This window comes from Eubalaena glacialis, chromosome 16, assembly GCF_028564815.1.
Source record: "Eubalaena glacialis isolate mEubGla1 chromosome 16, mEubGla1.1.hap2.+ XY, whole genome shotgun sequence".
NCBI lineage: Eukaryota > Metazoa > Chordata > Mammalia > Artiodactyla > Balaenidae > Eubalaena > Eubalaena glacialis.
The window spans coordinates 8,587,861-8,730,421 of record NC_083731.1 but is presented as its reverse complement, the minus strand read 5'-3'; the positions used below and the strand labels follow the sequence as shown (position 1 = coordinate 8,730,421).

Here is a 142,561-nt window from a genome sequence, read left to right as displayed (position 1 = left end):
GATATGAAAAATATAATAAAATATAATAAAATGATTAACATTATGGAATTTTTATGAGGCAAAAAAAAAGTTTTTGTTTTCCAAATGAGACCAATATTTTATTTACATACAAGAAATAAGCCAGTACAAAATACATTCAAAAAAATTCACTTGGCGCTAAAAATCCCACCACCACCCCACCCCCAATCTCACACATCTGGGTTCTTCTCCTGGCAGCCCCTGGGTCAACTCAGCTTTCCTGGGCCTCCTGCAAGAGCCTGGGGGCAGGGGGCGGGGTCACCAGCCCTGAGGGCAAAGGTGAGGGTGCACTGCTGGTAGTGCTCCGGTTCACACTCCATCTCGCAATCACCTCTGTCTACAGGTGGACCTGCTCCATCCCCCATCAGGGCCCTGGCAGCCCAGGGCAGGTGGTAAGAGGAGGGCAGGTAGTTCAGGTGCACTGAGAGGTGTCTCCCTTCACCTGGCAGTGCTGTGGGGTGGCTCCCTGCCCCTCCCAGAGGATGCAGTGGCAGGTGCTCTGTGCCGAGGTCCCCAAGCGCCTTGATGCCCTAGCCATGGCAGGTGGTGAGCAGGTACGGGTCACAGAGCTGCTGTGGGTTCCACTTGTGGTTGGGGACAAGGACAAAGCCATCAGAGGAAACTGGGTTCTCAAAACCAGTACTTATCCCTGTATCTTGTGACATCTGACATTGTTGAACCCTCGCTGCTACTTGAAACTGTCTCCCTTCAGTATCTATGTCCTCCTACCTTTCAGGGTGCTCTCAATCTCATGTATGGGCTACAATTCCTCCGACTCACCCTTCAGTCATGGGGGGGGGGGCGTGGGGAGGGTGGGAAGGGGGCTTGGGCATCTGCAGGCTTCTCCTCTGGGGATTATAAGGAGGTAGCACAAACTGAGGGGAGATTTCACGCATGGCTGGACCAAACCGGAAATCATCTGCTTTCCCATCCATCCCTCCCAGAACTGTGCAAATCTACTGTAGAAATAAAAGGTATCAGTTTAGAAAACACTTCATGAGGAAACCATTTGACTTTATATGATTTTATTTTTCAAAGAATATCACAAGAGCGACCAGCTTTCCCCTCGAGATGAATCTTGATATGGTAACATCATTTTTGACAAGCGAGGCTGAAGGACCCTAACAGCGACCCCAGCAGCTTTTTGGATGAACTCCATATGTTGCAAGAACTTGAAATCTTGGCCACCCGGGGAATTCTGAAGTTCTTCTTCCTTAAAGTGTTGGGGGGAATAGTCCAGCGAACGGTTTGGGGTATAATCTCCAGCGAGTCTGATGGTATACAGGCATAAAAAAATGGCTGGTTTTGTTTTCTTTCAGAATGGAAGCTGATATCCTCTTGAGGAGGTTTTGATGCTGACTTATGTTTGCTTGGGAAATAATCTGATCTTTCTGACTCATAATCCTGTACTTTCTCCTTTCTTGTGCGTTTCTCTTTACTCTGTGTATAACTGTCATCACATTCCCAAGGAGTGTTGTTCTTTCTAGATAAATCCAATTTGGCCTTCTTCCGTTCTTTGCTTTCTGAATGCCTGTGAGGTTTGCCTTGGCTTTTTGAAAGATGTAATTTAATATCTGATTCCGTTAAGGGGACTAAAGAATAACGTTTTCCACTCATTGTAGTCTGCAAAAGCTTCTCTTCACTGAACGGAACAGAAGATGATACAGACAAAACCTCTACAGTATTTAAGGAACTGTGACACCACGAGTCAGGAGGTCGCATTTTGGAAGATGACCTATGTTTCCTGCTTTTGTGGGATTCATAAGAAGGTGGTGTCATTTTGGAGGATGACCTATGTTTCCTGCTTTTGTGAGATTCATAAGAAGGTGGTGTCATTTTGGAGGATGACCTATGTTTCCTGCTTTTGTGGGATTCATAAGAAGGTGGTGTCACAATTGAGGAATGTTTTCGACAGCCTCTAATATGATGGGAACCTGAATCTTCACTGTAAAGTGGTTTCAAATCAGTTTTGATTTTTTTCTTCTTGTAGAGGTTTTCCACAGGCATGCCTTTCTGTAATTCAAACAGAATATTCTGTGATTTCCAACTTAAATAAGGGTTGGCCTCTGAAAACACACATTCTTCACTCTCGTGTACATCAAGAGCTGAGCATTCCTCCAAGTTATCTGAACTCTCAATATTTGTCTGACTATCAGTAAAATCTTCAAAATTCTGAATTGAATGGGAATCAACTAAATCCTGAGTCTTTTCCTGAGTCTTTAAATCAACAGATTCACATGTATTTGTTTCTTGAAACCATACATTACATACATTACATCGTTTATCTTTTTCTGGAGTCACATGAGATTTTAACTTTGAAAGAGCCATGGTATCTTTCTGCACTGTGTTGTGTTGATCAGGGTCAGAGGCACACACCTGGGTGGGCTCCAAGAAATTTCTGACTAATGATGAGTTTTCTTGGAAACTTTGCTTTTTGAAAGAGATATGTTCTTCTAACGGTCTTGTATCAATGGAAAGACCACCACTTTCTCCACTATTGTCTATTTTTTTACGTATTGCAACTGTCTGTAATTTAAGAATATGTTTGGGAAGTGCATTTGGCTTAGGGAACATACTTTTGACTGGAGAGCCCAGGAGAAAATGAAGGTATTTGTATTGTAAATCAAGATCTATTTGATGAAGAGATTTTTCCTCAAAAAGTAACAAAACTCTGTTTTTTCGATTTGGTACTTTGACACCAGAATGAATACATTTAGATAAAGGTTTCCTTCCATCCTGAGCCCTGGCCATCGTGTAAGATTCTCTTACAATTCTGGGAAAGGCTTTCATTTGAATCTCCAGTGTTTTCATAGAAAAGTGTATGAGAAGTTTGTTTTTTTCTCCTACTGAATAGTTTTGGAGAATATGAGGCAATGTCATCTCTCTAGCAGAAGTCAAAGGAGATGTTCCACTTTCTAGCTCATTTATACTCTTTAACTTTGTAATGATCTTTTCACTGCCCCTTGAAACATTAACAATCAGTGACTTCATACAGCTGACAGGAGGTGAGTCTTTTTGGTATTTGTGCTTTAGGTTAAATTCTATAGTATCAATCCCTTCCAGAGACAAAAAGAACATTTTTTTATGTCTTGGATAGAGCTTCCAACTGTTATGTTTTGAAATAGCCAGTTTTTGATAAAAGTTGAACTTTTGGAAGGATTGTTTTACCACCTCTGGTATCAAATTCAGTTTTATTTCAGGTGCTTTTGACTCTAAATGATTAGCGGGCTTGATTTTTTCTTTGCAAGTAAAATTTTCTAAAATAAGTTTTGGCTGCAATTTGGGATGTATTGTCATGGATGTTGCATCTGGACCCCTTGCCAAAGGTGGTGACTTCCAATCATCAGTCTTATTGTCTTTTACTTTTTCCAGTATATTAGGAAAAAATTTGTCTCGAATCATACTTTTTACCTGGGATTCAATGACATTTTTACTTGCTTCATAAAGAGGAAGTAAACTTTCTGCAGTTGGGCTATCTGCCACTACTTTTATTTCATTACTTTTAACTTGGGGTTGTACAGGCACAGTTTCTGGAGAAGTTTTTTGTTGCTGGACCTTTTGTATGGCTGTGTCCTGCACAGGTTCACTCTGATCCCTATGCTTGGGTGGCGAGGCACACTCCATGGTATCAAATAGTTGAGTCTCATCTTGTGGTTCTTCTACCCATGGAGGAAAACTATTCATATTTAGGGTACTTCTCATGTGAGTTTCCACATTTTCCTTTGGATCTTCAGATATGAATGGACACTCTGTAGGTGTCTGAATGGGTTTTGGTGCCTTCTCTTGCTTGATCATAAGCAAGTCAAGTTCTTTTATGATCCTTGAGATATCATCGCGTGGAACAACACTTTCTTTTGTTTGTGGAGCTAAATTTTTATATATTTCACTGCTAAGGTTTGCTTCTGATTTGACACTAGGAAGTTTGTGCATTTGTTGTTCATCCACCATGAAGGGCTGGGAATCCTGTGGAACTGTCTTTGTAAAATTCTGGTCCCCTTCTTTTACAGTGCTTGAGCTGTCCCTCTTCATAGTTTCACTAGCGTTTGGTGATTTCTTCTGGAATTTTGAAAGACGGGTTCTCTTTGCTCTTTCTAGGTTTGTCTCAGATTTTACTGTTTCTTTAGTCTGAGATGGACTCATCATGGAAATAGAAAGACTTCTGACAAATATTCCTGAGGCATCTTCTCTCCACAAAGCTATTTTCTTTGGTTTGTTAAAGTTATACTCTAATTTCTTTCGATCGCTTGGAGTACCATGTCCCGTATTGCCTAGAATCTGTAGAACTGGATGCTTTGGGGTTTTCATATTTAAATATTTGGGGCTCAATTCTCTTTTCAAGTCTGCTATTGTTAATCTGTCTTTCTGGCCTCCAAATTTGGGAGAAAGAGGAATGTAGGCGTAAACTGAATCCAGAACATGTTTTTGAAACATTTTTTGTAGCTGAATGTTTTGTTTTGCACCAGACACTTGTCGTTCCTTTTTATGTTTTCGCTTGATTAGGCAGCTGTTTGCCATATGAGTGATTACCTGAGTCTTAATTTGAGGTTCCTCTGCCTTTAGAGATGCAGTGTTCAGGTTTACTGTATTGCTTGTGTCCATTTTTATTGTCTCCTTCTCCAGATTAACAACGGTGTGTTTGTGCATTTCTATTTTGTCCTCTTCCAGATGGACAGCTATATTTGTGTCTATTTGTAATATCTCTTCTTTTATTTGTAACCTTTTTTGCACCAGATTTCTAGTAGAGCTTGTGTCAGTTTCGTTTTTTTCCTCCAGATCTCCAGATTGAAGTGCAAAAGTCCAGCAGGAGGAAATAGACTTCTGAAGTGATTCTAGACTGTGTTCCTCTTGTTCTGGAACAAGCAATGTCTGCTCCCTGTTCCCTCTTTGGGCATCAAACTCTGTAATATCCATGTGTATTCCTGGTAGTATTTGTATTCCGGGGTACACTGTAGTTTGCTTGTGCATATCTATTTCCAGTGGTGTCTTCTGCTTTACATTTTGAAGTGGAATCTTCAGAGAAAGGCTAGAATCCACCCTGGTCTTCTGTCCACTCCCAGACTGCACCAACACTTGCTTTTTCATGACAACTTCTTTTTCTATATTTTGGGGGTCATTTGACTCTGTGATATTCATTTTCTCAAGTGATTCCTTTGTCTGTGGTGCTAACACTTTGGGAGAGGACATTTCACTTATTTTTTCATTATTTCGTCTGTCTTCCTCTGGCCTATCAAATTTACATGACTCTGCAGATCCTGGAGATGCTTTTGATAAAGTTTCTTGTTGGTAGGCACCTTGCTCTGAAGCAGAAAATCCTTCTGAACTGACAGGGGAGCCAAGTGTGGCATATATGTCCTTGGATAGTTTCCTTGGAAGTGAAACTAAAACCTGAGGACTTATTTTATGGTTTGAGTTATTCATTATTTCCGTTTCTTTCTTCAGATTTTCGATTTTAGTTAGATCCATCATGGGGAAGGAAAGAACCATAGTAAAAGTTTCTGGTTTGTATTTTTCTCGCTGAGCCTCTGGCCCTGAAAAGAAACATTCCAGCCTTTTCCCACTTGTAATGGTACCAAATCCTGTGAAATAAAAGTCCTCATGCTGTGAATTTAAAAGTAACCAACTCAACTCTCCTTCAGATTTGACTTGTGGAGGTTCTTTCCTTCGCTGTACACTGATCATGAAGTTTGAGGTCCACTGTTGCACGGCCTCTTCTGGCACCAAGTGTTCTGCATTTTTAACAATTTCACTCTCACCAGCAGCTGACTCTCTAATTGCTGTTTTCTGGGTATCTGATGATTCCTGGAGATTCTGCTGTGGACGAGAGGATCCCATGATTCCTGGTGCGTCTTTGTCTATTTTGCTCCCTGATTCTAGATAAAGAGGTGCTGATGGGATGGAAAGAAAAGTTCTTGTCAGAACCATACATGGTTCATCTTTACCTCTGTGCACTTTTTCCCCTGGCTCTTTAATAACATTCAACACAAATTCCTTTGTACTAAGGACATGTGGTATTGGTGAAATCGTTGCCTCTTTGTGATGTGTCCTGAGCCTCATATCTACTTTTTTCACATCATACTTTTTTTCTTTCTCTGACATATGTTGTTTTCTTTTTATTACATCACTGCCAATTCCCTTCATATCTGGTCTCTTCTTTGCATCTGATAATGCTGAAAGCATTTGTGGAAGTAGAGAGGGTTTTTTAATTCCAAGCCTTCCTTCATCTACTTGTGTACCTTTATCCAATTTCAGCTTAGTTGGAGGTTTGGAAACATAAATGTTTCTTACCACAGTACTGGGTGGTTTACCTTGACTTTCCTGTTTCTTTTGCTCTATCCCTCCAATATTCAGATGTAATTCTGTTCTGTGGAGCATATATGAAGAAGGTGACTTCTTGGACTTCAAAGTTATATCTTTGGTGTGCATCGCACCTCTCCTATCTACCGTTTTTTCTCTTTCCCTCTCTTCTTTCTCAGGCATAGGTTGTTCCTCGTTTTGAACATCTTTCATGGTATCACCACTAATTGAATATGTATGTACTATTTGCCCTGCATTTGATATTCTGGGCAAAACAGACGTTTTAAGTGCTAGCATTTCATTGTCGACTTGTATTTCTTTATCTATCTTGAGGGCAGGGAGAGATGGTGATGAAGTAGAACATTTCGTCAGGTTTTGACCAACTTTCATGGTATCAGCACTGATTGAATCCGTATGTACTATTTGCCCTGCCTTTGATATTCTCGGCAAAACAGATCTTTTAAGTGCTAGTATTTCATCATTGGCTTGTACTTCTTTATCTAATTTGAGGGCAGGGAGAGATGGTGATGAAGTGGAACATTTCGTCAGGTTTTGACCAACTTTCATGGTATCAGCACTGATTAAATCTGTATGTACTATTTCCCCTGCGTACGATATTCTCAGCAAAACAGACCTTTTAAGTGCTAGCATTTCATTATTGACTTGTACTTCTTTATCTAATTTGAGGGCAGGGAGAGATGGTGATGAAGTAGAAGATTTGGTCAGGTTTTGAACATCTTTCATGGTATCACCACTAATTGAATCTGTATGTACCATTTCCCCTGCACACGATATTCTCGGCAAAACAGACCTTTTAAGTGCTAGCATTTCATCATTGACTTGTACTTCTTTATCCAATTTGAGGGCAGGGAGAGATGGTGATGAAGTAGAAGATTTGGTCAGAACCATACCTGGTCCATCTTTACTTTCCTGCATCTCCTTTTCATGATGTTTGGGGGACACGAGGTTTCCTCTTTCTACTCCATCCTCTTCCTTGTTCTGGGGCAAATGTTGTTTTTCTTTTGGGGGACTGATGACAGTATCACTAGCCATTGGCTCTGCATGTACCAGTTCCTCAGAACCTGATGATTTCTGGAAGTTTACTGGGGGAAAAGAGGGTCTTGATAACATTGGCATGCCCTCTTCTCTGAGGCTGGTGTTTTTGTCAAGGTGAAGAGGAGAAGATTTAGAAGTGCAAGTCTCAGTCAGTGTTGCATCACCCGGCTCCCGTTTATCTTCCTGAACCTTCCCTTCTTGCCCTTTAGTTTTCCACGGAAGGTCACTTAGATTGTATGTAAGTAAAATAGGTGATTCCTTTGCTTCCAAATCCATATTATTGTGGTCCACTCTACTATTCTTATCCACATATTTCTCTCTCTCCTTCTCTTCTTTGTGTAGCATGTGTTCTTTTAATTTTTTTACATCTTTTGAAAGTTGTCCCTCATTGGTTTCAGCATATTCTGATGATTCGTTGGACTGTGCTTGTGGGAGAGGCAATTTTGTAATTCTTATCATGTACCCCTCTCCTTCTGTTGTATCAGATTTAAGATATGGTAGAGCCAGTAAAGAAGTATAAATGTTTTTCAGTTTTGTGACTAGTTCACTGTCCTCTCTCTGTACCCTTCTCTTTTGCTCTTTAATTTTCCACTTCAATTCTTTGGTATCACGTATATGTGAAAGTGGTAATTCCTTTGCGTTCTGATGCATAGATATCAGGAGCACGTTGTCTTGAGTATCTGTTTTGAGTCTAACTTCCTCTTTTAACATATAACCATCACATGACCTAGTATCTGCTTTTTCACTTGGGAGCACTTTGTCTTCAATACCTGTTTTGAGTCTATCTTTGTCTTTTAACGAATAACCATCAAATGACTTAGCATCTGCTTTTTTGCTTGGATTGAATGGACCATAAGCCTTCAGTGGTGAAAAACAGGATTGTGTTATTCTTTCTGTGTCTTCCTTTTCATTCCTGCTAGTGTCCCATTTCAGGTAAGATGGAGAAAGTAAGGAGGCACGAGTTTCCCTCAGAACCATTTCTGGCTCACCTTTGCTGTCCTGCACTTCCTTCCCTTGCTCTTTGACATTCAAAGGTAGTCTGTTTCTACTGAGTGGATGTGTAAGTGGGGATGTATGGGCTTCCAAAGTTATTATTTTGGGGTATATTCTATCTTTCTTGTCTTTTGTTTTTACTCTGACCTTTGTCTCTCTATATGGCATATGTCCATTAGTTTTTATTATTACATTACATGAGCTAATACCTTGACTGGAATCTGCATATCTGATTTCCCCTGCACCTGATGACTCAGGGAGCTGAAATGGTGAAGGAGAGAATCCTGCAACTGCAGGCAAGTCTTCATCTCCTTTGGTTCCTGCATCCAATCTACGGTGAGATGCAGAAGGCGAGGAAGGAGGAGTTTTTGTTGGAGCCACATCAAGGTCTTCTGTTCTTCCCTGCCCCTGTTCTACTCTCTCCTCAATGCTTGGCCATGGTTCCTTTCTCCTACTCAGAGCACCGTGCTCAGCAACACTGAACACATGAGGAGGGGACGATGTCTTTGCCTTGAAATCTGTGCCACTGGCGCGCACTGAGCCGCTCATGACTGCTGTTTGTACTCTGTCCTTTTCTTTTGGTGGTGGATGTTGTCTGCCTTTCTTTCTGTGGCTATCAGTTGACTTTGGAGGTGCTATCTGCACTGAAGGCAATGAATCTTGGAGCTCAGGGGGTGGCACATAATTCCTTATGATTCCTGGACCACCTTCTTCTTCTGTTGTTGTGTCAAATTTAAGATGAACTGAAGAAGTGACAAAAGGACAAATTTTGCTCAGAAGCACGACTGTGTCCCTTCTACCTTCCTGCCCCCTTTTCACTTGCTCTTTGATGTTCACTTGCAGTTTCTTTGCTTTGAGTATATGGAAAAGGGGTGATTTCTTTGCCTTCAAAGCTAAGCACTTGGGATGCATTAGGTCTTTCACAAAAATATTTGCTTTATCCTCTTCTTTCTGTGTCATGTATTTTGTTCTTTTCAAATCACTTGAGATATCGTTCACAGGTGACAATGTGTATTTTAATTTCTCTGCATTTGATGATTCCCTGTGCCATGAGGATGGAACACCGGATTTTATTACTCCTTGCTTCTTTTTCTTGCCTTCTATAACTTTGCTTAATGTAAATTGAGGTAGACAAGGTCCTGTCAGAACCTCATCTAGTTCACTTCTTCTTTCCTGTACATGTCCCAAGTCTTCTCTTCTGTTTGTCTGTACTTCTCTAATTTGGGGGCTACACCTGCCAGGGGTATTGGGTACATGTGGACGTGGTAATACCTTTGCCTTGGAAGTTGTCTCTTTGGAGTACATTATATATTTCATATTTACTATTTTTCCTCTATCCTCTCCTTTCTGGGGCATATATTCGTTTGCTGCTTGTACATCACTTGTGCTATCACCCTTGATGAACTCTTTATTTTCTTTTTTTACTACATCTGATGATTTCTGGTGTGATGGTTCTGGAAGAGAGTACCTTCTTACTTCAGCTCTGTAGTCTGCCTCTTTTATTCTTGTATCCAATTTAAAAGAAGTAGCAGGTATGGAAGTACATGTCAAAATCACACTTGGTTCACCCTGAATTCTGTGTATCTTTTTCTTTTGTTCTTTGATGTCCAACTGGATTTCCTGTGAACTTGGTGATTTCTTTTTCTCCAAAGGTAGGACGTTTGCCATTTTTACTCTCCCCTCTTCCTGCATTATATGTTCTTTGGCTTTTTTTACATTGTTTGAGTTATCACCATAAACAGACTTTTTATGTGCTATGTTTCCTGTATCTGATGAATCCTGGAGTTTTGGTTGTAGAAAAGAGGATCTTGTTTTTCTTAGCATGATTGCTTCTCCTTTCCTTCTTGTGTCCACTTCACAGTAAGGCGGAGAAGAGATGGAAACACAAGATTTTCTCTGAATCCCAACTCGTTCATCCTTATCTTCCTGCATCTTTTCCTCTTTTTTTTTGATGTTCAACTGTAATTCCCATGCAATTGGAGACTGGTTCGCCTCCAAAGCTATTCTTTTGGGATTCCTTTTCTCTTCCAAAGCCATTTCCACTTTATCTTCATTTTCCTGTGACATATATTTTGATCTTTCTATGCTGCTTAAAATATCATCAGTTGGCTCCTCACATATTATCACTGCATCTGACAATTCCTGGAAGGTCAATGGTGGAAGGCAGAACCCTGATACTCCTCGCATGTATGCCTCTTCTTTCACTGCAGGACCCCGTTCCAGGTGAGGTGAAGACAGAATGGAAACATAGGGCTTATTCTGAACTACAACTAGATCACTCTTATCTTCCTGCATCATTTTCTCTTGTTCTTTATTGTTCCACTGTGGTTCGTTTCCATGCAGTGTATGTGTAAAAAGTTTTTTCTTTCTTTTAAAAGGGGCACATTTGCAGCCCCTTATATCTTTCATATATACTATCTTGTCTCCATCTTCCTTTTTTTTCTGGGGCAAACGTTGTTTTGATTCTATTATGTTGCTTAAACTGTCTCTATTAATTGACTCTGCAAATGATGTTTTCCTGATATTTGATGATGCCTGGAGGTTTAGTGGTGGAAGGCAGTTCCATAGTGTTCCTGACTTATCTCTTCCTCCTTTTGTTCTTGAAATCAAATTAGGATGTGATAGAGATGGTAAAGAAGTAAACAGGTTTGTCAGTTTCACACCTGATTTACCTTTACCTATCTGCACATTGCTCTCTTGTTTTATAATGTTCAAGAGCCCTGGCAATTCCTTTTCATTGAGTATACGTGACAGTGATGATTTCTTTGCTTTCAAGATAACGTTGGGATCCATTATTCCTTTCATATTGACTTTTCTTCTTTCCTTCTCCTTTTTCTGTGATATAGGTTGTTTTATTCTTTTTACATTATTTGAGATAATCTCATCAATTGTCTTTTTATTCAATTTGAGGTAAGGTAAAAAAGGGATGGACTCATATATATTTTTCAAAACCAAATCAGGTTTGACCTTTCTATGTTTTATATTTACCATTTTCTCTTTTATGCTCCACTGCAGTTCTGGTCTATTGCCTGGGCTACCACCGTCACTGGTATTAAATATATTTGAAAATACCAATTTCTCCAAAGTTCTTTGGGGGTGTATTATGCCTTTCTTAACCCCTTGCTTTAAGTCATCCTTCTGTCTTTTATTTTCAGGCAAAAGAGGCATATGGATAGAAAGAGAATGTGAAAATAATCCAGGTAGACATACCTCTTTTTGTACCTTTTTTTGATACGCTTTACGTAATTGCACATTCTTTCTAACTCTTAGCTTGGGGGAGCTAACATTTGATATTGAATCAATTACCTGCGCCCCATCCAGTGATTTCTTTCCTTTCGGCAATGAGACATTCTGATATTTTACAGTTTTAGTGAATGATTCTAAAGGCAGCCTTGTATTTTGTTTTGTTGTTTGCCTTGGAGGAATCGAGGGTACAGTCCATTCCAGGCCATACTCACATCTGGTATTTAGTTGATCTTTAGAAATCAAGTCTAATCCTTTTGTCCTGCTTGACACACTACCTACTTCCGATAATGCTTCCTTTGTCGGAGGTGTTAAATGTGGCAGCAGCCAGGGATCATTTTGAGGGTAAGATGTATGCTCCAGAAGATTCTCAGAGGGAGTCAGCAAGTGCTGCTGGCTTTGTTCTATACTGGGTAAGTTTTGTCTTTCTTCACTTTTTTGAATATATCCAACAATAACACCCAGTCCTTTGAATGCTTCCTTAGCCTGTGGAGGTGAATATTCACAGTTCATCCTATTTGTGCCATCTAGTTTTACTTCTTGCACTGGGGTATCAGTTTGACGTAGACCTGCTTGGGAGTGAGATGCAGACTTTCGAAGAGCCTCATAAGTACATTTCTCTTGCTGGTCTCCCTTTCCTGTAATAAGCGAACCAATTCCTTCTGCACTTGGAGTGTAATCCACTGTGCTAACTACTTCTTCCGATGCCTTCTTTTCACACAGCATCTTACTTTGAAATATATCTCTCGAAGAGTCAGAAGCAAGATTTGGACAAATATGTTGTATACATTCTGGTTGCTCTTCTCTTCCTGCAATAGGTAAGCCAATTCCTTCTGTATTTGAAGTGTGGTACGTTGGACTATCGACTTCCTTTAATGCTTTCGTTACCCTTAGCAATTTAATCTGAAGTATATTCATCAAAGAATGAGAAACAGATGTTAGAAGAGCCTTGCATGTATTTTCTTGTTGATGTTCTTTTCTTCCTCCAATATGCAAATTAATTCCTTCTGAGCATGGAGGTTGATCCACTGGAATATCTGCTTTGTTTGATGCTTTCTCTACCACCGGGCTCAAAACTGTTGGACTGATTCCTTTGGCTGAGACTTCTTTCTTTCGCTTTCCAATATGGAGTTGATGCAATATGCAAGAGGAAACTGATTCCAGAAGATTTTCTTCCTTCTGGTTAGAACTATTTTGTTGCTTTGCCCACCGTTTTTTAGAAAACTTTATTTTCTGTCCATTTGATTTTGACAGAATATCCATTAACTTTGGTTTCTCTTTTCTCCATGGATTTACATTTGAAATGATAGGCATGTTAACATTTTCTTTCCCTGTTGTATTTCTTGCCCCTTTTACATGAAGAGGCTCCTCACTGGGGCAAGATAACGAATCCAGAATCCGTTCAGGAGCGTGATCTGGTTTCACTTCTCCTTTCTGCACTGCAGACATATATCGCTGGGCCTCTACATTTGTACAAAGAAATGTCTGTCCTTTTGAACCTTGTAAGATATCAGTTTCTCTTAATCCTTCTCTTCCCAATAGATGTGAAATATTTTTTCTGTCAATGTATGTACCTTCCTCAGAGACTTTTCCTGTATTTTCCAAATGAGGAGTTTCCATAATGGGATACAAAGTATGCTCCAGGTGTGTCCTTGAAATACTTCCTTGTTTCAGCAGTTTCTGCTCCTTGCAAGTCTTCTGTTGAGAAGCATCCAACTCTGGAAGAAACATATTCTGTCCTTTTGAACTTAAGGAAATGTCCGTTTTCTTGGATACTTCTCTCCACTGTAGAGTTGGAAATGGATGTTGGGCCATGTCTCCATCTCCCTCCTTTACTCCTGGTGTGATAAGGAATTTGTGTTTTGTGTGTAATCTAATTCTTGAGATGTCAAACATAGTGCAGTTGGTTTCCCTCTTTTGTGAATGTCGATCAGGATATACTTCTCTTTTCAAATCTACTGTGAATTTGACATCGTCAGGCTCCTTCTTCAGTGGCTGGCTCATCACGAATTGGTATTTACATTGTGAGAGAACGTCTGGTGAAGCAATTTGGTACTTTTCTTCTTGCTCTCTAATATATTGTTTCAGTGTTTTAATATTTCTTGATTTAGCACTCTTAGCAATGGACTGTGAAAATGCTATTTGTCTTCTGTTTAGCGCTTTCTCCAGCTTTGGCTCTGGAGGAATGTGTATCAGCCTTTGTGCCTTGCCTTTCTCCCTTTCTGCTTCCATCAACGCTTGAATTTGAGGTGGAATAGACCCAGAGTCACAAATAGTTTTCAGAACTAACTCTACCTCAGCTTTACCTTGCTGGAACCCCGGCTTCTGTTTCTTGATGTTACACCTCGTTTCCTTTTTGTTGCTTTGGGTTCCATACCCTGTTGTGTTACACATCAGGGAAACAAGTGGTTTCTTTGCCTTCGATTTTACCTGTTCAGTATGCATAGTGTCTCTCACACCTGCTGCTTTTGCATTAGCTTTATGTCTTATGATTTTAGGATATTTAGGATTGTAAGCATAAGCAGAATTCTGGATGGTTCCTGAGACACATGGTTCTTGCTGTCTCGTTTGTAGAAACTCAAATGGCTGGGTATTTTGTGGAGGTGTTCCAAACAAAACCTGTTGTTCATACTCTTCTTCCTCTGTAACTTTTGCTTTGTTCAGGGCATTTCTCTTTTCAGAAGATTCTTCATAGTTACCCCAGGTACTAGGTGACTGCTCCATTTTTATGTGCGGTGGAATAGACGTAGAAGCATCTGTAGATTTTAGGTCTGCATTTAACACAGTTTTCTCTCTCTCTATGTCCATCCCCTGTTCCTGTTCCTGTTCCTTATTAATGCTTAAAGCAGCATGACCTGTGGCATTAACTGATTGTAAAATCACTCGGCTTTCAACTGGCAACTCCATGTGTGTTGGTTGTACAGGACTAAACCTTGATACTCTGTCTATCTCTGTTTTGAATCTGCTTTGCCTTTTAACGTCAGAGGTATCCAATGCGAAGTAAATGGCATTTGTAAATATAACAGCCACATTTTTACCTTGCCAAATCTCTTTCATTTTGGTTTTTAAATTGGATCTAAGTTTTGTCCTCTGCTTTGTGGCAAACTGCCTATTGATTTTAAGTATCTGTGAAATGAGTGGCTCCTTTTTCTTCAGAGCTAAACATCTGGGATTCAGTATGATTTTCTCTTGTACTGTGTTTATCTGGCTTTCAGAGTCAGATAAAACAGGAGTGAATAAATCTAAAGGCCCCAAGAGAGTTGTGGCTGAGTTTTCCTCCGACTCTGCCTTTTTCTCTGTAATAAGACCACCCAGATTTTTGTGACATGTTCTGTCATTATACAGAGTGTCCCTCGCTGCTGTATCGAATGAGAGTTGATCAATCACTAACTTGGGCGTTGGAATCTTAGCTCCCTCAGTGGTGAGGAGTAATGTCTCTCTCACACTTTCATTCCATTGCCTCTCTCTTATCTTGTACTTAACTTTGTGGGGTTTTTTCCTATGGATTCCTGTAAGACACCTTGTGCTATTAAGCACCTGTAAAATTGATGGTTTCTCTGCCTCCAGAATTACCTCCTTGGGACTCATTGTATTTTTCTTGTCTGCAACCTCTAATGTGTAACTCTGGCTTTTGGGTTCAGACGAATCAAGGCTGGAGAAATCTAAAGGCTTTAAGACAGTTCTTACTAAGTCACTTTGATTCCATGTCTTTTTCTTAGAAATAGGACGATCCCATTTCCTCCTCGGATTTCCATCCCAGAGACCATCACATTGTATGGAACCAGTCTCTGATTTTCTAGCTTTTGGAAATGGGGTCTTTAGATCTACCATATATTGTTTTCCCTCTTGAGTATGAAGACTTTTCTTCAATGTTTGTACTCGAATAAAATTCATCACGTTTCTAGAAACAGGCTCTAAAATAGTTTCTCTAATGTGTTCTTCTTGCCTCATATTTTGCATGGCACTAGACAAATTCCAAGTCCTTCTGCCTTCTGAACTATTCAGTTTAGATTTTGGTTTGCAAGGGCCAAGACTTTTCATATGATGGGAACTGAAATGGAAGTGTTGACTATAGTGCAGAACTGATTCTGCTAACATTTCTGGGATGTTTTCCTCTTCCTTTTTATGTGGCACATTCATTCTACCTGTGTTGCTGGATCTGCTTTGTGTATCAGTCAAATTGGCCTCCCATGCTTCCCCATCACTTGGTGATTTCTCTAGTTCTGGATAGGTATGGTTGTGTATTTTCACTCTTGGTCGATCCGTCCCTGTTTTTGGTGTGCTATCAATTTCAATATCTATTTTGTTATCAGTTGAAACAGGTGTGGGAGATAAAAACGCATCACCTATACTTCTATTTTGTTGCATGTCCTTTATCATAGACTTTAAATGGCCTTCCTCTTCCTTTCTACAGTACAGATGACCATCCTTAGTGATATTAAGCACCTGTGAAAAAAGAGGCTTCTTTGCCTTCGTTGTTATACATTTGGGACCCATAAGATCTTTCCTTCCTGGAAATTTTAATGCCTTTTTCTGCCTTTTAGATTCAGGTAAAACAGACATCATGGATATTGTTAGTAAATCTCTTGGCAACTCTTTATGTTTCTTGGCAATACGACCACCCACTTTCCTTCTAGAGCTTTCATTATATGGATCTCCAAGCACTGAGATCCCTGACTTGGGAGGTGGGATATTTTGATCAACTGTGTATTTTGTTATTTTTTGAGTTTTTATGTCTTCCTCTTCTCCTTCAAGTTGTAGGGAAGCTGCACTGGGAACATCCAGCTTCCTTGTAGGGCTCTGATCAGACGTAGTCCTATACACTGTCTCATCAATTAAAAGACCATCAAACATTGCTTTCCCTCTTTTTAGACGTGAACTCTTTTCACTTATTCTATGCAGTATGTCTGTTTGTGGTAGGATATTCTTTTTCAGCTCTTCAGTTTGAAATGGAATTATCAGAGGAGAACAAATAGACTCCAACATATTTTCCAAAACTAGTGCTTGTTGCCACGCTTCTTGCTCTGTAATAAGCATATTTTGATCTTTTCTACTTCCGGTCCTATTCAGGAATTGTAGACCTGCTTCGAATAAAACTTCCTTGCCCTTTTTTTCTTTTTCATTTTGCGATCTTGATTCTGATGTGCTGCTTGAGGTGCTCCATTTATTAGAGGTATATTTACACACTCTTTTCCCTTCCTCTTGTTTTAACTGTATAACATTGACTTTTTTTCTTAATGGGTCTTTCTTTGCTTTCAGTTTTTTGTGTGTTTTGATGGCAGGTAAAACAGGTGTAGGTGAAAAAAAGGTATTCATAAATATATTTGACATACTTTGAGATATTTCTTTGGCCATGTCATCCAAGGTGTAGACCTGTTCCTTTCCATGGCTGGGGGCACCAGACCTAGTGATATTAGTTGTCTTTAAAATCGATGCCATCTGGGCTTTCCCAGTTCTAGACTTAGGGATTAGTGCTGCATCTCTCAACCTTTTAATTTTAGGTGACGCTGGCATGTAGATACCAAAAGACTTCAGGGTTCTCACTCGTAAATCCTTTGGTAACCCTATTTTTTCCTCTGGAATAGAACTAGCAAGTTCCTTTGCAGGGCCTCTTTCAGATAGGATATCAGTCGGTGCTTTGACAATTAAAGGTTCACTAAGTGATTTCCCTGTCATTGGAGATAAAATCTTTGGACTCTGTGTTTTTGTTCTTTTTGGTAGCTTCTCAAATGGAAGTGAATTCAAAATAGAGCAAGACACAGAATGCAATACACTTTGTGTGAAAAGTGTGTGTTGCTGCAGCTCCTGAGCTATGGTAAGCGATTCTGGGATTTTTTTCCTTGCTGAATACTTCCATTTTAGATCTGATTTCACAAAGCGAGGTTCCTTCATGTTAGGAGCATGGATAGTGAGGTGTTGGGAATTCCATGGCGCTGCTTCTCCACCGAGGTCTTTGACTTCCTTCCTGACATTTGAGGCCCTGCCCTTCTCGTCCCTGGAATAGGGACACGAGGCTCTTTCTCCATCTGGCCACTGCCCTTGGTGTTGCAGCTCATGACTGAACCTCATCTTCCACGGCATGTCCGTCTCTACTTTGCTTCTGTTATGCACTTTCATGTCCAGTGAAACCGCCACGGGAGAGGAAAAGGCATTCAGGATGACAGCTGCCACAGACTGACCTTGTTTCCTCATGGTTTTGAAGTTGCATTCAAATTGCCTACCACAGCTTGGTGCACCACGTTTTGTGACGCTAAATGTCTTTGAAATTGGTGTCTTCTTTGCTTTCAAAGTTACACATTTGGGACTCATTTTATTTCTCTTGTCTGTAAGTTTTGAGTTGTTTCTCTTTCTTTTCGACACAGGTAAAGCAAGTGTGGATAAATCCAAAACCTCCGGAATTGCTGCTGGTAATTCTTGGGCTACTCCTTCCTTTCTCTCTGCAGTAAGATCTTCCAGTACCCCAGAGTATTTTATCTGAATTAAAAAGTCAACAATCTGTGATTTCAGGGTTTTTGGAGGTAGGGCTTTTAGACAACCATTCCCAGGGATATTAAATATCTGTGAAATTGGTGCCTTCCTTGTCTTCATAATAACACATCTGGGACTCATTTTACTTTTTAAGAGTCTGCATGTAAGTGTCTTTCTCTGCCTCTTAGATTCAAATAGATCAGGTGTGGAGGCATCCAAAGACCCCAGGACAGTTGCTTGTAGATCTTCTTTAAACTCTGCCTTTTCCTCTTTACCATGATCGTACAGGTCCCCCGTACATCTCCCATTACTTGGGACATCGCATTTCATTGTATCAATTAAAACTCGACCAATTAGTGATTCCTTTGACTTTAGAAAGGGAAGGGTTGAACTCACTGACCACACCATGCCATTTAGTGTCTGCTGGCTTCTCTTTGGCTCCTCTGCCTGGGTTGGATCTGGAAGCTGCGTTTGTCGTGGGACGTCTTGTTCTGTAACAAACAGAATTTTCCCACGTCCTTTGTTTCCCCATTTGTGAAGGTCAAGCTCCTTCCTCTGGCCTGAACAGAAGACGAAATGCTGGCTGTGCTGTGGAATTATCTTTAACAACATCTCCTGTTCACCTTCTTCTTCCTCTTCATCTTGAAGATTGGTTTCTTTGGTGTCACCTGGAGTAATATTACCTTCATGTGGTGATATCTCTCGCTTTACTTGTTTAGAACTGAGTCTTTTTTCTCCTAACAACATGTTTTTTTCCCTTTCTCTCTTGCTATACCTATTAACAGCAGGTATAATAGACGTGAGGGAGTACCTGTCGTCTGCCATTTTTTCACCTTCATCCACCTCTTTAATTTTGGTTGTTAAGTTATATCCCAATTCTTTTCTATGATTTGGGCTAGCACCACCCTTGATATTGAACATGTTTGAAATTGATGGTTTCTTTGCTTTTAAAATTCCACATTTGGGCTTCATTAAGGTTTTCATGTCTGAATACTGTTTGAAGTTTCTCTTGCTTTTGAATATAGATAAAGAAGCCAGGCAGAAATCTAAAGTCACTGTCTCTTTCTTTTCAATACCATCAGCTTGTTCCTTTTGATGGTTTGCATCAGATGGAACACCACATTCTCTTGCAGAAAATATTGGTTCATCAATCTTTGCTTCTCCTGACATTGGAGGTGAAAACCTAGCATAGCTCTCTAGCTTTCTAAGTTGAAACTGATCCAATGTAGGGCATGAAGCAGAGCTTAAAATAATCTGCGCAAAATGTGTTTGTGGTTGTACCTGAATATTTATACTTCCTGGTTGTTTCAGTTCCTCATGTGATTTGACAAGGTCATGATCCTTCTTCTGATATATATTGAATATGAGGCCTTGGCTAGTCTCTGGAGCTGGTAAATCTTGTTCCCCTGCCTTCTCCTCCCCATCTTTCACACTGTTAGATAAACTACTCATATTGATAGAATCTGGGCAACATATTTTTCTTCCATTTGGCGATTTCCCTTGCACTAGCTGCATATGACTAAGTCTTGTTACCGTTTGCATATCTGTCTCCACATTTAATCCAATACTCATTTTGATGTTGGGCAAAGTAGGCACCTTGAAGTGAATGATATCCAAAAATGCATCTGCTATATTTTTATTTTGCTGTGGATTCTTCATCTTTGTTTTTAAATTGCATTGCAGTGCCTTGCTCTGCCTGCCATTAAGCATATGCAAAATTGATGGCTTTTGTTCTCTCATAGTTCTATACCTACGACTCACTGTTTTTTGCTTCCTTGCTAATTTTAATATGTTTTTCTTTCTTTTAGATTTAGAAACAAAGCGGTCAACAGAATCAGAAAACTGTGGGAAGGTCACTTGCAAATTTTCTGGTAGCTCTGAATTTTTCCCCACAAAATAAGAATCTAGTTCCCTTTTAAGGTTTCCACCAGATGGTAAGCCACACTCTGTTGTAGTGTTCAAAAGTTTATCAAGTGATGAGTTCCCTGCCTCGGGAGCTGGAATCTCCAGACCCGTAGGGGCTGTTATGTCATCTTCTGGTTTGTTGATCTTCTGGAGTTCCTTAGCTTCTCGAGGACCCACCTGGAGGCCAGTCTGCAAAGCAATTTGTGTAAAGCATGTTCGGTGCTGTATATCTTGTTCCTGTGTTAAACGGTCCAGTGCTGGGTCTGGTTCGGCAAGGTGGGTCTCTTTCCCTTGATACCCATTGATCCAGAGGCACTGGGTATGCTGCGGAGCAGTTACTAGCAACGTTTTTTGCTCCTCTTCCTCTCCATCTTGTACTTTTCCTTCTCTGTCATAGAATGCACTACTCTTATCAAAGAAATCAACATACTGTGGTCTCCCCTCACGTGCTAGTCCCTGGAGCTTTACCTGAGCATGGCAGAAGCTGTCTGTCTCTCCTCGTAACCTGCTGTACACAGGAGAGTAAAGGGTGTTTACAAATTCATAAGCCAGCCCATTAGCTTGGTTGATCTTTTCAAACTTGGCCTTAAAGTCAGATTCCAGTTTCTTTCTATGACCTGTGATATTACATATTTGTGAAATTGATGGCTTCAATGCTTTCATGTGTATAGACTTGGACTTCACTCTACTTTCTAGGTGTGAGAATCTTACTCTATTTTTCTTCACTTTAGAATGAGATAAAACAGGCATGTGGCAATTAAAAGTCTCTGGGAAAATTGCTGGTAAATCTTTGGGTAATTCTGCCTTTGTTTCTGCAAAAGAATAAACCATTTCCCTTGTATCACTTCCATAATCTGGAACATCACTTTCTCTTGTTGTTAAAGGGTCTCCAACCAGTGATTTTTCTGATGCTGGAGGAGGCATCTCAGAATGTGCAGTGCATCTTAAATCTGTTTGTGTGGTCAGGCTTTTCTTCATATTCTCAGCATGAAATGGATCTGTTATGGCCGAGTAAACAGACTCCATCATGATTTCTGCAAATGTGATTGGTTGTTGCATTTCTTTCTTTGTTTTAAGCTCTTTCTCTGGATATGCATCCAATCTGAGGTTCCAGCCATCCTCAAGGACTGCTTCTGGTGAAGCTTCTTTTTCCCCACTCACGTCATCTTGCAATTTAGCTGCTTCTGGTGTGTCTCCAGAGTCACTTCCTTTAGTAATGGTATCTGAACACTTTTCTTCTCTTTCAACTTCTGATATCTCTTGTTTTAGCTTGGTATGACTGTGATTCTCTGCATTTAATCTGCTGTGTGTTCTAATATAAGGCAAAGTAGACACGTGAGGGTCAATAACATTCAGAATCATATCTGCCACAGTTTCCTCTTGCAGTATTTGTTTAATCATGATTTTGAAATCATCTCTCAATCTTCTTCTACGATGTATTGGTGGCGTCTTTACTTTCGTAATTACACGGTTGAGACAGAGTACATTTTTGGTTTCTGGTAATTTTTTTCTGATTCTCTGCCTTTTCTCACTTGATAAAGGAAGCATACGCCTATGGAGAGACCCCAGGGCAACTTCAGGTAAAACTCTTTTTAAGTCTTCCTTTTCTTCTGTAATTTGATCATCCAGGGGCTTTCCGGGGCTTCCACACAATGGGACACCATGTTCTGTTGTTTCAGTTAAAACTGGCAAGCTCTGTGACACTGTAAGAGGATGCACTGGATCTGCAGTTTCCCTGCCTGTAGGTCTGTCTGTGCTTTGCTTCACCTTCTCAACTTGAAATGGATCCATTGTGGGGCATGGACCAGTGCCCACAATCGTTTCTGTAGAAAGAGTGTGTGGTTGTACCTCTAGCTCTTCATTTTGAGTTGTTCTACTTTCTGAACAGCTCTGTCCTATTTCAAATTTGACGTACTTGGGCTTCTGCTTTAGTTGTAGACTGAACCTGAAACCTGGTGTTAGCTGTGCATCTGCTTCTTGCAGAGCCTGTTGTTCTTCCTCTCTGTCACGTTCTTGTGGTTTTTTAAATATACATCTCTTCTCAATGTATTCTGCACTCCATGTTTTTTTGTCATCTGGTAATTCATCTTGCTTTACCGCTGAATGACTAAGCCCTATTCTTGATGTATCTGTCTTGGTTTTTAATCCACTCTGCGTTTCCATATGAGCTGGTTCAGAAAGGGCAGTGTGAGTGGCATCGTGAAATGCATCAGATATTCTTTCATCTTGCCTATTTTTTATGCTGCTTCTAGTGTTGCATTCGAGTTCCTCACTTTCACTTAGGTCACCATCTTCTGTAACATTAACTATTAATGGTTTCTTTTCCTTCTCAATTACACCTTCTGGACTCTCTTGAATTTCTACACCTGCTGACTGTTCACTGCTTTTATGCTTTTTGGTTCCTAGTGAAATGAGCAAGTTGACATCTGAAGACTCCAGAACGATTTCAAGAAAATCTTCTTTTTCGTGGGTATTTCCCTTTGGAAAGCATCTTTGCATTTCTGACCTACTAGTTGGTAACTTCTTTCCACTTGTAAGTAGAAGATGTGAACTCTCTGTACTTTTTAGGTCCTCCCATGTTTTCATTCTTCTGTCTGACTCCATTTTGGGAGAGGAATCAAATTTCTGCAAAGGTGCTGATATAGCTTCTTCTAAAGGTGTTTCGTGCTTTGCAATATGCAGGTCAGATGTTTTTTCACTATTTGGGGCACAAAACTCTGTAATGTCCATTTCCTTTGCTTGTAAAATTGGGTCTTTAAGAGACTCTTTATTCTTCCAGTTTGTTTCTATTAATGAAGAACAAGGTGCTTTTTGTTGATAAATATTGACCATGAAAGACTCTTCTAGCTGAGGTGGAATTTTTGGTGAAATGTTTTTTAGTTCTTTATTGTCTCTGCCATGATGCTTTTCACTTTTAGTACTCCCTGAGGTTCCTCTTTTCTCAACAGGCCCTGCATAGTTGACTTTCTCTGCATACAATGACTTATTTTGCTTCGGCAGAAAATGCCTACATCCTGTTAAACCTGGCATAAATTTCGCTAGTCTTTTCCTGGAATACTTCCTAATATAAGGAGGAACAAGCTTGAAAGCATAAATAAGACGCAACGCTAAACCTGATATACCTTTTCTTTGATGTAACTCTTTCTTCTTAGTTTTATACCTGTGTCTTAACTTGCTACATTCTGAAGTGTGACATACTGTGATTTGAAATACCCATGAAGTTGGTGTTTTCTTTGACTTTTGAGGTGGAACTTTGAGACTAAATTTACTTTTACTGTGTAATGTTTTTCTTCTGTTTTTCTGCCTGGTCATGGTAGGTGAAAGAGGCACTGAGCCATATGCAGGATACTGGTTTAATTTTGAGCTAGCAATTTGTTTCTGGCCCTTTGTCTTTACACTCTTTAGTTGTGGCATCACAACTGAATTTGGGCTTAGAGTTAAAACTAGATGTCTGGCATTATTAAAAATATTATTTTGCCCTGGGATTGAATATTGAATCTTGTTTGAATCTTCAAACCAAACAGAATATTGGGCCTCTTCTGAGTGTTTTGTATCAGACTCTAGGTCCTTGATTGAATCTTGAGTCTCAACAGAATGTGGGACTTGGACCAAATGTTGGCTCCTGTCCCTATCTTGGGTCTGGAAGGAGTCTTGTGTGCTGCTGGAAAGTGGTTTCCTCATCAAATCTTGAGGCAGAGCAACGTATCTGGCCTTGATATCAGGCTGGCTATTGATTGATACCTGGTTGTTAACAAGTTGTTGGGCTTGACTAGTAAATTGGGCTTCAGAAAAATCTTGATTCGGAAGAGCACTTTGTCCCGGAAAAGAATCTTGTGCTTCGGCAGAAATGTCCCTTCTAACAGAATGTTGATTCTGAATCAAGGGCTCTTGAGACCTTGAGTACAGATAGGTAGTTTTACTCTCTAAAGTAGCTTTGGATTTTAAAGGAATTTGATTTCTCACATTTTCTTCCAGAAGTCTGACTTGGTCTCTAGAAAGAAATAAATGGGCAGGAGGGCATGGTGCCACATCTATATCTTCACTTTCTATAATGATTCTAGAAATTCTTGAAAAGTTAAAGTCAGAAGAAAACATCAAATTTTTATTTTCGTTGTCTTTCATTATGGAAAATAATTTCTTAGATGAAAACTGTATTGTTTCACGTTCGTTTTCAGGACACCCTCTGCACCTTGGAAAAATTTCCTGTACTTCTGAATAAAACAGTGACAAAGACGAGCTAGTACCATCTGAAGATGGCTCATGACTTTCACTAAAGTGACTTACGCGATATTTACTTTCACTGGTACTTGCCCGTGTTGGTTCATCTGGCAGTGAAACTCTGTCTCCAAAGTTACCTTCATTTCCTTCAGATGTAAGTGATGAAGTAATTGTTCTTTCTGAAAAGTCATCAACTCTGAAATATAAGAAAACAGTGTGTAAATCAATTGTCACTGAGGACCTATTTCCTACAGGAACTCTCTTCTAGATTTAAGGAAGCCCAACAGAGTCTATAAAAACATAGCTCAATATAGAGATAAATTGGAAAGTCATTCTCCACATTACACACTAATTCATTACCTAGTGTCATTCATTTAATAAATCAATCCACTGACAAAGTGAAGTAAATTATTTTCATATCTAGGAGAAGGAGGGATTTTTCCTCAAAAACCTGTCCAAAAGTCTACTTTTGACTGTCTATTTTGACAGTCAAAGTTGCAGGTTAAGATTATATCCTTTTAAAAGGAATATCAGTTTGTTTTTCTGTTCTGTGTAGGAAAGTTTTGACAAGAGTAAAAATATCCTTATGGAACTTTAAGAGGTACCACAGAAGAATGTCCAATACCATAAACTATAGCTTTCTATACATAAGTCCAGATTATTTTAACAGCTGTTTGTTTTCGATCAAGAGAAAAGCCTACATTTTAGGGTAGTGCTTCTCAACATACTTTTGGGTTGAAATAATGATCATGGATGTGGACTCTCCAATATCCTTTCTACCTCAAATGATTAGGCTTGGTCTAACAATGCTCAGACCAGCAGCATCAGTGTCACTTGGGAAATGAGCAGAAATGCAAAATCTCAGGCCCCACCCTAGACCTACTGAATCAGACACCTGGGGATGGGGCCCAGAAATCTGAGTTTTAACAAGCTCTCCAGGTGATTCTGATGCACCTTAAGTTTTGTTTAATGGTAAGGCAGCCTAAAGTCATCAACTGAAACTCATATAGGCTAAGTCAGAAATTCTGGTAGCTGTTTGTTCAGGGAACATAGATTATCTTGTACTTTACTGGAAGAATGACCCTACTTTTAAATAATGCTTCATCATAAACAATGAAGATAATATATAAAATCATCAAAATATACCCCATCACAAAAATCATTTTTTCTAAATGCTTTTTTATACAGGAAAATCTCATTGATTTGGATTCTGCTAATTAGAATTTGGAGTAGTTTCAGCTAAACTACTGATTGCCGTTTTTCATAGAGAACACAAAATTATTAGGTGAATGTTTAAAATACGTTAAATACTTTTTCAACTTCTCTCAACTGTTAAGAGAATTTATTAACATCTAATATACAGGCTGTATACACATCTTTGTTACCAACTGTGATGGTTAATTTTATGTGTCAACTTGACTGGGCTGAGGGATGCCCAGAAAGCCAGTAAAACACTCTTTCTGAGTGTCTGTCAGGATGTTTCCGGAGGAGATTAGCATTTGAATCAGTAGACTGAGTAAAGAAGATATGCCCTCACCAACTGGGTGGGCATCATCCAATCCATTAAGGGCCTGAATAGAACAAAAAGATGGAGGAAGAGCAAACTCTCCCTCTCTCTTCTTGGGACGTCCATCTTCTCCTGCCCTCAGACATCAGAGCCCCTGGTTCTTGGGCCTTTGGACTCTGAGACTTACACCAGTGCTGCACACCCCCTCCCCGCAGGGCTTCTGCCTTGGACTGAATTATATCACTTGCTTTCTTGGTTCTCCAGCTTTTAGAGGGCACACCATGGGACTTCTCAGCCTCCATAACCATGTGACCCAATTCCTATAAATCTCCTTTTATATTTATCTATCTATCTATCTATCTATTAATCTATCTTCCAATGGTTCTATTTCTCTGGAGAACCCTAATACACCTACCCATTATCTTTAGTATCACGTCACCTTTGGTAATACCGTTTGTCCTTACTACTAGAGCAAAATTGGGAGTTGCAGTAATGATCATGGATGTGGACTCTTCAACATTCATTCTACCCCAAATGATTAGGCTAAATCTAACATGGTAATTAGATTAGGAATGGGCATGAACTAATCCCAGCATAAGACAAAGATTTTTAACAACTTCTGGGAAAAGTTGCCTTGTTCCCAGGAAAGACAGAGAAAAAAATGGCCTCTTACTTCCTCTGGACATTGCTGGTCTGATTTTGAAACTCTTGTGGCCATCTTTCTGTTCACCTTAAGGTAAAACCAACATGAGGAAAGGCAGAGGGAGAGTTACAGGACCTTAATGAAGTTGCTGAGCCACTGTATCAACCAATTTTGAAGCAAATTCTACCTCAGGATTTCCTATTAAATGATTATCATAAATTCTCTTCTTGGTATGCCAGTTTGAATCGTCGTTTTCTGTTACTTGAGAATTAAAATATTCTAACTGATACAGGCAGGATGCATAAGCATTCTAGGGAATCCAGGTGACCCTAACAAGTTATAGCAGTGTCCAGACATAATTAGGATAAAATTTCCTCAGGACAGGAGTATTATTCACTTAGGAAAGTGAACAGTGAAAATATGAGACATTAACAGAATTAGTTTTTTGCACATTTCAGATTTCACATTTTTCACATTTTTGCATTCAGTCCCGAGCCTCACACCGCCTCCCCTGCTCCTCCCTCCTCTCTGGCCACCCCTCCCCTTTCTCTTCTCTCTCATCTCATAAGCAAGGCAAAACCCACTCAGTCTCTGATGCAGTGCAACTTTAACCATTTTTATGCTTGAGGTTCTACCAGTATTTAAGCCCTTTTATCTCAGAATAATTTAAGATGCTCTCCCAAATATAATTCTACCCCAAAAAGGAATTCTGGTGCCACGGTAAAATATTTTTGCTTTGTTACACATATCATTTTAACTAATCTTCATGATATTCCTAAGAGGTAATTCTTCTAACTGCTATTTTGAAAGTAAGGAAAAGGAGTGAGCTTAAGTCATTTGCCCAAGGCCATGCCATCATTTAGAGGCAGAACTATGACATACACCTAGACCTTTTTAATTCAAAATGTGTTTTTTCACTACAATGTACTGCCACCATGGAAGCCATATCTCTTTCCTAAGCCTTTTCCCTCAACACCATCCCCCCCAATCTCTTCTTCTCAATTACTTTTCCCTAAAGCCTATTAAAAGTATTTAATTCCGCCTAAGCAGGAATGGAATAATGGCACAGAGGGATGGGGAAACTCTCAGATTATCTTGATCCTAGTGCTAAAAATCCTTTTCTCCCCACTTCATCTTGTGGCTTCCTCTCTTGTCTGTCAGTCCTCTGGCTTTTAGTTACATGAGAATCTTCAATCACAGTGCACACCTAAGCCCCGTACACCTCAAACACCAACTCCTGGTCTGTCCAGTTGACTTCTGGATGATCGTTTATGGTGGATGCACTTCTGAGGTGTCCTGGTTTGCTCTGGCATTCCTGTTCCCAACCACCCCTGACCGGGATTCCACCTCCCCGTACTTCCAGATACTGTTCCTGCTTCTCAGGACACCCACTTTATAACTAGAGTTGCTAGTACTCAATATAAAAATAGAGCAACCAGATTAAATGAATAAAGCCCCTTTACACCTGACAACTGAAAGAAATTAAAGTAATTTTCAGATGCATACTCCACACAGCTAGCTACTAGTGATCTAGCTGAAACACAAAACTGTGTCACTCCTACGCTTAACCACCTTCAGTGGTTACTCACTATCAGAATAAACTCCAAGCTTCTTAACAGGGTATAGAAAGTCCCCCATGATCTGACTCCTGCATATTTTTTCACCTTCATCTCCCACTACTCCCTGACTCGTCCTTAGCATTCTAGCAACTCTGAAATCATCATAATTTATTGCACATACCCTGTTCCTTATTTCCTTGCCTCTGCTCATGGTTTATAATTGCCTTTCTTATCCTCCTAACCCACTGTCTTTTTCTGACTAATTTTCACTTACCTTTAAAATTCAGCTCCAGTATAACCTTCTTCATGAAGCCAGCCCAACACCCCTATGCTGGCTTAGGTATCTCCTAAATGTTCTCATAGTACTCCTATCACTGTGTTACCATACTGCAAGCAATCATCTTTATATCTAAGTCTCCTCCACAAGAGTATAAGCTTCCGGAGAACAGATACTATCTTATTAATTGTATCCCAGTATAAAACCCAATGTCCATTGTATAGGGATATCTAATGATTGCTGAACGGACTTTGATGAAAACAATTAAGATATTGATAGCAACAAGAGTAGTGATGTCTGTATTTAATCTCTAGCACTCAGGCATCCTTAGGATGCTGATGATATAAACTCATTTCATGTCACTCTTGCAGCACTTAGCTCAGGATCTGCTCAGTTCACAGTAGGTGCTAAATGCATATTTTTCAACTGAATTTTCAGAACTGGTGATTATTACTTCTTCATGTGTACTGGAGAGAGAGGATGGGGTAGGGAAGCAAGCCACTTAACCTCTCTAAGCTTTATTTTCCTCATTTGTAAAAACGGTAATGAGTCTACCTACCTAAAATGATAATTTCAACAATACATAAAAAGCCATTTAACACAGCTTGGAACAGAGCAACCATTTAAAAAATCAGAGTTCGACTGAATTAAGATGTTGAACAGCTGTCAACCTCTATACAAATGGGAAAACCCTTTTCTGTAATTCAGATGTAATTTTGAGTAGAACAAAACCAACCTGTTTCATCTAATTTCAAAATACATCACTTACCTTTCTTCTGAAGATGAATGAATTGACCAGTTATCTAGAGATAAATGGGAATAAAAAATGTCAGAACACCAAAAGGAGAAGCTCAGGCTGAACAAGTTTTATATTAAAATATTAAATTGTAGGATACTTACCAAATTTCATGCTTTTAAGGCAACTGTCTTCTTTCTGTTTCAAGGGAGACAATAAAATATTAGAGTAATCCAAATATCAAACTTCCACAATTTTATAAGTTATTTTTATGTGTTACTTTGAAAAATCGGGGAAAAGGAAATCAAGCATTTGTTCTTACCTTGTGGGCATCTGTATTATCCTTTTCTGAAGGAAGTGCAGGCTTCTTCTGAAAGGCTGTACAAATCTTTATGAGTATGATCTCAAAGATAATTCCCAGAAAAATTATAAATAAGATTGCCATCCAGTTATTTTGAGAAGTCCAGGACTCTAGAAGGTCCCATAATGTCAAAAATGCATTATTTTCCAATCCACCCACTTTTTTTAAGAAATAAAATTGCTTTGGCATTTTTACGTAATATGTGAAATAGACTGATGTCTTCATTCCAAAGTCCTCGATTCTGGATGCCCCAAAACACAAAAAGGCGGTATGCCCATCTCATAACCACATGCAATGCTCTGCCAGAAAAATGTCCAGTGCTGCCCAGTGCCTTGTCAAGTGCAGCAGTGATTGCTCTGGGTCTAAGAAAAGTGAGGTACGTGTCACAGTGGGTATTTAACTGAGCTCATATCAACTTGACTTTTTAGTAAAATAGAACACCTCATTTTATGTTTCTTTTTGTTAGAGGGGTCTGTCAGCCGTGTTCCTCTTCGACAATCTACTGTGATGCTGAAAACTCAAGTTAGATTTTGGTAGATTTTGGAATGGTCTCCTGGTGAATTTCCTCTTCACCCTGTTTCTGGTGATTCCAAGGAGCAGCTACTTGTGACGCTTGCTGATGTCAGAATTAGGGTGGGGCAGAGCCAGATCTAAGTACTGCTCGCCTTCCCTCAAAGTCTAGAGAGTAGTTTAGTCACAAGTACACAAAAAAGTCTGTACTATTAATGAAAATATTAATACTACCTTGGATTTAGAGCACTTTCCCTTTTAAGACGTAATGAATTAATTCTTCCTTTGTCTTCACTTATTCAAGGTCGGTTGAGGAAAGAAGTATAATTCTTTACACCAGAGTTAACTGTTCAGGCGTCTTCTGTCACATAACTTTAACTGAGTGCAAGAAAGATTTATTGAGCTCTTACTTCCCTTGAGTATTAGAGATAATGAGATCAATGACGCATCCTAGGAGTTTACACTCTCCCAGTCTACTGGACCATAGCTGACAGGTATTTATGATCTTAATTTAGTTAAACTGTGATCATGGGGTTTGTCTTTGCAAAGTATAGCTCTCCGGAATGCATGGTAGGCATTCCTTAGTTCTAGAAGAAACTTCAACAGTTCCTCTGGATTTTTCTAGGGTAAGGTCCACCCTCCTCTCTGACTCCCCATCCATATACACGATCAGGGTGATTTTATTCTGCTGGGGTTTTCTATAATATTTAATGCAGCTGGCAAAATACTCAATTTCTCTTGCCTGATGACAGACATTCTCTAATTCATTTAATGTTAACTATCTTAAAGGGGGTTGAGCGTTTTAACATTAAGGAACTCTCTAGTTCCTTAGATCTTTTAGGGCTTGATGACACTGAATCCCTAATTAGTATACCACAAATAGCTCTTATAAGAACTGAAAAGGAACGTCTGTGTACCACTCCCGCTGATGCTTAAGTCTGCAGATAGGTAAAGAAGAGCATCCCCATCCCCTCCAGGGCTTTGTCATGTTTGTTATTTAAGTACTTGACTACTAATAAAAGTACAATTACCTAATTTTCAGCATAGACACTTCCGTCCTTTGCACTAGAAACCTCTTCTTATGTCAATCTCAAGTGAGCAGCAAAAAAAAGTAAATGCTATGTTTATTTTTAAAAGTCACGAAGACAATAAAAAATAACAGCAGAGAAATCCCATTACTAACAGTAATATAGATAGATACTGAAAGAAAACACCCAGAAAATAATTCTATTTAAGTTTAAAAAAATATATCTACCAATGCCACACTCTTTGAACTATTTGGACATTGTGAACTAGGTTTTTGTTCTTTACATGTAAAGAGAATGTCCCAGTAATGTGTATAAAATACCAATATAAAACCAAGGATATTAATATCTTAGTTCAATACAAGGATTTATTGAATAATCAATGACTAAGGCACTGAGCAAGTAACACCAAGTGCTTTATGGATACAAAGATGAGTAAAACCATTCCCTGACCCGAAGCAGTATGTAATTAGTTGTGTAGAGCAAATATGTCAGTAATCTCTGAAAAGGCAGAGTGTGAATAGCAATGGAGAAGATATTATGTGGCTTTGAAGGAGAGATGGCTGGGGTAATTCTAGAAAAGCTGTGAAGTGGGAAAGAGAATTTAAGGGCCTTGAAGGATGAGTATGATTTGGTAACAGACAAACAAAGAAAAAAGTTTCAGGAAGAGAAGACAGAAAGACTTGTTCATAAACTTTGTGTATCCAGGTTAGCTGGAGTACCATGTACAGGTTCAGAGTATGGGGGAGAGAAAATAAGGTTAAAATGTTGATAGGGCCTATTGTGGAGAGCCTTGAACTAAGGTCTTTAATCTTAATAGTCACCCTTGGAGATCCACCAACAGTTTTTGAGTTAGAGGTGTCAAATGGTTTATTGAACCAAGGAGACAATAAAATAGTAAAATGAATTAGGCTACTGTAATTCATTTTACAGTACGGGGATAGAATCAGACTTTGATACTGAAAACACAGGATTTGGCAACTAAAAGGAAGCAAATGGATTCAGAAGTGGTGTAGAAAAGCTAATGGTGAAGGAGAAAGGATTTAAAGATAATCCCAAAGCTGGTTTGTCAAGGACTAGCTTCCTCAACCTAGGCATTACTGGCATTTTGGACCGGGTGCATCTTCGTAATGGCTGGTTGTCCTGTACACTGCAGGATATTAGCAGAATGCCTTTCTCCTACCTATGAGAGGCCAGTAGCAGCCCCACCCCAGTCGTGACAACCAAAAATGTCTCCAGACATTGTCAAATGTCCCCTAGAGAACAAAATCACTCCTAGTTGAGAACTACTGATTTAGGTGAATGGTTGTGCCATTAATCAGGGCCTACCAGAGCCGGTGCCAGGATAGCTCTTTGACCATAATCTCAAACTTGAAGGAGCTGCACCCTTTCCCTGCAAGATGTGTCAATTCTGTGCAGAAGAGCAGATGGGACCTTTTCACAAATGTTTATTTTGGTCTTAGACGTATCACTCATATCTTTCTCTAGCAGTTGTTATGTTCCCCACCCATGGCTAGGTACACAGTTCTCAAATGACAAGCTACTTCATCAATCAAGAATAGTAGTTTCTCATAGATAACTCGGGGTAAAATCAACTTTAAATGACCTTCTACGACATCCCTATATTTGTAGTAGTATCTTTGAATGGTCATCCATATTATGCCTATAGTTTAATTTGAAAACTTGAATATTATAATTACATAGCTGGTTAGTAACCTTTTAAATCTATTTCTTCATTGTACTTTTATATTATAGTCTGCTTTATAGTAAGTTTTCCTTTGTATTTTCCTTTTTAGTTTCACTTCTGGTTTACAGTATTAATATTTTCCAATCGATTTACACTTAAAATAGACCATTATTATATATGTCAGCTCTGGTTAAATATTTTTTATAATATTTTGATCACTCTTGTTTTAAAAGTTAAGAATTATATACTATTTAAGTTAGGGCCTTGTTCAAGAAATTCAGTCAAAAAGTGAATAACTATTGTACACTGAGTGACATGGAAATTTCGATTTTGTAGTTGTACGTGATTTCATTTTATAATACACACAATTTAGATACCGTTATCTAGGTTTTCGTTGTTATGCACTATTCATAAAAATTAACAAGTAATTAAAATCCATTAACTTCACCAGGGCAGGAGGAGTGAGGGACCTCAAAAATCTGCAAGCTTCCCAGGCCACCCCGGCTGTCTGAAGGGCCTAACATTAGGGCAGTGGAGAAACCAGGGAAGGGAGTTAATTTCCTACTATAGAAAACCACTGCTCACTACAAACTTTATATATACATATATAGATATAGATATAGATATATCATCAGCCTCATCACATTTTCGTGTTCTTTATAGGAAATATAGAACCTATGTTTTTAATATATAACTCAATACCATTCAAGTCTAGTCCAAGTGATACCTGCACTTCTCAAGGCAAAATTAAGTGCCCTAACTCTGCCTAGATACAGCACAGATGTTAGTCCCACTATTTACTCCTTATTTCATTCTCCCCTTAATCAGACAGCTTTAGACGTCAAGTTCCCCCACTATACCAAACTCCAAGTGTTTACTCATCATTGCAAACCTCATGAGGCTTTGCCTATAACAGGCCTTCAGTAAACATTTAATGAATGAAAGTTGTTACTTTATTCTAAAAACAATGCTCAGAGTCCCCATATTTGAAAATGTATCGTCATCTATCCCTTGAGATTTATTAAAAGATTAGATTAATAGATGTATACTCTATAAAACTGACTAAATTTACTAAAGTGTTGTTTTCCTTTCATAAAGATGACACTGCTCTGCAAAATTAAGAGTACTTTCTCAGTTGCGCAGCAATAAGACAAAAGTTCTGTTGTAACAAAATTCAATGTTTAATTTTTCAAAACTTAACTATATTAAAGAAAATAAATTATATTTAGACCACCTTCAATATTTGTACATCACCTTTATACAACTGTAACAGTGCTTTCAAAAGACACTTTGTAAAGGGCATTAATTTCACAAAATGTGTTTTAAAAATGGGGGAACATTAAAGAACATTAAATTAGTCTGAAATATATCTCAGAATGCTGAGAGGTATGTTGTTCTTTAACAAATTAACTGTATTTGTATTCAAAATAACATAGCTTGTAACTACAGACAATTATTTCTTGTCCATTTCAGTGATTTCCTGGATCCAAAACAAAATCTGTGTATTTATTTCTTTGAAAACATCATTTGTTGACCGTCCTTTCACTGCCATGGAATGACTTGCTTTCTCAATCCAGTGGATTTTATTAGGAGCTTGCATTTTCTGTGCCACTTTCTCCAACAAGTTCTAAAGGGAAAAAAGAAGAGGATACTAGACTAATGTTCTACTGGTGTTCAGTAAAGATTTCCTCTCTCCCACCGCACCTATACTGGCATCCACTCACTAAATATTAAAACCTAGTCTACAGCTAACTTTTGAGGCAATGGAACGTGCAAGAAGTGGCAGTCCATGTTTTTCAGATACAGCAACACAACAGAACAGATCAGGCATTCATTACTGATGCTAAAAAGTCATTAAGTAAACTAGAGCCAAAAAAATTCTCTTAGAAAATGTTTTCCCCAAGGAAATTATTTATATGCTCTGGGAAATACACTAAAATTTAGTAATATGTACAAGTTACTTTTTTTTCAAGAGTCAATTTTATAACAAATTGAAGAGATCTGCTTAAATGTTGAAATGATAAACCAAACGTACAGTCTAGTAATCCGAAATTCACAAGATTCAGATATTAATCCTTCATTTTCTACGTGAGAGTTAATCCATTTACCAACACTCTTTACAGGGGGATGAATACTGTCAGTATGCTTATATTTTTAGGTTCTCCAAAGCAACAGGGTTAACTAAGGAAAAAAACTAGCATTAGTAAAATCAGCATCTTTTTTAAAATAGTTAATTAATTAATTTATTTATTTATTTATTTTTGGCCACAGCACGTGGGATCTTAGTTCCCCAACCAGGGATCAAACCCGCACCCCCTGCACTGGAAGCGCAGAGTCTTAACCACTGGACCACCGGGGAAGTCCCTAAAATCAGCATCTTTTTAAAGAGACTGAATGTTGCAGGTAATATCTTGTTCCCAAGACGTTTCTTTCATTCTTTCTCTCTCATTCACACAAATATCAAGTTATAATTCACCTTTTCACACATTTCATCTGCTGAGCCTGACACAAACAGTACAGGATCTTTTATACGAAAGAGATCTTCATCTCTAAGTTTATGCTGCTGCTTTGGATGGTGCAGTGGATAGGAAATACAAATGAGACCTCGAACAAAATTATCAGCATCCTCTGGCTCAATATGACACATTACAGAAGCAGCTGCTCTTGAGCCCATTGAACGACCTAAAACCAATTAAAATTAAGTTCAGTTTGAAATATAAACATTCACATAAAGTAGTGGTGATGATAATGTGGCAAATCAGATTTCATTCACTGTTCATCCATCATATTGCTTATCAACAAATATTAACTACAACAGGTGCCAATTAAAAAGCTGCAATACCCACAGACTTGTGAAGAGCTAAATCCTGTCAAATCTTAAAAAAAAAAAAAAAAAAAAGGAATTATTTTCCAAAAGAATACTTGAAGTGGTGAAGACAATCCTTGTGAAGGAATCATTTGAGAGGGGGTGATTCAGGGATATAAATAAAAGGAGACCTCTTCAGGTTATAACACATATATATGAGGTTTAAATTAGATTTAAATATTAAAGTATCTTGGTGTTACACCAGGAAGTGACTTACCGAAACAAAACAAAAAATCCTTAAGTCTCTTCCTGTCATTAATTTTAATTCTCGATTACCTATTCCTATATTAATATGAGTAGATTTTAGAACAAGTATTCACAAGTATTGAAAACTTACCTCCAAGGAAAACACCTGCAAGTTTGTATTCTCCTGAGGTCTTTAGGTAATTCTAGAAAAATCGACCAAAAAATTATCAATTCTTCTCCCATGAAATATTCCACTGGAAAACCAACATATATTTTCTCATCATTACTGAAATATATGAAAATTTTTGCAAAAACAATCAAGAAATTTCAAGGGATTCTTCTTGGAAGAGGTAACCAATTCTTTGCTCTCTGGTTATGCCTTCACTGTCAAATCATAAACTGGGTAATACAGGCAAATAAGTGAAAAAAAAACACAGTCTAAAACAAATTCAAGTACTAAAATAGTTTTAAAGAACAAATCGTGGAGGGAAAAAAAGCCAGTAAAAACTTCCAACTAATACAAAATGTGATAATACTAACATCTAATTTAAAGCTCTGAAAAACTCAGTAAGCTTGAAGTAATCTGGATTAAAAGAAATTTCAGATTTGTTTTATCCAGGGGTTTTACTGTTTCTAATACAGAAATCCTATATTATTTGTACATTCATAGTATACAAGGCAAAATACCTAGAACTATATATCCTAAATTTCAATATGGAAATTACATCATAAGTAGATTCTTTGGCAGTATCACGGAGAAACATTTATGATGTAAGCACTCATCCCCATGGAAACTAACTGATGGCAAAAAAGAGAAATCTGACCATTACACAGCCTTCATACACTGCTGAGTTTCTAAGAATTCTCATTAAAGGATTTTTAAATTAAACCAAATGACTGCTAATAAAATTTGTCTTAAATTTATTATGAATTTTAAAAACAGAATTCTGTCATAAGTAAATATAAAGAAATTTTCTTACCAAAACTGATTTATATGCCTTAATTCTATGTACAATATTAAGGCCTTTACAGGTAAATCTCAGGCTAAAAAAACCATGAGATGCAAGATGGGATGCCAGTGACATCAAATGAGGAAGATTCATATCTCCTGATGCTCCATGTGTAAGAATTATTCCATATGTTAAGCTCTTGTTAGGTACCAAACAAACAGCATCTAGTAATTTATTTCCAAAAGGTATTTTTAATTTAACCTGGAATTCAAGAGAATAAATGGATCAAAAATTACTTCCTTGCCTATTCAGACAAATGAATAACTATATATGTTTGTTCTGCAAGACCCATGATTCAAGTCACAGCCTCCAAATAAAAATCAATGATATTAATAATAACTAATATTTAAGAAATACTTATTGTGTCAGGTACTATTATAACTGCTTTATATGTATTAAATCATTTAACATTCCTAAGAATTCTGAGGCAAGTACTGTTACTATCTCCATTTTATAGCTGAGAAAACTGAGGCACAGTAGGTTACATAATGTGCCCAAGGTTATATATCCAATTAGCTAGGATCCAAACTCAGGCAGTCTGCTCCAAAGTCCTCACTCTTAACCACTAATGCTATGCTGTCTCTCACAGTACAAGATGAAAATAAGAAAATTACTCTGGAGCCATATGACTACAAAAAAAAAAAAAAAAAAGGAACCTTGAAGATGCAGAATGTATGAAAATATGTATTACCTCTGTATGACTCATTTTCACTGTTGAATAACAAACTTAAAGTGCATTACATCTGAGAAGCAAAGGACATCTCCCTGAAAAGAAGATTCTGTTGTGAAAGGTGGGTTGGCAGACACAAGAACTATGAATGAACACACTCAGTAGCTAAAGTAAACATTCAGAACTACTTCTCTAAGAACTTATGTCTTTACAAGCACATTATTTATTTTCATTCTTACGGTCACTCAGAATTGGTTATAGGACCAGGTGTGGGGCTGGCAGACGCTATTTAAGATAAAGCCAATGTGATATCTTAACATGGATGCCTTAAGAAAATTCATATCAAAGTAGGATGCTGTATCTTGGTAATGCTGTAAAAAATATATATATATATTTTTTTCCCCTAAGCATCTTTATTCTCAACCATCTTCAACTGAATTTCACAGCATCTTTCTATTAACCCATTTCCTTCATCATTATCATTCCCAGCTCTTCCTCCAACCCTGCAATGGAAGTACACATCCACACCCTTTGTCCTGAGACTCTGCAGAGCCTCCCAGTAGGCAGAGTGTAAATCTCCACCCTATTGCCTTTGGGCTTGGCTATGTGACTTGCTTTAATCAACAGAATATGTTTCAATGTGCCACTTCTGAGCTGAGGCATGGCAAATTTCCAGAAGTGCTCTTGAACTCTTGCCTTCAGCCCTGAGAAAAACATGCTTCATGTATTTTTGCTTTTTTTAGCCTGAATGAAGACACATGGAGCAGACCAGAACCCAAAACTAAAGTCTGGAGTCCAGCCTAGTCCAACCAACATCTAAACCACTGAAGAACCATGAAGTGTCTACCTGAAGAACCAAGAGCATGAAATGCTGGGAGCCAGAGATTTCAGGGTTGTTATGCAGCATTCCTTCCTACAGTAAGAGATCTTTTATTGTTCAGGATATCATCAGCATCAGGATCTCCATTATTCATCTTTTTTCCCATTAACATTTACTAATTCATTCACTGAATATATAACAATAACATGGTCCAAAGTTAAAAAGGTACAAAAATACACAGTGGAAAGTCTCTCCCTCAATCCACTTTTGCCTTACCATCCAGATCCCCTCTTCAAAGGCAACCAGTATTCTGCTATCTTTCAGATATTTTATTTATATACCTGCAGACACACACATCTCCTTCTTCTTTTTATAAACTGGTGACCTACTTTTCTGAAACCCCCCCCCCAATATGTATCTTGGTGATTACTCTTTTCCTTATACAACGAGCTTCTTTCATTGTTTTTTTATGGCTATAGAGTACTCCAAGGAAGGGTTGTACATAATTTATTTTTACCAACCATCTATTAATGAAAATGAGATTGTTTCCAATCTTTTTCTAAAACCATATTGCAATGAGTGGCACTGTACTTAACATTATTTTCACATGTGTGTAGACATATCTGTAAGAAAAATTCCTGTGTCAAAGGGTGTATTCACTTGCCATTTTTTAAGAAATACATTTCATTTTTGAATAGGTAATACACGCACATGGTACACAATTTTAAAACAGTTAACACTAGTTAAGTCTCCTCCCATTTTTCCCCCAGCCACAAAGTTCCTTTCCCTTCCCAGAAGCAACCACTGTGACTAACTTACTGTGTATATCTTTCCCTTGATGTGCGTGTGCGTGCATGCGTGTGTGTGTGTGCGTGCGTGTGCGCGCGCGTGTAGAATTCTCATATTTGAGCCTGAAAGGTATCAGACTGGCTGAAACCAGAAAGTTCTGGGGTTTAAACTGGGGGATGATGGACGTCAATCTTCATTGTCCCTGTTTTCATAAAGGGAGCCTCGTAACTGTGCCTGGGGTCCCTGGTTCGAAGATCCTGCTTTACGTTCTCAAGAGACCAGCCTCCAGGCTTCTAACGGGAGAGAAGCGGTATCCAGCGATGTGACACGCGGAGGGAGCCAGCGGTCTACCTTCTCCCCCGGCGCGCTTCACGAGGTACAGCCCTCCGCATCCATGCCCAGCGCCGTTCCTTTCGCTGCCACCTGCTGCACATTTCGAAGACCCTGTTTGTGCCGTAGAACTGTTCCCCCCGCACTCCCTGCCGCTGCTTTAGAATTAAGCCGATGTGCTCAGGCTTGTGCTTTCCGGAGCCCAGCATCTTATTGCTGTTGTTTCCTGTCGCGCTTTCTTCATCCTTGTGGGTGTGCGTCTTTTTGAAAATCCCTTTGCTGTACTTTTGGTGAGATTTCCGGAGGGAGGAAAATTAGGTGCACACGTATTCAAGCCACCCTCTGAACCTAGGGTGCTCTGCTATCCGTCTGCCGGCCGTGGGCCTTTGGGCTTTCTGCGCTGCCGCGGCCCTTTTTCTGGAAAACGCCCCTCCCTTCCAGACTTCACGGTGCACCACAGTCCGTCCTCCCGCAACGGTGCGCGCGAGCGGGGCTACTCGGCAAACAGCGAAACGGCTGCACGGTGTAACCCCAACCCGGCCTAGACCGTCCAGGCTGCCATCAGGCCGGGCTCCGGGGGTCAGGCGGGGCAGCGTCTCAGCTGCAAAGGCGGCCGACGCCACCAGCCAACCTCGGGGAGGCTGCGGAGCTTCATCGCAGGGAGTCGCGTGCCCACGAGGCGACGGCGATCACACCTGATGCCGGGGGGTCAGATGCCACCCCTCCCGTAACCGTCCACGGGAAAAACGCCTGCGCCTCATCCCCCGCGTCGAAGCGGGACGCTGGAAATCGCGGGGCTGGACGCCAGCCTTGAGAGTTCAAGTCCTCCGGGGGGCGGGGGGGGAGGTCGATAACCTGGCCGCGTCAACACCGAGCGGTCCGAGAGCCGACACTCCCGGAGCTCGGGACGCAAAGGCGCCCGACGACCGTCCGATTCCGCCCGCCGGCGCCGGGGCCCCGGCGGGCCTCCCCGCTCGGAGGCCGCCGATGCCCGGCTCGCGGGACCCAGGCCGGAGCCGCTCGGCTCTCCCCGCCCGCACCGTCCCCTCAAGCCGTCTCCCGGCCGGCCGGCCGGCCGGCCGGAGCCCCAGCGGCCGCGGCCCGCGAGACCGAACCGACGCCGAACGCCTCACAGAGCCGCCCAACAGCCCGAGGGGCGACGGCCGCGAGCCCGAGACGCCTCAGGCGGGGCCGCGGGAAGCCCTCGGGGCCCTCGGAAGCCGTCCCCTATGTGGCGGCCCCAACCGCCGCCGCCGCCGCGCTTACCGGGGACGGGAAAGTGGTCGGGAGCACCTAACCGCCCTCACTCTCTTCAGGGAGCGAACTTCCACACTCGAAGGGACCGCCTCGCCGCACCCGCCAGTGCGTCCCGCTACGGCGCACGCGCGCGCAGGCCCCGCCCCCACCCACGAGCGCGCGAGCCGGCGCGCGGGGCACGCTGGGAGCGGGAGTTTTCCCGCCGCTGCCGGCGGGGACGCGGGGGGCGCTGACGTGCCGCCACCTGTCGCTGCTTCAGCCCCGACTGCGTCCGCTCAGGACCCTTCCCCGTCCCAGCCACTCCATTCCAGCAGTTGCACGGGCCAAAAAACGCGGGGTCAGCTCTGATTGTTCTTTTTCACAAACCCCGCAGTCAATCCAGCGACCCCGCTTGTTCGACTGGCAAATATGCACAGAATCCAACCACTTCTCACGCTAACACCAGACCCGCCCGAGCCCCACCACCGTCTTTGCCCGGATTATTGAAAGAGTCGGCCAAAGGGCCTCTCGTTCCCACGCCCGCCCGCCACCTTTCCGCTACTTATCGACGCAGTGGCCAGCTGGACCCCATTGAAAGGTGCACCGTCAACTCAACGCTTTTTGCAAAGGCTTCCCGTCTCGCCCGTAATCAGAGCTAAAGGCCTTGCAGAGACCAAGGTTTCATACTATCGGTCACTTCCCCTCTTATCCGTTTCCTACTCGTCTCGTTTCCCCGGCTCCTTCGGCTCTAGACGCCCAGGACTCTTCACTCCACTCACACCCAAACCCACCAGGGGAGGCCTCGCGACAGGGCTTCTGTCCTGGTCCTCCCTCCTCTCGGAGAGATCCAGTGGCTACCGTTGCAACTCCTTGGGGTCTTCGCTCAACTTGCCATTTTCTCAGTGAGGCCTTTTCTAAGCGCCTCACGCGCACCTTGGTCCTTCCACCAAAGACCTTCCATGTATCATCCTTCCACCCCGGTCACCGAACAGACTGTGAATTTGTCTCCTTCCCGGACCAAAGGCAGGGGTCTTTATTGTCGTTGTTATTTCGTCTTGAATCTCCCGCGTATGGAAGAATTCCTGGCAAATCAATACGTCTCGGATGAATGAATCTTCCCCAAGCCCAGGGCTGTTAGGAACCGCCGTCTTTTCTGTCGCAGCCCAAGTAAGGAGATAACAATGCAGAAAACCACTGATGGTCATTTATCTCAAGCGTTTTCGCGCACTACAGAGGCTTAATGAACGTTTCTCTACGTGTCTCCTAATTTTCTAGCTCAGATTTTAAAAAACGGCTTTATCTGCGTGCCATAAAAGCCACTCACTTTAAGAGTGCCTTTCAGTGGTTTTCGGTAAATTTATAACCACTGGCAACTATCACCATAATCTAAGAACATTTAAAACACCCGCAAAAGAAAACTGTGCTCATTGCCTTCTACCCTTAAACCCAGACTACCACTAACCTACTTTCTGTCTGTAGATTTGCCTTTTCTGGGCATTTCCTGCAATATGTTGTCTTTTATGGCTAGCTTCTTTCACTCAGAATCATGTTTTCAAGATTCATCCATACCGTAGCATGTAATCGTACTTTATTCCCTCTTATAACTCATTTCTTTTTATTGCTGAATAGTATTCAGTTTTATGGGTTAACCACATTTTGTTTATCCATTTGCCAGTCGATGGGTATTTGGATTCTTTCCACTGTTTGACTATTATGAATAACACTGTTATAACACTCAGGGAGAGAGAAGGCAGCGTGACGACAGAAGCAGTGAGAGATTTGAAGACCCTAAGCTGCTGGCTGGGAAGATGCAGGAAGGGGCCACAAGACAAGAAATGTAAGAAATGCGCCCCTGGAAGCCAGAAAAGGCATCCTGCCCTCAGCCTCAGGAGGGACTCAGCCCCATGAACACCTTGACATTATCCCAGAAACACTGATTTCAGACTCTAAAATCCAGAACTATAAGAGAATAAATTTGTGTTGTTTTAAACCACTAAATTCGTGGTACTTTGTCACAGCAGCAATAGGAGAGTAATACAAAACATTATTTGTGGACACCAAAACTTCAGTTTCAGATGAGTTTCACATGTCATCATCATCATTATTATTATTCTTTTGATTTTTTTCAACCATTTAAAAATGTTAAAATCATTCTTAGCTTGCAGGCTGTACAAAAGTGGTGGGACAGATTTAGCCAAATATTAGCACAATTAATCCATCCATGGATTAAAAGAATAATACATAATTAGATGTATTAGAGTTTTTATAATGGAGTTTTTACAATGTTTCAAAATTAGAACACTGTTAATGTAATTCATTATGAATTAATATAACAAAAACAAATTAAAATAAAACTCAAACATTTAAATAGATGCCTAAAAAGCATTTAATAAGATTTTAATGCTCTTCCTTTTTAATAAGTTAGTAATTGGAAATTTCGTATTTTAATAGTGGTTGTTTATCATAAACCATAACAAACATTTTGCTTAACAGTGAAAACAGTAGCATCTTTGGTCACCCAGTCTAAAGTAGTCACCACCACCCAGCCCACTTTCTCTCTGTAATAACTGGTTTTATTTATCAGTCCTTAATTGTGCTGCTAATTTATTTATTTTTACTGGTTTATTTCATTCTTCTTTCAGAAGAGATAGTGACTGTTCCCTGTTGTATGCCCAGAACCTAATACAATGTCTGGCACATATTAGGTGCTTAACAAATACTTGTTGAATAAAATCCGTTTGTGATGGTTAATTTTATGTGTGAACTTGGTTGGACCAAGGGGCCCAGATATGTGGCCAGATATTACTCTGGATTTTCTGTATGCTGTGGGATGAGATTAACATTGAAATCAGTGGACTCCATAATGAATGAAATCAGTTGCCCTCCATAATGTGTCGAAGGACTGAAGAGAACAAAAGACTGACGTCCCCAGTGTGAGAGGGAATTCTGCCAGCAGACAGCCTTCCGCTTTGAACTGCAACATAGGTCTTTCCTAGGATTCCAGCCTGACGGCCTTCAGACTTGAACCGCAGATTGTGGACTTGCCAGCCTTCATAATCAGGTGTGAGCCAGTCCTTAAATCTCTATGTATACACACAACATAATGGTGGTTTCTCTGGAGGACCCTGACGAATGCACCACTGAAGTCTGAAACAAGATAAGAATGTTTGTTATCACCACAATTATTCAACATTGTGCTAGAAGTCCCACTCAATGCAATAAGGCTGGAAAATAAATAAAATTATAAATATGGTAAAGAAGATACGCTGTCATTATTTTCAGATATGATTCTTTGAGAAAATCAAGTGAAGTTTATTAGATCTGATAAAATAGTGCAGTATGTAGTTGGGTACAGGACAGAAAAATCTACAGTTTTCTTAAACACATTAAATAACTAACTAGAAAAATATAATTTTTTTAAAAAGCCTAAGCAAAATAGAAACAATTGTAGAAACTACCCAAGAAAAAACATAATGTAAAACATTCAAGATCTTATATGAAAAAACATAAAATTTTACTTAGGAGCCACCCCCCTCCCCAAAAAAAGACCTGAATAAATGGAAATATGCACCACTTTCCTGATAGGAAAACACAATAGACATTTTAGTTTCATCAACTATTCAAATTAATGAAATTTCACTTGGAATTTTTAGTGATTTTAAAGTTCAACTGGAAGAATAGACAAAAAAAATTTGAGAACAATCTTAAGGAGAACAGTAAGAAGGGATCTTTACTGATATCAAAAGATCCTAAAAATTTACAGGATCATATTTTAAAATAATTTGGAAAATGTTTTTTATATCTCAAGGTGAGAAGGTCTTTCTATGTAAGATGCAAAGCCAAGAAATTATAAAGTAACAATGGACAGATCTGACCACATAAAAATTAAGAACATCTATATTTACATAGGCATTGTGAGCAAAGTCAAAGGACAAAAAAGACTGGGAGACATTTGCAGCAAACATAATAGAAAGCGTTGATGTCCATAATATATAAAGAGTTGAAAAAAATCAGCAAGAAAAAATTTTAAAAATTGAAAATTTGACAAGGCCGAAAAGTCAAAGACAAGGAAAAAAAAGGTAGTCAATTTCATAAATAATCAGGGAAATATTTTTAAAAACAATTTTTGTATTCAAATTGACAGAAATGAAAAAGAATAATACCTAGTGTTGCTGACTATGTAGAAAAATGGGATTTTAAAACCCTAGTAATGGGAAAATAGTTTGTATAGTCTCTCTCTGTTTTGCTTTATCTATAAACATTTAAGTCACCCATTGCTTCAGTAATTCACTTTGAGAAATTTATCCCATCGTACTACCAGCAGGCAGCCTTCTTTTTAGAAGAGCTGAAAATTAGAAACAATCCTTCCTACCTAGTAGAAAGGATGGAGAAGATAAATTATTGTGATCTGGGTCCTTGATGGACCTAACCTCCAAGTTTATGGATCCAAAAAATGTCTGAAAATCTACTTTTTAACAGGTGTTCTACTGAGAAGAAGGTAGGGATTGGAAGAAGTTGATTTTTTGTTATTATGAGCATGTATTACTTTTGAAATTTTATTAAAAATAAAATTTCATTTTGAAATAATTATATATTCATGGGAAGTTAAAAAAGTATCAAAACCAGGAGCTTGACATTATACAATTCACAGAGCTTATTCAGATTTCATCAACTCTATATGCATTCAGGTGTACGTGTGTGTGTGTGTGTGTGTGTGTGTAGCTCTATGTAGCTTTATCATATGTGTATATTTATGTAACCAGCTCTCTAATGAAGATATAGGACTGATCTATAATCACAAGCAACCCTTACACCACACCTTTACAGCCACGTCCTCTATTCATATCCAAAATATTCTTCTTAAGAAAAATGTAAGATTATGGAAAGAGAGCCATAATTTATTGCTGAGTGAAAAATTGTTACAGAAAAATGTTTTTGCGGAGGGAAAAATTTATGTACGTTTATATGAGCATATGAAGCTTTCAATTCAATTTCTTATACCCTAATTCAAATGTTCAAACTGAAAATCTGGTTCTCTAAACCAAACTTTGAAACACACTGACAGAGGAGACTTGTCAAGTTAATCATCCATCAATAGGTCACAGACTCCAAGTTCAACAACCAAAGTCAGTCCTCCTGAGTTCCTTATTGGAATCTCAACTCTGTTCATTTAAACAAAAGATTTATAAGACAAGCAGAGATATAGTATGAACACCATCCTGTCAGAACCTACTTTTCACTTATTTTTACAAGAGGCAGTGTTGACAGAGGAATTCCTGCTATGCTAATGTGTCATCTGAGGTCCAATGAACATACGGGCCATTTATGGAAGTGCCACTGTGACGGATTAAAATGGCAACCTTCTCAGGGTGAAGAAAAACAGTTTTGTACAATGAGAAACGCATGTTCCAGAAACTTCTGGAGTTGGCACTTTTTGATAATAAGTTATAAGGCTTAATTTATCAGAGCCACAAAGTGAAGGAATTAATAATTCTTCAGCCACTGCAGCTGCCAGCATACTACTATTATATTACTATAATTCAGAGACAGCCTCTTTGCTAATTACAAATATATATTTTTTAAATTAATTAATTTATTAATTTTTGGCTGCGTTGGGTCTTTGTTGCTGCACGCGGGCTTTCTCCAGTTGCGGCGAGCGGGGGTCACTCCTCCTTGCGGTGCGTGGGCTTCTCATTGCGGTGGCTTCTCTTGTTGCGGAGCACGGGCTCTAGGCGCGCAGGCTTCAGTAGTTGTGGCTCGTGGGCTCTAGAGTGCAGGCTCAGTAGTTGTGGCTCACGGGCTTAGCTGCTCCAAGGCATGTGGGATCTTCCCGGACCAGGGCTCGAACCCATGTCTCCTGCGTTGGCAGGCGGATTCTTAACCACTGTGCCACCAGGGAAGCCCACCTATATTATGTTTTGCCTTTTGTCACTAACCCTCCTGGAATTATCTTTGGATAGAGTGTATGCTGGGTATCCAATTGTTTTTCTTCCATATATGGATATCTGTGACATTATGATTTATAATAAGAAATACATATTTTGTCTTCCTTTGTCCTATTTCTGGCACAGAGCTCCTAAAACCTTTGGAATTTCTGAAGCAACAGAGCAATGAAGAGGTCTTTTGTTATGTTAATGAGTTGACTTTTGGAAAGTACCAAAAGATGGGAGCTGGTTGCCAAGAGAAACAAGCATGTGATTAGAGCGTTGGAACTTTTAGCATCCTCCTATCCTGCTCTGGGAAAGGGAGGGGGCTGGCCAATGATTTAATCAATCATGCCTATGTAATGAAGGCTCCATAAAAACCCAAAAGGGTGGAGTTTGAAGAATTTTCAGGTTGGTGACCTAGATGCTTCCACAAGTCATTAAGCCTGGCCCCAAACTCCATGCGGACAGAAGCTCCATTGCTTGGGCCCTTGCTCTGTGTATCTCTTCATCTGGATGTTGATTTTTATATTTCTAATATCCTTTGTAATAAGCTGGTAGTCCAGTGACTAACCTGGTTTCCTTAGTCCTGTGAGCTGCTCTAGCAAATTAACTGAACCCATGGAGGGGGTTGTGAGCACCTGTGATTTATAGCCAGTCGGCTGGAAGCACGGGTGGCAAGCTGGACTTGTGATTGGCATCTGAAGTGAAGGACTGAGCTGTCAACCTGAGGAATCTGGTGCTATCTCTGGGTAGAGAGTGTCAGAATTGAGTTGAATTGTTGGACACCCAACTGGTGTTGGAAAGTAGCCTGGTGGTGTGGGGAGAACCACCACACATTGAAATTGGAATCAGAGTCATTAATACACTACACAGTCCCAGCTCCATTCACTGAAATGTGCAACCTTTTTCGAACTCTCTGTAGTTCTGGATCACAGATCAAGTTTCCAGTCTGTTTATGCATCGCTCTCAGGTATTCCTCTATTTTTTTCTATCCCTGCAGCAGTATCACATGGTCTCAAATTCTATAGCTTTATAAAGTGTCTTGCTATATGGTGGGAAAGTTCTTGCAATTCATACTTCCTCAAAAGTGTTTAATTTTTCTTGGACTTTGCAGGTCCATACATTTTTTAGGAAATTTTATAAAGTTCCACGGAAAAAGGGGCAGAGTATATTTAGGTTGGGAATACATTGACTCTATATTATGTTGGGGAAAGTTGACGTCTTTAATATTGAGTCTGCCAATCCATGGACATATAATATCTTTCGATTTAACTACTTTTTAAAAAGATTTCATAATTTCCTCTATAAAGATCTTGGGCCTTTTTGCTAGATTTAATTCCTCGAATAATTACATCATCGTTTTCAGAGCTACCGTAAATTTTACCTTAAACATTTTTATTTCTGTTACTAGCTGGTATATTAAAATACAAGTGAATTTTATATACTAGTTTTGTATTTAGCAAATGCCAACTTTAAAAAAAATAAATTTATTTATTTTAGGCTGCGTTGGGTCTTCGTTGTGGTGAGTGGGCTTCTCATTGTGGTGGCTTCTCTTGTTGCAGAGCACGGGCTTTAGGCATGTGGGCTTCAGTAGTTGTGTCATGCAGGCTCAGTAGTTGTGGCTCGCGGGCTCAGTAGTTGTGGCTCGCTGGCTCTAGAGCACAGGCTCTGTAATTGTGGCGCACGGGCTTAGTTGCTCCGTGGCATGTGGGATCTTCCTGGACCAGGGATCGAACCTGTGTCCCCTGCATTGGCAGGCGGATTCTCAACCACTGCGCCACCAGGGAAGCCCAGCAAATGCCAACTTTTCTTGTTAGTTCCAACAACTTATCTGTAGATTCATTTGGATTTTCTGTGTACCATAGCCTATCACCTGTTTTTCTTCTTTTTAATATTTATTTATTTATTTGTTTGCGCCGGGTCTTAGTTGTGGCAGGTGGGCTCCTTAGTTGCGGCATGCATGTGGAATCTAGTTTCCTGACCAGGGATCGAACCCGAACCCAGGCCCCCTGCGTTGGGAGCATAGAGTCTTAACCACTGCACCACCAGGGAAGTCCCCTATCATCTGCTATTAATGATAATTTTATTGTTTTTCAATCCTCAACTTTCTCCTTCTTTTCTAGATTTACTGTGCTAGCTCAGACTTCCAGCATTAGGTGGAATGGAGTGTGTGATGGTGGGAATCCTTATGTTGTTCTTAGTTTCAAAAGGAATGTTTTTAGAAGATGTAGTGGGTAAATAGTGGCCCCCCCAAAGATTTGTCCAAGTCCTAACCTGACTACTTTGAAATGTGACCTTACTTAGAAACAGGGTCTTTGCATATGTAATTAAAACTCCCAAGATGAAATCATCTTGGACTTACTTAAGAGTGGGCCCTAAATCCAATGACGAGTGTCTTTATAAGAGACAGAAAAGTAGACGATACGGAGACAGCGGGAAAGACCATGTGATGACAGAGGCAAAGATTGGAGGGATGTATCCATAAGCCAGGGAACACCAAGAATCGCCAGCAGACTAGACTTTACAAGGAAATGCAGATGGGCCAAGAAGGTTCAGGATTCTTTGTCAGTAGTTACATGAGTGTGTTCTTATAGTTATTTTTAAGCTGGAGGTTTATGTTTTATATACTTTTGTATATATGAAACACTCCACAATTTAAAAAATTTATAACACATTATTTAACTGGAAGATGGGTAGAAGGGAAACAATTAGGAAAGGAATTTGTGGGCCATATGCTACTGTTCAGTGCTAGGATTTCAAGTTCCTTTTTAATTCTCTTAATCTCATTTCAGGGTAATTTTCATTCAGTCATTCATTCATCCATTTAATACTTATTGCATCTTTCTAGTTTCAGGCACACTATGAAACAGAAGAAGAGCACGGTCTCTGTAATCAAGTTGCTTAACATCTGGTCAGGCAGAGAGACTACAATTTAGATCATGACCCCATAGGAGGGAAAAGATGATACAAGTACACAGATGGAGAGATTCAGGGGAGTGATTCCTGCAATGAGCACTGAAGGATATCTAAGCCAGAGGACGAAGAGGGTCATGGCATTCCAGACCAAGGGGAAGCATGTACAAGGAAGGTAAGGAACAAGGCACAGAAGGTACGGGGATTGATTTTGCTGGACTACAGGGTACATATTAGGAAGCTGTGAGAGATTTGATTAAAGATACAGGCAGAGGCCAGATTAAGAAAAGCCTTGGAAGATGTATTAGTTAGAATTAGGTTTGGCTGTGAGACTGATTATCCAAAATAATAGTGTAAACAGACAGAGGTTTAGGGACTTCCCTGGCAGTCCGGTGGTTACGACGTCACCTTCCAATGCAGGGGATGTGGGTTTGATCCCTGGTCGGGGAGCTAGGATCCCACATTCCTCATGGCCAGAAAACCAAAACATAAAAAAACAGAAGCAATATTGTAACAAATTCAATAAAGACTTTAAAAATGGTCCACATCAAAAAAATCTTTAAGAAAAAAAAAAAAAGACAGAGGTTTATTGCTTTCTCATGTAAACCCCGTGTGTGGGTAGGTGGTGGCTTCTGTGATGCTTCACTCTGAGTCCAGGACCCAGACACCCTCTCTTTTTAAGGCTCCATGGTCCAAACACAGCTAACAATTAGCACAACACAGCCTTTTAAAATAAAAGTGCTTTTATTATAAAATTCTAAAAATGTGCTTTAAAGGTCAGTCACGGGAATACTGCATAATAAGAAACATATCTTCATAATCCAGACAATCACAGAGCAGATTTTATATTGTCCATGGAATTAATATTTAAAAGACATTCTTCTTCTTTTCAGTTAAGAAGAGTCTTCAGAGCACCATTATTTGAAGGAAAGGTATTTTGTGTATCAGAGTTCATCTTTGGTCTGCAATTAAGAAACAAAATATTTAGAGCCATCAGGAAGTCTTCTATGAGTCAAGAAGGCTTACGTTAGTCTATTAATTATTTTCCCCTAAAGATGAAAGAAGGGGGAAAAAAAAAGCCAAGTTATTGCTAGAGGCTTTTAGGACTATTATTTGGAATCACCCAAGGGTAAAGTCACATTGGTGGGGAACCTGAACATCTAAGGGTCTGTATTATGGTAAAAGGCTTGCGTTATGAATGGTATCAGTGAACGGCTAGAGTAGACAATGGGCAAAAAATAAACAAAGCTATCATTCTAGTCCCTAACTTCTATGAATCAGGGGAATCATTTGGCACCCCTCAAAGTCACTTAGAGATAAAAATTTAAAACGAGGAGTGGAGAAAGGGAGCTGCCCACTTTCATTGGGAGCCAACAGAAGCGTTCTGATATCAAATCACTAACTCCATGTGGGAGCACGTTTCGATTCTGGCAATTTCTGTTTTGTCACTGGCTTTCACTGATTTTATGGCCTTGCAGCACTGAGAGGAGTTAATGCTGATGATGTATCACTTCTGAGAGCCAGTTAGTGGCAAATCAGTTCCCCCCCAAAACAAAACAGACAACCAAAACTGATTTGTAGCATGTACTGTTGTCATGGTGTAAATACTTCCACCAGGTGGATTCCAAACTACCAAAATTTAACCCCTGTGAAAAATTCCTAAATATTTAACCATCTGTGAACTTGTAGGAGCTGGTTCCATCACACCATCAGGGATGGTAGTCACCTTATTCCTTTTAAACCCCCTTGAGAGGCAGACATAATAATTGCCAAATCTGTGCTCTCAACTTTGGTTCCAATGCCACAGTTCTGAGTTTGTCCATTCAGAGACATGATGCTGTTGCTTAAAATAATGTCAAGCCAGCATATTTTATATATATATATAATACATATAATAACTTTATACAATATATATTCCTTCAAATGAAAAATACCTATAATCACCGCCCCCCCCCCAACCCATCACACTGTTTTTATGCACAATTATGCATACAATTTGAAGGTGATACACTGGCTTTTGGTTCTTGCTTTGCTATAATCCAGATATAGATGATTCTGAGCTAAACTCTTCTTTGGGCTCGGTTTTGTTAACTATAAAATGAAGGCATTTACTGGGTGATCTCTAAGGTCCTCTTCAGCCTGCCAAGTCCATATGTGCATCTGCCTTTTATAAACAAAATCAGTATGTAGTGGTATCAACCGAGATATTGCTTTTAAATGAATACTCTGTTAACATGAATAATGATGGTTATACATTTTTCCATCTCTAAACTGGGATGACGAACTCTGCAGAAACGATCTCACAGGAAGATGAAGTTCTTAGATGACAGGTGTGAAAACACTTTTTCAAACTGTAAACATCTATCCAAATGCCACGTGATCTGAATTCTCACAGTGAAAAAGGCTTCCCTCCACTTTGCTGAGAGCTCACTTCACTGCATCTTAGCGCTTGCCTTTTCCCTTGTTGGGATCTATTTTATCTGCCTCTGCTAGAATGAATTGCTTGGAGGCTTCAGGAGGAATTCAGGTAGCTGTTGCCTGACTGAACGAGGAAAGGAATGAATGAAGAGTTGGATCACTGTTAGTTCTTACTCTGACACTGGCTAGAAGGTGAGTTCTGGTTACCTTCTTCGTATGGCACGTGCAAGGAAAGAGGTCATCCTCGGTCTGTGGTTCTACCCTCTTCATGCCCTCCCGGATTTGGGGCTCACTCACTTGTAAACTGGCATATTCCTGTATAGGAAACAATACAAAGACATGCCTTATATGTCACTTAACGTCCACTTACCAAATTAGATACGCCGGAGTCTGCTAGGACATAGTCCACTTAACTCACGTGTCAAGTGGTGATATGCAAGGTCCTCCATATTCCCCTTAAAAGCCCAACAACAGAGCTTCTGAGAGGCGGCTGACCTTTGGGCACTGGCTGCCTATTTCTAAGGGACCACTCCTTAGTCTACGCTTCAGTGATATGACACGTATGGTATTTTTTTTTGACCTTCTGCCACGTAGCGAAAATAATTGTGCTCCCCATCTTCCCTAGACTGAGAATCTGAGGACAGACTATTTCTACCTGACCCACCATGGCTGGTACAGCCTCAGTCGCATCTTCATTCATCATGTGCTTGCTCTGGGCTAAGCTCTGGCCGAGGTGCTTAGGCTCGAAAAATGTGAGTTGAATGAATGAACTCTACCCTGTGGCTCTTTAGGAATTCAAATAGCACGTCCCCCCAGCTCCTTCTTCAGATTACATACTTTACCATCCCCTAGGAAAGGTTATAAAGGGGGAAGGGACCAGGAACGACCAACTTTGTTCTGCAGCAGAGCCTGAGACACGGGGCTCAATATCTGCAATTCTGAATTAAAAAAATTTTAACTTAAATCTAGTACTATTATTAGCCAATTACTTGTTTACTACTGCATTTTTTTTAAAAAGAGAACCTTTCAAATTGTCAGATACGCTCTGATTACAATGCCTAAATGGGTAGGTCCATAAAAACAATTTCCAAGAAAAGTCATGGCCCATATGGGGTCAGCACAACAGGTCCAAACATACCTTGCACTGTATAAGAAAAGAAACGGTAAGGCAGCAGCAATGTTGTACAGAGAGGAAATGTGAATCCACACACAGTAACTCTGTAGGATCAGAAGCCAATTTTCTAACCACATACCACATGGTTCTAACATTAATACTTTTCTTTTAAGGTTGTAGCATTCTCCATTAGCTAATCTTTGGCTTTCTACTATTTTCATTATTATTTAATATTTATCCCTGATTTTTGCCTACAGAGGTATACATATATCTCCTTAATGAATATACTATTAGAAATTGTTAAGTGAAATATTACTTGCTACTAACATGACCAATTACAAGTATGTCTATTTTCTTAGAAAATACTGACCTGGAAAAGTTTAAAATAATAACAGAATATGTCATCACCCATGAGATTATTTCTTGCAAATTCTTGTCCTGTTTTTGCTATCTTCTTTGCCTGTGGGAACAAGAATAATATCCTTTAATGAAACATATTTTTCCCCATACAGACATATGCTAACTGATCTTCAGAGTACATTTTAGTGGGACAATAGTGGAAAAAATATCTTTGGGGTCTTGTGCGGTAAAGGAAACATTTAACAGAGTATGTTTGTTCAAATCAAAGGGACGATTTTAAGACTCGAAAGTTTGAGAAGTCATATTGGGCCTTCTAGAATTGGCCTCTCTTGGAGAGAAAAGGCATACAATAATTGAACTAACAATGACTTTGCAAAGTAAATGTAAGATGAAGCTTAATGCACTGCCTTAACAATTTTCAGCAGACAATTAGTTTGATGCTTCTTTCATGCAATCCCTCATTTTAATCCATAGCACAGTTAGTTTTTCCTCCTGCCAGGCTGGCCATCTTCATTTTCATATTGCTAGAGGAGGTGAGGCAGTGCTTGGGGCTCAAATCAAACTGACTAAAAGAGAGAGCATAATCAAGGCCAAGGTTTAGCTTTTTGTGTCATGTGCAGAGTGGACACAGCTAATCCAAGCCACTATGCCTGTGTTTACCCTGAAGGGATCTGTGCTATCTGCGGGGAGGTGGCTTCCCATTTACAGGTAAGGGTCTACATCTAAGCATCCCGAATGCTTTCCAGGCACAAGACATTGAAAATGAACCCATGATAATTGGGGTACAAAGAGACTGACCTTACCTCTTCATCGTGATCTTTTGCCCATTTAAGTTTTTCTAGGAGATCGCTCAGGTTGCTTTTAACTGGAATGTAGTGTTTCCAGGGCTGCAGTTCATTATAAAAGTGTTCATAGTAGATGGAGTCCTGCTTCAGCACCACACTGTCACCTACTAGCAGATATGGTAGGCGATAGGCTGCAACGGTGCCATCGATGTTTATCTGATACTTATGCTGCAAACAGCAGTAAAGTAGAAGAACATCCATTAAATTTCCTTTTTCCCACTCTTTTTTATTCTCCTTCTCTTTCCACACATCAAACCTCAGATACAAACTGGCCAGATTTTGCCCTTGGCCTCCACCACTTAGTAAGCGCTATTATATATAACATGCTGACCTAGAGCTAAGGGCACATTTTGATGTTCTCCCAAGTTTCAAAAAGGGTCCACAAGGCTAACGGTGGGGCAGCCAATAAAATTATAAAACTGTTGTCCTAAGGCTACAACCTAAGGAAAGATAGATTTATCGTGACTCTGTAATCCCTTTACTACTTTCTTGATGGCACATGAGCACCTCACGATGGCACATTCTATGCTGCGTTACCTTTTAACATCAGGTGGCCACATGCAAGTTTTAATGAAATTAACAAGCTCTGGGGCAAGAACATCTATGAATCAAAATGTTTATAGCACTGTGGTAGTCAACAGTCTTTAGCTGTAGCAAATTCAACAGGTAGAAAGAAAGCAAAGGTCTGACAAAACACCCTCTGAGGAGGGATGGCTGGTATCAGATTTGATTTGGTATCAAATCTCCCATTTCTTTCCAAAATTTCTGTCATATGCATGTGGAAGAAACACAGACAATTCAACTTATGGCCTTCTTTAGGTCTTCCTCGTACCAGGTAACCCATCAAAAGAAAATCAGGCCATTGACAGCACAAACAGCTAATCACTGGCCTTCCCACCTGCAGGAGACAGCTGACTACTTTTTGGCCCACTTTTCCCTTCACCACATGGGGCTTCAAAACCCCTCAGTGGTCTAGAGATCAGGGCAGTATCCCACTGCTTGAAAAAGGGGAGTTGTCAGAGAAAGGATCCATCCTGGGGAAACAGGAACAATCCACATTCTAGACACAGAAAGTGTGTAGCATCCCCAGAGTTCCTGGGCAGAGCGTTTGGATGGATTCCAAGTCATTTCCCTACCGGAAGGCCCGATAAGAGACACCTGGTTTATATTTCTTCTTTAGTCTATTGTGATGCTATGGCTCTGGGGAGAAATATTTGTAAAATTACTTACACGTATTTATTAATAAAAAAGGATTTGGAGCCGAAATGTGCTTTTCTTGAGGGTCAGTTGGGGGAAAAATTATAGCTCTACCCAGGTCCCAAGCTCCTGTGGTGCATATTTAACATCAGGTCTAGGTACTGAGCACAACCCAGGTTGCCCCCCTAGGAACTGGTTAGTCCCCGGGGCTCCATTCCTTACTGTTTCTAAAATGTTGTGCTCACCTCTCCCACCCCCTGTAATTTACAGGCCTCAATTTCCCGCCCCCAAATGCAGGTATTTGGAAAAACACAAAGGATTGGCCACGGATGATGTCATACCTTGAAGAAATCAAAAAATGAAATGTGTTTCACAATGGGACCATACAGGCTTTCATCATGTTTAAAGAAGAAAAAGTTGGTGAAAGCAGCATCTATGAGTTCTGGGTGTTTTCTGCTGAGTTTAACCAACTCAAGTCTCTCTTTTCGGCTGTCTCGCCCTCTCCAGACAGCTGTGGAGTTTTTGCTTTCCCAGGGAGGACCCGTGTTGGCTTGCACAGACATCATATCCAGACTGACTCTGGAAGACAGAGAGTGCAACAGATTTTTCTCCCAAACCATCACATTGCAAGGGTTGTTGGGAAAGAACTCACCAAGGAAAGAAAACCAAGGCTCTGGGTCGTCTGGGACCCATCTCTCACCGGCCCATGGTTTCGAGGACAGAGTCAGTCAAGTCGTAGGTAGGCATCACGATATCCTTGGAATCTGTGGAGCCACACCAGGAAAAGATCGGATGGATGTTTGAATCGGATTTCTTTTTTTCCAAAGGCCAGTCTCCCAAATTAACAAAAAACTCCACATCGGGCATCTTCACCTAGGAAAAGAAAGCCAAGATGGTTAAAATGATGGTATAGTTTTTCATATCAGCCATTTCACTATCATTGTCAAAACTCCACTAAAACCCTGCTAAAGCACACTACACCCGGGGACAGGATTCAGCATATGGCAATTCTCCTTTAGGCTCAAAGTAGGTTTAGTACCAAAATAATTTTACTGTAAAGTATCTTCTTTTCTTAAAAATATTTACTTACTTATTTATTATTTTGACTGCACTGGGTCTTAGTTGCGGCATGCAGGATCTTCATTGCGGCACGTGGGATCGTCATTGCGGCATGCAGAATCTAGTTCCCCAACCAGGGATCGAACCCAGGTCGCCTGCACTGGGAGCGCGGAGTCTTACCCACTGGACCACCAGGGAAGTCCCAGGTATTTTCATCTATAATATACTGTTTGGGGTTGAGTGTATCCCCCCAAAAGATATGCTGAAGTCCTAAACCCCAGTATCTCAGAATGACCTTATTTGGAAATAGGGCTGCTGCAGATGTATTTAGTTAAGATGAGATCCTACTGGAGTAGGGTGGACCCTTAATCCAATATGACTGATGTCCTTGTGAGAAGAGATGAAGATGTCAAAACACACAAGGATAACACCATGTGACAACAGAGCGGAGTGATGCAGCTGCACACCAGGAACACCAAGGATTGCTGGGCACCCCCAGAAACTAGGAAGAGCCAAGAAAGGATCCCCCCTGTACGTTTTAGAGGAAGCACTGCCCTGCTGACACCTTGATTTCGGACTTCTAGCCTCCAGAATTGTGAGAGAACAAATTGCTGTTGTTTTTAGCCACCCAGTTTACAGTACTTTGTTACAGCATCCCTAGGAGACTAATACAGGTATACTACCTGACATAAAACTTCAGAATAGTATATAGTACTTAAGGGTCCAGAAGAGAACAACCCTGGTATTGTTATTATTTTTACTTTGAAAAATTATAGTGTAAAACCTGGGCTCAAATTGTCTATTATACATCTGAGAAAAGAAATACTTACTTTTCTAGTCAAAGAAAGTAGTATGGCATCCATGAAAATTCTAAAACCTACATGTTCACCATGAGTCTTGATATAAACCTAGAAGAGAATTGAATGTTTATTCTGTTAGTCTAAAAGTACCCACAGACTTCACTGAGATCAATCTTATCACAATGATCTGCAGAATGATTTTTAATAAAACTATGTAGCTAGTTGTAGCCAAATGGTCAAAATCAAAAATCACTAAGGCAAGCAAACCTCAGTCATGAATTGTACCTTGTTATCCTTCAAGGTATAATGACACAAGCTCTGTCTTTGTCCAAATCTTTTCGGGATTTCTGTTGAAATCTTTTCTGGATCAATGGTAGGGAAATGTGCCAGATCTCTCTGAATTTGAGTAATGGTTTCTGGGCAGTTCATCTCCCGTAGCCAGGCTGCACTGTCTTCCAAAGGACAGTCACAATTCTCATGGTAAACTGGCCCTAATTACACACAAGGAACAGAGTATACGGTAATAATTTCACTCAGCATTTGAAACATGTAACAAATATTCGTAATATGACTTCACAAGTTTTGCCTAGTTAGATAGGGAAGGCAATTTGATGGAAAACATATGTTAAAAAGAAAAACATTTTTATTACTCTGGTGTATCTCAAGTTAAGTCTGTTCTGACCGCTCTTCACAGATAGGTGTTAACGATATTTTCACAGTCAGGCCCACTTGGCACGAGTTCAAAAGAAAGCCAACGGTGCTACTTTTTGCTCTAAGTGGCTACCATACATAGTCCATTACTCTTTTTTTTTTTTTTTTGGCAGTGCGGCCTGTAGGGTCTTAGTTCCCTGACCAGGGATCGAACCCATGTCTCCTGCAGAGTCTTAACCATTGGACCACCAGGGAAGTTCCCATAGTCCATTACTCTTTTTTTTTTTTTAATTAATTTTTATTGGAGTATCATTGCTTTACAATGTTGTGTTAGTTTCTGCTGTACAGCAAAGCATTACTCTTTACGTTTTGTGTACTTAAGAATAACCGAACATTGGTAAAAGGATATCAGAGGAGTATACCTGTTTTAATGAAAGACAAAATGATAAGAAATTTATATTTCAATGGTCTATTATACAAACTAGTTCTTAAAGTGTCTAAGGTACTCTTCTCAATGGATAAATCATCATAAGTAACAATACAAATGGGCATTCCCTGGCGGTTCAGTGGTTAGGACTCCACACTTCCACTGCCGGGGCCTGAGTTCGATCCCTGGTGGGGGAACTAAGATACTGCAAGCCTTGAGGCGAGGCAAAAACAAAAAAGCAAACAAAAAAAAACCAATACAAATAAATAAAACACCCCTACTATGTTTAGTATAATATTTTTTTTTAAAGAAAATGTAAAGAAGCAAAGTAATCCTCAAAACACCCACTTCATTAATATAATGAATTAATTACATGTTTATAGAAATAATACTAACAGTATAGAATCTGCATTGAGATTTTACTGTCATTTATTTCTAAGATTCTCAGATTGTCACCTGACCCAGGCAGTAGTGGACAATGGGACATCTTTTGAAGGTTGAGCAGGTGATATGCTACTGTGTGGTCCTGGTGGAGTGTGGGGAAGAAACGGAGGCACTTTCTAGAAAAACGTTTGCCTTTCATGGAGCAAGGGGACAAGGAAGATTCGTGGGTCTGTATACACCCTGTTTCTCTAATATTTTAGGGTACTGCCTCTGCTGAGAGGGAATGATATGGCTCTAGGTAAGAACGTTGTACTCTCATCCTATATAAGAAAAAAGAATTTCTCTGGAAAATAGCACTGAAACAAAACAAAAAAAACCACAGTCAATTCCCCCTCTCTCCCATCAAGTCCTCTTTCTTCCTGAAGTGATCGACCAAATTTCACTAACGCTCATCAGTTACTTAAGTCATATATCTCTAATTAAGAAAGCGCCATCGATGACCGTATATATAGCTTCATCGTTCTTGCTAATGTTGTGCCTTTAGGGAGCAAATTCTCTATTAATGTGTTCTTTCCTCTTTAGCAAATTGTAATTTCCATTTGAATCGTGCATTTCTCTCTTATACCAGGACTCTCAATTTAGCTTTCAAGTAGGAAATGTCTATTTTTTTCTTTTAGTGAAAAAAATACCACGCTAACTTGTTTTTGTTGAGCAAATGACATGTATTATTGTGTCCAAATACTGCTGTGTTAATATTATGTTCCAAATTACCTTTTAAAATATATGGAGACCTGGCCACATGTTGACCTTGGAATTTGACTTCTATCTTCAGATTTGCATAGCTCGCATACATTCTGTATCTTACTATGAAGGACCCATCCTTTCGGTCTAGAATCTGGACGCCCACTCTAGTGAATTGCTCATCTGGGGCTGAGATTTTAATCTGGAACACTTTTTCACCCGGAGAAGATGTGAATCTGTGATGGGAAGAACAATGAGATATAAAGATTATTTTAAGAAACAACCCTGCAAAGATTATGTTCTCTAGTCTGTGAACCTTCCTATTCTCCTCCACGTTCTCCCCCTAACATATGCTTGTTTCTTTGTCCTTACGCTTTTAGTACCAGAATGAATAGGATGGATCAGGGAGGGAAAAAAAAGAGGATTACAATGGCCAAGATAACATAAAACAGTTTTATTAGAAAATTGCAAGGAGATATGTTGACTACTAATTTATGTAAACATAGAACATACTTATGCATTTCATATATAAAAATAGTCTTATCAACCTACTATTTATTTCATACCCATCTGGAAATTTGTGATCAAATGGTGCCTCTAAAGATAATGATTTTCTGAAAAGTCTCTCTCGAAGGTTTTTTTTTAAAGAATCAGTATTATAAATCATGCTCAGCCACGGGCAAAAGCTAGTAGGTAGTATATCACCCAAGTGACGTTGTACAAAAGTTGTTTTTGGAGTGAGTGCTCTGGCTGTCACGATTAAGGTGGTATTTAGTTTCCCCAATCGTACTATTTATAGACAAGTGACAAAATTTATAACTCTCCTTTTCTTTGCTTTGGGAAACTTCTTAGTCCCAAGATTTTCTGCCTACAAAATACACAAGTCAGCATCCACCAATTAAACAAAAGACAATCATTTCAGAAGTCAGTGAATTCTACAAATACGTTTTAAGTATACTTTTAACCGTTGAATTCAGTGGAACGAAATAAAGTTGTAACAAACATAGGAGATTCATATTTTGATACGTTCCCCCTCCACTCTAAAGTTTCACATAGTGCTTTATTTTTCTTTTTTGAGTTTCAAAACCCGCTTACCTGCAGAGGTCCACCTGAAAACAGAGAAAGGTGAAACCAACCAGTTTCTAACAACTGGGTTTAAATTCCTTATAACAGTTTATGCAAAAATAATTAGAAAGAGTACTTTCAGCAAAGTACAGGAGTTTGTTCCCCAGTCATGGGGAAATCCCTATCAAAATAGGCAGGAGAAGAGCTAATTCGAAATTATTTGTAAAGCTGCAGAGAAAAATTGATTGGGTGGGGTAAAAAGTTACAACCAGATGTGAATAGCACCCAAATGTCCTGGATTTTTAAACTGCTGTGGAGAAACGAGTTCTTGGGCGGATAAAACTGAAGGGGAAAACCAGTAAGTTTTAACTGCATTCCAAAATAGTCAGGGAGCCATTGCTCGACTTACTTATTTCCTGATGTGTCCACCGCCTGGATGTAGAAATAGCGCGCGGGAAGGACCACAGCTGCTTTGAGCCCGGGTCCCCATATTTCGCTCTTCTCCGGGCTCAGTCGCCTCTCTCCGCCGGTCTCGGCCAGTGCTGGAACTGTCCCCAGAAAGAAGCAGTAAAGCAGCAAAGTGCTAAACATTTACAAGATGGACTCAAAATGATCCACGGATAAATGAAGTGGAAGAGGTGGACGGAACCAGCCGCGGCTCCGGCAGGGGCACGTCGGCCGATCGCAGCAGCAGACGCGGCTCCAAGTGGGGTCCTTTGCTGTGCTGGGCAGGCGCGTGGGTCTCCCCGGAAAGGTCACAACCGGGGCGCTGGCTTGTCCAGCTGAAAGGTGCCAGTAGTTCTGGTGAAATGCGCCAGGACCACGCCGCTCCTCTTCCTCGGGATAATAACAAACTTGCGTTGCTTCTGTAACTGGAGCATCATTGAGGGCGAACTCGTCTCAGGTTCCAGCCCAAGGTGCACGGCGAGGGGATTGGCCCGCGCGTCCGCCCGGACTGAGTAAGGCCTCCTCCAAGTGGATGGCGCAGTGGACACGCGTCCCGGCGCCAGGGCTTCCTGGGACGTGTAGTTCGCGACAGGACTAGCGGAAATCCCGCCAGGTTTTACCATCTCTCACTTGTTTATTTACTTTGCCGTCACCGCTTTCAGGGGACAAATAAATAGTAGCTGTCCAATAGAGGGGCACGCGGGCCTGGAGGCACAGCTAAGATTTTTTAAAAAAATTGTCACTCTGTCCCCCGCACGTGCAGAGGGCAGGTATAAAACACGATGAAAGGAAGGTGTTGTCAATGATATCTGACGATCGGTCGCCCGGCACAGCCGTCAGGGCGCTGTCCCCGCGCGCTCCGATGGGACGAGAGACGCCAGCCCCAGGGTAACCGGAGGCGCGTCGCGGGCCGAGCGCTGGAAGCTGTGATCCGGGACCGGTGCCGGGCTCCGCCGCGGCCGCAGCGACCCGACCCCACCGGACAGGCCAGAGGTACATTGGGCTGTGGGCAGGGGCCGAGGTGGCCGCCGGCGACTGTGCGCTGCGCCCTCCGCCGGGCACTGGCGCGCCGCGGGCCAGGCCTGCCGCCGCCCACCTGCTCTCTGCGTCGCCAACGCAGCCTGCACGCCGGGGGGCCCTGGCCTCTCCGGTGCCCGGTGGCCATCCGAGTGGACGCCAGTGCGTGGGGACCCGTCCTCCGGGGAAGAAGTGGGGTGAAGAGCTGGGCCGCAGGGTGGAGGGAAGGGTCCGGGAGAGAAAGGACGAGTCCTCTCGGGAACAAAGCCCGATTTGGAGGGACCGCGGGGATACCGGTGGCTCCCGCCCGGCGGCAGTCTCCACGCCACGCTCGGCAGGGCCCGGGACCGGAACGCACGGTGGCCGTCCCCTTGTCCCTGCACGCCCGCCCGGGGCCAGCGCGGTCGCAGGAGGGGTCACGGTCAGCTCCGAAATCGTACCGGGAGCCTCCTCCTCCCCTTCCCCCCTTCTCTCGACCTTTTCAGCTGCCCCCCCAAACTCTGATGGGCCGGTGGAACCGCCAGCCAAAGCGGGCCTGGGCGGGGGTTTTCTTTACTGTTTCCTTTTCGGCAATTGTCATTAGTAATGCTATCAACTCGTGCATTCAAAAGCTCGAATCGGGGGCTCCCTCTTCTCCCGGGAGCAGTGACCTGCCCGCGTCCCATTCCCCCCCGGGCGTCCTGAGCACCCGCGCGTCCCCAGGCCCCCGGGCGGGTAGGAGGCGGACACCCCGCCGGCCTCTGCCCGCTCCGCGTCGCCGAGAACTCCGGCTTCCCGCCGGGCGGAGGGCGGGAGGAGGGGCCCGGAGGCCTCGCTGCGGGGACCCGGGGACGCGCGGCCCTCGAAGGCGCCGGGACCGCCGAGCGGCGCGGGCAGGGGGCGCCGGCGCGCTCCTTCCTCTCCGCCCGCGCCGCCTCCGCACACAGCGGCTCCGCGCGGCGGGGACGGGCCTGCGCGATTGTCGCCTCCATCCTGGGGGCCTCCAGGCGCCGCGAGCTTCGCAGAGAAGGGCGGAGGGCCCTCCGCTCGCCTGCCCGGGAGCCTGGGCTCGACGCTGGCCGGAGTGCGGGAGGACCCCCGGTATCCTTCGGAGGCCGGCGCCTCTGCCTGCGAAGGGGCTCAGGTCTGACCGCGGAAGGGGCGTGGAGGGCGTGGGGAGGGGTCTGGAGGGGAAGGACCGAGAGCAGACCTGCTGAGGCTTAGTGCGTCTGGCCCTCGGAAGAATATTCCATCCTTAGTAAGTCCTTACCTGCCCCTGCGTCTCAGCGGCCTTCCGTGCAGAATACAGATCATAATAGTTGTCATACGTGGAAGGCTTTACTGAAGAGACTTTTTAAGATGTTTAGTTCTCTAAGCAAACTTGATGCTTAAAAATAAGGATTTAAGAATCTAACCAGAAAAGAGTGTAACCCAGGCCATGAACATTGGATTTACAAATGTTTATTTTACAGAGCAGTTCCTTCCAGGGACTTAAAAATCGTTACTGCAGCGGTGCATTTAAAGCTGGCCATTTTATAAAATTTCTTTTGCACACAGTTAAACAGTACTTCTGTTGCTTGTGATATGATTTTATGAATACATCATTAAGTCATTGAGCTTAGGTCCTGCAATCACTTTTATTAGTAAATCTTCATACAGCATGACGTCGTTTACTGGATTAGGGAACCTCAGTTCTCACAGATGAGAACCAGGAAGGAGAAAAAGAGTGCCCTCGGCTAGAACTCCGGCTCTTGATTGCTAAGGCCACTCCTAATCCCTGGCTTACAGTAATACCCAGCATGGTGCAGGGACTTAAAAATATCTGTTGATGAGACTTCTACAAATTGCCCTGGGGATACAGTAGGCAGGAAAACCAGACTTGCAGGAGACAGACATTCATCATGTAAACACACTAACACACAATGTAGAACTGCACCCTGGTAAGACCTGTGAACGAGGTACTGAGTCTGTACAGGGTGACCTGGCTTGGTTGGAGGAGCAAAGAAATCATCCCCCCAGAAAGTGACATTTGAGCTGACATCTGAAGGATAATGGGAATTAACTAAATAAAGGTGGGGAAGAAGGAGTAGACAGCATTCAGAGAAGGGAAAGGTGGTCCGTGGGGAGAGGAGAGTGAGGTGGAGGTAAAGAGAGAGATCACAGCCAGGTAAGGAGTTGGCTGCTTGTTCTAAGAGCAGAGGGTTTTAGGCAGGGGAGTTATATGATCATATATGTGTACAAACTTTACTTTCCAATATCTAGGCACAGGTCAGGTTAGAAATGTCAATGCACGGGAGTGGGCGGGGAACTAGGAGTGGAAATGGTTTATAAAAAGAGGGACAAAAGGAGATACAAGATGTGACAAAACCATGAGAGCTGCAGGCCTAAATGGGACAAACTAAGAGGGACAAACTGCCCCTCTGTACCTTGGCATTTCCTGAGGCTGTAATTGCAACCTACTACAGTAATTGACCTCCATAATGGTTCTGTAATCAGTAATAACTTGTGCTTAGTTCACTTGTGAGGAACCCTGAGGACACAATAACACCAGCGCCCTTGGCCTCATGGAACTGTCGCCGGCGTGGGGAGAAAAGACATGGGTCAGACAGATACTAAGGAAAGGAAATCAACATCAGCAGTGTTTAGGTTATGGGGTTTGGATAATTTTCCTTTTCTGTGTGATATCTTTTGGTATTTTGCAATCTTTTTCTGTAATTTGTTTCGCTCAGGTGAAAAATGTATAAATATGACACAGTTTTTCAAAGAGAAGTTTCCATAAGCAGTGGTTCAAATGAGAAAGTTTTCATACCACTCCAAGTTTACTCTTAGCTTTTATTGACAATCAATATGCACTTTTGTTTATGATCTTTGCTTTTTTTTTTTTTTTTTTTGGTGAAAGTGCAACCAAAGAGATCAGTCTTGTTAGTGACCATTATTTAAAAGCAAACAAACTCCAAACACAAACAAGCAAAACCAGACTGTTAAACTTTTTATTAATCAAGTGCTATGTTTTTTCTTGTCTTTAGCTTCCAGGAAGCTCCGCCCTACCTTTTATACACAAATGCAGTGATTTCCCTTTCCCTAGGTTTCTGATAAGAATATTCTCCTATATATGTTCCAAGTTAGCATCCTTCAAACATCCCCAGGCTGCCGCACAGAGAGTTGGTACCACAGGCAAAATTCTATTTAATGTGAGGAAGGAAGCTCTGTCAAAGTAGAAGCTAAGCCTGAGATGAAGAGATAACAGGGCAGGGCCTGGAACATTTCTGTCTCCCCCGCACCAGACTAGCCCCCTCAGGCTCTGTTCACTGCACCTCACCATGACCACATGCTCTGTTTCATGCCCCACCCTACTGCAACCCACCCACGCAACCCCAATGCCAGAAATAAGACCTCCCTCTATCCACCACTCTGGCTTTTAGTGAAAGGCATGAGGGTAACAGAAAAGAAGTAGAAAATGCTTTGCTAACAGGGAACTATATTCAATATCCTGTGATAAACAATAATGGAAAAGAATATGAAAAAGGATATAAATGTATATATCTATCTGAGTCACTCTGCTGTACAGCAGAAATTAACACAACATTGCAAATCAACTATACTTCATTAAAATTAAAAAAAAAAAAGAAAGAAAATGCTTTGCTAGGACATCTGCTAAGAATCAGAGAAGCCCAGAGTTTGACCTGTACAAACGGAGCTTCTCTTCGAATCTTCCTCCACCATCGCCATCACATCCGGAAATGAGGAAGAAGGAGAAAGCATCAAAGCTTCCTGTCTAGAGATCTACGCTACCTACTCCTTGACCAAAAAGCAAAGGAAAGTTTCCAAAGTGAAACCACTAAAGGTTCCATGTTTGGTGGTGAAGCTCCCACCAAGCCAGCCCTACTCCTGCAAATAACTATAAACTCTGCACAGAGTCCTAAAAAAAAATCACTGCCTGAAGGTTTGACTAGAGAGGAAGCATTCCTTCAAAAGAAAGAAAATAAGATATTTCCTAGGACATGTGGAGGCCTCCTTGTATGGAGCTCTGGTCCATAAATTCCACGAAGGACATGCAGTACCTTTACTGGTTTCTCCTCACAGACTCCAGGTCTCTTGTGGGAATCATCTTCTATTATTTCTTATTGCCATAGTCATAGGTTTTTGTTATTCAGTGTTTGTAGGATGGGTTTTATATAATCATTTTCCTGTAACCTGGGAAAATGATTCTCACTTCTGAATTTTTAAGTAAGCGAATGGGCAGACAGATTAACTGGTCAAAGTCAAACTGGTCACCCAGGGTGGGTTTTATCTATTAAGTGCCGCTCCATCGTGGGAGCCCTGGGAAGTGGGCTCACTCTGCCCGGCACCTGCTTCAGGGGGTCTCCCACACCACCTGTTATGGTTTGATTCACCAAGGTCTTCCTTTTGTATAAATCTTCAGCTTCCTCAAATGCCCTTGGTTGCTATTAAACTTTTCTTTGTTTACTTCCCCAAAGGCATCGGTGTACACTTGAAACTCAGTTTTTCCTGAGACTGATCAGAAGTTAATTACTACTAGCTATAACGATTGTGGTGATGCATGCACAGCTTTGTTGAGATATAATTCATACACCATGCAACTCACCTATTTAAAGGGTACAGTTCAATGGCTTTCAGTATATTCACAGAGTTGTGCATTCATCATCACAGTCAGTTAGAGAATATTTTCATTACTCCAAAAAGAAACCCCATCACTCCCAATCCCCTTTTACCTCCCAGCCCTAGGTAATCACTAATCTAATTTTTGTTGCTATAGATTTGCCTATTCTGAACATTTCATGGAAGTGGAGTTAAACACTTTCTGGTCCTTTGTAACTGGCTTCTTTCACTCAGCATAATGCTTTCAAGTTGTAACATGGATCAGTACTTCATTTCTTCTTATTGCTCAATAACGTCCCATTGTGTGGATAGACGACATCTTATTTATCCAGTCATCTATTGATGGACATTGGGTTGTTTCCATTTTTTAGCTATTCCGAGTAGTGCTGCTATGAACACTTTGTGGACATATGTCTTCATTTCTCTTAGATATATTCCTAGGAGTGAAATTGCTGGATCATATGGTAACTCTACGTATAGTGTTTAAGGACCTGTTTTCCAAAGTCACTGGACCATTTTGCATTCCCACCAGCAGTGTATGAGGGTTCCAATTTCTCCACATCCTGTTCGATCCTTATTGTTACTCTGTTTGATTCGAGTCACCCTGGTCAATGTGAGGTGGTATCTTATTGTGGTTTTGGTCTGCATTTCCATGATGGCTATTGATGCTAAACATCTTTTTATGTGCTTCTTGACTATTTCTACACCGTCTTTGGAGAAATGACTATTCAGATATTTTTTCCATCTTTAAATTGAGTTACTTGTCTTTTTTATTATCCTAAAGCATCGTTTAAAAATAATTTTTAACAAGACAGATGGTCAGTGATCATGACTTAAGCATGTAGTAGTTGTAAAATAAATATTTATTGCATGAAGGCATGTGAAACACTTAAAATATTTTTTAGTGTTTTTGTAGTGTCTAGTGGATTGTTGATCTTTCTTTCTCCTCCCTCTTTTCTTAGGAGCCCATTTTTGCAGCGCTCACGTTTTTGTAGAATGCTGTAAACAATTGTTACAGCTGTTTTTCAAGAAATAGAAAGAGTTGCAACCTCTTCCTCATCACAGAACTTTTATAGTTGCATTCAATGCCTAACGTTGCAGAAGCAGAAAGGACAAATGATCCTGGAAATGGTGAGTGCAAATCTGAGAGACGGTCTCCCGAAGAGAATCTACAAGGTGCCGTACAATCTTTCTGCACTCGTGCCTCGGGAGAACGCTTGGGTCCCAAAGGAGATGGTCATTATCCATGGAGCTGTCCAGTGACCCACACTCGGGAGAAAATTTATGCCATCTGTTCAGACTATGCCTTTCTCAACCAGGCGACCTCAATCTACAAAACTCCAAATCCAACCCGCTCTTCTTGCCTCCCCAATAGTACCTCTTTATCTGCTGGAAATAATTCCTCAGGTTACATTGGCATCCCGACCAGTACATCGGAAATCATCTACAATGAAGAAAATAGCTTGGAAAACTTATCCAACAGCCTGGGCAAGCTACCTCTTGCGTGGGAAATTGACAAATCTGAATTTGATGGAGTGACCACGAATTCGAAACACAAATCAGGTAAGGAAGGAGCCATGATGTTCTCACGTGAAAATAAGGAGAAAACAAGCAATATATCTTGTTTAAACTTGCCTTCAAACAGATTTTCTTTTTATGATACCAAACAAGGCACATTGCTATCATGTTGTTCGTCAACATAGTTAAAAAAATAACCTTGGGCGTAGGACATTTAGTTCACTAATGTGTTGCCACTGGAAACTTCAAATATAACCTTTGCATTTTGAGACCTTTGAACAAATCTAAGAGTGCTGTAAAACACAAGTATTGTAGATAAGTACTCAGTAGTTTAGAAATGGTTAATGCGGTGGCTAGAATAACATACTACTTCATGGTTTTGCAGTGACATGAATCATATTTCTCAATTAAATATCTAGTTTTGGGGCTTCCCTGGTGGCACAGTGGTTAAGAATCCGCCTGCCAATGCAAGGGACACGGGTTCGAGGCCTGGTCCGGGAAGATCCCACATGCCGCGGAGCAACTAAGCCCGTGCGCCACAACTACTGAGCCTGCGCTCTAGAGCCTGTGAGCCACAACTACTGAGCCTGCGTGCCACAACTACTGAAGCCCGCGTGCCTAGAGCTCGTGCTCCACAACAAGAGAAGCCACCGCAATGAGAAGCCCGCATACCGCAACCTAGAGTAGCCCCCGCTCTCGGCAACTAGAGAAAGCCCATGCGCAGCAATGAAGACCCAACGCAGCCAAAGTAAATAAATAAATAAAATTAAATAAATATCTAGTTTTCTTTTTTACTACATAACAGTTTGGCTTTTCTGTTGTTAAAAATTTTTGAACACTCAACAGGGTCTCCAGGTACCACTGAGTAGGTTGTGCACTGCACAGTTTAAGAGGGTGCAGTGTACCACCTTCACAATTACGATGTGGTGGTTCTGGAGCAGATACTAACGCTCTTCACTTTTTTCTTTTGAACTCACAGTAAGACAGGAATTTCGTGAGGTAGGTACTGTTGTCTTCATTTTATGGGTGAAGAAATGGAGGCATAGAGGGGATACATTGCTTGGGCACAACTGCACAGCTAGAAAGAGGCAGAAGTCAGGTTTCTACTTTACTTCTAGGCTTCTCTGATCGTTTTGTAAAACCTCTGTCTACTCATTCATTTGCAAAATCAACTTGTTTCACAGAATGTGGTGTAAATTTGTAATTCTCGCGGTGTCGGGGGATTTCACTTTGTGTCTCTATTTGTGGGTGATTGGTCTATAATTTTTTTTTCATAATGTCTGTGCAGGTCTCCTAAGACATGTTTGGAAGTATTCTCTCTTCCTGTTTTTTGAGGGGTTTTCAGAGGGGTATTAAAAACCTCTAATTATGATTATGGAGTTGTCCGTTTATTTTCTTTTTTTAAAATTTATTTATTTAACTTATTTATTATTTTTGGCTGCGTTGGGTCTTTGTTGCTGTGCACGGGCTTTCTCTACTTGCGGTGAGCGGGGGCTACTCATCGTTGTGGTGCGCGGGCTTCCCACTGCAGTGGCTTCTCTTGTTGCGGAGCACGGACTCTAGGCACGTGGGCTTCAGTAGTTGTGACTCGCAGGCTCTAGAGCGCAGGCTCAGTAGTTCTGGTGCACGGGCTTAGTTGCTCCGTGGCATGTGGGATCCTCCCGGACCAGGGCTCGAACCCGTGTTCCCTGCATTGGCAGGCGGATTCTTAACCACTGTGCCACCAGGGAAGCCCCCAAACTAGATATTTAATTGAGAAATATGATTCATGTCACTGCAAAACCATGAAATAGTATGTTATTCTAGCCACCTCATTCACCATTTCTAAACTACTGAGTACTTATTACAATACTTGTGTTTTACAGCACTCTTAGATTTGTTCAAAGCTCTCAAAATGCAAAGGTTATGTTGGAAGATTCCAGTGGCATCCATCTTCTCACTCACTAGGATTTATTTTATTAGTGAAAGAAATTTGCCAGAATGAGATTTTGCTCACATTTGCCAGTGGTTGTTCAGCTCTGGGAGAAACTTTGTGTTTCTGTGAAGACTTAGGAAGAATAACTAAAGGGAAGGGGGAAAAAAATCCTTGCTTCTTGATTTTTCTAGAGTTCAGTATTATGCCATTTTACAAAAATTAGAGAAATTCCCTGTGTAACAACAGTTTCTGAGGTCCAGCTGGGTTTTTTTTAATGTATTTTTTAAAGTTGGAGTATAGTTGATTTACTATGTCATGTTAGTTTCAGGCGTACAGCGCAGTGATTCAGTTACACATACGTGTACATATATATATATATTTTTTTCAGATTCTTTTCCCTTGATAGGTTATTACAAAATATTAAATATAGTTCCATGTGCTATACCGTAGGTCCTTGTTGGTTCCAGCTGGTTTTGGGCACCAAATTGTTTCATTGTAGAATGAATAAAGTGGATCCTTTTCCATGTTTGTTTTCTAGGCATATATCTATATAATCTATGTTTTATAATTTATGACTAACTCATAAAAATGAAATATTAGCTTTTATTTAATTTTTGTAACAGATTTATTTTGTTTAAAATATGATATGTGTGAGAGATTTTAAAGTGCACGTAGCTATCTGAAATGTTAATGGTGTTTTAGTGAAATGAGGCTTGGATGTTATTTAATAATATTTTAATTTATATAATTTTTTGACTGGGTGATCCATTAGATGGAAATAAAAAAGTATAAAAATTAAAGAGTGTAAAGTCTCACTTTCACTTTTGCCTCCCTTTCGTGTGGCTCCCAATTTCCCCTCCCCCTGTAGGTAACCACTGTTTTTTGTCTTGTGTGTCTTTTGGAGAATGTGTGTGATGTGTGTGTGTGTGTGTGTGCACGTGCCCACACATGTGTACAGACTTGCACACAGAAAGGAGACTTTGTTTTCCATTCTGGCTCCCGGTGCTAAAGTTGCATTTTAATAATGTACTTATGTGCATCATTCTTAATCCATTTTGTGGTCTCTGTAGGCCTGGAACTATTTTTAAATATCACATCATCAGATTACTGGATCTACTGCTTTTACTTTCTCAACAGAGTTACATTAATGTGGCTTTATTGTTTTATAGAAAGGATTCATTTTCTGGAAAGTGGTCTAGTTAAATATTTTACTGTTGGTAATTTGATTTTCTAGATGTGGCTAAACATTTTGTGATTGATTCTTTTACTAGCTAAGTAGCTAGCTCAGGAATCAGAATATAAGAACCTGATAGGAAATAACATTCATGGTTGTTTAAATGTGTTTTTATTCTCTCTCTCTATCTTTAAGGCAGGGGCGTATTCTTGAAGATACATGTATTTCCAATATGTTTGCAAATAGCATTTTTAGACCTAGTTACTTTTATATTTTGTTACATAATTAATTGTATTGCCTTGGCATCTTACTTCATTTGACTTCATTTTATACTCTTGTATTCTAGGCAATGGAAAGAAGCAAATTTCCAAGAAAAAAACTTCAGACAAGAAAGGAAGAAGACATCAAAGGGAGTGGCCTCAGTATTCTCCTCTTGAAGATATTAAGCAGCGGAAAGTATTAGACCTCAGACGATGGTAATCTCTAAAAATTGACCTTTTTCTTACCTAACCACAGTACCATTGTCATACCTAATGAAGTTAACAATATTTCCTTAGCATCTCATTTCCAGGCTAAATTCAGATTTCCCAGATTTTTCCGAAAATATCTTCATACTTGGTTGTTCAGAGTGGGACCCACCGTGAACCACATACTGTGTTTGCTTGTTGTGGCCCATAAACCTCTTTTGAACTAGAACATTCCCCATCTGATTCTTCCCCAATTTGTGTGATTCCTTTCCTGCTGGTGGTCTACATTATTCATGTAACCTCAGTCCTTATAAACTGGAAGTTAGATATAAAGACTTGATTAGATTCTGGTTGAACATTTTGGGCAAGAATACTGCCTAGGTGACCCTGTGGCCTTCATCCTTATATCCCATCAGAAGGTACATGGTGTCTGGTCATCTGATATTAGAGATCCTAAGAGTGATTACTGGATTAAGGAGGTGGCAACAGCCTTAGCCCACATTGTCAAGTTCCCTTTTTTCTTCTGGAACTGTCAAGTAATCAGTGGGGTGATGGTGGCATTGGGTTAACATCTAGGTAACCATCAACTTTTCACCTAGTGGTTTCAGCCAGACCCATTGATGACACCTGCCTGAATCCTATTATAAAATGGTGAAATTTCAAAATTCTATCATTTCTTCTGCCTTTACTAACTGACATTCTTTTAATAAGAAGATCTTTCACTTACCAACCAGGGCTATTTGGTGACCTTAACATACAGTTCCTATTCTAAAGAAAAAGGTGTTTAATTTGTGATAGCTTTTAAATATTACTGATCTATAATTTGAGGTTTTAAAAATTCTTTTGTGTGAGGCTTTAGAAATATTAGACTTTTTTCACTTATTTAATAAATATTGGACCATTTACTGTGGGCTGAGAATACAGAGATGAACAAAATGGGTGTTTGTTCTCCAATCCAGTTGAGAAGAGTGGAAAATGTAAAATATCTAGGGAAATTTGTCAGATGATGGGTGGGAACAAACAACCAACATGAGAGGTGGTAATGATCACTGAAAGGCTTCACCGAGGAGCTGGGTCTTAAGAGAGGAAATCTGAGGGGATGGAGGGTCTAAAGGTCTTTGAACGGATGGTGGGAAAGGGTCTGGCAGGTTGGTAATGAAGAGTAGATCAGCCTGTCTGGAGCGAGGCTCAGAGAAGCTAAGAAACTTACCCAATGTCACATGGCAAATACGCAGATGTGGTATTGAAACTGAAGAGAGCTGGACTCCAAAGTCCATGTTCTTTGTTTTTTTTTTTTTTTTAAATTAATTAATTAATTTTTGGCTGCGTTGGGTCCTCATTGCTGCACGCAGGCTTTCTCTAGCTGAGGTGAGCAGGGGCTACTCTTTGTTGCAGTGCGCGGGCTTCTCATTGCAGTGGCTTCTCTTGTTGCAGAGCACGAGCTCTAGGCACACAGGCTTCAGTAGTTGTGGCGCACGGGCTCAGTAGTTGTGACTCATGGGCTCTAGAGCGCAGGCTCAGTAGTTGTGGGCACAGGCTTAGTTGCTCCGTGGCATGTGGGATCTTCCCGGAGTAGGGCTTGAACCCGTGTCCCCTACATTGGCAGGCAGATTCTTAACCACTGCACCACCAGGGAAGTGCCCATGTTCTTTCTTTATAACACACGTCACGATCTAGTTCTTTGATATCAGGCTAAGGATTTAGATTTTTTTTTCTGGAGTAGAGATAAGCCATTGATGATTTCTTAACAAAAGGATATTTACAAAGATAAATTGGTAGTATCAATAGTTAGTATGTAGAGTGTATTGGAGAAGAGACACAAATCGAAAACATTAATTTCAGTGTTTTTGGAGCGGGGCTTTGCGCATTTTGCTCTGAATCCCTTAGACTTAAGATTTGTTATAACCACATATGTGAGTAATTATATTTAATAGTATAATATGTGAGGACATAAAGACTTGGATGAGGAAGGACAGATAGGAGAAATAACCGAGGGGGAAAAATTACCAGGATGACAAGCTTATTTCCCAGAGTATATTACAAGATTAGAGATGGAATGGAAAGACCCACAGAAGATAATAGAATGTCGGTAAAAGTTTTAAGCTGGTCATGAACAAGACCAGTAAACAAGTTTGGATTGATGAAAAAATGTGAAAAATCTTAAAAGTGCCTAGGGTTGATCCCAAGGATTTGTGAAGAAGTGTTTAAGATGGAAGAGGGAGATTGAAATATGACAGAGTAAGGTCTTTTTACTCCACTCCTTCCCTCAAACCCATGAAAACAATAACAGCAAAATGAAAAATGTGGAAACCTCTATCTTCCCTGAAGCAAAGAAATAGCATCATCCCCAAACCATAGGCTCTAATACATTTTTCAAATCCTGTGCACTCTGGACTAACAGAAAGGAGACACCAAGAACTCACAGATTACTGCTGGCCTCAAACAATGCAGGTTTCTTTAAAGTTCATGGATGACCCCAAACTGTTTGGTGACTCTTTGGTTAGATCTAAGGGTATGAGCCATTGAGTCAGTGGGGAAGAATCTGAGTTCTTTGTGGAGATCCAGATTAGCACTACAGAAATGCAGAGAAGGTTGCAGAAGGAAACATTGTGCTGATTGCCACCAAGATTCCAGCTTATCCCCTGGATACCAGCTGAGGACACTGCCTCTAGTGAATTACAGGGAAGGTGTTGATTGCAGGAGGGCAACACAGGCCACACACTTCCTGATTTCAAAACATATTACAAAGCTACAGTAACTAAGACAGTGTGGTACTGGCATAAAGACAAGCATATAGACCAGTGGAACAGAACAGAGCTCAGAAATAGACATTCATGTAAACAGGCAAATAATCTTCTGCAAGGGTGCTCAGACCACAGAATGGGGAAGGGACAGTCTCTTCAGAAAATGGTGCTGGGAAAAGTGGATACCCACATGTGAAAGAATGAAGCTAGACCTTTTCTTCACATCATACACAAAAAATAACTCAAAATCGATTAAAGACATAAATGTAGGACCTAAAACTATAAAACTCCTAGAAGAAAACATAGGGGAAAAGCTTCATGACATTGGATTTGGCAGTGATTTCTGGGGTATGATGCCAAAAGCACAGGTAACAAAAGAAAAAATAAACCAATGGGACTACATCAAACTTAAACACTTCTGTGCGTCAAAGGAAATAATCAACAAAGTGAAAAGGCAACCTACAAAGTGGGAGAAAACATTTGCAGATCACATATCTGATAAGGGGTTAATATCCAGACTGTATAAAGAACTACAACTGAAGTTGCAAATAATCATATGTGTAGCTCAACTAGGAGTTTACATCGAAATTTTAATAGTTGGTGTCTAAATTTATATATCTTTAATTTTTTTCCATTGGCTTGGGTAACATCCACTTTAACAGTTAGTCAACTTAGCCATCATTCTTTTTTTTTTTTTTTAATTTTATTTATTTATTTATTTATTTATTTATGGCTGTGTTGGGTCTTCGTTTCTGTGTGAGGGCTTTCTCTAGTTGCGGCAAGTGGGGGCCACTCTTCTTCGCGGTGCGCGGGCCTCTCACTATCGCGGCCTCTCTTGTTGTGGAGCACAGGCTCCAGACGCGCAGGCTCACTAATTGTGGCTCACGGGCCTACTTACTCCGCGGCATGTGGGATCTTCCCAGACCAGGGCTCGAACCCGTGTCCCCTGCATTGGCAGGCAGATTCTCAACCACTGCGCCACCAGGGAAGCCCCATCATTCTTAAAATGCATGATTTATTGTCATTGTGCATTTATAATGTGTTGAATAAATATGAAAATACTTTAAATGAATAAAGATTTTACATCGGTGGTTTAAATGATCAAAGTTTTCATTATGTAACACACTCAGTTGCTATGAGTGTTCTATTTCTGTATGCATATTTTGTATTCATTCAAGTGAAAACAGTCTTTTATTTTCTCAGGTACTGCATAAGCCGACCACAGTATAAGACTTCTTGTGGTATCTCCTCATTAATTTCTTGTTGGAATTTCTTATATAGCACAATGGGAGCTGGAAGGTAAGTATGTTAATTTAGTGGTATCCCTCAACTCCAAATTCAAAAGTTATTTGGTGTTGCTTTTTCTATAATGGAAGATTTTTAAGAACAGATTTTTCATAAATTGGGGAAAAACTGCCGTATTTTGTTTTAAGCCTTTTAGCTAAAAATATGTGCATGCATTATTTTTGATAAAATAAAAATGAAAAATACTACTAAAATTGTTTGCAAATCAGACAGACACAGTAACATTGAGACAGGTTATATTTGCCTATGATTGGAATTGTGAAATGAAAGGCAATATTTCTTTCGTAGTCTTCCAGCTATCACCCAAGAAGAAGCTTTACATATTTTGGGTTTTCAACCCCCGTTTGAGGATATTAGGTTCGGCCCTTTCACTGGAAATACGACACTTATGAGGTACGAAGCCCTCGTTTAGAAGCAATACCTTATTTCTAGTTCTGCAAAATAATAATGCTGTAGATGTGCATTGATAGTAAACCATGCATCCAGCTGTTTGGGCCCAACCTCCGGTAGATATGCCAGACTTGGGCTCTGCCTGAATTTCTCTGGAATTGGAATAGTGCCTTCTTTGTTATGGGACTGTTGCTATGAGCGAGTCTTCTTGTTATTTTCAGATGGTTTAGACAAATTAACGACCACTTCCACGTAAAAGGATGCTCGTATGTTCTATATAAGCCTCATGGGAAGAATAAAACAGCTGGAGAAACTGGTAAGTAAACATATAGAAGATTTACACACACACACACACACATACACACACTTTAGGATCCATCTTGAAGATTGGTTTTGATTCATGGCACATGATGTAAATCCTAAATACAGTCTATCACTCTTTATCCAAGGGGAAATCATAATAGATAATAGTAATATGTAGGGCACTTTTCAATATACAGTTTAATATTTTAACTCTTTTCATCTTTGCATGAAGAACTTTTAAAGCTTCAAGGCATGTCATAAACACTACTTTAGCACATTGTATTGTTTGGGTCCATGGTGTTTGTGTGTATGTGTGTGTATGTGTGTGTGCGTGCGTGTGTGTGTGTGTGTGTGTGTGTGTGCATGCACTTACTTGCCTGCTACTAAAACCCTTTCAGGAAGCAGCATGGAATTTGCAGTTCCTCTTCCTAAAAGGGAAAGCAAGGATTTTAGAATATTTGATGGCAGCCCTGCATAATCACATGTAACAACAGGACAATGGAGTATGAAAGGGACAAAGTTCTATTTTAGAAGGGTCTTGATTATAACAGAGAGTTTTGGAGTCGATCCTAAGGATTGTTTTAGTTGTGCGCTAGTTAAATAATTTGCATTATTTGACAATTTCCATTTTTAAAATTTCACAGTCATCTTTCGACTTTACAATCAGAAACCTACAATACAGTGTTAAAGAAAATTTTATTCTGATACTTGAAAATTTTATTCTGACACTTGTTAAAAGGGTAAGGAAGACTTTACTGAAGACTGTTGTAACGCAGAACTGGGATATGGGAGAGAGATCTGGCTCAACCCTGAATACAACAAAGACAGCTGGGAATTTATAGCCAACTCCCAAAGTGAGCGGTTCCGTGGATGGAAAGTTATTAAGAGGAGACATCAAGGTGGGGCTGTGGGGAATCTTGCTAAATTGGTCTAACAGGATTCTTATAACAGGCAGGCCAAGGGTGAAGGGTGAGGTCCTTGATCAGGTATCCAGGGTGGGGGGATTCTCTCTAAACTGGTTTCAGCAGGATTTTTGCTAAAACTGGATTCAGCAAGGATGGACACAGAAGCCCAAGATCCAAGCCTAGCCGAGGAGAGGGCTCAGAGATGCCTAACTGAAGTTTGGTCAAGCAGGGAGTCTGTCAGCACGGAGGGTATATGGTTTATCAAAATCAAGGAGTGAACAAAGAATAGGGTATATTTCTGTTGACCTTTAGCAGGTCTATCAAGTTGGTTGTGAGTCAGGCAAACTTGGAGTTCATATGTTGGTTTCTGCACATACTGGTTTTGTGACCTTGAACAAGGCACTTAAACACTCACTTACTGAGCCACCCCATGGGGTCCCTGTGAAGGTAAAAGGAGACATATTTGTAATACACTTGACACCTTGCTTGACACAGAGTAAGGACTCAATAAATGTTAGCTTTTATTCTTCCTAACTGAACTCTGTGCATTTGCAGGGGGGCCTGTCTTCGTGGGAAGGGCGGCTTTATATGGTGTGTAATTGTTTTTGTTTGTTTCCAGTGAGGCTGTCAACACAATCTCTCTCAGTAATTGATCAGGCAATTAGAAACTAAGAAAGAATATACTTTCCAACATACATCAGTGTTTTTCCTTCGAGTAATAGGATAAACAAGCTCTTCTCTCCCTCCCCCCTCTTTTTTGGGAGGGGGAGAGAAATGGCTGCCGTAATTTCTTTAAATAAATTTCAATACTATATTTTCCCAGTTTGATTCCTGTTTTCATTGTCCCTGTTACAATCCTTGACTCCTCACTGTCTCTTTGTCTACGTGTGTTTCCTGAAGGATATTTGATCTGCTTCCCCCTTGGAATATTCTTGTCTTCCGCTTCAAGAATCAGTGGTCCCTTGCAAGCCCTGCCTTATCTATGATGCTCGGATTTCTCTTAATTCCTGTAGTTCTGATTATTTGCGTCTGTTGTTTAGCATTTGGCGTGTGCAGCCTTATATTACATTGCATCTTTTTAACGTGTCTGCCCATCTCCTTGACCATAGGGAGTGCCCTCAGTAGCCCTTTGATGCCCCCTGACCTTGCACGTGTGACCCTGGGACTTCTGATTGTGTTCAGAGTTGGGAGGGTATTACCTGTGTCAAGCAGAAGTCTTTTCTGTTCCCTCTCATTGTAGAAGAAAGAGTTGCAGAGATAGGCTTTTCTCACTTGTCTCTGGGATATTCAGTAGTGAAAACCATTGCCAGTTGTTAGTGTGCATTTAAAAAAATACTTCGTATCTTTTGTTGTTGTTTAGATTATTTTTAAGGAACATCAGGCCTGTTTTCCACAACAGGCTTTAAGTTCTCCTGGGGACTACGCTTCTTTTGTAACTCCCTATTTGCTGATTGACATGCTTATTTCCAGTGGGCCTTCAGGAAATGTAAACTGAGCTCACTCATGGAATAAAGACAAAATCCAGGGATTTTGATAAAATTAACAGATTTGACTGTGAATATGAGTTGAAGTATTTTTTTTAGAGATGTAATTACTCATAATAAAAGTTTGTGCCAGAAGCTGCCAATGTTAGCTTCAAACTATTGGTTCACTTATTATTCACTTCCTATTATTGTATTATTATTATTATTATTATTATTATTTGAGTAACTTCAAACTGTTGGTTCGCTTAGCTACCAAGGATGTCTAGATTCATTTGTTTTTAATACCTAGCTTGAAAATTACACTAATATTCATGTATTTCATTTTTATTCTTCTGGTAGATATTGTAACTTCTTATATTTGCTTAACCAAGAATATCTACCTCTGCCCTATCCTGACATAACTCATGTATACCCTCACCCTGGCCACTGCTACCAGTTAACTACAGTGTCTTAATGCTTCTTGGATGGACTGTGCATTCAGATTCTGTTTTCTTAGTCCTCTGGTTTTCTCCAGTTCACATTAGACACAAGGCTGGATAAATTTTTTCGACGTGCGGTGCTAATATATCCCTTTTTACTTTGGGAGCTCTCCAGTGCTTGCTTAAAGCGTAAACTCCTTAGCATCATTCCAGGCAAGAACAGATTGGTCTTTCCCTGCTGTCCTCCACGTACCAGTTGGATTTAAAAGATGTCAAGGGAGTAGGAGCCTTGCAGGATGATACTATGTTGCTGGGTTACACAATCTGGTCCTTGTCTTTGAGGGTATAAAAATACATCCTAATAAGTTCCTTTAGAGCTCTCTGGAGTTCTTCTATAGATGATAAGGCTTTACAAAACGGACTTATACTAAACAAGCTCAAAAAATGTTAGAATGTTAATATATTAACTGAGAGTGAGAAATACACTATCAAAAGCACCAGCATTCTCTCGGCCGCTCAGGACATATACTGTTCTTCACAGTACAGCAGTCTGGCTAATTCTAGTTCGTTCTGCTTTCTCTACACCATGCACATCATGGCTCTGCGTTTGGTAGTGGTTGCTTTGTCGCTTAAGTTTCAGATTTTTCGATATACTCTGGTCTAGACTCAACGTCGCTCTGAATTTAGTTTCCATCTGTAACACATTTATATGTCTTCTCCTAAATAGAATCACTTTCTTGGATGACTACCTTAATGTATTAAATATTGTCTTTACTGTCTTTTATTTCAGAGGGTGATCTTTTTCTGACCTTATCCTGAAATTCTGGGGGTGCCCTACTGTAGGCCTCTCCACACTAACTATCGTGCCCTACATTCTGGTCTGGACTACACGCTGTTCCCTGATTACATCCCTCCCCTGCAGTGGTTTTGTTTTCTCCTCATGCTCTTTCCTCTGTCTGGATTGTTGAAATGCTGCCACTTGATTATGTTCTGTCTTGGATGCCACCCCCTTCTTGGTTCCTCAAACCTGATGTGCTCTTTCTCCTCTGAATTACACCCTTTTTTTGTGGCACTGTCCTTTTCCACCCTATGTCAAAGTTACTTGTTTTACGAGGGCAGCTTGAGGTACTGTGCATTCCTTATCTTTTGTTTCCGTGTGGTTCCTGTTGTAGTTAGTATATGCTCATAATTTACTTCCTGAGTTGAGTTAAATGAAATTTTCCTCTTAATCTTAGACCAGTGACTCTCAAAATGTGGCCCCTGGATGAATATCAGCATCACCTGGTAACTTGTTAGACACGCAAAGCGTCAGTTACCGAGGGGGTAGGTACCAGCAATCTGTTATTTAACAAGCCCTTTGTGCTCTAGTTTGAGAACTACTGCTGTAGTCTTTCTAAAGAGATGCTATTCAGCTTCTTTATAAAGAGTGTGGTCTTCCATTGATAGGAAATTCAGATAGGAGTTTCCTTCCATTGATAGGAAATTCAGTGCGCAAATTTCAATCTGTGCTCAGTTGAGTCCTGGGAATTCTATGGCAGTGCCTCGGGCTGGTGGGGGGCAAGGGGTGGGCACCTAGATTCCCTAAACCTCCTTTTTGGCCACAGTAACTCTGCTTTGATCCCTGTTATGGACTGGGCTGGCATGTAAACTTCCCTTGCAGAAGGGATTCCATGTCAAAATATGTTTGAAAATTATTGATCTAAATTAGAGGTCTGCAAACAACAGCCCATGAGCCAGCAGCCCATTTTGTGAATAAAGTTTTATTGACACAAAGACATATCCATTTGCTTACACATGGCCTTTGGCTGCTTTTGTCTGTGGCTGCTTTCAGCTACAGTGGCAGAGTTGAGTAGTATGCGTAGTGCCTGGGATCCACAAACCTCCCACATTTACTAACTGGCCTTTTAGGAAAAAGTTCGCTGATTCCTAATCTAAATCCATCAGAATGTTGTCATGTACCTTGAAGTAAGAAGAAGAAACATTCTTGAGGAACGTGATAATTACTCCAAAGAAGAAAAACCACCTCTGTCCTCTAGAAAACTAGGACTTGGTCAAAGAGTATTTGTAGCAGATGAAATACTGTGAATATTAATGAGAGCAAACGTTCATACCTATCTCATTTGCCCCTGAATATATTCTAGTATATTTATGTGACTACTATTCATAATCACGGTAATCAGCTGTTTTGTGTTACATTTGACTTAAGGAGGAAAGTGTGAAATACTTAAAAATTTCCATTAGGAAGTTACAATAAAGTTCTTTCATTAAAAAGTTTTAGTTATTTCGGGTAACTTTTTACTTGGCATTTTCACAATTTTAAAAAGATTTCAAGAGTTCTTCCTAAACCACTTATGTGTATAAATATCTTTAGTATTTACTGAATTTATGAGGAGTCTAAATCTGTCTATTTACATTCGCTTACTATCCTGAAACATCTCTACAATCAAGTTCAACTATGGAAATGAAATATTGACCATCTTCTGAATTTTAGGTCTTATCATTCTTCATTTAGAGCTGCCCTTGGATGTCAGTTTTTAACTTGTCTGGGGAACTCAACCCAAAACAGCAGAAAGACTTATTTATCCTTATGAAATAGAGATTTTAGCAGAAAAGATTGCCTTGTGTGCAGGTATGCTCTGGCGGTACGCCATGAAGTAAAAATCTGTGGGGAAGGCCGAGCTGAAACCTTGGAGAAAGGGTTTAAGACAGAAATATTACTGTCTCCATGGAGCTCACAAATTGTGTGTGTCTGCAGAAGTCGGGGCGGGGTCCCGCCTCCTTGACTCTTCTACAGCCGTTGACCTGCCATTTTTGGTCTTCTGCTATTTCAGTGGCCAGAAAGTCAATCAGAAAAACCATAACTTGCAAGCTTTCATCGACTTCAACCATTTTTAGGATTTCCAGTTTTAATGGGCTATTTGTTCATGAATAATTTAGTGTCTTCCAGGAGATGCAAGTTAATGAAACCTCAGTTAATGGCTTTAAGTATTTAGTGCTGGTGAAAACTCGTTTCTTATGGTAATACTTTTGAAATTACTTCATAAGTAATATATGCAGCCATGGGAAATATACAAGGAGAAGCGGTTATTAAGAGGATGCTGTGGTACTACCAGCCCATCTCTTAAGATGTTCTTATCACTTGGCTTGTGAAAGTCTTTCCTCTGGTTTGTGTGACTTTTGTAGAAGGGATTGAAGTGTGTGCTAGTGGGGAAAAGTTTTCATTTTTGGAACTTGTTTGGAGTTTATATTTATCCATATACCTCAGTGGTCTTCAAATTGGGATGTCCGCATTATGGCAGCTGCAAGGTGATCATTGTGGTATGGGAAGAATGTATTAGAATGTTTATATTTTAACCTAATTAAAAATTTCTACTTTTTGTGTATCTTTTATAAAGACATATTAGTACAGTAGTATATGTACAAAGCTTATAAACAAACATGCTTATAATGGGCATGCTTACTCAGAAATTTCAAGTGACAGATGTGTACAACCAGAGAAGTTGAGACCATTGCTATATACACTAGGTATTAGGTTTTACATGGTAATTAAATTTTGCAGACAAGCATGTATGCTATTTGAAGGTTTGGGTAAGCAAGGACTTTCAGTTTTTTAGTTTGCTATTCAGTTTGCCTGAATTTCAGTCTAAAGGGTAAAACTGAAATCCATTAATTATTTTTTAACCTTTCAATAGCTTTTCATTGTTTTTCCCCAGCAATGTCCATGTGTTCCAAGTAATAGCTTTTCTGTCTTTGAGTCCTTAACTAGTTGTTTGTATAAAGCATAGATAGTGCTTTATGGTCCCTCAGTTGGTTTGTTTTTGTTTTTTGTAGCTTCCGGGGCCTTGTCGAAGTTAACTCACGGATTGAAAGATGAATCGTTAGCTTATATCTACCATTGCCAAAATCATTATTTTTGTCCAATTGGCTTTGAAGCAACCCCTGTTAAAGCTAATAAAGCATTCAGGTAAGCATTTCTGTATTTTATGTGGATATTCCACCAGGAAAATATGTTGTAGAAAGCATTTAAGAAATACTTGGTTGATTAGACATTGGAAGACTTGGTGATTTGCTTTCCTTACATCAACTAATACTAGTCTTTTAAACATAGTAGCTTTATCTTCTGCAGAATTGTGTTTGGTTAATTGTGCTTTCACATTATCCACTTGGATACTATTGTTAGAGTCATGATAAGAGAAAGCCATTTGAAAAATCACTTTTATGTTTATTATAAAACGGCCGCAAAGGACTTTACATATTATGTCTCAGTGATCTCATCCAGGATCCCACAGGGAAAATGTATTGTGGAATCTAGTGTCAAGAAGACTGTTGCAACTGAGTACATTAAAAAGCATTTCCTTTCTTATGGTGAATAACATGAAATTTATCAGGGTTCCCCTTTTGTCCTGGCTACCAGGAAGCCTGCAGCCAATTTTTATTTCTAATATCAGGAACCACATTACCCTAATGGTTATATTTGTTCCTTTGTTGACCCAAAGTTTCTATTTTATTAACTATGTATGTCTACTTCCAGGTAAACTTGTATTGTTTTAGAAGAGACAGCCTGTAAATAAGAGAGGGTGACTGAGTGTTAATACTTTTTTTCCTCCTTAGCAAGTTTTCTTAGTGATGGGTTGAGATAATGCCAGCGTAGTTGAAAGCAGAGGAAGAAGTGTCCTATTTGAGAATGTTGAAAACAGAAGCCATGAGTACTCTGAGTAGAAGTGTTGACTGATAGGCCCAGTTATCGTCACCCAGCTGAGTTCTGGTTTGTTCTCTCTGGGTGGGTGGCATTGGTGAACGAGAAGGAGGAACAGGCAGCACTGCTTTCTCAGCGAGGGCTGAAGGTCAGGCTGGGAGAATGTGGCTTGGTCATCTGGGGTAGGATGGGTTCTTTGAGGCTGGAGGCCATGCGGCCTTTGGGTGGGGAAGCTGGACGTTGTATTTTTGTGAACGAGGAGCAAGAGGAAAACCACGATGTGTCTCCAGATGCTGCAGTGTTCTATTCATCTCTCTGGCTGTGGGGTTTATTGTGGTGTTTTTCTATAGTTTGATCCTGCAACTTCACCTTACTCCAGACACCTGTCAAAATGTAAAACGTGAAGAAGTAGGTACTCCTACTTGGCCCCCTTTAGAGGATAGCTCTTCACCTCTGCCTGAACCTAAGAACCACCTGAGATGCTTTTACAGCTGCGTAAATACTTCCCTGTGCTCCACCCTACACCTACTTGAATTAGAGTTTCCAGGGATGGGATTAGGGCGTCAGTATGTTTAAAAGTTCCACAGGTGTATTGCTGCTTTAGGGTTTTATTTTTAGGATGCCTTTTGAAACTTTTTGAATGCAAAGTGAAAGAAGAAGTGTAGCTTAAGGGTACTGGTGGGTAGCATGCTAGGATTTTTTTTTTTTTCCTCCTAAATGCTGACAGGTGGTATATTTCAACATTTTTAGCCCTATATTTTGTAAGAGGGGATCTAAACCTAAATTTAATTTATGCTTTCTCTTTAATGGCCTTCAGATATTTGTTCAAGCCTAAACTCCAATATCTATTCTAGTGTTGGTGATTGCTATCTAGGCATAAACTTCAGTGTATCTTTTATTAGTGTATAATTGAAGCAGTATTTTCAAGGGGGTGAATGACTTTATGAAGGTTACTATGAATGTATTTTATATTTAGCAGGGGCCCCCTCTCACCACAAGAAGTAGAATATTGGATCTTAATTGGAGAATCAAGTAGAAAACATCCTGCTATTCACTGCAAAAAGTATGTTAACTCCTTCCCTCTCCCCCTTTTTTCAATTTCTGCTAAAAAGCCTGTTGGAATTTTGATTAGAGTAGAATCCATAGAATCCATAGTTTAGTTTGGGGAGAATTACATCTGAACAATATGGAGTCTTCCCATTATGAACATAGACTATATCTCCACTTAATTAGAGCTTTAATTTCTCTCAGCAATGTTTTGTATTTTTAGCATAGAGTTTTATATGTATTTTGTTAAAATTTTCCCTAAGTGTGTATATTTCTTGATGCTATTGTAAATTGATTTAATTGAAGTATAGTTGATTAACAATGTTGTGTTAGTTTCGGGTGTACTGCAAAGGGATTCAGTTATATATATATATTTTTTTTCTTTTTTTCAGATTATTTTCCATTATAGGTTATTACAAGATATTGAATATTGTTCTTGCAAATTGATTTTTAAAACATTTCATTTCCCAATTATTTTCTGTTAGTGTACAAAAATACAATGGATTTTTCTATATAGGCCTTAAATCTTGCATCTTTACCAAATTGACTTATTAGTTTTAGTAATAGTTTTGCAATCCAAAGCAGTTACAAATTGTTTTGGATTTCCTATACAATCAATCATGTTGTTTGTGAGTAAAGACATATTAACTTATAAATCTTTTGAAAATGTACTTGACTCCAATTAAAAAGGAAATATGGAATGTTTCTATGTTACCCTGCAGGATGTCATCTAACAGGCTGATATATAGTTATTTCATATGCACGGTAACCATTTTTAACCTTGGCAATAGTTGGATAAACAGAATTGTCAAAAAAAACAAGGATTTATGAAAGCTTATTGGATGCAACAATCCTGTGATAAGAGAATTATTGCAATGGTGCTTTTGTAGCAAATTGCTCATGTGAAAAGTTCCATTACAATAGTATTTTGAACTTAAAGAAAACTGTGCTTTATCCTTCCTTAACAATAGGTGGGCAGATATTGTTACTGATCTAAACACTCAAAATCCAGAATATCTAGATATCCGGCACTTAGAGAGGGGGCTGCAGTATCGAAAAACAAAGAAGGTAAGAACACCATCGTATTTGAATGTATTTCTCAACTGGCCAAAATGCCGTTATTTTACCCAGCACTCTAAGTTGTAAATAACAGAAACCCAGTTCAGACCATTTTAGACAGAAAAGTGAAAATTACTTTAAGGACACAGGGGTATCTTTAAAAGGAAAGGGCAAGAAGTCTAGCCTGTATTCAGGAGGGACGGGTACCACGCAAGAGAATGTCAGCAGGGGCCAGGGAGCTAGTCTGTCTTATTCTCTTGGGAGTTGTGTTGTTCTTAGCTGTCTATTTGTCTGACTATTTACTTCGCGAAGATCGTCTTTCAACTTAGGTCTCCCTTTCAGATGAACGGTCAGACTAAGACTGGCATGCCTCCAGTCCAGTTCTGTAGTCTTGGCCCAGCTTGGGTAAGGTGTTCACTCCCAGGGCGATTAACTGTGGCCATGGGGCAGAACCATGTGTACCAACAAGGCTGCTGGGGGTGGTTCTCAGGGAATGGTATGTTCTGTGGATTGAGTAGACATCCCATCCATATTATCCTACTATCATACGAAGAATGCGTAGGAGGGAGAGGAAGACGAATGATCTTGGTGTTTGGATTAGTCAACTTGGGCGGGTACAGCGTGTGAGAGTGGTAGACAGGCATATGGGGGGAAGGAGTTTTGCCTCCTGTGGGCATTGTTATATTTTTGTAAAGGCAGCTGGTCAGGAAAGATGCAGGATAATGTGATCTGATGATGTCTCAAAGGATCAGCACTGTTCTGATGCAGGTGAAGGGGGAAAAATAAGGGAATTCATGGGAACCCACATATTAGTATAATTAATTTCCTATCATTTTCTGAACCCAACATTTTTTTTTTCTCAGGTTGGAGGAAATTTGCATTGCATCATAGCATTCCAGAGACTTAACTGGCAAAGATTTGGCCTTTGGAACTTTCCATTTGGAACCATTAGGCAAGAATCACAACCTTCAACACATGCCCAGGGAATTGCCAAATCTGAGAGTGAGGACAATATCTCCAAGAAGCAGCACGGGCGTCTGGGCCGGTCTTTTAGTGCTAGTTTCCATCAGGACTCGACATGGAAAAAGATGTCAAGTATCCACGAGAGAAGGAACAGTGGTTACCAGGGTTACAGTGATTACGATGGGAATGACTGACCATGCTGCGTACTGACGACTTGTGTTATTCATGCAGCTGGTCTATACAGGACTGCATTAAGGCAGTACAAGATTTTAAGTCTGTATTAAATAGGAACATATCTTGTGGTACAACACATAACCTTGTAGTTTCTCCAGTAAATAAGCTTGTATATGATTATGATGGGTGATTTCAGATATATAAACAGATAAGCACAGATTTTTTTTGTCCTTTTAAAAGTTAAGAGTATATAAACATTCTGGACAGTTTCACAAAGTCCAATAAAATTACACATAAACAAATCAAACACAATTTCACTCAATAGCATCACGATTTGAAATACTTAAGCATGAAGTGATTTCTTATGACTTGACCCCCCCAGATATTTGTTGCAGTTTTGTTCACAAGCTCAAAATGTAAGGTACTAACTATCTGCCCAAAAAAATTGGGGCTGTTGATTTCTAGTTTTTCTCTAGTGGTTAAAGCTCATTTAAAATGACTTAGTGAGTCTAGAAATTCTTTTACTTGTAGCGGTATCTTGCCTGCCTCATTTTTTTCCTGATCAACTTTCTCAGGATTCTCAATAAAGAGGCAAAAGAGAAAAGACTGAAGATACTGATCTTTTCTATTGGTGCAGATGGGTGACTTAGTGCATCGATTCAGGTACTCTTGACTTTCTTGGTATGTTACTGTCAAATACTGACAAGAACTTTAGGTCTTGAAAGACTCGTAAGTCTACAATAAACCTTGCTTTAGGGATAGAGTAAAAGAACAAGTGGCATCTGAAGTTTCTATACCCAAGGTAACCTGTGAGATGAGATCTGATATTTGACTGGTCCCCCAATATGGAGTCATACGTTGATAACGGCATTAAGGATGCGTTAGGAATGCCCCATCACTCAGAGGGCAACTATCCGTATTCCAGAGAGCTCTTTCCTTTTTAAAAACATGTAGACAATTAGCTGCTTGAAGTGAGTGTGAAATAGTTCAGAAAGTGTGGATTTCATGTATTTGAGCTCTCTCCAGTTGCTGTCAGTTTTTCTTCTGCTGCCAACCTGTGACTCACAAACAACTAGGATCTCTTGTTCTTTCATTTCAGGGGCTGTTCTGGGACTCAAATCAGTAACTTGATTATTACAAGGTGCTGAATATGTTGGTAACCATATCGCAATACACCTCAAGGAGAAGGTTCAGATTTTTATTTTTAAAATATTTTCATTTTCTTCTCTTTTGAATTTTATATCCATTTATCCACCCAGACATGCCTAGCCTACAGAAGGGGATATATATTATGAAATGGGCATTTTTCTGAAGAGAATATTTTGCTTGAAATGCAAAAGACTGAAAGATTTGTAGGTTGTTGATGTTGTTACTTCATACTGGAACTTTTAAGAAGTTTTCATCAATAAAGTTTTGTTTTCTACTTTTAATCATGAGAATGTTTTGAACCTTTGTTTTAAGAAGGGAGTACCCTTATAATCTTGTTTGAAGTACATGACAATTTGTCAATTCTGTGTAAGTAGTATAAGAAACATCTATCTGACTTTTATAATCAGTGAGACAATATGCATATGTCTATAATTTTAGATTTTTGTTAAGACTTTATAAGAGGAAATAGAAAACTTAATTCTTTAGCTTGAACCAAATTAAACTGTAATTTTTGTAGGTCAAATATGGTTGAATATCAGCAATTGCATATAGTTCAGCCAAATATTTCAGAGAAGAGATTGGTAAAGAAAGGAGATGAATGCAACATAAAATATAGTGACATCTAGGAAAAGAGGATGAGTTTATATGTATTGCTTATTGGCCATAATCAACTTTTATAAATGTCTTAATATATCCAATCACTTAATAACTTGGCTTACAAGTTTGGCAGTTATTAAGAGCACACCGAGGCTCACAGGGACTGCTTTTCCAGAATGTGTAAGCAAGTGACTGCACCTTTCTCTTTCAAGATTAGTAACATTCCTGTCATATTTAATGTCTTGGTCAATTTTTCTTAGAAGTCTCCATAGAAGCAATGAAAGTTCATATTACTGGTTCTCCACTAACTAGCTGTATCACCTTGGGCGAGTTAAGATGATTTTTCCTGTGCGTATTTCCTCATTGGTAAAAGGGGGATAATAGTATCTATTTTACGAATTGTTTTGAAGAATACATAAGTTAATACATGTAAAGTGTTTAGAACAGTGCTTTGTAGATAGGAATTGCTCTTTAAGTGCTTGCTATTATTATTGGCCTAAACGATGTGTATTTTCCTGTCAGAATCTTGATGGAGAGCCCTTTAAACAGCATCTAAAGGAACCAATTTCTTACAAATCAAATGTACACTCCTTAGTTGCTGTTTCTTAAAAAAATATTTTGTATTCAAGAAATGTTGCTCTGGTTTTACAAGCACTTGTAGTACTCAGATGTTCACATTGGCTATTTGTTTTTACCCAGCTCTCAGGTAGTAAAAAATGATCAAATCCTGAAACTGTTACTTTTCCCGCTACTAAGCCCCATCATCAGGCCAAGCTGATGCAGCAGCTATAATACTTGCCTTCTCCCAGACGCTGGAGGGGCTCGGGCAAGGTGCTCTACAATCCAGTCATACTCTGTATTTCAATTTTACCCACAGAGTTCTCCCCCTCATTCACTCAACAAACTAATTTGAGCACCATTACCCACTAGGTGTTTCATGTTAAGTCACTGATCTCAGAGCAACCACAAAAGAAGTGGCATCTCCATTTTCTTCAGATTCTCCATGGTGAAGAAACTTGCCTAGGATCCTAGGATGTCTCAGTTTGCTAGGGCTGCCATAACGAAATACCAGATTGGTGGCTTAACACATTTATTTTCTCATAGCTCCAGAGGATAGAAGTCCACGATCAAGGTGTTGACAGGTTTGGTTTCTCTTGAACCTTTCTCCTTGGCTTGCAGCTAGCCCCCTTCTCCCTGTGTCCTCACATGGTTTTTCCTCTGTGCAATTATCCTTAGTGTCTGGGTGTCCAAATTCCCTCTTATAAGGACATCAGTCAGACTGATTAACTCACCCTAATGGCCTCCTTTTAACTTAACTTTGAAACGGCCCTATCTCCAAACAGTTACATTCTGAGGTACTGCGGATTAGGGCTTCAACATATGAATTTTGAAAGGGGACACAATTCAGCCCATAACTCAGGGTTATTACATGGCTCAGATGGGATCTGAACTAACATCTGCCTGGCTTGAGGAAATTCTCTTTCAACAGGGTGCAAGATGCCCTGCAGAGATTTAGACTTGAGGCTGCGAAAGTGGTCATTTAGGCAACATTTATAGGATTCCTGCTAAATATCAGGAATGGGGTATATACGTCAACAAAATAGTTCTTGGTTTCAATAAGTTTACAGTCTACTGTCAACTACTGGAGGGGGGGGAGACAAAAATTGAACAGGCGATTATAATTCCGGCAAAATACATTTTGGAACAACAGTTCTGGGAATTACTTTACACACTGAGGAAATGAAAATAAGTACTTTGTCAGGATTATCTCTGACAGAAAATTAGTTGTGACTAGGTCAAGTAAACTTGGCTACTGGGAACCCATCTGTTTGGGCAAGAACATAGCTTTGCTAAAAACTGATTTCTAGTCAATCTTTTCACTGATTTTGAATCTAGTTTCAATAGTCCAAATTTGAACCAATATGTACTATAACGCTATCATTTATTAACTCCTAGTGGTAAGTACTTTGCAAACAGTACCTCTGATCTTTGCTTAAAACCGTCTGCAAGACTGGCTTTATGCCCCCTCAGTTTACAGATGAAGAGACGAACTCTGAACAAATGCGACTTGAAGAACGATAAACATCATAACGTAGTTCGGTCGGGGTCTGAATCTCAGCCCGAGGGTGCTAATCTGGCAATTAGTTTGTTATTTCTGACCTACATGCCATGGATTCCTAAATTTTACATGCCAGAGAAGACTATATTTCAAGGGTTAAGATTTTAAATCGTGTTACCACCTAGTTACCACAAGTTACCGGACAAATAAATACTTATTAATTACAAACACCGATCAAAGGGTCCATGTTTCACGTGTAAAACAATATTTAGTATTAAGAGTTTTCACAAGTGGCGGCTCAGTGGGAAGAAACTGATACCGGTAAAGCACCTAGAAAACTGTAACCTCTGAAGGCAGACGCTTTGCGTATGGTTTCAACATTTAACCGCAACAAGATGCCAGCGTGGAGGAAGCAGGTCGCCAACACGATATAAACACGAGTACCGAACCACCCCCTCACTTCCGGAGTGTAACAGCGCAGCGGATATACATCAGCGCGGGAAGGCGGGACTTCCGCCCTGCGCGACGCATTAAACGGAAGCCGGGCGGCGCCGTTTCGCTTGAGTTTACGCGCCCCCCACCGCCAGAGGAGACAGGGGTTCCCTGAGAGACGTCTTTTGGCTGTTTATCTCGCTTGAGCTATCCCCTCACCCTGGTCGTCTGTTAGGAGTGCAGAAATCTAGGCCAAAGCGCTGGGCGAGACAAGGACCTGTTCCTCTGTGCCTCCGACTTTCTCTGGTCCCGTCTTTCTTCGGCGAGGCCGTGTCAGGTTCTGAGAAGTGCGGTTTTCACCGGGGCCGGTTTTCCCTGGAAAGCTGTGCGCTCCTGGTTGTTTTCCGTCTTCTCCGGGTGGGAGCTGGGGGAGCTCTTCTCGGGGTCCGGGGCGGTGGTGCAGCCCCTTGTGGAAGACTTGGAGTGAAAGGTCTCCCGCGATCCCGCCCGCGAGACGCGCTCCGAGGGCACACCTCGCTCATGGGAGTCCAGGGGCTCTGGAAGCTGCTGGAGTGCTCCGGGCGGCAGGTCAACCCGGAGACGCTGGAGGGGAAGGTCCTTGCCGTGGGTATCCTTTTCCGGGCGTCGGTGCCAGGGATGCATGATGGGCGCCAGGATTTTGCTCTCAGTTCTCCAGGGGGCGCAGAGGGGCGTTGTTAGGCTGAAGGTCTCACCCAGGGGGATAGCTATAGGGTCTTCTTTGGGATGTTTCCTTTCTTTTCTTTTCTTTTTTAAATTAATTTTTATTGGAGTAGAGTTGATTTACAGTGTTGTGTTGGTTTCTGCCGTAAAGTGAATCAGTTATATATATACGTATATCTACTCTGTTTTAGATTCCTTTCCCATATAGGTCATTACAGTGTATTGAGTAGCGTTCCCTGTGCTATACAGTAGGTCCTTATTAGTCATCTATTTTATATATAGTAGTGTGTATATGTCAATCCCAATCTCCCAATTTAACACCCCCCTCCCCCCTTTGCTTTCTAAGTGTCTACTTTCCCCTGGCTTTGCAGTCACACAGCTTTGGATTGGAGTCTTGTTTTATCACTTAGGGGCGGTGCTTTGCGCCTGTGTATGCGTCAGTTCTCTCATCCGGGAAGTGGAGGCGATAATAGTCTCTGCACACAGGGTTGTTGTGAGGAATGAAGGGGTTATTTAAATGAGAGAAGTTTAGAATAGTGTCTGGCGCTGCTAGTATGGTAAATTTTAAATCTGTTATCCTGACAGGGAGGTCAGCATGGAGAAAACGAAGTGGACTTCCGACCAGTAGTTTTGCCTGCTGTCCTAAGTCTTGCTTTATTTATGTATGTTAGAGGAAGAAAAGTGTGGGCAAGTGTTTGACCTTTTCTTTTTTTTTTTTTTAAAAAGTAACTTTTATTATCTTTTGTTATGTGTTTTGGAATAGGAAATTCATATAGTACAACACTGAAAAGATTTCAAAAGGTCTGCAGTGAATTATTTTCTTCCCAGCCTCTATGATGGACATTTTAAGGACTGTTGATTGTGTGCATGTTTGGCTGGTTTTGTTTGTGCCTTTGGAGTTTAATGTTTTTCTTCATTACCAAAACATGTGAAGGCTGTTTCTGACGTTTTGATCTTTTTATTCATTAAGCAGTCTTCATTTTCTTTTTCTTTTCTTTCTTTTTTTGAGTGTCTGTTGTGTTCCAGAAGCTGGTGGTACCTTACACCAGTTCCCTAAGTGGGAACCTATGAGCCTAGGATCTCCACTCGGAGTGGAGGAGACAGTCATGTAATAATTGCTGTCCCGTGGTAAATGCACTGTCAGAGGATATGGGGATTCAGTGAAAGGAGCCGTTGACTTTAGTATGGAGACAACTTATACATAATGGAGCATTGATAATTTTTTAAATAAAGTAACGTGATGATGATGATGATGATGATTGTGTTTTTTGCAATGTGAGTCATCTTGAAATACATCCGTAATGAATTGTGGCTTAAAAGTTTTATGCCAGGTAGCTTGTGGGAAAGTTTTTTTAAATCACAAGTGCTATTGCTTCCCTCTAGTGGTTTCTCAAATTACTGCTTTCTGAAGATTTTCTTCATAGAACTATCAATATATATTGTACATGTGAATGAAAGCATTTTTCAGTGTCAGGAACCCTTAAAACTTCAGCAAAGATTTAGATCAGTTTACGTTGCAGCCCGTATGAAGAATTAATAATTTGTAAAACAATTGAGATGTGATGTGAAGTTCAGCATTCTGATTTTTTAGAAAGTTGTCCAAAATAAAGGTAAAGAATTTAATTTAGATCATCTATTTTCAGATGACTCAGAAACTTTTTTGGGACATGAAGTCATTTTCATGGGGTTATCAGGCTTTTCTGAAAGAATGAATTATTAAAAGAAGACTGTCAAAGGTACTGTAGTTATAATGGTAACTTCATATATATGTATATATATATGCATATATACATATATGTAAAAGGAGACTAGTTGTTTGCTGTTCTGTAATTGATTTTGCTTTGTTTCATTTTCATGGGAATTCCAAGTCAAGTATCTGAAATATATTCAGGTTTTTTGGTTTTATTTGTTAATGAAGAAATTACTCATGACATACAAGGTTCATAATTTATTCTTGGATCCCTAAAATAATTTGGTCTTTTTACCATTTCTAGATGAGTGTCTTGTTTACTTATGCAATCTAAGTGTTTGTGTCAAATAATAAAGAATTAATATTTAAACTTTTGTCTCTTATGGACCTTAACATTTGTAAGATACATTTAACTCTTAACAAAATCTTAGTCTCTTTAGGCTTTGCATACTAATAGGGGTTAATTAAAATTTACATCGCCTAACAATAGAACTAAAGTAATTTATTTTTTGTTTCAAAATGTTACTGGTCTTTTGGGTCTCATCTGTAAAATGGTTTTTGGCTTGGCTGCAAATTTAACTTTTCCAGTCCTGGGATAAATTTAATGTTGCATTTTATAAACTTATTGAAATTAGACAAATTAAATTATGGAAATATTTTCAGCTTGCCTAATTCTGCATATTTCTTTTTTAAGAATTTCAAGCTGCGGGAATTCCCTGGCGGACTAGTGGTTAGGACTCTGTGCTTTCACTGCAGAGGGCAAGGGTTCAATCCCTGGTCGGGGAACTAAGATCCCACACGCTGCACTGCGAGTCCAAAAATAAATAAAATTTAAAAAAAAATTTTTTTTTATAGTATATCTTTATTGGAGTATAATTGCTTCACAATACTGTGTTAGTTTCTCTTGCACAACAAAGCGAATCAGCCATTTGCATACACATGTCCCCACATCCCCTCCCTCTTGAGCCTCCCTCCCATCCTCCCTCTCCCACCCCTCTAGGTCATCGCAAAGCACCAAGCTGACCTCCCTGTGCTATGCTGCTGCTTCCCACTGGCCAATTGTTTTGCATTTGGTAGTGTATATATGTCGATGCTATTCTCATTTCACCCCAAATTCGCCCTCCCACCCCATGTCTTCAAGTCCATTTTCTATGTCTACCTCTTTATTCCTGCCCTGCAACTGGATTCATCAGTACCATTTTTTTTTTTAAGATTCCATGTTAGCATACGGTATTTGTTTTTATCTTTCTGACTTGCTTCACTGTGTATGACAGAGTCTGAGTCCATCCACCTCACTACAAATAACTCTATTTCATTTCTTTTTATGGCTGAGTAATATTCCATTGTATATATGTGCCACATCTTCTTTATCCTTTCATCTGTCGATGGTCATTTAGGTTGGTTGCATGTCCTGGCTATTGTAAATAGTGCTGCAATGACCATTGTGGTACATGACTCTTTTTGAATTATGGTTTTCTCAGGGTATACGCCCAGTAATGGGATTGCTGGGTCATACGGTAGTTCTATTTTTAGTTTTTTAAGGAACCGCCATACTGTTCTCCGTAGTGGCTGTATCAATTTACATTCCCACCAACAGTGCAGGAGGGTTCCCTTTTCACCACACCCTCTCCAGCATTTATTGTTTCTAGATTTTTTGATAATGGCCATTCTGACCGGTGTGAGGTGATACGTCATTGTAGTTTTGATTTTCATTTCTCTAATAATTAGTGTTGTTGAGCATCTTTTCATGTGCCTCCTGGCCATCTGTAGGTCTTCCTTGATGAAATGTCTGTTTAGGTCTTCTGCCCATTTTTTAACTGGATTGTTTGTTTCTTTGATATTGAGCTCCATGAGCTGTTGTATATTTTGGAGATTAATCCTTTGTTCTTCCATTTGTAAATATTTTCTCCTATTCTGAGGGTTTTCTTTTTGTCTTGTTTATGGTTTCCTTTGCTGTGCAAATCTTTTAAGTCCCATTTGTTTATATTTGTTTTTATTTCCATTACTCTAGGAGGTGGGTCAAAAAAGATCTTTCTGTGGTTTATGTCAAAGAGTGTTAAAAAAAAAAAAAAAAAAGAATTTTAAGCTGGAACGCTCAACTCTGGCTGAGAATTGGCACTACCTGTGATTAATTAAAAAAAAAAAAGTCCGATCTCAATCTCTGATTTAGAATTTTAGGTGTACCTGTGTTTAGCAATCTGTGTTTCAGAAGCTTCATATCTGGTTTCAAAGGACAGCAGAGTTGAGAGCTACTGATCTGAAATTATATTTTTCTCATTGATTATAACATTTAAAGGAATGGGCTAAGTAGAAACTTATTCCATCCGATACAACGGTGTAGCAACCAGAAACAAGCCAATTAGAAATATTTACCCAGTAACAACACCATTGACCCAATACAGAGCTAAGCCAATACCAGATCCTACTTCCAGGATGGACCCTTTTCTGACCACTTCTCATCATCCTCACCACTGCGTTCTGCTTTCACTCGGGCTGTTGTAACTAGTTTAAAGCTGGCTTCCTTATAGTTTATTCCTCACATGTCCACTGGGATGATCCTTCAGTCACATTCTAGAAACCTTCCAGTGACTATATACACCCATCACTTCCTCTTACTGCTCCTCTGGCCGTGCACCTGCCATGTTGTCCTTAAACGGAAGCCTGCTTCTGTCCCAGGGCGTTTGCATTTGCTGTACCTCCTGCTCCACTGTTCTCGCCCTCGTTCCTCTTGTTCGTTCGTTCAGGGCTCCGTTACTTCTTCCGATAGGACTTCCCTAACTAAAGAGCTATTGACCACCAATCACACTTCTGTCCTTTTACTCTGCTCTATTTCTTTCTTGGCACTTACCAGCAACCTAATGTATTAGACGTCTATACTTGATTTTCATTGTCTTCCCCATTAGAATGCAAGTTTCTCAGGGGTAGGGCCCTATCTGTTTTGTTCATAGCTGTATTGTTCACTGTTCTATCCCTAGGATCTTGGATATGCCTGGCACCTAGTAGCCCTCAAATATTATAGGAATGAATCTAGTAATAGCTTGCTCTCCACTAGTTATTTTTTATGTAATGTTTATTAAGTTAATTGTTGATGGGCCTAATTTTTTATGGTAGTAACTAGGTAATGTACATTCATTTAAATATTTAACCATTCATCTCATTTGAAAGCAGGTCTTTGTTGCCTTTTGTGTGCTCTGAGAGGGAGAGCAGTGCCCAGCAGTGTGGTTTACACATGTCATGGAGCTCACAGTCTGGATTCCCCCCAACTGGTTGTAAACTCCATTAGGGCAAATGCTTTGTTTTGTCCAGTACTGTATCCCCAGTGCATAGAAACATTTCTGCTATGAAATAAGCAAGGTGTTTTTGAATAGGAGTGTGTAACTGGAGGTCTTAATCTCGGCTGAGGTCGTGACCCCTAGAGTGAGACCTAAGAGTAGGGGATCTCTAGGCTCAGAGAGGGAGGGGCTCTTTCAGGCTGGGGACGGAGCAAGGAGGAGACCCTGGAGGCAGGAAGGAGCTTAGCAACTTCCAGGGTTTGAGAGAAACCCAGTGGCTCGACCTGAGCCAGGAGAGGTGAACAGAGGACGGATCATTCAGGGTTCGTAGGCCGTGGGAAGGACTTTTGGATATTATTCTAAAGGCAGTGGGAGCTTTCCAAGGGTTTTCACTACAGGTCTGCCGGTGAAATCTAACATAACAGTTTCAAGATAGATTAAAAGGTAGAACTGATAGGACCTGGCAATGGCTGGATGGAGGCGTACATGAGATGGCGTTCAGGGTTCTGGCTTGGGTGGATGGGAGTGACATCCACTGAAATGGGGGCATGAGCAGCCTGGTGAGAAGATACGGAGTTCAGTTTTGATCGTGGTAAGTCCGAAACGGCTGAGGCATCAGGTAGAGATGTCAACGAGGCCGTCCGACCTGGGGTCAGGAGAGCGCTCTGGGGCAGACGCGCATGTGTGGAGCTCGGTGCTGTATGGGCTGTGGTATGGGGGGCGGACATCACCTGGGTAGCCAGTGCAGACAGGAGGAAAGGGGAGGGCCTGAGGGCCATCACTGCTGAAGTCAGCACTTTATTGGTGGGTCAGGGGAGCGGGCAGAGGGCTGTGTCCCTCTCTTATGAACAAATAGAAAATAATCTGTTAAAAAGCATTCTTTAGTAAATTTTAAAAATATAAGTAGACTCCAAGAAGGAAAAATTAGGTAATCACAGCAGAAGACAACTACTGTTAATATTTTGATGTCTGAACTTCGAGTCTTTTTTTAGCATATTGCATATGTTATAAAATGGAATTATATTTTCCATACTTTTGTAACCTGTTTTACTTCCTTTAATAATATTTTGTGACTCTCTGCCTCATGTGCTTCTGCGACTTCCATTTTTAAGGGACCCTTGGATTCCAGCAAATCACTATATCATAATCTAATTAAAAAAAAGACCTGTTGGAAAACTTTTATTCTTAGTATTTTCATTATTATAAACAAGCCGTCTTATAAGTAACTCTTATTGTAAGTCTATGATGATTTCTTGAGGATAAATGTCTGGAATTGGAATTCTTACATAAAATAGAATGCAAGTTTTAAAGTTTTTTGCTATGAATTGCCAAATTGTTCTCCAAAAAAGTTGTGTTAATTTACTAAAATTCCATACAGATCATTAGTTTTTTTTTTTTTTAAAGAAGCACTTCTTTGCAATGAGACTTTTTAAAGGAGACATATGTCTATGTAAGATTTTAAAATTCAGAATGTAAATAGTGATAACAGGGCCCCAATAAAGTTAACTGATTTTAGGTAGATTCCATCAGGGCTAACCATTTTTCAGTTTCAAGTGAGTTGTGATGAGTGCTCAGTTTTAATGTTTGGGTGACATCAGACATTAGGAATTTGAAATTGTGAGGGTGAGGGAAGAAATTGCAAAGTGTTTTCCATTAACAGTCCTTCTAGATATTAGCATCTGGTTAAACCAAGCACTTAAAGGAGTTCGGGATCGCCACGGGAACTCAATAGAAAATGCTCATCTTCTTACTTTGTTCCATCGGCTCTGCAAACTCTTATTTTTTCGAATTCGCCCTGTTTTTGTGTTTGATGGGGATGCTCCACTACTGAAGAAACAGACCCTGGTAAGAGTCATCTGTTGTATTCTTTGTGCGTTCTTAGAAAGAAGGAAAAGTTCACATACAATTTAAATTTTCTCCTTAGAATTTTGGAAGTCAAGACTTAACTTCGACATATATCCAGTTTAATTCAACTTTTAAAAATTTATCTTGAACAAACACTTCTTCTTTTAAAAGAGGTTTGTTTCTGAAAGTATATCACAGGTGCAATAATATTTAACTTTTAATAAAACTACTAAAGTTACAATAGAGAGTTTTCCCTTTAGAGTGTCTTCTTAGGTGTTCTACAGTTAAACTTACACAACGTTATAGGGCAATTTATCTCAGTTAAAAAAGAAGAAATGAAAAGAATGTTTTGATATTTCTGCCTTGTATTAAACTGTAAGCACCGAGACTATTCCATTTTTCCCTGTTTTGGACATTTCTTACAAGATATTTCTATACATTTTAGGATTTCTTATGACATAATCTTGGATGTGGAAGGACAGAGTTACATACCAGTAATGTATTTTTATAAAAACTAATATCGGGAATTGGTTTTGGCTTAACAGTGGCATTTTAAAGAAGAAATTAGTTAATTAATATAATAATCCCTTTAGGGAAGCATTTACTTACTTGTATATCATTAAGTTTTAGGCTTCTTAAGGACATTAAAGGACATTTAAAAGAAATTGAAAGTAAATTAATAGCTTCCCAAATATATTGTATGATAGCCAACCCATTAAGTACTCCTTAGTTGGAAACTCTGGGTGTCCTTTCCACAGCAAAAACCTGCAGGTATTCACTCATACGGTAATTAGGAGAAGACACCAAAACAACCATAGTCCGAAAACTCAGACAAACCAAATTCTCTAGGGAGAAAACCCACAGAAGTGTTTTTGATATACTAATACCTTGAAATAAAATCCTGTATCCTTTCTTTTCACAGGCTAAAAGAAGGCAGAGAAAGGACTTGGCAACCAATGACTCCAAAAAAACTACTGAGAAGCTTTTGAAAACATTTTTGAAAAGACAAGTTATCAAAACTGCCTTAAAAAGCAAAAGGCAAGAGGGGAATTACATTAATTTTAAAGATTAATTTAAAATTTTTGCATAGGATTCTTGTGGCTGCCTTTCCCTAATGAGAGGAATCAATGGGGTGTCCATTTGACCTAGTTGACTGAAGTTGTGAAAACTCTCTGTTCTGTGAGAATCAGCTCTGATCACAAGAAAGGAAAGCTGCCGCGTTGCTTTTGCACGTTTTACTCTCAGAACACAGGTCCCCTCTTTCTGGAGGCTGCTCTCTCGTCCAGCGGCCCGGCAGCCAGGCCAGCAGGGGCCGAACCCATCGCCCCTGGGTTTCCCCTTTTCAGCTCCTCGTCAGAGTTTATGTGATCACTGGGGAGTATTATTGACTCTCAGAATACTGTTTCCTGTGATCTCTGCTGAAGTCTCTGTGTACTTTTCAGGGAGGAAGCACTTCCCAGTCTTACTCAAGTTCAAAGAGAAGATGACATCTATGTTTTGCCACCTTTACAAGAGGCAGAGAAAGATAGGTAAATGTTTTAACTACTTAAAAATGTTATTGCTGTATTCAGACAGATTTAAACCTTTCTGTTTTATCTACATAGTAAGGCATGTGGGATTTAATGCATCTGAAATACGCATTCTCGACACCTTCTAGAATATTTTTTAAGACCAAACTTTTTATTTACTACCTTTGTGTTTTGGTGGTTTGTGGCGTTTTTTTTTTTTTTTCATTCTCTGGATCCTGTGCTAGCACTGTTCATTTAGAATTCGTGGAGACGTGGATTCTGGTTTTTCTTACACTTCACTGACACCAGCTGTCTCTACCTGCTTCTCAGCCCGGTGTTTTCTCTCTCACGCCATCACTAAAGTCCGCACACGACGTCCTCCCTGCTAAATCCAGTGGCTGCTTTGCATTTCCCAGCCTGATGTCTGGGACCCTCTCTGGCCACTCTTCCTCGGGCACCCCTGTGCGCTCTTCCCTCCGGCTGGCTGGCAGTCCTCAGCGGCTTCTTTGGTTGACGTGCAGGTGGAGGGCCAGCTTGTCCTTCCCCCACTCCTTTCCCGGGGCTCCTGTGAGGCCACACAGCTTGTGAGTTACCGCTGCGGCCATCATCGTGTCTCCAGGTTACCGTCCTGGCTTCCACACTTCTGTCTGTGTCTCCATCTCTGATCGTACCCTTCTGCGGGAACCCCTCCCTGCCAAGCCCAGTGTCTGGCTGGTAGTGTAGAACCTGCTAAACCCAAATCTGATGTTGTCATTTCCTCGCTTAAAGCACTTCCTCGATTCTTCCTTCTCTAGGATAAAACTTCAACCCCTTAATCAGGCAGTGTAACTGCAGGAGATTTCACAAAGCTCCTGGGGTGAGGTGACCCCTAATTGCAGCTTCGGTAACCTGATCTGCCCTGGTGATGGGAGATATTAGGTCATGTTACGATCGCTCGCTTACAGGTGTCCCCACCAGACTGTGAGACCGAGGACGGCACACTTCTTGCCATCTTACTCACTGTTGTAGCTCCCGTAACTAGCAGCACCTTGCACTCAAGAAATATTTTTGTAAGTTGTCATTAAATCATAGATATTATAAACGTGTGTTTGACTTTCAGTTCAGAAGAGGAGGATGAAAAAGAATGGCAAGAGAGAATGAATCAAAAACAGGCATTACAGGTATTTAAATAATTTTTGAATTCAGGATTTATTCTATTATTTGAAATGAATAACATTGCAGATGAATAATTTTAATGAGGTAGTATGGATTTATGAATGTTCTTGGTAAAAAATAAAGACAGACACCTTCTTTACTGGGTGTGCATGTGAATGTATGTACATATAAAATATACACAGACTTATATGTATGGAATTATGCATATCTAGATATCCAAAATAAGCCATCTTTCTTTTACAACCAACCAATAAATAAATAGAAATAATAAGAAATGCTGTATAAAAATATGGAAAGCCTATCACCCATGAATAACTTCTAGTAACATTTTGCTGTATATTAGTACCCCTCCCGCCCCCGTATAGTTGAATAGCTGTGTGTGTGTGTGTGTGTGTGTGTGTGTGTGTGTGTGGGTATGTGTATGTGTATCAAGGGTATGTGTGTATGTATATATTTATGAAGATGTATGTTCGTGCACAGGCTGTGGTTACCTATTGCTGTGTAACTTAGTGCTGTGAAAACAGTCTTTTATCATCATCATCTTCTCTGTTCTGGGGGTTGATGAGCTCAGCGAGGCAGTTCCCTCTCAGTGTCTCCCATGTAGGTGCAGTCAGACGGTAGCTGGGGCTGGAGCCCCTCAAAGACCTCCTGCCCTGCGTGCCCGGCGACTGACGCTACCAGTCAGCCAGAACCCCCGCCCGTGGCCTCTCCGTGTGGCCTGAGCTCCGGCACAGCGTGGCGCTGTGTTCCCGGGGCAGGAGCCCAAGAGGCAGTGCCAGCAGGGCCCGCGCTGCCCTTTCTGGCCAGCTGTGGGAGGTGCGCAGCCTTCCTTCCACGGCGTGCTGTTCACTGGCAGCTGGTTAGGGCCAGCCCCCACTTAATGGGAGGGGAGCTAGGCAACAAGAGGGTCAGAGAACCGTGCACAGGTTGCAGAGCCACCGCCACGCATATTTTAACGCACAACTTGCTTACAAGTTGAGATTGTGCTGCATGTACAAGTTTTTGAAATTTTTTCCACGTTTCTCAGAAGAGCGGGTAGCATTCTTTGATTCCCAAGCTCACCGTTTCTTGTATGTTCATGTTAGTCTGGTATGTCTGGTAGAAGACTTTTGAGCTGAAACTGCAAGATTCTTCAGCTTGTGAAGGTCCTGCATTATTAATGCAGCAAGTGAGCACAGTCTTGGTGAAGACCGTGGACCCTGTGGGCAGAAAGACTTGCAGTTAAGTCTAGGCTCTACAGCTCACTAGCTGTGAGATCTTAGACAAATCAACTTCTCCAAGGCTTTATTTCCTTTTTTTTTTTAAACAATAATATTGATGCTTTCCTCGTAGGGACGATGGGAACATTCCTGAGGGAAAACATGGGAAGCTCTGAGCGAAATGATTGGCCTGTCCTAAGTGCTTGCTGGTTTACACACACACAACATGCATACATACAAGAGAGCAAATTGTATTATTTTATCTTTACTAATGACTACTTTTGATTTTAGGTTAAGAGCAAGACAGAACTTATCTAACTAAGGGGACTATAAATATTGTTCAAATTCATAAGGCTCATCTCTGCCTCAGGGTCTTCGCACTTGCTGTTCCCTCAGCCTGAGATGCTCTGTCCCAGAGCAGGTTTTTGGGTGTCTTTCGTGTCCGTGCTTGCAGGTCATTATTTCTAGTGGGGTCTTCTCTATCAAATAATGTTTTTTCTCTTTCTGTTCTTCTAATTAACTCTCTTATCAGATTGACCTGCGTTGTTTTCTCATTGTTATCTTGTTCACTTATTTTTTTATCATGTTTCTTGTTCTGCTTCTAAGAGTAGGGACCTTAGCTGGCATGATCTCTATAGTTCCTTAGCACCTAGAACAGTGCCTGGCAAGTATTTTTTTTCTTTTGAATGAATGAATGAGTGAATGGATACATCCCCTAATCTGCCTATTCACTTTGATGCCTATGGCAGATAATGTACAACTGTGTTTAGCCTACTGTAGATTATGCAGAACTCTGTTTATGATATAAGCACTGAAAAAAATCTGTCATGGTGAATAGAATTAAGTGTATAAAGTGTAAATTTCATGGTGCTACGTTTTACTCTTTACAGGAGGCGTTCTTTCAGAATCCTCATGCAGTAGATATTGAGTCTGAAGACTTTAGCAGCCTGCCCCCTGAAATAAAGCATGAAATCTTGACTGATATGAAAGAATTTACCAAGCGGAGAAGAACATTATTTGAAGCAATGCCGGAGGTAAACTATACAACAGCGCATTAATGCTTAGAATTAAGAATATCAGCAAAATTTTTCATTAGAAAAAGAAAATTGATAAGCATTACTTATACAATGTACGTTTACAGTAAACGGCATTTGTGTATCTCCGAGATCCTATGAAACATGCATTTATAAGTTTGAACTTATAAATACTTACTCAGAGAAGCTTTTCTTGACTTTCCACCAAGACCAGGTCTTGTCTCCTGCTCTGTGTTCTCACAGCACCCTGTAGTGTCTCTTTAGATTTTAGCACCCAAATGTGCCTACCCTGCTCCCTCTGTATTTTTAGCACTCAGCTCAGTATCTTTCACATAGTAAGTGCCTAGTGTACGCTTAGTGGTTCAATTCTTAGGTTAGTTCATAAAAGTTATTTTAACCCATAATATACATTGTAGAATATTAACATGTTTTGATATCAAAAATATGAAAAAGGCAGGAGCTGTTTCTTTTCCCATCACTCCTTTCTGCTTTTCCACGAAGAACGTGAACATAGGAAAATGCTAAGGTGTACAGAAATGATATCCAAAGGACAGAAGTAAATTTATTTTTGTTTCAGGGGAAACATCCAGGTTCAGTCTATCCATCCAGCATTTTGTTTCTTGAGTGTAAATGGATCTCTGGCTGGTCTTTGAGGAAATAGAATTTGGATTATGTAAACAACAGTGGGAAGGATGGGAGAAAGAGAGGCAGTCCTGATGGTTTGCTCCATTTTTTCTCTTTCTGCCACCACAGAGCCTCTGGGATGGGTAGGCCAGGGTAGGATGGTGCACAGCTCGTTGGATCTGTCCTTCTGGTAGCTAAAGGAAGTTCTAAGTCATACAGGCTGGACCTTTGCATTGTCTGAACATTGGGCAAATGCAAAATTGATAATAGTAGTATTGATAAGTAATAAGAGTAATAATCGTAATAGTAATAGGAGCAATTTAGTATAAGGCTTGGCAACCTGCTTTTTTGTTTTTTTTTTTTAAATAAATTTATTTATTTTATTTATTTGTTTTTGGCTGCGCTGCGTCTTCGTTGCTGCGTGTGGGCTTTCTCTAGATGCAGCGAGCAGGGGCTACTCTTCGTTGCGGTGTGCACGCTTCTCATTGCGGTGTCTTCTCTTGTTGTGGAACACGGGCTCTAGGCACGTGGGCTCAGTAGTTGTGGCTCGCGGGCTCTAGAGCGCAGGCTCAGTAGTTGTGGCGCACAGGCTTAGTTGCTCCGCGGCATGTGGGATCTTCCCAGACCAGGGCTCAAACCTGTGTCCCCTGCACTGGCAGGCGGATTCTTAACCACTGCACCACCAGGGAAGCCCTGGTAACCTGCTTTTGAACCCAGATCTACCACTTACTAGCCATGCGGCTCTAGAGAGGTTACTCAAGCTGTTTAAGTCTCAGTTTCTTCATTTGTAGAATGGAGATAATGACGTCTGTCTCATCGGTGGTTGAGAATAAAATGGGATAATATATTTTAAAACACTTAGAAGAATGTCTTACTCAGGAAATGCTTTATAAATGTTAAGTATTACTAATAACTGTGATTGCAATGATTTATTGTGTCTTTTATGGACCAGGAACTGTGCTGGGCACTTCACTTGCGTTCTAAAAGATTGTCACTTAAGCCAGAATCAACATGTCACAGTGCCTGGCATGCATCACATGCTCAATAACTGTTTTTTGAGTAAATGATGGAATCATAAACAGTATCCATGATTTCCTTTCTTTTGCCCAATTCTTTTTGTTTGAAAGATTATCCTTTAACAAAGCAATTATAGCTTTTTCCTACTATTCAAATTTTACTTTTCTAGTATGAAAGTACCACCAATGGAAAAAATCAATTGTTCTTTATCCCCTTTGGGGGGAAAGGATGGAAATATGGGAATACTATCTGTATTTAATATAAGAAATCATTTTATTTATTTATTTTGCCTTAGGAGTCCAATGACTTTTCACAGTACCAGCTCAAAGGCTTGCTTAAAAAAAACTATCTAAATCAACACATAGAGAATGTCCAAAAGGAAATGAATCAACAACATTCAGGACAAATCCAAAGGCAATATGAAGATGAAGGAGGCTTTTTGAAGGAGGTAGAGTCAAGGAGGGTGGTCTCTGAAGATACTTCACATTACATCTTGATTAAAGGTATCAGGTACCATCACTTATTTGATGGTTAAAAACCAAAAATATGTCGTGTCTCTGAATTCTGTAAGCTACCATCCCCAGATAATATGAATGAAGTCCTACTTAATTTATTGACTATAATTATTATTAATGCAATAATAAATGTATATAGCTATTAATGTATTAAGTAGTATCATACCAACCCACTTTAAAATTAACTAACAAATTAACTCTTAGTTGCTGATTAAATGAGAATTTATAAATTCATTTATGAGAACCGGTATGCTCTTATTCATCTAACTAGAAGCATGTTGTCAAACTGTAAAACTACATAGTGAGAATATTTTAATTTTTCTCAAGGTATTCAAGCGAAGAAAATTGCAGAAGTGGATTCAGAGTCTCTTCCTTCATGCAGTGAAATGCACAGCAGGTCTTCTGACTTGAAGTCATCTCCGTGTGAAAAGCTGGAGCCAAAGGAAGAGCCTGACGCCTCCCCTCCTTCCCCGAGAACCTTACTGGCTGTGCAGGCGGCCCTGCTGGGCGGCAGCTCAGAAGATGAGCTGGAGAGTGAGACCTGCAGGCTGCGCCGTGAGAGGCGAGCGCCCGCCACCGCCCGTGCGGGTTCTGTGTCGCCGCTGACTCTCTTGGCCATGCAGAGAGCTCTCGATGACGATGATGAAGATGTGACAGTGCGTGCCAGGAGCGACGTGCGGACAGGAGGGGCAGGCGCGAGAAAACCGAAACCGCTCCAGAGCAGTTCTGATGAGGAGACTGAGGAAGGACCTAAAATGAGAGATGAGGGAGGAGCGCCGTTGGCAGCAGCGTCTCACGCAGCCGGTTTGAGCCTCGCAGAGGAGCCTGTGACCAGCGCTGATGCCGAAAAAGAGCGGACAGAATCGGCTCACTTACCGAGGACTGCCTTTTGTCAAGGCAGCGACTCTAGCGTGCCAAAAGAGCAGATGTCGTCTATTCCCCCGGTGAAGGAAGCCTTTCAGACAAGCGATGAGGCTGCAGTTAAGGATGGAAAAGACCCAGTTCCTTTGGAAAACACTGTGGTGCTACCCAGGGATGCACCTGGGCTCCAGAGCGGACCAGAGCGGATACCGACACCTCCGACAAGTCCAAGTTCCGTGTCAAGGAGTGGAACGTATACCAAAGTGCTTGAGCTACAGCAAGGTCTTCTTCTTCCACCTGAGAGTAAATATGACACCTCTGTTCTTTCAAGTGATGATGAAACAGAATCTGAAAAAAACCCTGCTCCTGAAGGCACCGTCCGTTTGCAAGAATCGAGTGATACGCTAAGTGTCCCTTTAGAGACAATAAGTGACTTAGGAAATGTGGCATCTGTTAATGCCAAAGAGCATGAGGATTTCTTGAAAACCATCCAAGAACATGAGACCGTTGAATCTGCAGGCCAGGGTTTAATTTCAGTTCCAGCGTCCGTGGAACCAACGGAAATAGACTCTGAAGAAAGTGAATCTGACGGTAAGTGCTTGTGCTCTTTCAGAGATAAAGAAAAGTAGGATTTCGCCTCTGCAGGAACCGAGAGGTGCTTTAGTGTAGTCCAGATCCACATCGTTCAGGTGGTGGACTAGAGGCCCAGAAGGGTCAAGTGACTTTGCCAAGGACACACAGCTAGTAATGGAATCTTGACCTTTGCTGTTTGGCTACTCTTTTCGTTGTTGTTTTTAAAGGGAGGGAGTACCCTAATTGGAGAAGGTAAAGGTGAGTTTCCCTTTAATTTTTTAACTTTTTATTTTGAAATAATTAACAACTTTTAAAAAGTTGAAAAAGTATCTCAAAACATTCTATTTCCCTCACCTAGGACCTCAGTGGCTGGCATTTTACCACATTGGCTTTATCATCTCTCTCTCTCTCTGTCTCTCTCGCTCTCTATATGTACACATGTATATTATATGTCTGTATCTATGTATGCTTATGTACCGTCAATCCTCATTTTTCACAGATTTCAAATCTGCAAAATTGCCTACTCACTGAAATTTATATCTAACCCCAGAATCAGTCCTCACGGTAGTGTCTTTGTGGTCGTTTGTGGACATGTGTAGAACGGCCAGAAACTTGAGTTGCCACGCCGTTCCCAGGTGAGGTTGAGCCAGGGGGACACTTGGCCTTCTTGGTTCACCTCCCCTGCAGAGGTGACCAGAGGGTGGAGACGGGAGAGAGCAGTGCAGTGTAGACCAAGAAGCTCTGGCTCTGGGGCCACTGGATGGGGTTTGAATCCCAACCCTGGCACCTGTTCGTGGGGCTGTGTATACACTGTGAGCTCACGCTCGTATCTGCAGTTCTTCTCCAGCATCCCAGATCTCATTCTGTACTCTGCCTTCTTTATAATTTCCCTGTCTAACAGTGAGGGACCTTCTGCCATCTTCAGTGTATTTACTTATTTGCTCATTCTCTGTGTGTAACCAGCTCCCGATATCACTGGCCTCCTCCTTGGTCCTGGCTGTCCCCTTGGTCCCAGCCCCTCCGTCCTGAGTGTGTCCTCAGATCCAGACTCCTCCCCCTGAAGTGAAGGAAGGGAATCAATAAATGCTTTTTAAAGAGAAGAAAGGACATCAAGAGAGGAAGGAAGGAAGTGGAAGAGGAAGAGCTATTTCTTCCGTGTCCTTATCCAGGATTCTTTCTTCTGTGTCACAGCGTTACTCTTTGCTGTGTTCATAGTGAAATAGCATAAAAACATTTTTAAAAAACTCTGTGATTGTGTACACACCCTGATAGTTCTTTTTGAATTTCAAAACAATATTAGTTAACTCAGAGGACATTTTTGTATAAAGCAAACGTGCAAATGTTTGAGAGCGTGGTCCCTAATTTCAGAGACAGTGCCAGTGTGTCTAATTGAAAAGGCTTACTTTGAAGTTACAGGCACTTATCAATAAATTTATTTAATAACAATATACTACTGTTACATGTTTTCTATGACATTTAAATCTCTTCTTTTTAGGGTAAAACATTTTTCAGGATACTTTGGAAAGCTCTTGATGATTTCAGGGTAATTTAAATGTTTTAGTTATAGACAAAATGATCTTATTATTTTGGTACAGGAAGTTTCATTGAAGTGCAGAGTATAAATAGCAGTGATGAACTTCAAGCTGAGTTACACGAAGCTTCCAGACCTCCCTCTGGACAAGGTGAAGAGGAACCAGTAGGAACTGAGAAGCAAGAAGCCACAGGTGACTCCCAGGGCCTCCCGAGAGACAACTCTGAGAGGGAGGCCGTGGACATTGAGCCACCTGAAGAAACTGAAAAAGTTGCAGACGACTTGCTCAACGAATGGCAAGATGTTGACCTGGTAATAACGTGACATCGTGTTTTTACTCATTGCTGAGGAAGCCAGGTTAAGTAGCTTCTGAGTTTTTAAGGAGCTGCTGGATGAAGACATAATAGCTCTTTGCACCCATCTTCTTACTCCTGCTGACATGGTTCCTTTCTTGTGGAGGTTCCTGGCTGGGATAGTGTCCACTTCCCGTGTGGGTTAGTGAGGGAACTCCAAAGGTATTACAGACTTGCTCAGAAATCCAAGTGGAAACCTGCATAAGGAGAAAAAGCTTATTGGTAACTTCAGTCAGACTAAATACAGGCTTTTTATAACCAGTGAACTTAATTGGGTTATTAATATAATTATCTACAAACCAAATTATCTTATAGGAGGAGCTGGAGACGCTGGAGAGCAACCTTTTAACACAGCAGAATTCACTGAAAGCTCAAAAACAGCAGCAAGAACGGGTCGCCGCTACTGTGACGGGACAGATGTTCCAGGAAAGCCAGGTAGGTGTACAGCTTGGGTGTCCTCGAACAATACCTCCCGACGTCTTTCCTTAATCAGACTCCCCGAGGGCACGTGCATTAAGTTACCTGTTTAAGCACTGCTCCCACTTCCTGGTGGAGGCCAGGTCCTGCATTTCAGCAGGGGTCATCGTGTGTCTGTACCTCTTCAGGAACTTCTTCGCCTGTTCGGCATCCCCTACGTCGAGGCGCCCATGGAAGCAGAAGCTCAGTGCGCCATCCTGGATCTGACTGATCAAACTTCCGGAACGATCACTGACGACAGTGACATTTGGCTGTTCGGAGCACGGCATGTCTATAAAAACTTTTTTAATAAAAACAAGTTTGTAGAATATTACCAGTATGTGGACTTTCACAACCAATTAGGTAAGACTTCAGAGTACGATTGCTTTCTGAAATTTACCTTCAGAATTTGTAGTATGAATTCTTTCTTTCCAAGGAGCTAATTCGGTGCATTAATGGAAATGGTAGATCTATACAAGTTTTCATATAAACGATCTTTTGCTTCTGTAGCAGAATACGATTTTTAATTTGGAACTAAGAAATTAAAACCCTAGAAATGTTCAGACATTTTCTGCAGTTTTAATCATCAGGCCTGGTTACGCCCTGACTGGTTACCTGAGCTCTCCAGAGTAAACCAAAGGTGGTAGAGTGGGGAGACAGGTGGAGGCCACTCCTGCTGGAATCACGAGCCTCATGGTCCTTGTTGTTTCTGGCAGTGATCCTTCATCCTCCCGTTGATTCAGCAAATACACGCTGAGCGATTCCTATATGCCAGTTGTTGTTCTTGGCAATGGGAAGTGGGGAAACAGCAGAGAATAAAACAGTCTAGCAGGAGAAACAGATGGTAAAAAAATACATAAATCATAATTTGACAGTGGTATGAGCCATATAGAAAAACAAAGCAGTAAAAGAGAGGCGAGAGCGACCTGCAGTCGCAGGAAGTGCATGTCCTCTGTGGTCAGAAAAGGCTTTACTAATGGGCACCTTTTGGGCTGGAGCCTAAAGTAGAGAGGAAGCACGTGCTATGGATACTGTGGGGATGAGCATGTCAGACAGAGGGACTGGCACGTGCAAAGGCCCTGAGACAGAAGCCTACTTGGTGTGTTCTAGGGAAGCATGGAGATAGTTACGGGCTCAATTGTGTCTCCCCCAAATTCATGTGTTGTAGTCCTAACCTCTGGTACCGCAGAGTATGACTGTGTTTGAAGATAGGTTCTTTAAGGAGGTGACTAAGGTCAAATGAGGTCATTAGGGTGGACCCTAATCCAGTCCGACTGGTGTCCTTGTAAGAAGGAGAGATTAGGACACAGAGGGAAGACCACGTGCAGACACGTGGAGAGCCGGCCGTCTGCCAGCCAAGGAGAGAGGCTCAGAAGGGACCAACCGTGCCAACACCGTGAGGTCAGGCTCCTAGTCCCCAAAACTGTGAGGAAATGAATCCTTTGTTTCAGCCCCTCAGTCTGAGCACTTTGTTACGGCAGGCCCGGGAAACGAATTCAGGGGCCAGTGTGAGTGAATGAGGAGGAGGAGGATGGCAAGAGGTGAGGTCGGAGAGGAAGGAGGAGACCAAAATCAAGTAGGGTCCGGAGTGTGGTGGAGAGGCTCTGCGGGTAGACTGGGTTGGGATGTGAGAGAAGGAGAAGTCAAGGATGACCCCCTCCACCCCCCCAGCAGCGCATGGAGTGGACTGGCCTTGGTGAGGGGAAGCCACAGGTGACTCCCAGGGCCTCCCGAGAGACAACCTTCCCTTGGCGGGACGGGGGAAGGAGCAGGTGCGGGTGTTGCGGGCGTGAAGACCCGGGTCTGGACGTGTTGTCTCTGAGATGCCCGTTAGACATCCCGACGGAGACGTTAAGGTGCCAGTTGAGTGTGTGTGACTGTGGTTCAGAGGAGAGGTCCCGGTGAGAGGGCCGAATTTGGGGGTCAGAGGTTATATGGCATTTAAAACTGCAAAGATGCGTGAAACTTTAAAAATCCAAGCACAACGCCATTTAAAAAAAAGGAATCTATTTCAAATAGCAAAAGAGAGATACCTTTGGTAATTGGATAAGGATATATACATGTATATTATCTATATAATGAAGTGTTTATAAATGTTATGTAATAAATGTGTATAAAATAAAAAGTGGAAAAATATATAATAACTTTTACTCTTATAGGATTGGACCGGAACAAATTAATAAATTTGGCCTATTTGCTTGGAAGTGATTATACAGAAGGAATACCAACTGTAGGTTGTGTTACAGCCATGGAAATTCTCAATGAATTCCCTGGACATGGCCTGGAACCTCTCCTAAGATTCTCGTAAGTCCTTTCTTAATTTCTTTAATTCAGGTGTTTATATATAAATACCCAAATTAAACAGAACTATTATTTACATCGTGAACTGTCACAAATCATTGTTCCCTGAGAAAACAGGAGGAGGTAATGGTTGGGGTTTCTAAAGTTTGTTTTCCCTTTTCTAGAGTTTGATGAAATCATAGGCAATTATTTTTAGAGGTGCCAGGCTTATCCGAGTTTAAGGATACATAGCCAGTCCAGTGGGAATTCCTGGGAGTGTAGAGGTTACCGTTTCATTCGTTCAAATATTTCCTGAGCAGCTACTATGTGCTAGACAGTGTGCTAGGCTGGAATAGGGGAGGTGACTGAGCCCCAGGCTGTGTCCTCAAGGAGCTGCCATACCCTGGGGGCGAGGGAGAAGCATCCACGTGCTTGTACTTCTGAGTGCCGAGTGTTCTGAGGGAGGTCGGCCAGACAGGGGCATGGGGCTATATGCCAGGAACGTTTTCTGTCTGCGTGTAGACTGTGATGTATTCAGTGGTGGCGTCTCCTTCTGTCCGGGACCCAGAGTTGTGCTGTACTTGGGGTACACTCTTCGTTTTTTGGAGATTCTGAGATGGTGCTAGTTACGAGGTTGTCTGTGAAAGTAGTTCTTTCTTAAGGTTGCTCCTTGGTGGCATTTTTCAAAAAAAAATATATACTTCGCACAGCATAAATTTTACTCTTTTAAAGTACAATTCAGTGGTTTTTCGTCTAGTCACAGATTGTGATGGCACCTTTTAATCATCAGTTTGACATGGGATACTATTTGGCAGTAGCTGATTTAATGATTCTTTAGTGTTCTCTCCAGTCGTAGCTCCTGGTTTGAAAAATCTCGGGATGTTCTGGTCTGAAGATTCAGTGATTAGAATTAAATACAAAGTTGTTTAAATGATTGCTGTCCTCCAGCCTTAGCACACATAGCGATGTATTTTATTTTTTGCTTTCGTCATCTCTCTTTTCATAATTTTCTTATTGTTGATGAAATGTACTGGAGGTACGTTGTTAGGTTGCTTGTAAGTCATGGTATATAAATAACTTGCAAAAGTACAAGTAACTTTTATACAAATAAACACACATTACAAAAATGACAAAATATGAATCAAAAAGATTACAGATAACATTTTGGTTTATACAGTGTTAGTCTTTTCTATGCACAATATACACATGCATTTTATATATAATCACACGCACAAGTATACTCGTATAAGTCTGTTATTATTATTATTTTTTTTACAAGCATGGGACGATGCTGTATACTTTTTATGTTACCTGCAACTCATTTGGTGATAGAACAGGGCATATTATCAACGACGTATAGATTTACATTGCTGTTTTTAATGACTCCGTAGGAGTCTTTTGATGTATCATGAATAACTAATTTAATCAAATGCCTATTGTTATTTCTGGTTTTTTTAAAAGTCTAAACAGATACTGCCTTGAATGACTTTACATGTCTTTGAGTTCTTATCCGATTATTATTTTAGGATAAGTGAAAATGGTATCTAACTTTTCGATTTGGTGTCCTGGTTATTGGCGAGAGTAAATTTTTTTTCATGTTTGTTGACAGTTTGCCATGCTGATCTAGTGAATGCCTGTTTACGCCGTTTTTCTTCTCTCAACAGTTTTTGCTCGTTTGTTGCTGTTTGAATGGTTACGTTTTTAGTCAGCTCTAGCAATTTCTGCCTTGGTCTTTTAGCTCGCTGATGGCAGATAGGAGCTGCCCCCGCCTGCCTGGCTCTGCAGGGTTAGGACGGGTGCAGTTAAAGGGCGCGGAGACAGTGGAAGGGCAGTTAGACTGGGAGGGTCTGTCGCCTTGCTTTCTTCTCTGCTTTCCCTTTTCCTAACCAGACCCTGGCCCGCCAGTCCCCCTTTACAGCAGAGCTGCTCTGAGTCTGCAGGCTGAGTTCAGCCCAGCTGTGTTTGCTTTGGCCTACACAGTATGTTCTTTAATTTTGATCCTGCACGAAGACTGAAGTTAGAACACTAGATGGCACTCCTGCCTTGCTGAGGTGCAGCACTGGTGGAGACCGAGCCTGTGAGTCAGGTCCTGAGACCAATGAGTATGTGAAGCAGCGGAGGTTGGGTTTTTTAGGTTCTGTTAGTGTGTAGATTGGAGAGGGTTATATTTGTGTTTTTAACTTTTATGCCATTTATTTATCCTAATTGTGTAAATTTTTCTGGTTGTCCGTTGCCACATTACAAACTACCTTAAACCTCAGTGACTTCAAACAGCAACAGTCAGAGATTTTGCTCGTGAATCCGCAGTTCGATCAGGCTGCACGGGGTGGGGGTGTCTCTCCTGGTGCCAGGTGTGTCGGGGGCGTCTCAGCTGGGCTAGAGGGGCCCCGTGAGGTGGCTCGCTCGTGGCTGGCAAGTGGTGCTGTCGGCCGGCACGTGGCCCGGGGGGCCTGGACCCTCTCCATCTGGACCCCCTCACGAGCTGGAGCTTCCTCACAGCATGTTGGCTGCTTTCAAGGCAAATATTCTAAGAGACAGGAAGTGGAAACTGCAGTCTTTAAAGGCCTGGCACAATGTCCCTTCCTCAGCCACGGAGCCTGCCCAACTCAAGGGTAAGGGACATGGACCCCACTTCTTGTTGGGAGGAGGGTCCAAGAATGGGCTTTAACCCACCGTAGTGATTTATACTCACAATGGAAAAATTGAAAAAGGAATAAAACATAAAGAAAAGTAACAGCCGTATCCTCGCTTAGAACATTGCCTAGCACACGGTAAAATAACAGTTGTTAGTGTTTTTTATTATTTTAAATATCCGTGTTTACTTTTTCTTTCTTTCTCCGCATATATACATTTTTTTTTCCAGTATTGGGATCACACTTGATGTAGAGTTATATTCTGCATTTTAAAAATTTAACATCTTGGCATTTTTACATTTTATTAAATATTCTTGGTTCCTGGTTGTAGTTGACTGGAGGTAAATAATACGGATACATTGATATTACTTCATTTTACCACTGGGAAAGGGAGGAGCTGTGACTTTTCTATGAGTGTGGGCTTTGGAGGGAGACTGTACCAGTCCCAGCTGTGAAATCTTGAGCAAGCGGCTTGTTTGAGTCCAGTTTCCCTGTCTGTGAGGTGAGGCCTGTGCTCGTGTGATGACGGCGCCTGTAGAGCAGTTAACACAGCGCCAAGCCCAGGGGAAGGGGGCGGTCAGTGATGGCCTCATTGTATACTGTGTTAATAACACGAGAAATATACCAGTGTCATTCGGTAAGTCATAGGCTTTGTTCTGGAGTTGGGTGGGACTTGACTTTACGTCTCTGAACTTTACGTTTAGCTCTTTGTCTGCGGTGCATCTGCCATCAGGTCTTACTGCTTCACGAAGGTTTGTTTCCTTTGCCTTGTAGCGAGTGGTGGCATGAAGCTCAAAAGAATAAGAAGATAAGACCTAATCCTTATGACACCAAAGTGAAAAAAAAGTTACGCAAGTTGCAGCTCACGCCTGGCTTCCCTAACCTGGCCGTGGCGGACGCTTACCTCAAGCCTGTGGTGGATGAGTCCAAGGGGGCGTTTCTGTGGGGCAAACCCGATCTCGACAAGATTAGAGAATATCCTTTCCCTTCCTCAAACCTCAGGAATAGCAAGTCAAATATGTGTTTTGGTTTAAAACTTACAGGACATGAACTTGGATCAGTTTTTTAAAAAAATATTCCATCAGCTAAGATGCTCCTTTCTATTCCTTTCTCTCTCTTCTTAATTTTTTTTTTTTGTGGTAAAATACACATAACATAAAATTTACCATCTGAACCATTTTAAACATACTGTTCAGTGGTTATTAAATACATTCACATTGTTGTGTCACCGTCACCACCATTCATCCCCATATTCTTTTCATCTTGTGAAACTGAAACTCTATCCCTGTTAAACACTAACTCCCCCATTCCCCTCCCCCAGCCCCTGGCCACGACCATTCTACTTTCTGTCCCTGTGACGTTGACTACTGTAAGTATGTTCCTCATATAAGTGGAACCATACAGTATAGGTCTTTTTGTGACTGGCTTACTTCACTTAGCATAATGTCTTCAAGTTTCATCCAAGTTGTAGCATGTGTCAGAATTTCCTTCCTTTTTAAGGCTGAATACTGTTCCATTGTATGTAACGTCATATTTTGCTTATCCATTCATCTGTTGATGGACACGAGTTGCTTCCATGTTTTAGTTACTGTGAATCATCTTTTTAGTTTTAAAGAGAATCTTTATTTGAAGTAAGTAGTGATAAGCATTCATAGATACACTACATACTTAAGTATTCATTCTGAAAGAATAGAAAAGATTTTTAGTTTTATTCTTTCTATTACTGTTCCTTTCTGCATATTTAAATAATCATTTGGATAGATGTTTAAAAGTTTGCCATAGTATTAATCTAACTACATCTTTTCTCAAAGAAAAAAGAAATATATGTGATATTAGAAATTTGTTTTTATTCTAGGTTAACCTTTTTTCATAGTCATGAGTCTTTGATGTCCTAAAATGAGAGTTGAATATCTTTTTATCTTAGAGGATATTTATAAGAACATCGTGCCAGATGATTATGTTGGAATAATTTGTTTTGTTATTCTTTTCTTTTATCATTTTAATCTTTATAAATAAGAAAATCTTTGGAGACATGGGGAATGGAATCAAGGGTGGCTTTGGACCTTTTTATTTATCACTTGTTTAAATGTCTTTAAAAACATGTATGAGTCTTAACTGCCTGCATATTTTGTCAGCGGTATTTTGGCTGGAACAGGACGAAGACAGATGAATCTCTGTTTCCTGTATTAAAGCAACTGAATGTCCAGCAGGTAATCATGGCAGCTCTTTTCCTAAGTTCAGGATAGAGAGTAAAGTTAGGAAGGCTGTGAGAGCCAGCTGTTAAAGACCAGTTACTTTTATTTTAGGGCACGTAATATACATTTAAAAATTATTATACTTTAGTAAGAGAACAGGAAAACAGAAAACGGGAAAGCTGGACTTTGTCTTCATTTTCCACTTTCACTCTTAGGGCTGAACTTTGATATCCTTTTGTATTCACTCTGACTTTGAGAAAAACAATCTAATAATGGATTGCATACTGAGGTGTTTATGGTTAAATATTTTACCCTTTTAGAGCTATTTTCATTTTTGAAAAGTTTAAGAAGTGCCCAGTCCAAAGCAGTTCTGATTATTAAGTGTCTTCAAGTACTGATATTCTTTAACTCTGTGAATGAATCATCAAAGGTACTAATTCAGTCATAGTATACTGGCAGGAGAGATTTTTGAGGTGAAAAGAAGGCTCTGTATGACCCTCGGTTCCCTTAGGTAGGTAACAGCATCTCGCTTTATCCATGAGTGTGTTCCTACCCACACAGAAACCCCCTCCCACCCCAGAGACAGCCCACAAAACATGCATACAGGTAGACCATTCAGCAGAATTCAGACCATCTCCTGCAAGATACATGTTTAAGTTAAATCCTTTTCCATTGGGTTAATTTTGGAAAAACCAACAAACAAACAAACAAAAAACTGAGGTAGACCTCCTTTCCAGAAACTTTCGTGTTGTTTGACGACTTTCTGTACTGGAAACATTGTACGCCCACCATTGTACGACAAGGAAAGCTAGTTGGCTTAGTGACTGATGACTCCTTAATTTCAGATAAATTTTGTTGTAATACTATCCTCCCTTTTCATTGTAGACGTTAATATAAGTTTATTTCTCCTAAATTAGAAAGTGAAAAAAAAGAATTAAAATTACTCATTGTTTGCTTCCTCTAATACAGATGTTAACATTTACGTCCATTTTCTCTTATTTTTCCCCTCCTTCCCACATATATTTATTATCAGACATAAGTGCAATTTGTTATAAATAAAGCCCCCATTCACTGGTTAAGGTGAGTTTTTTTTTCTGTGTATTGCATGGCCTTCATTATTTCAGATGGCCAGATTACATTTTGTCAAAGAGATTTAACTTGGTTCACTTCACTTAGTAGACCTTGAATTTTCAGGTTTTCGTATGTAATGCTGTGATGAACATCAGCATGTAACTTTTCTCAAATGTAACTATTTTTAAAGAATGTCTTCCTGAAAGTGGATTTGCTGAACAAAAGTCAAGAATATTTCCTACGACTCCTAATATATAATACTGTGAAGTTTCTTCCTGAAGGTATCACATGATGACAATGTTTTTAAAAGAAGGGAAGAGTAGAATTTAGAAACAGACCCCATGAAGTTGTGTTGCTCTAAAAGAAGATGATATATTTGGCCCCTGAAAAATATTTAACTCTCTTTCAATGCTGAGGAAGGGATTTCCTACTTGATATGCGGGCGGAGGGCTTAGTTGACGGAGGTGGTACATGTACTGCTTTAAGTACGATCTTGAAAGTAAAATTTGCTGCCAGTCATTCATTTGGGAGAGATGGGCTTTGAGAGAGAATGAATTAGTATTTTCTGAAAGAGTCATCCAATGCCAGTAATCAGGGTGGAATTCTTTGATTTGCTTTAGAAAGTTTACTTACTTGTCTGATTTATTATTATTATTATTATTTATTATTTCATTTTTTTAGACGCAGCTCCGAATTGATTCTTTCTTTAGATTAGCTCAACAGGAGAAACAGGAGGCTAAGGGTATTAAGAGCCAGAGACTTAACAGAGCTGTGACATGTATGCTGAGAAAAGAAAGGGAAGAAGCAGCCAGTGAAATAGAAGCAGTTTCTGTTGCCATGGAGAAAGACTCTGAGTTCCTCGATAAGGCAAAAGGAAAAACCCAGAAGAGAGACACAGCAAATAGATGGAAAGAGTCATCCAGCCCGAAAAGAAAGAGGCTTTCGGATTCTAAACGGGGGCATGAATGTGGTGGGTTTTTGGGGGAGGCCTACCTCTCGCAGTCATCTGATGCCTCTTCAAGTGAGGATGAGGAATATTTCCCTGTAGCGAACATGCAAAGGGGAAAAGCAGCCGTAGAGTCAAAAGTCAGCTCTTCAGATGCACAGAGCACAGCGCAGCCTGCTCCCAGGAGAGACGGAGGTGCCACCACGAGCAGCTCCAGCGATGACGACGGAGAGAAGGCAGAGCCCGTCCTGGTGACCGCCAGGTCTGTGTTTGGGAAGAAAGAGGGGAAACGGAGAAGTACGAGAGGAAGGAAGAGGAAAATCTAAAGACACCTAAATACACATGTATTCTCTCTAACTGGGTACAGCTTAACATTTCGTCATGAATTTGTTGTGAGGAAATAATAAAATTCAAAGTATTTGCACAGTCTTTGTTGTGTGGTTTTTAAAAATATGGACGTTAAACTCGACATTTATTTTTAAATATATTACCTTTTTCTAGTGTTTTCCACTTCATTGAATATTTCCTTGTATTTACAGGCTTTGTCTGTTCATGTTTCTATTATTATACAACGTCTGATGCTTTCTGACAACATTAAAAAGGGAAAAAGGATTTCTGTTGATCGGTACTCACTCTCAATGTGCGTTTCCTCTGACTTTCCTACCTAGACGAGAAGAAAATATATTTATATTTATATTCATCTTATTTATATAAATATATTTATATTCATTTATATTTACATTTCAGTCCAACTTCTCAAATACTTGGACTACAGCTGCTGCTTTTCTTTGCTCGTTATTTATTCCTTCATAATTTGAAATACGTCTTCTGCTTCAGTCTTCTCTATCAGCTTTCTACTAAAATCAACACTGACTTCCACATAAACTCAAGTCTTTTTTTTTTTTTTAATTTTATTTATTTATTTATTTATTTATTTATTTATTTATGGCTGTGTTGGGTCTTCGTTTCTGTGCGAGGGCTTTCTCTAGTTGCGGCGAGCGGGGGCCACTCTTCATCGCGGTGCGCGGGCCCCTCACTATCGCGGCCTCTCTTGTTGCGGAGCACAGGCTCCAGACGCGCAGGCTCAGTAGTTGTGGCTCACGGGCCTAGTTGCTCCGCAGCATGTGGGATCTTCCCAGACCAGGGCTTGAACCCGTGTCCCCTGCATTGGCAGGCAGATTCTCAACCACTGCGCCACCAGGGAAGCCCCTTCAAGTCTTTTCTTAATGCTTCTTTTCTCTGGAGGTACTTAAAGCAGAACACTTTTGGGGAAGGGTTGGGGAGAGAGACATTAACTTTTTCATGTTATTCTCATTTCTCAAAGCTACTTATAATTGGGAGTTTTCTGCATATGTGTTTGTAGGTAGAAAAGCAGTAGTTTTTCTAAAATTTAATTTTGTTGCCTTTCATAGGTAATTGACATTTGTCCTGCACTGCAGTAGCTGGAGTGAAGGCTAAGCTGCTGTAGCAAAGAGATGTTCACATGCAGTGGCCTAAACGCTGGAACGTTACCTGTTAGTCAACAGTCTGGCCAGTCTGAGCTGGTAAGGCAGTTGTGCACCTTGATGTCATTCAGGGTCCCAGGTTCAGCCATCCCCTAGGCTGCTCTACTGCTTCAGCAGTCTATACCGGGTCACGGCTACATCTGCATTTCAACCTGCTGGAAGAGGAAAGAACCAGAGTCCTTGGGTGAGCCGAATGTCTTATGTTAATGGTGACTAGAAAAATCACTTCTGCTCCCATCCTGTTGAACTGAACTGACCATATACTAGGAGTACTCAGAAAAGTAATCTCTACATGGGCTATGTATCCAGAAAGAGAGGAAAAATAGATATTCGGATCCATTAATAGAAGACCTAGATATGTTTGCAAAAAAGCCTGTTTACTCGTCTGTATGCTAATAAAGATAGAAGTCTGGAAAAAAATCATTAGTAGCTTATGCCATAAATACAGTATTTACAGAACAGTTTGATATTATACCTTTTTTTCTCTTAACCCTGCAACCAAGGCATATCCTTTTACAAGGGAAGAAACAAGTTTACAGATGTTAACTGACTTTACCAAATTCACCCAACTAGTAGGAAACCATTGTGACCTGAACTCAAATCTTCTAATTCAAAATTCAGGGTGCTTATATTACCTAGAAAATAGGTTGCCTGTTAAAGACAAACAGCAGCAAAGCAAATTTATCATTATTCAAAGTAAGTGGGACACCTATAACTTATTTAGGATGGTGACCATCATATACTTTTTCTATAAAATTATCTTTCAGCTTATTAATCTTTTGCTTTCTTTATATTTGCTGTTAAACTCATCTATGGAGCTCTTTATTTCATTTATTCTATTTTCAGTTCTATTTGACTTATAGATTCCAGTTCTCTGGTGTAATTCTTGTCATCTATTTTTTATAATATCTTAATCACAATTACTTTAAAGTCTGTGTCAAAAAGCTCCAATATCTGGGTTACCTGTGTGTTTGTTTCTATTGTCTGTTTCTTGGTATGACTAGTAAACTTTGAATGAATGCTGGACATTACGTATAAAAGATTGTGGATCTTGTGCATCTTCCTCTGGAGAGGATTCCAGAAGGTATTCTGGCAGGCAGCAGAGGGGAATGTTATTTTACTTTAATCAGGACCGAGTGGATGCAAGGCTAGTCTTTGTAAGACTCCATCTTCTAGTTTCCTCCCATTCCTAAAAAGTAGTTTTCCAGGGGTGCTAACTGTCTGCTGGGATGTTTCTCTCATCTTTTGAGCTTTGCTCTGTTTTTAGCCACATTATGCTTGGAAAATTAGCATCTTGCCCTAAACATCTTACTGTGCAAATACCTTGAATGAAAAGTCAGTGCTGAGTGTCAGGCTTACTTCTCTGTCCCTTCTTTCTGGGATCTTGGGCTCCCAATTCCTGGCAGCCTCGCCAGCTCCAAACACTATTCCCTTGTCTCCCTAGTTCCCTTGTCTCCCTAGCTAAAACTCTGCTGGTGTCCTTTCTTGTGTTCCTCTCTTGGGCTTCTCAGCCCCTTTACACCAATAATCAGCAAAAGCATAAAATTCTTGGCTGCCTTGGAAGCTGTCTGATGCCTTGTAACAGGTGTGTGTGTGTGTGTGTGTGTGTGTGTGTGTAAAATCTGCTTTTCTAGTTATACTGGGAGGCAGAAGTCTCTGTGTACTTCTTTTTAACCGTTCAATGAAACTGAAATAATCATTGTCATCATGTCGGTTTAGATGATTGATTTAGATATTCTGCCCCTTAGGAAATCCAGCACTGAGGTTTCTTGATCTTTTAAATAACTTGTGGGAGAAGACAGGTGGTTTTTATGTGCCAGATAATTCTTAATTCTTGTTTTAAAAAGACCCAAAAAAGGGAGTGTGTCCTCTGCCCAGAATTAGCTGCCTATGAATAATTGTTTTCATCATTTAGGATTTTGCAGTTTCCAGGATGTTTTTTACCTACCATATTCATCTCACAAATAGATATTATATACCTTTTATGTCTCTGCTTTATAGGTGAGGAAGCCAAGGAACACACTAAGTCAATGCCTAAAAATCACAGGCTAATTATTGACAGGAATGACTAAAATCAGGCTCCCAGACCACTAGTCCTGTCCGATACATTAACGTGACCTCCGTCCATCATGGTATGTGAAGTATTTCTTAGAAGCTGTACCCACACTCCTAAGTTTAACTTTACAATATTGCTCGATTTCATTACCTGTAATAACTTCTTATTCAGGCTATTTTCAGTGATCAGGGGAATTAATTCGTACTCTGAGATGCAGCCCTAAATGCACATGAGCAGGTGCACAGGTGACATACACCCTCAGCCTTCCTATTCACTCTGAGTAGGAAGGAACTGTGGAAATATAATCCCTGCGTCCAGATCACTGCTGCACACACACTCTCAAACATTCTGGTGTGGTTGTCTGATTCTAAAAATGGTGTTTGCACCCAGATAGGTGACCTGAAAAACGCATGGCCTCCGTTTCACAGGACGTCATAGCTGTGGACTCTTAAATAACTCCTGGCATCAAAGTTAAAAATAATTGCTTTGCCCCGATAGCCTTCACTCACTTGCAGGAATAGTTTTTACTTACCTGTTGGCTCTTGCTCTGTTCACAAGACACTCACATGGAATGTGCCTACTTACTTTCTTCAACCCCCTTATTTATGGACGTTCCAACCTCACTGCTGTATGATCAGAGGCTGTGAAGCTGCAGCTGTCAGGATTAGTCCTCTGTGAGGACTCGCTGCCAGTGTGTATAGTAGTAAACTGCGTGCTTTGGTGCTCGCCTTTCAGGCACCATCAGAGGTCTCATCAGCAAAGCAAGAGTTGTGGATGATACTTTTTAACCTTCTAGAAACTCAGCTAACTCGTATATATAGGTATGTCCAGACTTAACATTTAATAAATGTTGACCTTCAGGTAGGCATGTGTCATAAAGACCTCTGTCTTTAATGGAAGAGAAACTAAATTGGGAACAAAATGGGTGACCACTTTGGCTACTGTTTAGCCATGTAACCTTTGATTTTCCTTGTTTGTAAACTGTAGGGAAAATAATTTGTCTCCTAATTTACTGAGCATATTGTAAAGAAAAACGTGTTGATTGTGAAATGTGTTTTGGGAGCCTTGGAAGAAAGGAGTGAATATAAATTCATGGTAGTACAGTGATTATTAAATGATTCAAAAACTGATACCTAGAACATCAAATTGTTGTTTTCCTAAGTTGGAATTACAGCTTGTTTAAGCTTATTCACATGATATGCTCTGCTTGAGAGGCATAAAATACTTGAATTTCTTTAATTTTAAATGTGTTTGCTGAGATGGTATGGATTTTTTTTAAAGAAGGAGCTACTTAAAAAAACTATTTGGTGGTTGGGCTATTTGCCCCTGGGTACATGCTGATGACCACGGATGAGAGCAACTTTGCATCTATTACTATGTAGGAAGCTTTGTTTTAGATTAATGCTATGGTTTTCACTACACTGAATGAAACCCATTCTGTCCCAAAGTTTTAATCACCTCTTAAGTTTTAGGATTGCTCTCTGACTAGTCAGTATAAAGATGATGCCTTGCTTCATGATAGCTGAGGTGGTCTCTGGTGAAGAACATGTTTTCTTTTTCCAGGAGCTTCTAAAATTTCTGACCCTGAATTTGTTTGTACTAGATAGATTGCGTTTCAGTGCACTCTTTTTAAAATCATGATTTATTAATAAGATATTTGAATATAATTTTCTCTGCTGTATTTGATGTTAAACTTTATTAGGTAAATATGAAAGTACTTAACACACATTTTGAATTATTACCATTTGATATTTTAAATGTATTATTTGCCTAGTTTTCAAGAAATGATCAAGAAAGCATCAATATATAGCCATCCCTTAGTTCATCGCTTAATGGATCTCAAAGCTCAAAAAGGTAAATTATTTTATGTTTCTTTATGTAATTTGGCCAATTCTAAGAAGACAAACAACAGAATGTAAATGTTTACCTTTGCAGTGTTAGCTGATGTCATAAAGAGAGCTAGGACTTTTATCAGTTGCATATTATATCTTGGCTTGTGTTTGCTAACCTGTAACTATCTCTTATAATGTTTAATGTCCCCTCCTATACCTGTGGGCCTGATGATATGTTAGAGATAATTTTGACAGATAATAAATCAAATATATAGACTTGCTAGGTATTTAGAGTTTTTTTTTTTTTTAAATCTGGAAAAGTGGAATAAATTTTTCCTCAAGTGCTATACACTAAATATATGATTGTGATTTCGTGGTTATTTCTTTTCAGATAGGAAGATTGCAAGAGAGATAAAATAGTTTTATGTAAAACTAAAAGTTTTTACAAATGCTTCCATGAAAAATGATTTTAGACTATAAAATATTTCTAGACTGTGCTATGGTCCCTCTGATGTATTAATTAGAGGCAAATAATAATGTATTTTGACCTCTTGTGGTAAGGAGAATTTAAGGTTGAATTCTACTACCAGTGGAATTATTTGGAATTGACCCACTGTTTTTTACATCATCCTAAATATCAAGTATGACTTTGCATAGATTACGTAATATAACTATCCCCATTGTCTTGAGATAAAAAAATGCAGACATATGCTCTTGACATAGACTAGAAGAATTATTACCATGTTTTTGTAGAACAGTTGTAGTACAAATTTAATTATCCTGGCTTCTTTCTCTTTCTCCTTTACACTGTGGATATTTTCTAAGCACTAGAGTCCTGTTTTTTTCGCCTTTTTTAGGCATACCAGGTGGCCTCTACCTAGGTGAGCATATCTTTAGGCCAAGAGAGCTGGGTGTATGCCCAGTGTTGGCAGCCTATGTGGCTTAAACATGTACGGTTTTGCTGTAGTAATTTTTTGCAAACCTAAACATTTAAAGTCATAATCACTTAGAGAATCCAGCCATTTAGATGATTTGAATGAAGATGCAGTTTCTCTGCAGTTTATGAATAAAATGTCATCATTATCATTACCATTAGTAACAATGCTTGGTTTCAACTTTGCATATGATAATTTGGCAAATTACAAAGGCTATGGAAGAAGTTCAAAGTAAGGTGGAGACAGAACTAACAAGAAAATAGTTTACAGCGTGAACAAACACAGCCCATAATCACCTACATAGTCAGCTGAAGCTTTAAAAATACATTCATAGGCACAGTGCTAAGGGGATTAAGTGTGTGCCACTGGGACAGAGTCAGATTGCATTTTGTTGGAAAGGCTCCCACTAACCAGTAGAACACTCAGTTCTCAAGTACTGTAGGGTAGTGACTTTTCCTGTCCTAACTGTTTATACTTAGTCATCTTGTGCTTGGAAAGGATGGAGCAAACCCACAGCCCAGTTCTTGTATTTCAACACTGGCCTGAAGATCCAAAGAATTATAGGATGTCACTTAGTTATGCACAGATTAAAGTTAGGACTGTAGTGGATGCTAAAAATTCCTCTGTGTATGGTTTCTAATGTTGCATTATAATCTAAACCGTCTAAAACCTCATCCACGTTAACTATTCCGAATCTCTTAGGTTGCCTGCTCCTGCCAACGGCAGCTCTCCGGCTGTTAGCACAAGTAGCAGGGTGTTATAAAGGGCGCTCCTCAGGGTCTGCAGCCTTGGAACAGGTTCGTACTAACCCGAGGCGCAGTGATTCCCATGTACAGTGACTCCCAGGTCTGTCCTTCCAACTGCTTACTTGACGTCCTCCATCCTGCCTTGTGTTAGTTCGGTTCCTTCAGGAAGCAGATGCCAGAATGGGATTTAACATGCGCGAGATTTATTGGAGGAAATGTTTGTGGAGGGTAAAGGAGGAAGGGGCAGAAGGAGGCCGGGAGAGCCTTCGCATCACTGCAGGTCCGGGTGGGCAGAGGCCGCATCACAGCTCTGAGAAAGTCTCGGGCAGGCCCACGGGGAGTCACCCCACAGAAGTTGCCCCCTGGACAAGTGTCCTCTGCAGCGGGAGAGGGCCGGCTTAGAGGCAGCCCCAGGGGAAGCCTGGCCTCCGAGGAGCCAGGGGAACCTGCTGCAGCACGTTCTCTTAATCCAAGCAGCACACCTCTGTAGCCAGCGCGCCAGATGGCAGATCCAGATGCATTAAAAAATAATTTTCCTTTTGCAGATTTGCCCCTCCGCCTGTATTTTCTATCTCAGTTTATGGCAACATCATTTCTTCGGCTACCCCGAAACCTGGAATCATGCCAGTCTTTCCCCTTTCCCCACACCCATCACCATCACATCCCGTTGATTTTTACCTCCTAATATGTTTCTCTACCCCTCACCCCCTGTTTGCAGCATCATCTTGATTATTTCTTCTCTTGACTGTTGTAACTGCCTTCTAACTGGCCTCCCCAACCCTGGGCTGGCTCCCTTTCTTTATCCTCTCTAGTTCTTCCTCCACAGATACAGGATCTTTTTAAAAATTCACATCTTGTCACATTCTCCTCCTCCCTAAAATTCTTCAGTGCCTCAGTGTTTCCTATAGGATAAAATCGAGACTTCTTAGCATGACACACAGTGTTTTATCTCATGCTTATGACCCCCACTTATCCTCTATTCGAGTTCTCAGAGTTTCCCAAATTGGAAGATTGGTCAAGAGTCTTTCGCCAGTGGGCTTCTGCACACGTAGATGCCTACGTACGGCGTATCTTGCCTTCCTTATCTGACTTGCAAACCCATAGTCATCAAGGCTCAGGTCATTCTTTCCTGAGCTCTCTGAGGCATGGAGCTTTCTCTTTCTGTTTTTGAGTTAACTAGTTAAGTCTCTATTCGACCACTTACATGTTGCTCTGTCTTTGTATTCACAGTGCCCATGTACTCAGTAAATGAGGGAACGAATGAATTAGCTATAACTGAGGCCTAATGACTGGACTTAAGATCTGCTCATTAGGGATGATTTTGCATTTCCAGCCACTAGTCAGTTGACTCTTTTCAGGACCAGGTACAATGTATTACTTAGGGATAGCACAAAATCTTTCACAAGGATCTTCATAAATCTTTACAGAGTTGGATTAATGGAAAATATGGCTTTTATAAGCAACATTGCCTCAATATAGGAAGAAGAAAGTTTGAGTAATTCTATTGCTGCTTAAGAAACATACCAAACTAGAGTCTGAGTTAATATATTAATATACTAGGTGGAGTACTATAGCCGCATAATTACTAATGTGAAAATCATCCATCGACACGTTTTACATGTTTAAAACGTAACCTGAATAAGTATCTGCTAGATAAGACTAATAAATGTTCCACGTATTGAATAAAAATAACTCAAACATGATTATCTGCCTCAGATATCTTCAAAACTCAGGGTTGAATGTCAAGTTTGAACATCACTTATTGCCCTCGACAGGGGCTTCTACCACTGCCTCAAGAGCTCACAAATTCACGCTTGGCTCCCAGACCCAGGGCTGCTGCCTCACTTCCGACTCTTGCATCTTTTGTCTAGATTATTACATCTTCCCATTAGCTTCTAACGTAGCCTCAGCTGCTGCTGCCAGAAGTCAATTCTAAAATACCAATTTTGATTGTGTCAGTTCTTGTCCTAATGATTTTTATTGGCTCCTGTTCACCTTGTAGAAGAAAGGTCAACATTGCCCACAGGTCTGATCCCAGCCTGCTTTCTTCAGGCTTATTTTCTGCGCCAGCTTGTACACCAGCTCCCCGGTCCTTCCAGGCTCTCAAGCTGGCCTCCACACCCTGGCAGTGTTGCATCTCCCTTGGCCTTGCTTCCTTCCTTCTCCGCCTGGCAGCCTCCCCCTTCTCTCCAGCTCAACTCAAATGTCTCCTCCCTGAGGATGCTTCTCCTGATTTGACCAAGCAGTGGTGCTTCCGATAGCACCTCAGAAATATTTCTTTTATTTCCACTTATCACACTTCATTGGCATCTGTTTAATTGTCTCTCCCCGGTACGATCCCAGCAGCAGGCTCTGAGTACAACTAGATTTGGTTCTGTTTTTTTTCCCACTTGCATCCTGAGCAGTGTCAGTAAAAAAATGAATTTTCTTTCTTTAGTAATTGTAGCTATCATTTGAGCCACGTGATGAAAGTTACAGCTTCTTTTTATTCTTGAAAGTATGTGGACATCCAGACAAAAAACATTTGTGAAAATGTCTCAAGAATTAGTTTCAACATAAGGGCCCAAGACCTTGTCATTGCTGAAGCATTCAGAATTGTAGCTTTCAGGTTTACCTGTGACCATTTACTAATCTGAAAATATCTTTAACATCTTTAAAAAAAATTCTCTAGGTATTTCTAAGAAGCACATGACATTCATCTTTGAATAGAAGATTCGATTGAATGACAGTGTCTTTCATTTCGTTGAGGGGTTTTTACTTTAAATTTCACAGACAGGTTTCCGTGACAGCCCTCAAATGGAAGCTTGAATTCACTTGTCATAGCTATTAAAGAATTTTTTTTCTTTTCATGTATTTCTGTGATCTGACCCTTCCATTTATTATTGCTGTTATTGACCTTAAAAGTATAAAAGAGAAGAATACAGACAGAGCCTCTATTTTTGAAGGCTTCTTACAATCCAGCCTTGGAAATCAATTCACTGTCGAATTTTCCTCTTAAGAAAAACATCATCGTGATGTGGCAGAATCTTGCTAATTTTTACTTCATACTTGAAACCCCTTTAATTCTCTGGAGAACAAGAGCACCTGGTAGATTTTATTCACTATCAGCAAAGATTTAATAGCCGGAAAATGGTGTTAAGCCTTTTTATGTATAAAAAAGCATTAAAATAGATAAGCCTAAGAGAGCAACATAATTGTAATACTTTCTTGATTATGTTTTATTTACAATCTGTTTTAATATTTGTGTTCAATATTAAATTCATTAATAAAATAATACTCTAAGATTCTAGTAGATAGCTCTTATCTAATGGTATAGATATCAGAAGTTTTCTGATTTTCTTGCTGGGAAACCAAATCCAACATTTTGTGTAACATTTCCTCGTTTTAGTTATTTGTCCTGAGGCCTAAGTACTAGATAACAAGCAGAGAATATGTATGGAAAAATTATTCTTCAGAAGTGTAAATCAGAATTCCGTTGTGTGATAATGCTGTTAATTTTTGGTGAAAGTTGCTGTTCAGATCTTACCTAAAAACCAAAGAATATCCACTCATTCATTAACCTTCTCAAGATTCAATCCCATAATCAACAAATAACTAAGCATGCACTTTGAGGGGCCCACTCTTTGTGTATTATGTTTGGAGCATAGATTTTCCCCTGTTATTGCAACAAGGTGACATTAGGGACACCTTTGTAATAGTGCAGCTCTTTCCGTTAGATTCCTGTCCAACGGTTCTTGTCATCAACCTTGAAATGGGTGGTGATATTGCTAAAACACTAAACTTGTCTTTTGATTTAAATAAATAACTACGGTTAAAATTGTTACCTGAGGGAGTTCCCTGGCGGTCCGGTGGTTAGGAGTCAGCGCTTTCACTGAGGTGGGCCTGGGTTCAATCCCTGGTCGGGGAATTAAGATCCTGCAAGCCGCGAGGCGCTGCCAAAGAAAAAAATTGTTACCTCAAAATCTTTAAATAGAAGTTAATGCTGAAAAACAGCAAAGTTTTAAGATGGACATAATTGTTCGTGTGTGTACATTTGCTTTTAAACTCCAATGTATTACATCTAGACAAATTATTTCAAGTAGCCAAGTTCCGTATATTTTGGTTTCCTGCTATAAATTATGCTATTTTTTATGAGTGTCTCTTCTTACGGAATGAGTGGTAGTTACATAGTCTTTAAATGCAAAAGAGAATACTAAAACACTGTCAGTTAAATTTTCTTCAGCCTGATAATGTTTTCTAAAGGATATGTGGTCATCCTAGGTGTATGACTAATTTCAAATGACCATGTACGATGGATAGAATTGTGTTCTTTTAGAGTGTATGTGCAATTAATAGTGGTTACTGTTGTTTCATGAAATCTCTTGGAAGATTATTTTGGAGGGCTGTAAGTCATTTTTGATTATGTAATATATTCACATATATATTTTTAATCTCATTTCCATATAGAAGTAAAGATGTCATTCTTTAAAAAAAAATGACTAGCTCTGTTTATTTAGAAAGACAGTGAAAAAACAGGAATCATTTGTTATTACACTGTAGTTGTTGGGACAGCAGCACTGATCTGGTCAACTAACCTCTAAAAGAAAGTGCAAAGTCGGAGATGTCAGTGTGGTAGCTGTAGATATTCACTGGATTCATTGTAGATATTCAATGATTGGAACTTTAGGAGGTGCTCCTGGGATTTAGTGTACTCTAACACCTATTAATCCCCGATACCTTAGGTGACTTGTCAAAGAAGTGCTGCATTTACAAGGGGTTTGCAAGGAGGCCCAAGAGCGCACATTCAGCTAAAGGTCAAGGAAGCAATTAATGTTCTCTGCTTTTCCCTAAAGAACTTCCAGAGCAAAAGCTGCCCCTCCACCCCCTATCTTAGCAAGGCAAGTGAATCTAGTGAAATGAAAGTTAAAGTTCAAATACAACATATTACCAATATTATTTGGTTCTTAGAGCTCTTCCTGTGAATGTGAATACGTGCCGTGGTTTAAGGAGAAATATAGTGAAATATATTAGAAGAGGTGGCTCTTGCTGAAGACTATCCGTTTTTCATCTCTTTGTTTTCTCTGCATCTCTGCCAAAGGTCAGTGTTTGTGGTGGTGATAGAGTGGGTGGTAGAGGGGGCCCCTCTGTGGCATGCAGTGAGATTAGAGTCCTTTGGAGAATGCTTGATTCTGTCTGGATCCTAGACAGGGCTCTGTGAAGGGATCACAGAATTTAGGACAGGAAATCATCTTGGCTGAATGTCCCTGCTGGATTGTGGCCACTGAAGGAATTTTCCAACAGGGGCAAATTTACCTCCATCTTTCCACTGTATTCCTCGAATGCTAGGAAATGATGTTATTGGAGCTTATAGGACAGTTTGACAACTATATCTTCCCTTAGGACTCAGAGACTCAAGACCCCTCACTCCCTTTCTTGCCTCAGTGCCGTGGAGAAATTGGAAAGTCTCTTGAGGCCTTCACTTACTTACGTGGTGCACGTTCATCGTCTCAGAAAGGCCCCACTGTTGTATGTGTATCTGTCTGTATTTTGTCTCATTCATTCATTCATCCATTCATCTATTCTTCTTTTACCCATTTCCTACTTCCTTTCCTTTTCCACCTCCCTCCTGGCAACCATTCTAGTGTGTTTGATGTGTATCTTTGATAAATATTTTCACGCATATCCACTTAAGGACTTGTGTAAAAATTTGGGGGTGGGGGCAGGATTGCTGGGTTGTAGGACATTTGTATATTTAATTTAACAAAATACCTTAGAGTGCTCTCCAGAATGACTGCAGCATTCTGTATTCTCACCAGTGGCACCTGAGGTTCTGCCATCCCCACAAGCCCCCTGTCACTCAGCACTGTCCAGCTTCTAATTTTTGTTAGTTTAATGAATATAAGAGATACCTTGTTTTCATTTGTCTGTATCTGAGTTGGAACATTTCCATGTTGCTTTGTGGCTTTTTTGTTTCGTCTTCTGTAATCTGCCAGTTTATCTCCTTTGCTTATTTTTTCAATGTGGTTACTATCTTTCTCCTTGTCAATTTGGAGATTATACAGATTTCTTGTATATTCGAGGTATTATCTCTTTTCAGTCTTAGACATTGTAGAATATCTTCTCTCATCTGTCATCTTTTAATCTCATCCACACTTTTAATCTTCATTCACAGAATAGAAATCTTCACTTTTGATATAAGACTATTCATCACTTTTGGGTATTACAGATTTTAAGAAGTTTCTCTCCTCCCTACTTTCACAAAGATATCATCTTATACTATTAAATTTTTGTTTTCCTTTTACATTTGGTCTTTAATTCCTCTGGAATATGCCTTTATAAAAGATTTTACGTAGAGATCCAGTTTTATTTTTCTCCATATAATGTGGCAGCTAACCCACCCTCTCTATATGTACATGGGTTTGTCTCTGAGATCCCTATTTTGCCCACTGGTCCATTTATCTCTTGCACCAATACCATACTGTTTTTGTTACTATGGCTTTGTGGTATACCTAAATATCTAATAAAGCAAATATTCTCCTACCTCTTATTCTTCTTTTGCAAAGTTAACTCTTTATGGATGTTTATTCTTCCATTTAAGTTTTGGAGTGAGTATATCAAGTTTCTTAAAAAAGCTAACGAATTATGATTGATATTGTATTGAATATATATGACATTTTTATAGTATTAAGTCACCCCATTTGTGCATAGAACCTCTCTCCATTTATTCATATCATCTTTTATATCTTGTACTAAAAAATATTTCAAAACAGCAAGTATGAATTTGGGACTGCTGAATGTAATTTCAGCCTTGAGGTGTGTACAAGAATTTTGAAATACGTGTTTAGAATGGCAGACATTTAACATTGTATCATCTAGATGTAAGCAATGATTCTATTCTACTTGAAAATAAAGGACTGCAGCCCTAGATACTCTTATTGGTTAAGTTTTCTCTGAGCCAGGACTTTGCCCAGCTCAGCCTACCTCATGAAGGGGGGTGGGAAGGGGGGGTATCAGCACATGAGGGCTGCCGTTTTAAGGCACAGCTACCCCTCACACTAGGAAAAACCATGGTCCAATCCACATTTTAGGCTGCTAATCAGATGAATGGCTTCTCCTCTCTTGCAAGGAGAAGCTAGTAAGGGACTAGAAAAGGAGGAAGACATGGGAAAATGTGCCAGAGTGTTCTAATGTGTAACCTCATCTGTTTCCTGGATTATTCCCCAACTAGGGCTGTTCAAAGACGCCTCTTCATCTTTAAGCTCCCAGTCCCTTCTTTGGAGAAACAGTCTTACTTTCTCAGTTCACAGTGATGTCACCATTCTGCGGTAAATACCTCTAATCTATAATTTATCCTCCATGTATAGATACATAGACTCCACATCACATTGTTACCATTTTCTTTAATTTGTTTTTTGTGTGTGAGAGAACATTTAAGATCTACTCTCTTAGCAAATTTCAAGTATAAAACACATTATTATTAACTGTAGTCATGGTGCTGTACATTAGATTTCCAGCACTTACACATCTTACAAACTTTGTACCCTTTGACCTACATCTCCGCATTTCCCCCACCCCCTGCCCCTGGTAACCACCATTCTACTCACTGCTTCTACAAGTAACTATAGAATTTTCAATCAAATACCACACAATCCAATATTTTTGTTTATGTGGTGATCTTGTTTTATCATTTAGTTTCATGACCAAAATATAGTAACAGTTACAATGACAATAATTATAATAATTCATTGAACTCTATGTAACAAAGTGCTGAGCACTTTATATACATCATCTCATTTAAATCTTCCAACACTATGTGATGTAGGTTCTTTTATCTTTCACATTTTACAAACAGGGAAATGGAGGCTTAGAGAGAGATGTGTATCTTGCTCCATAACTAGTTTCTGAATTCTTAGAGACAATTGGATTTTAAAAAATTATATCATAGCTTTTTAATAGTGCAGAGAGGGGCTTTGGAGCAACCAAAAAGGAGCTCAAATTTTGGCTCCTTCATTTACAATTTGCATGAGCTTGGTCAAGCTGACAAAGCCCTCTGAGTCTTAGTTTCATTATCTGTAAAAGTGCAAATGATAATGCCTACCTCGCAAAGTTGTTGCAAAAATTACGAGAAATATTATATACGTATCTACCGTGGTCTGGCCTGTGAAGTATGTGATCAGTAATTGGTGGTTGATGTTGCTTATGAAACATACGCGATGTTGTGGGTGTTAAGATGCCATGAGTTGTCACCAAATAATAATATAAAATAAGTAATAATAAAATAATACAAGGGTATATTGTTGGGTGGTATCAAATGTCTTTTGTCTGGATAAAGGCAGGTCATAAAGGATCTGCTACTATTCCATTATTGAAATAACTGGAATCGCACCGTGTAGCCAATACGAATAGTTGAGATCTTAAGATTCCATCACCAATCTTTCTTTTGCTCTATGAATAGATTGGTAGCCTTTAAAATACATTGCTTTTTTAAAAAGTGTATCAGTTATTGTTTATTTCACATAGCATTGCAGAAATGTCTAATGGTGGTTTCAACCCCAGTGAAAATCAGAAGGATGTTGCTATCCTGATGTATGAAAAAGTAGCTTCTGTTAGGAGTTATTTTCAAATAGCTTACCTTACTATTATTATGTTGCACCTAAAATCAGTGCCTATTCAGAAGCAACTTAGCATAAGTAGAGATGCTGCACCTCCATCCGGCTCTCCTTCACTATGGTTTAGTACCACAACCACTGCCTTTTTTTTTTTTTTTTCCCTCCTTTCAGAGAACAGAGAAGCCGATGATGACAGGAAAGTGGTTGCAGAGATCATGCAGAGGTGTTTTGTTCCAACTTTTGTAACAGCCATCTCCTGGGAGGGATTTCATTTCGTTGGTCATGAGATTCGGATCACTGAAGCCATGGATTGTTACGGTGCTGTTGTTTGGCCATCGGTATGAATTCATACAAAGTTTGCTGCATTTCAATGAGTTCTCATCCAGTGTTGTTCGTTATTATATACTATTTGGAAGGAGAAAGGAGGCTCCATGGTTCTCTTTTGTGACCTCAAACAACACAAAAATTTAGAAATCATGAAATTGGGAAGATGCTTTTACCAATGAATTCTATTTCTGATTTGTAGCATTAATAAAGAGTGTTGTTTACACCTTCAGTTTTTTGTGACTATAAGTCACAGAAGTTTAGAATAGTAAACATTTTAATTTCCCATTTAACTGGTTCCGTTTGAGTTAAACAATTATAATGAAATCCGTTTCAGTCTCAACACGCAGAATGTTCTAAAAGGCCACCACTTATTTATCAATTGTCCTGTGAAGGGTGCAGACCCCCTCCCCCCACTGTCTGCCTCAATCCCAAACACACACTTCTTTTTTTTTCTTTTATAAATTTATTTATTTTTGGCTGCGTTGGGTCTTTGTTGCTGCGCGCAGGCTTTCTCTAGTTGCGGCGAGCGGGGGCTACTCTTTGTTGCTGTGCACGGGCTTCTCATTGTGGTGGCTTCTCTTGTTGCGGAGCACGGGCTCTAGGCAAGCGGGCTTCAGTAGTTGCGGCACGTCGGCTCAGTAGTTGTGGCTCGCGGGCTCTAGAGCGCAGGCTCAGTAGTTGTGGCGCATGGGCTTAGTTGTTCCGCGGCATGTGGGATCTTCCCGGACCAGGGCTCGAGCCCGTGTCCCCTGCATTGGCAGGCGGATTCTTAACTACTGCGCCACCAGGGAAGCCCCACACACTTCTTTAAAATGACTGTTATTATTAGAAGTTGCTTCCTTTAAGGATAATCAAGCCTAAGTAACTGAACTCTATATTCTTAGTTCTCTTTTCTCCCCAACAATCCCCAAGGACTTTTCCTATTCTAAGTGTTGAACCTATTGAAGGATGTACTTCTGTGAATAATTTTCTGTAGTGATGTGTATGTATGCACACATGCACTCACATGGGCTCACATACGTATCATAGCGTTCATGGGGTATTTATCTAATAGAGTTTAATTTTACTTTCTGTGATTACTTGCCAAGCACTACTTTTTTCTTTTTTTGAATTTTCATAGGCCCTTGTTCTATGCTATTTTCTGGAAACAAATGTAAAGCAGTATAACATGGTTGACAAAAATGTGATTGAAATTGGAGCTGGAACAGGGTTAGTCTCCATCGTGGCGAGTTTACTTGGTAAGCAGCTGTTTTTGATTGAGTGGGGTCAGAGAATCCCATGATCCTGTATCATTAGTTGCTTTTACTATCCAGTTTACTATGACCTGGGCCTATTTTTAACCCCTTAATTTGTTGAATGGGCTTTATCAGGAAACTGATGTTAAAGTCACCCATTTGGTTTTCTGGGAAGCTGGATTTTTATCCTGGCTAACTGGGATGTGCACCCAAGCATCCTGACTGCTGGAGGACGTGTGAAATACTAGGCATAGGCAGAGCTGACTATGTGGACTCAGACGATCTTTATTTAAATTTTAGCCCCATTTCAACATTCCCATGTACTTGTATATTCCTTTTGGGTTTTGAAGGCCTATGCTTTTATGAAAAAGCATCTGTTAGAATAGAGAAAGAGTATGAGAAATCACGTCTGCTTCTAAGTTTAGGCGTTTGTCCATCAATTAATTTTCTCAGTTATTTCCATTTTTCTTTTGCAATCCCTTGTTCTTTCACCAGCATCTTCTTTTCCAACTAAATGTGTGATTGTCTCTATGTATGCCTGAGCCTGCTTCAGTTCAGTCTTTTTTGTTGTTGTTATCTATTTCATGGCCTTAATTTAGCTGCCTTCTCTGATGTGTGCTACCCAAATCTGTCTTGATTTCCTTGATCTTCAGAAGTGCACACCTGCCACTCTAAAATCTTGAGAGGAATTCACGATTTAGCAATTTACAACTTTCTAAACACTGGGGAAATAGAAGACCCTTGAAGTCCTCTCCAAATATATTTTTTAGATTGCTCTGTCCTGATATTGCTTTCTAAAGTCACCATTCCATTTAGTATGGACTGTGTCAGAGGCACATTGGATTTATACCTGAAGACTTCCTCATTTAAGAGCAGAATCTGTGTTTTGGGAAGTCGTTCATTCATTAAAAAGAATTAAAAAATATTTTTTTATTGGGGTATAATTGCTTTACAATGTGTTAGTTCCTGCTGTACAACAAAGTGAATCAGCTATACGTATACATATATCTTCTCCCTCTTGGACCTCCTTGCCCCCCATCCGACCCATCTAGGTCATCACAGAGCACTGAGCTGAGCTCCCTGTGCTATAGTGCAGGTTCCCACTAACTATTTATTTTACACATGGTAGTGTATTTATGTCAAACCTAATCCCCCAATTCATCCCACCCTCCCCTTCCCCACTGTGTCCACATGTCTGTTCTCTACGTCTGTGTCTCTATTCCTGCCCTGGAACTAGGTTCACCTGTACCGTTTTTCTAGGTTCCACATACATGCGTTAATATACGATATTTGTTTTTCCCTTTCTCGCTTACTTCATTCTGTATGACAGACTCTAGGTCCATTCACATCTCTACAAATGACCCGATTTCATTCCTTTTTATGGCTGAGTAATATTACATTGTACATATGTACCACATCTTCTTTATCCATTCATCTGTCAGTGGACGCCTAGGTTGCTTCCAGGACCTGGCTATTGTAAATAGTGCTGCAATGAACATTGGGGTGCATGTGTCTTTTTGAATTATGGTTTGATCCTTTTGGTCTGCTCCTATAACTTGAAACAAATATCAGAAGGTGGAAACTTTGTTTAGTCAGTGATGATATTTACCTCTCTAGACACAAAGATCTTCATAGTCAGATAGTTTCTATTCCTATGGGCAGGGTCGGGGGACAGAGGGGGTCATTCTTTATCTTGGGATTTTAAAAAGATTTGTGGAAAATGATAGACCCACCCACCCCACTAGAATGTAGAGATTCATATCTCTGTGATTCTACCAATGAAATGCTTATTTTCCTCCCATTTTAATATTTTCCAGAAAATACAGTCAGTGGCCAGAGAAACTTGCCATCTTGGGTGAAGAATGGGCTCTAAACCGGTCTGGGCTGAACTAGACTTCCCTTCCAGTTCTGCTTTCGTGTCTGATGATGTAGAATCAGCCAATCCTAGGCTTATTTACACATTGTTTTCAGGCTCTGCTACTGCTCAAAGTTCACTTTAAGGGCCAAATTTTATTGGTTTTTGCTTTCTGATTTCTTCCTGACAATGACCACCAGTATTCACTTTTACCTCGGGGATTGCTTATATCTTCTTCATCTGAGCCTTCTGTCCTGTGTCTATGATCTTTGGTTGTATGAACACTATATGTGGGTTGTAGCTAGGTTTTAACATCTCTTAATGGGAAGAGACAGACTTATAATGGGGTCAGGCTGAAAACGTGGCCGTGAACATGGGTGTCCTGATACTTTCCGTGTAATGACATTGAAAAGTCTTCTCTCTTCCCTCCATTTCTTACACTTGAGCACTTCCTGGTCAACGATAGGATGCCCAGTGTTATATACACCCGTTTGGTCTCACATGACTGGGGCTCAGACTTCTTTTAGTGAAGAACCCTTTCATCTTTCAACTGTGACATCTGATTGTTCCAGTGAGGGTACCAAGTACTTTGAATTTCCCTTTCTCTTGATTTTTTAAGTAGATAAATAGAAAATCACAGCAACAGTAACAAAACAAGACAGACAAAAAACCAGGAGAACAGAAAAGTGCAACAGAGTGCAGAAGTGCCTGGGGAGTCTAATCGTTTTTAAGGGGAGGCATAAAGGTGCCCTAGCATCCATTTTGAAGGGATTTCCCTCCTGCGTGTGTGTACTGACCAGTCCTTGACATGAGGTTAGCATTTGTGCAGAATTTCAAAGTGCATGGTGGCTTGAAACCTAATTGCTTTACCTTATCCCATGAAGGTTACTTTTCCTACTGTCCTTTGTTTCCCAGGTGCACACGTGACTGCCACAGATTTACCTGAGTTACTTGGAAACCTGCAATATAATATTTCCCAAAACACCAAAATGAAATGTAAGCATTTGCCTCACGTTAAAGAGCTCTCCTGGGGTGTAGCTTTAGACAAGAACTTTTCCAAGGCTTCCAGCAACTTTGACTACATCCTGGCGGCCGATGTTGTCTATGCTCATCCATTTCTGGAAGAACTCCTCATTACCTTTGACCATCTGTGCAAAGAAACCACCGTCATCCTCTGGGTCATGAAATTCAGGTTGGAGAAGGAAAATAAATTTGTAGATAGATTTAAGGAGTTGTTTAACCTGGAGGAGATTTCCAGTTTCCCTAGCCTGAATATTAAGTTGTATAAAGCTATGAAGAAAAATTGGAGGAGTGCATGATATCCTCAGAGGAGGACTTGGAAAGGGAAGGCAATTTCTAGTGATTATTATTGCTTTAACAAAGAACCTGGATGATCTGATATAGCTGACTTTCCCAAGGGTGCACACACACACACACACACACACACACACACACATACACATACACATACATGCGTGCACACGCACCTTGCCCCAAACAGGGATTTTCCCAGATATAGCACACAGGTGTATAAGATGGCAAAGCCATTCTGTGTGGTAATTGGTTAGGACAATGTCTGCTTTCCTTATCTTTCTATAGTACCATTTATAATTATTATCATCTTAATAAATGGTGCAATTATTGTTAATGTATAACTGTAGAATGATGGTTTTTTTTATTTTATTTATTTATTTATTTTTGGCTGTGTTGGGTCTTCGTTTCTGTGCGAGGGCTTTCTCTAGTTGTGGCAAGCAGGGGCCACTCTTCATCGCGGTGCGCGGGCCTCTCACTATCGCGGCCTCTCTTGTTGCGGAGCGCAGGCTCAGTAATCGTGGCTCATGGGCCCAGTTGCTCCGCGGCATGTGGGATCTTCCCAGACCAGGGCTCGAACCCGTGTCCCCTGCATTGGCAGGCAGATTCTCAACCACTGTGCCACCAGGGAAGCCCAATGATGGTTTTTAATAATGGTATGTCTAAAATGTTTTAAACATAAGCTTATGTGATTCTCTCTTTAGAAATAAAGAAATGGACTATAGTGGGCTCTACAAATAAATCTGAATAGGTAGACATAGAATGTAATGGTCAATGTTAGATTATTGTGGCTTCATTAGTGCCAGCTTATGGGTGGTCTGTCTTCTCTGCTTGGCAGGGTGGGTCTCCAGCACACCCTCTAAAATCAATCAAGCTGGTGGATTCGAGGTTACAGGCAAGGACATTTCACTCCAGTAAATGAAAAATGAATGGAAGAAAACATAAAAGCAGTTGAGATTTTGGAGGAGTCATTGTTTTATTTTTAAGCCAAGTACAGTTAATCTGCATCACAGAAAGAGAAATAAATATAAAAACTTTTCATGTGTATAAAAATACACATGAAAAGATTTCAGTCTCTAATCTCAAATAACCAGACATATGGCTGGTTTTAAAGTTTAAAGCTCTTCTGATAAACATATAGAGACCTAGATATTTGAAATCCTATGTGCTTTTTTTTTTTTTCACAAGGACCTTAGAGATTAGAATAAAGTCTGAAGTAATTAAAGTCAGTGCAAGAAGAGCAAAATATTAGGATTTTGTACCATGTAACAAGACTAGCGGTTGGTAACTCTTCCGGGTTCTCGGTGATGTTTGCTAGGTGGGCTCTGTGCCCTCAGGGTGGTACTTGCCCAGCCGTTTCTGCTTTGCTGGAAGTTCTCAGTCTACTCAGGGTTGAACAGAGCTGAAAAGTTGATTTCCTAGGACTCTGATCTTAAGCCAGGATGCAAATGTACTCTCAGTGGGTTTTTTGGTATGCACGGTTCCTGGGGTCATCTCTCAATAATTACCAGTATTTATACGCCCCTTTATAGTTTTCACAGCCTGTTGTGTACATAAAGTCAGCTAATCCCCAGGACCATTCTAAGAGTCTATGTAATATCAGTATCCTCACTGCACAGATAAAGGAGCCGAGGCCACCAGGGGTGGAGCCACACAGCTTCAGAGTGGCAGTGCTAGGCACTCAGGCCCAGGTCTGAGTCCAGAGCCCGTGTTTTTTTTTTTTAACCATTGCTCTGCCTTTATGTATTTAAAACAGTAATTTTCAAACTCTTTTGTAAGTGAGTGAAGTCATTTCTTTCAAGTGAAATCAATACCTGGAAAGGTAAGCAAATGCATCCGGAAAAGATTAGAATCTTTTTCTCTGGTTTCAGGGAGGCTCATTTAGAAGGTGACATTTAAGCGAAGCTGGAAGGAGGTGAGGGAAGCAGCAGTGCAGGTATCTGGGGAGGTGTGTCCCAGGCAGAAGGAACATCTCTGCCAGGACCTTAAAGCAGGAGCCCACCGGTCCTCAGGAGAAAACATCGGAGGCCAGTGAGCTCGGAGCAGGGCGAGCGGGGGGGAGACCAGGAAGCTTCAGCATCAGCGGCTGGAGGGGGCGGCCGGATCCCGTCGGGCCTTCATGGCAGGCTGGGTTCTCCGGAAGCAGGCCAGGAGGTGGCATTTGATGTGCAGGTCATTTTTAGGGAGTGTCGTTGGGATCAAGACCTGTGGAAGGAACAGGAGGAGGCGGGGCAGAAGCAGAGGCGGAGCTGCCGTGCACAGCCTCAGCCGACCCACCCCCGTGGGGCTCTGGACCTGGGGGCGGGGATGGGGGGCGCAGAGACTTCTGAGCCTTGATAACCCGTGTCGCTCAGTCACCGGACGTGGGTGGCCCTCGAAGGCGGTGACCTTGGGCGAGGTGACTTACGCCGGGGGAGGGGTGAGGCGATGCCCGTGGGCGTTGACAGCCCAGGGCCGCCTGCCAGCAGCACTGCCAGCGTGGAGGCGATGAGTCATCCTGAGGGTCTCCGCAGCACATGAGGGCAGCCGCAACCTCAAGGCCATTGCGAGGACCTCGGCTTTTCCTCCGGCGAAGTGGAGGATGGCGGGACGGTTTGGAGTAGAGGAGTGAAACAGTTACCCCTCCGTGTAAGGACCGCTCTGGCTGATGTTCCTAGGACACTACGCAGGGCGGAGGGGCCCGCGGGGAGGCTGTGGTGAGGATGGCAGCCCGCCCCCCAGCGGGGACTGTGCCCGGAGGTGGCGAGGAGGGGTCGTTTCTAGAGGAGTCTGGAAGCTAAAGCCCACCGACCTTCTCTCCATGTTGAGTGTGAGTGTGAGGCTGACTCAGGAGTGTTTGGTCCGAGCTGCTGGACATCACAGAGCAAAGGGCATCAGAGTCATCAGCTGAGAGGTAGTTTGCAGAGCTCACGCAGGGAGCAAGAGTGAACACGGGCCGGAACGAGGACTGAGCCCGGAGGCGGCCGAGCTGAGGTCAGACGCAGCTAGACCTGAGCCATGTTTTCGAGGTTCTGCCCTCCTTCCCCCAAATTATATTAGGATCTGTTGACTCTGAAAGAATTTACTGCTGCTGTGGTTTTTGAGCTGGCCAGCAGAGTCTCAAGGTTCCTAGAAGCTGCCTCAGAGGCTTCTAGGAGGGTTTTAGGTGAAACAGCATGAATCTTGGGGTAACAAGTGAAAAAAATGGCTCCTCTGCTAAAAAAAGGTTGTATATCACTACTAAGCTATTTTTAGGTAGACTAGATAAAGTGTCCTTCTTTCAAAGACTGTGTTAGAACCAAGCCAGCCGTGTGGTTCTTAACAGTTCCTCTTTCTCTAAGTGTCAATCTGTCAACACAATGCTCAATATCCATTGTTTTATCCTGTTTATAGCATTCTCTTGCAAATTGTAGCACCCACCCACATACCCTGTGTCGCTCCTGCTTCACTCCTTTCTGCGTGTTTGTCTACTTTTATCTTTTTGCTGTCGTTTCTCCACACTTTTCTAGATTCAATTTTACAATAATTGAATTCCAAAAGATGTAATTTGAGTAGCTTTTT

General features: G+C 40.5%; 6 protein-coding genes across 10 annotated transcripts; 3 read left to right on the top strand and 3 right to left on the bottom strand.

Annotated features, from left to right (window-relative positions):
• Window positions 1-1,110: 1,110 nt before the first annotated feature.
• Window positions 1,111-9,321, bottom strand: CCDC168 (coiled-coil domain containing 168). The gene is made up of 2 exons (XM_061170905.1): window positions 6,947-9,321; window positions 1,111-1,660 (listed from the first exon to the last, which is right to left on the bottom strand). Exons 1-2 carry the CDS (start codon window positions 9,319-9,321, stop codon window positions 1,111-1,113), a joined length of 2,925 nt encoding a protein of 974 aa, XP_061026888.1.
• Window positions 9,322-33,737: 24,416 nt separating this feature from the next.
• Window positions 33,738-40,523, bottom strand: TEX30 (testis expressed 30). 2 transcript variants are annotated; one of them, XM_061170860.1, is made up of 6 exons: window positions 40,438-40,523; window positions 37,254-37,327; window positions 36,533-36,763; window positions 35,704-35,755; window positions 34,977-35,182; window positions 33,738-34,127 (listed from the first exon to the last, which is right to left on the bottom strand). In XM_061170860.1, the coding sequence occupies exons 2-6, from the start codon at window positions 37,266-37,268 to the stop codon at window positions 33,954-33,956; spliced, it is 678 nt and encodes a 225-aa protein (XP_061026843.1). In that variant the 5' UTR covers window positions 37,269-37,327; window positions 40,438-40,523; the 3' UTR covers window positions 33,738-33,953. The 2 variants fall into 2 exon arrangements, with proteins under 2 accessions (XP_061026843.1, XP_061026844.1); XM_061170861.1 differs by lacking the exon at window positions 34,977-35,182 and having other exon boundaries at window positions 34,010-34,127.
• A 9,493-nt stretch (window positions 40,524-50,016) lies between these two features.
• On the bottom strand, window positions 50,017-61,211 carry POGLUT2 (protein O-glucosyltransferase 2). 2 transcript variants are annotated; one of them, XM_061170783.1, is made up of 10 exons: window positions 60,718-61,211; window positions 59,274-59,479; window positions 57,326-57,531; window positions 57,071-57,148; window positions 55,882-56,054; window positions 55,523-55,760; window positions 53,943-54,152; window positions 53,150-53,239; window positions 51,873-51,980; window positions 50,017-50,209 (listed from the first exon to the last, which is right to left on the bottom strand). In XM_061170783.1, the coding sequence occupies exons 1-10, from the start codon at window positions 60,897-60,899 to the stop codon at window positions 50,192-50,194; spliced, it is 1,509 nt and encodes a 502-aa protein (XP_061026766.1). In that variant the 5' UTR covers window positions 60,900-61,211; the 3' UTR covers window positions 50,017-50,191. The 2 variants fall into 2 exon arrangements, with proteins under 2 accessions (XP_061026766.1, XP_061026765.1); XM_061170782.1 differs by lacking the exon at window positions 50,017-50,209 and having other exon boundaries at window positions 51,771-51,980.
• Window positions 61,212-61,380: 169 nt separating this feature from the next.
• BIVM (basic, immunoglobulin-like variable motif containing) lies at window positions 61,381-88,314 on the top strand. Of its 2 annotated transcripts, none has more exons than XM_061171231.1 (10): window positions 61,381-61,748; window positions 67,334-67,934; window positions 71,325-71,454; window positions 75,393-75,488; window positions 75,783-75,887; window positions 76,106-76,200; window positions 82,827-82,959; window positions 84,668-84,754; window positions 85,710-85,806; window positions 86,661-88,314. In XM_061171231.1, the coding sequence occupies exons 2-10, from the start codon at window positions 67,457-67,459 to the stop codon at window positions 86,952-86,954; spliced, it is 1,515 nt and encodes a 504-aa protein (XP_061027214.1). In that variant the 5' UTR covers window positions 61,381-61,748; window positions 67,334-67,456; the 3' UTR covers window positions 86,955-88,314. The 2 variants fall into 2 exon arrangements, with proteins under 2 accessions (XP_061027214.1, XP_061027215.1); XM_061171232.1 differs by lacking the exon at window positions 61,381-61,748 and adding an exon at window positions 62,719-62,895.
• Window positions 88,315-91,267: 2,953 nt separating this feature from the next.
• ERCC5 (ERCC excision repair 5, endonuclease) lies at window positions 91,268-119,060 on the top strand. Of its 2 annotated transcripts, none has more exons than XM_061171229.1 (15): window positions 91,268-91,799; window positions 98,505-98,680; window positions 99,603-99,718; window positions 100,123-100,209; window positions 101,288-101,348; window positions 103,433-103,576; window positions 105,513-105,720; window positions 106,060-107,184; window positions 108,762-109,009; window positions 109,366-109,485; window positions 109,656-109,869; window positions 111,666-111,810; window positions 115,194-115,396; window positions 116,547-116,629; window positions 118,367-119,060. In XM_061171229.1, the coding sequence occupies exons 1-15, from the start codon at window positions 91,712-91,714 to the stop codon at window positions 118,955-118,957; spliced, it is 3,609 nt and encodes a 1,202-aa protein (XP_061027212.1). In that variant the 5' UTR covers window positions 91,268-91,711; the 3' UTR covers window positions 118,958-119,060. The 2 variants fall into 2 exon arrangements, with proteins under 2 accessions (XP_061027212.1, XP_061027213.1); XM_061171230.1 differs by having other exon boundaries at window positions 118,396-118,509.
• Window positions 119,061-120,068: 1,008 nt separating this feature from the next.
• Window positions 120,069-139,307, top strand: LOC133076639 (protein-lysine methyltransferase METTL21E). The gene is made up of 5 exons (XM_061171233.1): window positions 120,069-120,320; window positions 132,913-133,009; window positions 134,465-134,631; window positions 135,741-135,858; window positions 138,626-139,307. Exons 2-5 carry the CDS (start codon window positions 132,994-132,996, stop codon window positions 139,027-139,029), a joined length of 705 nt encoding a protein of 234 aa, XP_061027216.1. The 5' UTR covers window positions 120,069-120,320; window positions 132,913-132,993; the 3' UTR covers window positions 139,030-139,307.
• The last annotated feature ends 3,254 nt before the right edge of the window (window positions 139,308-142,561 follow it).

Excerpts from the sequence above, each read along its gene's own strand:
- CCDC168 (XM_061170905.1), bottom strand. The coding sequence starts at position 9,321 with ATGACACAGAAAGAAGAGGATAAAGCAAATATTTTTGTGAAAGACCTA. Across the intron at positions 1,661-6,946 it reads GAAATGCTAGCACTTAAAAG|TGAAGAGAAGCTTTTGCAGA; the intron begins GTCTGTTTTGCT and ends TGTTCCGTTCAG.
- BIVM (XM_061171231.1), top strand. The coding sequence starts at position 67,457 with ATGCCTAACGTTGCAGAAGCAGAAAGGACAAATGATCCTGGAAATGGT. Across the intron at positions 84,755-85,709 it reads CCTGCTATTCACTGCAAAAA|GTGGGCAGATATTGTTACTG; the intron begins GTATGTTAACTC and ends CCTTAACAATAG. Across the intron at positions 85,807-86,660 it reads AGTATCGAAAAACAAAGAAG|GTTGGAGGAAATTTGCATTG; the intron begins GTAAGAACACCA and ends TTTTTTTCTCAG.
- TEX30 (XM_061170860.1), bottom strand. Across the intron at positions 35,756-36,532 it reads AGGCATATAAATCAGTTTTG|AATTACCTAAAGACCTCAGG; the intron begins GTAAGAAAATTT and ends CGATTTTTCTAG. Across the intron at positions 34,128-34,976 it reads CAGATGAAATGTGTGAAAAG|AACTTGTTGGAGAAAGTGGC; the intron begins GTGAATTATAAC and ends TTTTCCCTTTAG.
- LOC133076639 (XM_061171233.1), top strand. Across the intron at positions 134,632-135,740 it reads GTGCTGTTGTTTGGCCATCG|GCCCTTGTTCTATGCTATTT; the intron begins GTATGAATTCAT and ends GAATTTTCATAG. Across the intron at positions 135,859-138,625 it reads CATCGTGGCGAGTTTACTTG|GTGCACACGTGACTGCCACA; the intron begins GTAAGCAGCTGT and ends TTTGTTTCCCAG.
- ERCC5 (XM_061171229.1), top strand. The coding sequence starts at position 91,712 with ATGGGAGTCCAGGGGCTCTGGAAGCTGCTGGAGTGCTCCGGGCGGCAG. Across the intron at positions 98,681-99,602 it reads TACTGAAGAAACAGACCCTG|GCTAAAAGAAGGCAGAGAAA; the intron begins GTAAGAGTCATC and ends TTCTTTTCACAG. Across the intron at positions 103,577-105,512 it reads TATTTGAAGCAATGCCGGAG|GAGTCCAATGACTTTTCACA; the intron begins GTAAACTATACA and ends ATTTTGCCTTAG.
- POGLUT2 (XM_061170782.1), bottom strand. The coding sequence starts at position 60,899 with ATGTTTAGCACTTTGCTGCTTTACTGCTTCTTTCTGGGGACAGTTCCA. Across the intron at positions 57,149-57,325 it reads ATACCTTGAAGGATAACAAG|GTTTATATCAAGACTCATGG; the intron begins GTACAATTCATG and ends ATTCTCTTCTAG. Across the intron at positions 54,153-55,522 it reads CATTTTTTGATTTCTTCAAG|CATAAGTATCAGATAAACAT; the intron begins GTATGACATCAT and ends TGCTGTTTGCAG.